Source organism: Nyctereutes procyonoides, unplaced genomic scaffold, assembly GCF_905146905.1.
Source record: "Nyctereutes procyonoides isolate TBG_1078 unplaced genomic scaffold, NYPRO_anot_genome, whole genome shotgun sequence".
In the NCBI taxonomy this organism is placed as follows: domain Eukaryota; kingdom Metazoa; phylum Chordata; class Mammalia; order Carnivora; family Canidae; genus Nyctereutes; species Nyctereutes procyonoides.
Window position 1 is genome coordinate 14,111,176 of NW_026575131.1, and position 144,179 is coordinate 14,255,354.

A 144,179-nucleotide genomic window follows, 5' to 3' on the forward strand; every position below is an offset into this window, starting at 1 on the left:
TGTTCCTCATGTATTGTGGGAAAAGGTACTAAGGACTGAAGATAAACTGACCTTTTAGAGGGAGCCCAAAGGACAGAAGTTAGGACAAATGTCTAGCTCACGACTAGCAGCATTAGGACAGGTCATCAACCACAGTGACTCTAGGCGTGGGACACTAGTGGCTGAGTAAAACCTTTTACCCTCAAAAGGGTCACGCCTAAAATGTGACAGACTTAAAAGTGGGCTACTGGGGGGAGGGGCAAGATGGCGGAAGAGCAGGGTCCCCAAATCACCTGTCCCCACCAAATTACCTAGATAACCTTCAAACCATCCTGAAAATCTACGAATTCGGCCTGAGATGTAAAGAGAGACCAGCTGGAATGCTACAGTGAGAAGAGTTCGCGCTTCTATCAAGGTAGGAAGACGGGGAAAAAGAAATAAAGGAACAAAAGGCCTCCGAGGGGGAGGGGCCCCGCGAGGAGCCGGGCTGAGGCCGGGGCGAGTGTCCCCAGGACAGGAGAGCCCCGTCCGGGAGGAGCAGGAGCTGCACCAACCTTCCCGGGCGGGCGGAAAGGGGCTCGCAGGGAGGTGGAGCAGGACCCAGGAGAGCGGGGATCCCCTCAGGCTCCCTGGGACACTAACAGACACCTGCGAGCGCAGGAGAGTGCGCCGAGCTCCCTAAGGGCTGCAGCGCGCACGGCGGGACCGACCGGAGCAGCTCGGAGGGGCTCGGGAGCGGCTCCAGGGAGGGAGCTGCAGGGCGGGAGCGCGAATCCACCAGCGCAGGCCCCGGAGCACAGGGCGCCGGGACACAGCCCAGGATCCGGCCTCCCCCGGGACAGGCAGAGGCCGGGAGGGCCCAGGACAGCGAGGACGCTCCTGCCCCGAGCTGAGCAGATCAGCGGCCCCGCCCCGGAGCCTCCAGGCCCTGCGGACGGAGAGCCCAGAGCCCCGAGCCCCGTAGTTCCTGCGGAGGCTGAATCCAGGCTTCCAGAGTTGCCATAGCAACTGCGACTGTTCCTCCTGGGGCCTGGCGGGGTAAACAACCCCCGCAGAGCCCTGCAGCAGGCAGGGGCAGAGCAGCTCCCCCAAGTGCTAACACCTGAAAGTCAACGCAACAGGCCCCTCCCCCAGAAGACCAGCTAGAGGGACCAGTGATACTCCCCCGTGTTCCAATACAACTTGTTTCTGGCCACTCTGCACTGAGCAAAATGACTAGAAGGAAAACCTCAACTCAAAAGAAAGAATCAGAAACAGCCCTCTTTCCCACAGAGTTACAAAATCTGGATTACACTTCAATGTCAGAAAGCCAATTCAGAAGCACCATTATACAGCTACTGGTGGCTCTAGAAAAAAGCATTAAGGCCTCACGAGACTTCATGACTGCAGAATTTAGATCCAATCAGGCAGAAATTAAAAATCAATTGAATGAGATGCAATCCAAACTAGAAGTCCTAACGACGAGGGTTAACGAGGTGGAAGAACGAGTGAGTGACATAGAAGACAAGTTAATGGCAAAGAGGGAAACTGAGGAAAAAAGAGACAATCAATTAAGGGACCATGAAGACAGATTAAGGCAAATAAATGACACTCTAAGGAAGAAAAACCTACGTTTAATTGGGGTTCCCGAGGGCGCCGAAAGGGACAGAGGGCCAGAATATGTATTTGAACAAATCCTAGCTGAAAACTTTCCCAATCTGGGAAGGGAAACAGGCATTCAGATCCAGGAAATAGAGAGATCCCCCCCTAAAATCAATAAAAACCGTTCAACACCTCGACATCTAATAGTGAAGCTTGCAAATTCCAAAGATAAAGAGAAGATCCTTAAAGCAGCAAGAGACAAGAAGTCCCTGACTTTCATGGGGAGGAATATTAGGGTAACAGCAGACCTCTCCACAGAGACCTGGCAGGCCAGAAAGGGCTGGCAGGATATATTCAGGGTCCTAAATGAGAAGAACATGCAACCAAGAATACTTTATCCAGCAAGGCTCTCATTCAAAATGGAAGGAGAGATAAAGAGCTTCCAAGACAGGCAGGAACTGAAAGAATATGTGACCTCCAAACCAGCTCTGCAAGAAATTTTAAGGGGGACTCTTAAAACTCCCCTTTAAGAAGAAGTTCAAGTAACTCTGAACGTGAATGGGCTTAATGACCCCATCAAAAGGCGCAGAGTTTCAGACTGGATAAAAAAACAGGACCCATCTATTTGCTGTCTACAAGAGACTCATTTTAGACAGAAGGACACCTACAACCTGAAAATAAAAGGTTGGAGAACCATTTACCATTCAAATGGTTCTCAAAATATACCCTAAAAACTACAGAACACTTCTGAAAGAAATTGAGGAAGACACAAAGAGATGGAAAAATATTCCATGCTCATGGATTGGCAGAATTAATATTGTGAAAATGTCAATGTTACCCAGGGCAATTTACACGTATAATGCAATCCCTATCAAAATACCATGGACTTTCTTCAGAGACTTAGAACAAATTATTTTAAGATTTGTGTGGAATCAGAAAAGACCCCAAACAGCCAGGGGAATTTTAAAAAAAGAAAACCATATCTGGGGGCATCACAATGCCAGATTTCAGGTTGTACTACAAAGCTGTGTTCATCAAGGCAGTGTGGTACTGGCACAAAAACAGACATATAGATCAATGGAACAGAACAGAGAACCCAGAAGTGGACCCTGAACTTTATGCTCAACTAATATACGATAAAGGAGGAAAGACGATCCACTAGAAGAAAGACAGTCTCTTCAATAAATGGTGCTGGGAAAATTGGACATCCACATGCAGAAGAATGAAACTGGACCACTCTCTTGCACCATACACAAAGATAAACTCAAAATAGATGAAAGATCTAAATGTGAGACAAGACTCCATCAAAATCCCAGAGAAGAACTCAGGCAACACCCTTTTTGAACTTGGCCACAGTAACCGGAGAAGGACAAACAGTGTATGTTCTCATTCATTTGGGGAATATGAATAATAGCGAAAGGGAATATAAGGGAAGGGAGAAGAAATGTGTGAGAAATATCAGAAAGGGAGACAGAACATAAAGACTTCTAACTCTGGGAAATGAACTAGGGGTGGTGGAGGGGAAGGAGGGTGGGGGGTGGGGGTGAATGGGTGACGGGCACTGAGGGGTACACTTGACGGGATGAGCACTGGGTGTTATTCTGTATGTTGGTAAATTGAACACCAATAAAAATTAATTTATAAAAAAATAAAAAAATAAAAAAAAAATAAAAAAAAAAAAAAAGTGGGCTACTGTCAAGGTGATGGTGCAGGGCACTATCAGCTCTATCAACCCTTTCAACTTGGACACACACAACTGTCTTAGGTTGTGATGATTTCACATAGATCATTTGCTCCTGTAGAACACATAACTATTGTTCTATTTGCTCTCTGGTTTCTTTTTCTTCCTCTGGAGATTGGATAGCTCTTCTTTCAAGCTTTCAGAATACAAAGTATCACCAATCACATTTTTTTCCTGGAAAATAGGACCACTTCTTCCTAGATGGAAGGTACTTCTATGATTACAAGTTGATTTTTACCTTTCTAAGGGTTACCATTATCAATAACACTAGGGTGAGGTTGACATTAGTGACTTCCATGTGATTTTCTTGTTCCTTCCCTATTGAAGTAGTGAGGGAAAAAAGAACAAAGTGTACTCTCTAGCAGGTCACCCTCACTAAACCACACCCTATTTAGGGTTCAGATTACAGATGAGAAAGAGAAAAGCACAGTGAACACAGCATATCAAAGACATGGGTTCAAATTTGACCCTTCATCTAATTTACTAGGGGAACTTGAACAAGTGATCTCATTCCCCTGAGTCCTAGTTTCTTGATTTATGAAACAAGATAAAAATGATACTCCTATCATTTCAATAATGGAAGACTAGAATGCAAATAGAATTTTCTCTTTCTACATTTCTCTCTTTCTTTCTTTCTTGTTAAGACTCAGAATAAGGGATGCCTGGGTAGCTCAGTGGTTGAGCCTCTGCCTTTGGCTCAGGGTGTGATACCAGAATCTTGGGATCAAATCTCACATTGGACTCCCTCTAGGGAGCCTGCTTCTCCCTCTGCCTATGTCTCTGCCTCTCTCTGTGTCTCTCATGAATAAATAAATAAAATCTTTTTAAAATATATATTTAACAAAAGACTCAGAATACTTTGGTAGGGACATAGCAAAGTATATTTATTTCTGGATTAAATTAAGGATGTGCCTCAATGTATGTGCAGGATTTAAGGAATGATCTCTTTTAGCATGGATGACTAAGGTATACAATTCTCAAGTACCTCTCTCTACTACCAAATTAAGGGTATTTCTGTTTGGAGGTGTAGGTTAATCTCCCACAGGGAGGCATTATCTGCTAATCATCACAATTACTATAGTGCTGAAGACTTTAGTAAATAGATGAGAGTAATAACAATAATATTGGCAATACTTAATAATAACTAGGCACTTAAGCTCTCATAATGGAAGAAGCATGGAGATCTTATTTAGACTTAACCACTAATTGAACCCTTGTCATGTATCAAGGACTAGGTTGATCAGTCTGTGTGTAGTATTTTACTTAATTCTTACCATAGCAAGGAGATTAGCTGTTATCATAGTCATTCTCCAAGTTTCCACAGTGATTCCCACATGCAAATATGCAACCAGCAGCAGCCATGAGTCAGCCATCTTGGAACTGGATCCTCCAGCCCCAGTAATACATTCAGCTGACAATAGCCCGAGTCTGCATCTTGGCTACAGCCTCACTCTAGTCTTAATATCCAATCTAAACCTTGAAAAAATTCAGAAATGTCTTGAATGAGTTCATAAATAATATTCTTTCCTGGTCAATTCTCCCTTATAATTTTGGAGGCCATTTCTTATCCTTTTATCTTAACTATTAACTCAAAACTCTCTAAGCTCTAGTGAGCTCTACTATGCTAACCAGGGAATCAAAGATTGGTCTATAAACTAGAATACTAGTGTTTAAAATTACAATGAGGACCCAAAAATCAAAATACTGTATTCCACTCTTAATGACACACCCTTATCTGTATAAACTTATCTAGTAAAGTTAATTTTTGAAAGGTTTCATGGAACAAAGAAACATTTTGGTTTTTTAATGATCTGAAGGACTATCTCACTAGGCCATATAAAACATTTCTCATTATTATAATCCTATTTTTTACCATTGGTCAGCACTTGTAGTTATTTTATACATTTTAACTCTGTCAGGCAAGTTTCAGAACAACTAAATACAGCTCCTGTACACCACTTAGAAACCAGTCAACACAACCTGATGATCTGCCTTTGTTATCTTGACTAGATTTGCAAGACACTGAAGGCTCCTAAGAACCATATTTACAAATATCTTGCTTACTCCTGCGGTTGACCTGTTTCATTTTGTGTTTGGTTCTTTCTAGTTGCTATCAAAGAAGGTAACCATTTTATGGCGTTTTCAAAATCAGGATCTAGAGAGGATCTTTGTGGCACACCATTGGTTCATAATGCTCCCAGGAGCTTACCAAGTGTAATTTGAAACTAGGTCCCATACTCACAGGGCAGGGAGAGACTCAAGAAAGAGGAAATCCACTTCCAGGTTAGTAGGTGCCAGTTTTACTGAGCAAAATGAATTTACATGCAGGGCTTCTTTGGAGTGGCAGCAAGAAGAATGGATCCCCACACCCACCCAATAAATCTTAAGTTTATAAAGAGACTGTAACTCAGTTCAGTCTCATAAATTGTGCAGGTGTTCTCAACATCATATCTCAAGGCTTTGACTTTCAATCAGCCTCTGGGAGCAAAAAGGCAAAGAGAACCCACATTCCAACGGCAGGGGAGGGGTTAAGGAGCTTCTGTGTGCCAAGGTCTAGTTTATCCATCAGTCAGGGGCTATATCTATTATTTTTTAAGTTGACTCAACACCCAGCATGGAACCTAATGCAGAACTTGAACAGTCCTGAGATCAAGACCTGAGCTGTAAAAAAAAAAATAAAATAAAATAAAAAATAAAAAAAGACCTGAGCTGTGATCAAGAGTCAGATGCTTAACCAATTGAGCCAGGGCCACACAAGTGCTTTGGCATTCAGGTCTTTTTGATGACATCCTCCAACAATCCCTTTTTCAACTGATTACATGAAGAAGTATCCTGTCTTCCACCAGCTCATCTTAATAGTACAAAGGAAATCAATTGTATACTGGCTTTCATGAGAATCCAAAAATTAAAAGCAAAATCTCAGCTTTCATGTGGATAGAAAAAGCAATATACACATACTATATTACTGGAATTATTCTGACACCCTACTGCCCAACCTACACATTGCCTAAAATCCCTATCATTAAAATGGCAATTTTTATTGAGTATCTTTGTACCTTTCACTATGCTAGGGTTTTTATATATATAATTAATTTACCTTTCACAAAAATCTGCAAAGTAAGTGGGAAATCCCTATTTTTTTCAAGTGAAAAAAATCAAAAGTTGGAAAAATATGTCCACAGGCACAATGATAGAAAGTCATGGACTTGACTTGATCTGACTTCAGGAAATAGGTTGTTTCCACCACACCACAAACCTACCTTACTTGCATAGGGCTTTATTGTGAGCATTTTTATCAAGCTAAGACATGAGTCTACCTAAAAAGTAACTAATTACTAACTGAAGATAATTTTCCATATTGATATAATATGGCATTTGTTATATACTGCTTTCCTGCACAGAATGACATATCAGCAAAAGAGGACCCCTATGAGTTAGGTAAAATCACTACCATTTTGCAAATGAGGCTTAGGCTTAGAATGAGGAGTCTTGTGCTTTGTCCGAGGTAGTTCAAGTGTCCAAGTCACTCCGGGAGGTGTGGTGACTAAGTCTTCTGTTCATTTCAAAATACTATTCTGTGTTTCTTTCAGAAACTTCTACCACTCATTTTCAGTTTAAAAATGAAATACACTGCAAGTAGATTTTGATTAAGGAAAAAAAAGAGAAATATTTAGATGCACAGGCTATTTCCTGGGCACCGTGAAAAGATGTTGAAAAGTAACATGAGAATATAGGGTTCTGGGTCAGGCAGGTGGGAGGTTTGGAAAGGCAACTGTCCACTAAGACACAGGTGGTGCTGTCAGGCAGAAATTTGTAAAGTTCTTTGCTTATACTCTTTGCTCTTTGAGGTAGATATGATTTCCTCATTTTGTAAGGAAAGAAATGGTGGTTCAGAGAATTTAAGTAACATTTTTCTTGCCCAATTTTGTAGATAGTCAAGGGCAAAAGCACAAAAACAGTATTTGAACCCAGGTCTCTGTGTGTCTAGAACTTGTGCTCCCTCTACCACACCCTTGAAATGAGATGAAGACTAGACAGACCAGAAACTTCTCAATTCCACCTTCAATTGTTTCTGAATAGAAACACTGTGCTCATTCTTGAAAGCACTTGGTCACTCTTCCTCTTGCACTGTGAGCATACTTCCAGAAAGTCTTTTAAAAGGTAAGGAAGAAAGAAGAAAAGTTAGAAAACTTTGTTGCTACAGAGCAGTTGCAATAGAAGTATTCTTTCCTATTCTTTCAAGGGAAAAAAAAATCAGGTATTGTGTTTGATACATTTGAAGCTACTTTTGTACATCAAAAGAGACTTCAATTCTGCTTCAAACAGAGGATGTCTTTTTTTCACAATAGTAGAAACAGATTCTGATCACAGATCTTTTCAGGTCTTTAGTTTCTACTTCCTGAACCATGTACAAACTGATTTTGAAATTCTGAAAGCATTTCAAATAGAAGAGTTCTCCACTGCATGTAAAATACCAGAGGGGTGGATTTGTGTTTTCATTCAATTAACTACCAAGACTAGAATATAAGGATGTCATCTTGTAGGAAAACAGGCCTGCCGATTCAGCAATGACTGTCATTTGGTTGTTTTTTTTTTTTCATCTATCAAATACTGTCATGGTTGTCATATAGCAGTATAACTTATCCTCCCTTGTGATACATGCAAAATTGCACAACTAATGCTAATATAGTATATTAACATAGGATCCTATTAAGTACAACATAAACCGAATTCTCTTTTATACTAGTAAAGTAGAAATATTTAGTCTACTTATCATTTGGCAATTGGAAGATTTTTTAAAAATTGAATGCTTTTGTCTGTATTGACACATTTAGGCTCTGAATGTATGATGGATGGATGGATAGATGGATGGATGGATGGATGGTTGGATGGGTGAGAAGGGAAGAAATGACATTTGTTAAGCATATTTTATGTCTCAAGCATTCTTCCTAGCATTTTATGTTTTTCTTATTGAATTGGCATATTTATTTATAGCTGAACCCTGGGTTGTAGCCCACAGGTAATGCTCTATTTGAGATATGCATCCCAAATAATCTTTCCATTCAGGATGTGAAATAAGGTATTCTTGTGGTGCTTTATCACTGCAATTTTCATGCATGTAAATTTGATCCCCAAAAGAATGATCTTTAAGAAGTGGCATTTTGAAAGTTTATAATATTATGTTTTAGTATTGCTTTTAGAAATATACAGTCAGATTCTAGCATCCATGATGATTTCCCCTGCTACAATTGGTAAAGAAAGATGGCTCTGTGTGTTGTGTGTATGTATGTATGTATGTATGTATGTATGTGTGTGTCTATCAGTGTGTGTGTATTCATGTGAAGTGAACTGCTCTGAGTGGTTTCCAGCAAATTAGGGTGTCTATTTCTTCATACAAGTGGGGAAAATAATCATATCCTTGGGCTTTTTTGAGGCAACTGATAGTCTCAAAGTCACATTGTCAAAATAGGATACTCTTGCCAAGGTTGACAGTAGTGCTGATTGCTGTTACTTGTTTATGAATGGCAGTAATAGTAAAGAAGCTATCATTTTTTGAACATAGTATGTGCTTAAAATAGTGTGAATATTTTTTATCCATTATGTCCTGTTTATAAAATCAAAAGCTAAGGCAAAGAAATTAAGTGATCTATCTAAAATAGCTCTTATAAAAGACAAGGAGAGAAAGCAAAGAATAATTTCAACATGCTCTTTATCCTTATGTTGGGCACTGGGATCAGGAATCTTTTAGTCAAAGCAACTGAAAATCCAACTCAAATTGGTATATGCAAAAATGAGGGTTTATCGATTCATGTATTTGAAAAACCATAGGTCACAGTATCTTCAGGTAAGGTTGTATACGGGAGCTCAAATGGTGTCCCATTCTGGCTCTCATTCTCATCCCCCACCTCATCTTTTGACTTTGCTTTTTCTCTCTATTGTCTTTATTTTCAACAGAACAGATAGCCACCAACAATTTGAAGCTTATATTTTATCAACTAAGTGAAACAGTGGAAATATTATTTTACCCCAGTGGTTCCAGGGACAAGTCCCAGAACTGAATATTATTGGCCTGCCTTGGATCACATGCCCATCCTTCAATAACTGGTCTGGAGATGGAATGTTCTGATTGGCTATGCTTAGGTCGTGCACCCAACCCACCCGGTGGGTTGGAACCAACACTGCCCAAGTCAGATGAACTATGAATGGAAGAGGGTTGTTTCCCCAAAGAAAGCAAAGTTGTTTTATAGCAAATGGAAAAGACACTGACAAACAAAGATCCCAGATGTCTACTACAGCCATTTAGACATGGAAACTGCCATCTCTCAGACTTGAGACACAGGGGACCAGCTCCATCTCTGAAGCTGGGTGGCTCAGTCACATTCAGTCTGGAGTCATCATCTCAGTAGGTTATCTACTTACTCTTTCAAGAAAAGTATTGAAAAGCTTCCAAATGGCAAAACGTACAACTGGAAAGCATCTTAATTATGTAAACTGACTCTTTCCCACAATTCACTAAAGCTTCCAGAATCATGAATATGAAAGAATGTGGACTGAGGTTAAAGTAGTTCCCACCAGTGAACAAACCAAAAATTATAATTACAATGAGTATTTGGCCAGTCCTAAAATGTTTACCAGTAAAGATTCAGGTCACATTCAAATCTTAACTGGCACAAGGGCAGGATATATTTAAAGGGTCAGATTAGTAGCTAGTGATGAAAAGATAATGTAAATGTTAAAAAAAAAGTTAATCTACTTTTATCTCAGTTGTTTATCTGTATATTTATTCCCCCTGAACTGGCTCACTCCTGAAACGGCTGCTTCTGGGGTTTATGACAGTGCCTGGTTAAGGACGGAGAGCGTTGGCAGCTCAACAAATGACATAATAATGATTAAGTGGAAAAACAACTAAGTGCTATAATTTACAGATGATGTGACTACATCAAAACCAGGGAAATGAGCTGTCTCTATTTAATAGTCTCCAGACTGCCATCCCTGGTGGCCCATTCTTCTGACTTTACAGGCCATCTCTGCCACACTCAGCTCTACCCAGAAAGAAACTTGCTCTACTTTTGCCTAAACGGCACTGAGACTTCTCCTGCCTCCCCATTTGGGAGCAAAAGCAATGCCAATATATCCAGAGAGACTGGCTTTTGTGCCAAATCCCTTCTAGCTAAAAAATAAAAATAAAATAAAATTAATGGATGCTTCATCAATAGGAATTTAAGTACCAGGGAATAGTGAACATTAATAACCAAAGATTCTGACATCCTTGAAAAAACCAGAGATGAGGTATCTCCCCTGAAAACATCCATGTTATCGTGGTTGGGTGGTTGAAAGCCCCTGCTTTGTCACTATTTCTTCATCTCCTGCAGGGACACATGCTGCCAGAGTATAATTTTTTGTACTTAAAAAGCAGGAATTACTATTGCTATTTAATACTGCTAGAGTTAACATAGCTGTCTCAAATTCCACTTTTATTCACTCTCAGCTTGAGAACAGGATGCTTTCTCTTTGTGTCCCTCCTAGCAATTTCCAATCATAGACGATTTTAATATTTCATGGTTGTGTCATTATGAAACTGGCAAGCCCAGCTGCTGCCTCTTGGTGAGATAACTAGTTGGGTGTATGCTTGAGTTGTATTTTATGCTTGTCATAAAAGACACTGTTAACATTTCTTCCAAATTTTCAGGAACATAGTTAAGGCAAAACCATGTACTTGCCACTCAAAATCTCATTTAATTCAATTTCCTTGGAATTCTTAGGAAGTGGGCACTCTTTCCTATTTCTCCACTGCACAAGTAACAACGGAGGGAAGTGAGACTCACAGAGGTTAAGTAACATGACCATTGTTACACAGCAGTGGCAGAGACAGATTCAAATTCGGTTGCTCCTCAGGACAAAGCCCATACTTTTCCCAGTCTGAATCCCAGCAACCTCCCTTTTTCTATTCATTTAGACTCTGAATACCTTCAACTTATTTCCATCCATATTTGGATCAAAACCTGCTTTCTGGGTCTGTCTTGCACCCCGGGGTGGCAATTAACTCCTACCACAGTCTTGAAATGGGACCTGACTTTTTTATTTCAGGAATACTCAATTTCAATATTGCTCAAAGGTCTAAGCTATTAGTTACCAACATGGATGTGCATCACAAGACCTGCAGAGATATTCCTGAGTTTGTTTTCACTAGAGATGCCCAGCCTTCTCCCTGGGGCTACAGAGAGTCCAGTTTTTAAAACAGTTGATTCTCATGCTCAGCCAGGGTAGAATAATCACTCATTTTAAAAGAATCAAGTTCACTCTGTTGATGGTTTTTCTTTGCTGTGCATCAGCTTTTTAGTTTGAACTACATCATTGTGCATACATTGTATGATCTAAGAGATCAAGAGGAATTTTGATGTTTTCTTGTAATTACCCATAGCCTTCCCATGGTAGTCACTCAGCAAGTGGGAAATGAGGAGTTAGGGACTAATATTTTATACAGGGTGGTGAGAAACGGCATGTTTAATAAGGTGACATTTAAGTAAAAACCTGAAAGAAGGCAAAAGTAAGAAACAGATCCTTGGAGAAAGGAGTTCCAGGGACAGGGACAAGCAAATACAAAGACCCAGATAATACAGGACCTGGTAAGTTACAGCAAGGCAGTTAGATTTCACTATGCATGAGTTAGGACACCATGGGAGGACTTGAACAGAAAAGTGAGTGGCATGTCTGATATTTTTAAAAAGAGCAAAGTTTTATAGATAATACTATCAGTGAAGAAGAGGGGCAACCAATTTGGAGGACATGACAATAAGTTGAGAAATGATGGCTTGAAAAGCGGCATAAGCACAATAGTGCTGAGAAAGAAAAGAGTAGTCATATTTGAGTCATATTTTGAAGGTAGAGTTGATAGAATTTGCTGATGGGTGAAGTGAGTATAAAAGAATCGGAGATGACTACCTGCATGTCTCTTGGGCTGAGAGCATCAAGTAACCATTTACTGATGGGGAAAGTCTGGAATGGAAGGATCAAGCTCTAGAGGCAAGTCTTAAACTTAATTTTTATGCATTAAATATTTATGCAGAGGTATCAAGTGAACAATTTGAAGCTCAGAAGCAAGATTTATGCTGGTTAAAAAAAAAATGACTGAAGAGGGCAGCCCCAGTGGCTTAGCGGTTTAGCCCCGCCTTCAGCCTGGGGCATGATCCTGGAGTCCCAGGATCGAGTCCCACATGGGGCTCCCTGCATGGAGCCTGCTTTTCCCTCTGCCTGTGTCTCTACCTCTCCTCTCTCTTTGTGCTCTCATGAATAAATAAATAAATAAAATCTTTTAAAAAAAATAATTGAAGATAACAGCTTTCATTTGGTTGTATTAGTTTCCCATTACTATTATAACAAGTATTACAAATGTGATGGCTTAAAACAACAGATTTGTCGTTTTACAATCCCGTAAGTCAGAAGCCTCACAATGATCTCACTGGACTAAAACCAAGATGTATACAGGGCTATGTTACTTTCCAGAGACACTAAAGGAAAATCCATATCTTTGCCTTCTTCAGAGCCTTTGGAGGTTTCTGCATTCCTCAGCTCATGGCTGCCTTCCTCCATCTTCACCGTCAGCAACGGTGACTGGAGCGTTTCTCACTGTGTATCACTCTGACCTCCTCTGCTGCCTCCCTCTTATACTTTTAGCAACCCTTTTGATTACATTGGGCCCATCTGGATCATCCAGACTAATCTATTTTAAGGGCAGCTGATATGTAACTTTCATTCCATCTGCAAACTTAATTCCTTTTTGCCCTGTAAGGTAACATGTTCACAGGTTCCAGGAATTTAGATGTGGACATCTTTAGAGAGTGGGACACTATCCTGCCTACTGTGGTGGTATATAAATTGATGAGACTGAATGAGATCCCCTAAGGCAGGAGTAAAGATGAAGAAGAACCTCAGACTGATGGCTGAGGTTGAGGAGTTAGGGGGCAACCAGTAAAGGAGACAGAAGAAGCAGGAACAGAAAGAGAAAAAAAAGGGAAAAATGGTATCCTGAAAGCCCAGTGAGAAAAACCTTTCAAGAAAGAGGGAATGATCCACTGTGCCAATGCTGCAGATAGGTTAAATAAACGAGGGCTGAGAACCGCCTGGTTGATTTGGCAATGTGCAGGTCATTTGACTTTGACAAAAGTTGTTTGAGTGTTGAGTTTTATACAAATATGTTTCCTGCCATGCTTGACAACACTATTCACACAATCAGTTTCCCAAGTACCTGAATACAATGAAGTTGTCCATTCCTTCTGACCAGTGTCTTCCATCTTTAAAAACCTTCATTTCTACCATCTTATTTTTTCTTTCCCTTTCTAGAAAAACTTCTTTTTACAGTCTTTGCTTCCTGGCTTCCTATTCTCTCTTGTACCCATTTCAAGAAAAATTTTGTCCTGCCTCTCCAACAAAACAAGTTTCTGCCAGCAGAAGATTACCAAGTGTTGTTAGAGTGTTATTAATACGTTGTTGCAAATAAGAATCTGTCTGTGTCTGAGATGGAAAAGTCAAGTTGTAAAGGAAAGAGTATGGTGTATGGTTTGTCCTCTTGTAACGTAGCAAGGTGGAACATTTTATCCTGATAGAGATAAAGGAGACCATAAAAATTTCGTTCTGAGGTTTTTGTACTTCTTATGACATTTCCCTGCTTTGTAACTGTCATTCCTATGGTCTTGCTTGTTAACACTGTGTAGAAGGAGGAAAGCCAATATTCTGAAGACATGGAAGTGAGAAAGCACAGCAGCTTCTTTATAATTAACTTGGAAGGAATAAGAGCACTCTTGCTGTAGTAACTTAAATTATTGACTGCTGAAATGTAAGCATGCTCAGAAGGGCTTCAATGCCAAGAGCCTAAGTCCTGGATCATGTGCCAGCTTCCCCGTGTCTGAGCTCCTGTGTGTAATGGTCTGTTTTGCTGAATTCTGTTACATTTAAAATGTACTTTAAAAGTTCAGAAGAAAAAAAAAATCACAGCAAAACTCTTTCAGTAACATTGCTACCTCATACAATATTTACACTACCTGCTGTATAGTGTACCAAGAAATTTTGCAAAGCTAAGGGGCAGAAAAATCACATATTTGTCCTTCCCATTTGGAGATGAGGAGACAAGGAGGTTTTGCTCCAGATTCCACTATTTGTTGAGTAGAGCCAACTTAAACACGTACACAATGCTCCTCTAAGGATTGAAACTAAACTTGAAAAGAGACATGGTGATTGTTCAGCTATCTAAGCCAGCAACATAAAGCACAGTAATCAAAGTGAAATGATGTTAAACATGCTATTACAGAAAAATGATTAGCAGTTTCCCTGGAAGAATATGGCAACCATGGACTGCTATGGAACTGAATAGCATCTTTCTCTGATTGGAGAAAGTCATCACATACAGTAGTATTTGATATATGTCTGGAGATCATACTTTCATTCTGGGTCTTTCCATAATTCTAAGCCCAAAAGACCTTGACCCTCCCTTCACATCATATTTTTTTTAAAATACCTCAAAGTGGATCATAGCCTTAAACATTAATATACAAAACCACCACATTTCTGGAACAAAACAGAAGAAAAATCTTTGTAAATTTGGATTAGGCAAAGATTTTTTAGATAACACTAAAAGGTATAAACTCTAAAGAAAAATATTCAAAACTTCTATTATGACACTGTAAATAAAAGGACCAGAAAAGTGTCAGACTAGGAGAAAATATTTGCAAAACAACTACTTGGTAAAGGACTTATATCTAGAATATATAAGGAACTTCTAATCTCAATAAGAAGACAACCCAATAAAAATGGCAAAAGATATGAATGAAAACTTGTCCAGAAGACATACATGGATTGCAAATGAACATACACACACATATAAAACTACAATATCATTAGGGAGATGCAAATTAAGGCAACAATGAGATATAAATATATAACTTGCAGTAAGTGAAAGTCTCATACATTGTTGGTGTGAATGTTAGATGAAACAGTCACTTTGGAAGAGAGTTTGGCAGTTGCTTATAAAGTAAAACACACACTTAGCATATGATCCAACATTCCAGTCCTAGGTATTTGCCCAAGAGAAATGAAAACATATGTCCACAGGATAATCTGTAGGTGAATGTATATAACAGCTTTATTCATAACAGGCCAAAATTAGAAATAATAATAAATGTCCATCAAATATTAAACTTTAGCAATTGTAGTACAGCAGAATATTGCTCTGCAGTAGAAAGAAAAAGAAGAAGCTACTAATAAATTCAACAACATCCTAAAAAAGGCAAACTAGAGTGACTAGAAGTAGATGGGGGTTGCCTAAGGCTGAGAGTCTGTAGAGAAACTGACTTTAAAGGGACACTGAGAACTTCTTCAGGTGAAGGAAATGTTCTATGTCTTAACTGGAGTAATGGTAACATGACTACATTTTTGCCAAAATGCACCAAATTGTAGACTTTGCTGTGTATAAATTATATTTTAATAGACCTAACTTAAGTCAAGGGGGAAAATGGATTAAAGTGAAGGAACTTAACCCAGGGAGGCTAAAATGAGTAGTTTCTAGCAGAGAAAAAGTAAGACTGTAAGTCTTTGTTTTAAAAGAAGGAGTTTTCCAAATGACTGTGTGGATTGGAATGCAGCCCATTGCCATCATTTTTGTCAGCATGGTTTTGGCCACACTATTTGTAAGTGAACGATTAATGATTTACCAACATCAAAAACACACAAGAAACTTCACATAAAAATCTACTATTTTGGCCTTCTGTAGAAATTATATGGAAATCTGGTCCCATTGCCATAAAATTCCAGCAAAGCAAACCTGACTGAGTTGAGTGACACTGGGCCTGCTTCTCTCCTTTGCCTCCCTGGATCCCATAGGCATTTTCTATTCTCATTTGTGCTTTAAGTCTCACAACAGCCCAGCTAATGCAAGACTCTAGTGACCTCCATGTTGAGCAAGTGGGAACCATAGGTTTAGCATGTGTGAGCTAAATTGCTGTCTTTACACCTCCAAGAATCTTGAATGTACTTCTTTTTTTTTTTAATTTACCTTTGTTACAGTCAGTTGTGCTCATATGGACCTCCTTATTTCAAACATGTTTTGAATGATATTTTAATGTTAATAAAAGCTTAGTCAATTCTAATGCTGATATCTCCATTAGTAAGAGGGAAGAGGAAAACCTTTCCAGGACATCCCTTATCAATGCCTACGATAATTCTAGATCTAGGAAAAAAGCCCCATTGGCAAACCCACCTCCTAGATGTACCCAAAGGAATCTTGGCCCTAATGCCTTAGGATACTTAAGCAGATTGTAAATGTACACCTTGCAAAGTCAACATTTTTCAATGACATTCCAAGTCAATGACTAAGAAGTCCCAATCAGAAAGGAACATTTAATTTAAAACTATAACTGTAAATAGTTATTTGTGAGAAAGCCACAAAAATTCTACCTAATATTTTTTCTTTTTTCCCCTTCATATCTTATACAATAAAAATTATCTTCCTTAGTGGTTACAATTTTGTTAAAGTTCAGATATTTCAATACAGATGTGTGTTTACAAGGTTAACAATAGGTTTCACAGCAAGATCATTCTGAGTCTACTTGTAGCAAAGACAACCAATCAGAGGGAAAGTTTCTGATAGATAGAAGAAGTAGCACTCTAAAGAAAGAAAGGTCTCTCCACTGATCCCATGTCACAATATAGATATTTTTTCCTGCAGGGTTATAGTGTTCATTTGTGGGTGGAAAATTGAGGAGTATTCCTTTATCTAGAATCCAAACATGCCCCTGGCCACTGTCACATCACTCTGTAATAATTAGGGGCCATACATTAAAAGAAGAATGTCTCAGGCAAGGCATAGAGGTTTTTGCCAGATTTGATTCTAAAATCAGGAGCTAGATGTTATGACTTTTCTGATGGAAGTGAGGGAGGTGTGGTCTGTGGATCCAACTTCATAAGTTAGAACTTTAAAAGAAGTTGTCCAATAAACCCTGAAGAGGTTTAATATCAGGAACTGTCAACCTACCAATGCAAATTCTCCTTTCTGGTTTAAACCCTGCTGTTTGTCCCACAGAGCAAATACACACCCTGTGAGTATCATGAGCAGTGTTATTTTCAAAAACTGAATTATTTTGAGTAGACAAACCTAGATGTTCATAATTCAGGCTGCTTTTTATTATCTTACTGACATAGTACAGAGTCACTAGGCTTCATACAGAGATAAATGCATATGTGAGGCTTGCAATTATTCCTCTATCTACTACTATTTTATTTATGCTTGTGTAGCAGACCACAGTATAATTCATAACTGTCAAATGTTGCCGAGAGTCATTTTAAACCCATGAGGTAGATGAAAACAGGAGGACACCAAGATTTGTTACGGAGCTCCTGTCTGGTTCACAAAAGTCATGGCCCTTCCTAGTGGATATAGTATTGCAAACATTAAGAATAATGACTAATAAAAAAGGTCAGATTCCAAAGCTGCTCCCTTTGGAATCTGTTTGAGCAGTTTATTAAACTGCTCAAAAGTAAAGAGAATGCAGGACCTTCTTTCAGGGTGTGAAAGATTTAGAAAATGGAAAATGCCATTTAAAGGAGGAAATCCTAGCAAATTAGCACTGTATCCTCAGGGAACACTTGAGTTTTATGCAGATCTGTTTCCTGACCTACTCACCGGGACTGCATAATTAGTTTTCCTGACAAATGAGTGCAGCCAGAGTTGGTCACTCCTTTTGACCAATATTAACAGGTTCAATTCAACAGTGCTTCCAAAAAGCCTGATTTGCCAGTGTACACTGTCTAGAAGAATATTTATTTTTTAATTCTTTATTTAAATTCAATTTATTTCATATACACTGTATTATTAGTTACTGGAATTAGTTACTAGAATTCAGTGATTCATCAGTCGCCTGTAACACCCAGTGCTCATTCCATCAAGTGCCCTCCTTAATGTCCATCACCCAGTTACCCCATCCTCCACTCCACTCCCCTCCAGCAACCCTCCATTTGTTTCCTAGAATCCAGCATCTCTTAGGGTTTGCCTCCCTCTCTATTTTCATCTTAGTTTAAGGTCCACTTCATTGTGTGAGCTGAATTGTTTTCCCTTTCCTCTTTCTGCCTCTCTGCTATTACGGGGGCTTTGCTCTACTTGAAATGCTGTTCTCATTCCATAAACTAGAAAATTCCAGGGGCCTCTGTGTCTGAATTATGTGCACCATTCCTAGGCTCCCACAGCACCCTGGTCTTATCACACTGTACTGCAGTCACTGGTCAATTTAGCTATCTCTACCAAAATACTACTACTTTAGTGACTACTACATTGAATCTGATGTTATAGCCTGTACTTGGCACAATGTACGGAGTAGGTGGCCTGAAGAGCCAAAGATTAAAGTAGAAGCCATTTCAGGAAGACACCACATAGGTTTTACATTTGTTTTTTATCCTGTAAACAAAGACTGTCAGATTGTAATCAGTGTCTATGTTTCTAGTATAGTCGTTATGCCCATGCAACACATGCATTTATGATTCCTGCAGAAGTTATGTTGACATCAGAATGGCCCACTTACCTCGATGTTCCCATTTGGAAAAAAAATTAGATTCAGATACAAATGAAAGCCCCTCACAGGAGTTATATATGTGCAACCTGTACATTTTTATGTTTAAAGAGACATAGCATGTAACCGTTACGAAGCTCTCTTTTTCATTAAGTTGAAAAAATAATCATATTCCTGAATAGCAGATCAATAGTGCTGGGATAAAAGAAAAGGAGATGAAAATGTCCCTTTGTTTTTATATTCTTCCTATCCAGTCTAACAATCCAAAGTACTACTGAGACAGAAAAAGAAGGGCCTTCTGCAGCTTTTCTGTTTATTGATGCCCAATTATTTAGGAGAAGGGGAAATGGGGAGGTCATCCCTTGATCATCTGTTTGTAGTTTCTACTCCTGAGATGAAATAACAGTGTATGTTGGGACAAAACTTTGTATTTAAAAACTAAATATAACCATCAGCTAATTTTTCTTGTAAGGGAGTTTTATAAAATTTTACTATACTCCATCAACACCATAGATTGGCAGGCAAGAAAGGAATGAGTCAGGTGGTGTAGGTCACATAATGATGGGGGTGTGGCATCTAATTTAATGAGTTGGACAGTTTATTCATCTCTAAAATGAGGTTAAACAAAATTATAATATATCATTATATTTAAAGATTTTTTTGCTATCAAATTGCATAATGTTATGATTCTGAATCAGCCATGCTCTTCAGTAAGAAATCAAAATCATCACACCTAAACTTTACAATGGGTTACAATCTGCAATGCTTTACAAAGGGTTTTTGCATCCTTTTCTAAATGAAGTCAACTCCTAAGTTTGACTTGATGAAAAGGCCCAGACATTTTCTTGAAAAACATATAGATAAAGTATATTCATTCACTTATTTATTCCACAAATGAATCATTGATTTCTACTATGTGCTATCCAGTATGCTAAGAGCTTAGAAAATAAAAATGAACATAATGTAAGCCCTGTTCTTATGAACTGTGTATGGTCTAATAGGATAAACAGACATTAAATATATATAAAATATATATATGTCATATAACAATAATATAATACAACTTAAAATATAATATATACATATTGACATGGTTCGAGGAATTAGATATTGGTATATAAGTATGTATACTTGAATATATAATTATTCATATGATTTTATTTATACATATATAAGTGCCAGTTGAGAAAATGACATCAAAGGAAGATATTTCAATGAGTAAAAACAACAGGTCGAAATATTTTATATTGAGTTGTCAAAGCGGGCTTGAGGGGCTAACATATAACCTAAGGCCTCAAACATGTGAAGGAGGAAGCATTTCAAAGAGCCACAAAGCAATGCTCTAGGCAGGAGGAATGGTGGGGATGATGACTTAAGGAGGAAAGAGGGTAGCATGGTAAAGTCATTGAATGAAGGCCAGGGTGACTGAGGCAGGATGAGCAAGGGTAGGATGGCAAGAGGTATTGTGAGAGGGTGTTACAAAGGCCATGTCTCCTAGGCCATAGGAAAGAGTTTAGATTTTATTTAGAGTGCAAGGAGAAAACCCTAACATGTTTTCCATAGGGAATGATATGGTCTCACTTACCTATGTAACAGACTCCTCTGGCTTCTGTGTGGAGAGTGGGTTATAGAGAGCAAGAGAGGAAGCAGGAGAGCAGTTAGGAAAATTTTGTACTTGTCCAGGTGAGGTATGATGGGCAGAAGACAGGTAGAGGAGGGAACATATCTGGGGAGCAGGTGAGAGTTTGAATCAACAGGGCTTACTGGTGCTCTGGGTGTGGGACACAAGAGAAAAGTAGAAAAGTCAGATAACAGCCAGCTTTCACTCTTGAACAACTGAGTTGATTGTAATGTCATTTACTGAGACATTCAGTAATGAGGGAAGGAGAAATTGGTTGAGGAGAGGAAATAAAAAGGTATGGTATGGGTTATGTTAAGTCTCAGATACTTGTGAAACATCCAGGAGAACACCCAGCAGGTAATGGGACCCTTTAGTCCAGGAGCTCCTAACAGAAGTCCGGCCTGGAAATAAAATATGCAAGTTGTCAGCATATAAAGAGTATTTAAAGTCCTAGGCCAAAGGAATATAGAAAGCTATAATGAGGCAAACGGTTCTGTTCTTTGTTGGGAAACTTGATAAATCAAGATTCTTGATTTCATTTATTTTTGATAAATAAAAAATAAAATAAAAAAATTTTAGCAAAATGTATATATAATATACATAAAACTCACCATCTTAACAAATGTTTTTGTAGAAATATCCAAGGAAATTCTATGATAAACTGTTATCAAAAAAAAATCTGTTATCAATTCACATTCTAGCCATGACTACTTTTCTCCCTATTTTGCTAAAATAAGCGCAACATAAAATTTACTATTTACAGTTTGCTGGCATTAAAACATTCATATTGTGTAAACACCCCCACCATTCATCCACAGAACTCTTCATCTTCTGCAAAGCTGAAACTGTATGCTCATTAAACACTCCCCTTTCCTCATCCCCTCTCAGTCCATGGCAATTACAATTCTACTTTCTGTCTCTATGACTGAATACTCTGAGTACCTCATGAAATAAAGTCATAGAGTATTTGCCCTTTCATGATGTCATCAAGCTTCATGCATGTTGTAGCATATGTCAGGATTTCTTTTTAAAGCTGAACAATATCTCATTATATGTTTAGAGCACATTTTGCTAGTCCATTCATCTGTCAGTAGACATTTGAATTGCTTCTGTTTTACCTATGGTGAATAATTTGGCCTACCTCATTTTTAACCTACTGACTTACATGTATCCATCAGTCTGTCAAAGGATGTTTATTAAACAACTGTTATGCACATAGCACTGAGACGAGCAAATCATAAGAAGATCTTAGAATTAATAATTTTTAATATTCTGATATACTATTGTATAACAAGTCAAAACTGCATTTGATATTGTCTAAACTGGTTTCACTTTGTATTTTATTTGTATTTATCAGAATCAGTATGTTTGTGAATTGAATTAGATGACACCACAGTACTTACCAAGTGATTTTTCTCTATCAAAGTCAAATTCTGCTTCCTTTGGTATGCTTTTATGATAGTAATGCAAACATAGTTTTTAGAATATATATGTATATATGTATAGTGCATATCACATTTAAGATGACTCATTTACATTTATCCTCCTTTTTTATAGGAAGAGAAGGTGAAAAGATTGTGTATAATCAGCAAATTTGCTCTGAAAGAAATAGTTCCATTACCCACAAATAAAATTTACTGCAAAATTATACATGAGAAATTGTAAGGAAAGTGTTCACAATTGAAACTTTACTGTAGGCGTCTGTTAAAGAGCAATGTTAGCTAGAAACCCAATTTTCTTATACAATAACAGCAAAAGCAACTGGCATTTCTAATAAGCAAAGTCACAAAGTTGCCACAAGCTATATTTTGGTTCATGAATGCAAATTTAGGCTGTTTTCAACTGCAGGGAATGTTTACAGAACAGAAGGGACAATGTTTTAAGCAATTTAGTGCATAGGGAGAGATTTTATTTGTGAAGAGGAGTATATAAACCTTGATATAGGCAAGCATTAAAATATATTAAATGACTGTAGTGACTCTGGAGAATTGTATTTATTATGAAATTTTTCCTCTTTCCTTCTTGAAAATTGATATCCAAAGTGTCTTTTGCTGAGACGCTTTCTTACACTAGAAAATCCATGCTCATTTCTTACTAGAATGAGTGAGCATTTTATGACAGTATTTTTATAACTGGGTGTTTTCTGTCAAAAGGCTGTTCCTCAGCGTCCTCCACTTGGCTGCAAGTCATGGGCCCATTAATCCCAGAAACAGAATCTATGCAATAAAAATAAACTCCATGGCTTCATTTATTGATGACATCATCTAAGTGTTTTTTTCCACAGGGTTATAAATGCATTGCTTGGCCATTTTAAATATTTGCTGATGGACAGCTAAATTGAAATATGATAATGTTCCCCTCTTCTCTCCTTGGGATTTTAACACACTTAAAATCAAAGCATGAGCCAGTCATGTCAGCTTTATTGGACTGGTCTTTGGTTTTTCTTCCCCTCAGAGATTTGATGGAACAGATTCTCTCCTTGTCCAGGAATCACACCAAAAATCACCTCAGATAGGACATTAGAGTGGGGAAAGAAATGCTTTAAATAATGAATCATCTTGTTGATAACAGTGTTAATATTTGAATGAGATGATTAACTTTTTAACACTAAAAGGACCACCAATATGTACTCAGTTATAAGTCTATAGCTAATGGAACCCAGGAAAATCTGGAGACAATCTAGTATAAGAGACCCACCCATTACAGGGAGTTGTATCCGCCCTAAAGAGCAACTCAGCTCTGAGAGTTCCCTTCTCAGGTCACAAGTTATAAGTAAACCCACCTCAGACCTGCTGGTCCCCTTGAATAATACGTCTTTGGTTACACAGAGAGAGGATCCCTAAAGGCTGGAGCTGGAGCACAATTCATTGAATTTTTAAGGGACTACTTATAACTAGCTATCGAGGAGCCCTCTTCCTTTCTAACTTGTTTCCTCTCTGAGTTTCATAATTTCAGGCAATAAAAATCATACATCTTGGCAGTTGTAATCCAGGTCTCTACCTTCTTCTGCAGGTGTGATTTCCACTAAAACCCCTAAGGATCTGTTTTCTTCGTTTTGACAGTCTCCTACCACCCTCTTCCCACAATCTTCTTGACAATTACTCTTACATTCCCTCCAACTCTGATCCATTTATTTAATGTTATATCAACATGAAAAGCTTACATACATAGTACACAGAGAGATTTCACTAAATGGGGAACAAATGCACACTCTGAATATGATGGAAGGGCAAGGTTACTATGGTTACTTCAGATACCAGGCTTCTACTCATGTAAATTGTCTTCTGTGTAAAAGTGCAAAAGAAACTGGCCTCTGAGGACACTTAAACCAAAGTCCTCAAAAGACTTCATTCAAAACCTAATTTGCAGCTGAATAAAACCTTGCCTTCTTTCTCTGCTTGCCCAGTTATCTTTTTAAGTCACTTTGTTTATATTTGAATATTCTCCTTCTATTGCTTCTCCCTTAATCCCCTGTGTGAACTGGTGAGATGGGTATGATTGAATAATAACTAGAAGTCTTTTTTGTATTTGACAGAATGTTACCAAAGTTGACTGACAGTTGACCATAGTGGAGACTTTGTAATGGGCAGGCAGTATATATGACATGAGTGCCCAAGGGCCCAAAAAATGTACATTAATAAAAAATAATGTGGCCATGATTTCTGATTAGTTAATTAAGGGAAATTAATTTTAGGGCTCAGACTGTCAGAAGTCGTACCATTTGTTCATTTCCATTAAAATGATTTATTTCTGTGTTTGCCAGAATTGTAGAAGAAAGACTATATGAAGGTTAGGAGCAAAAACATCCTTTAAAAATATGTAGACCATTAACGAAAAGATGTCATTAAGAAAGGGAAAAGGCAAGCTACAGTGCAGAAGATATTTTACAGATAGATAATCTGACAAAGAGTTCAAATTCGAAATGCATGAAGAATGCCTATAAATCAGTAAGAAAAGCCAGGCAACCCAATTGAAAAATGGGGAAAACACTTGAACCAGATGTGTCAAAGAGTCATTAGGGAAATGCATTTTGAAACCACAATGAGATATCATTGCACACACATTATGGTGGTTTAAATGAAAGACAGCACCAGGTGTTAACATGAATATGAAATAAGTGGGACATTCAAACACTGCTCCTGGAAGCATAAATTGACATTCTGTTGGAAAACTATCTAGCAGTATCTATTAAAGCTGAACATGAACAGGTCCTGTGACCCTATCAGTTCCACTCCTCAGTATATTCTTAACAGAATTGCTTATGATAGTCACCAAAATACTTGCACAAGAGTAATTATAACAGTATTATTTCTAATAGTCCCAAACTAGAGATTGTCCAACTATTTATCAACAATTGAATTGATAAATAAAGATATACTCATACATTGGAATACTATAGAATAATGAATACAAATTCCTGATACTTTCATGAATTAATCTCATGAACATAATACTGAATGCAAGAAGCCAGGCACAACTGAATACATACTGCATGACTCCATTTATCTAAAGAAAGTTCAAACATAGACAAAACTAACCTACAGTGTTAGAAGTAGGATATGCTTGCTCTGTGGATAGAGTTAATCCCTGGAAGGAGATAGGACGTTTCTGGGATGCTGGTTATATTCTATTTGTTGATCTAGGTACTACTGACTTGGGATATAAATACTTTTTATAAACTCACACCGCTAATGAAAGAACTCCTGTCTTTAACTCCCAGTCCTACCATTCAACCCAAGAGAAGCTGGTCAGAAACCATGGTGAATCCTTGAAGTTAAGGGAAACATGCCAGGGATGTAGAGTGGGATGGATAGGTAAACCAAACAGAACCACTTAAAACAAGCAGCTGATGCTCCCACTACCCCCTTGGTTTTCCTGTACGACCAGATGGTAAAATGTCCTGCTGTAGCCCTTAAATCCAGCCTTGATAGTTTTTTGAAGATTTCCTGGATGGCACCTCAGGTCCAAATTGGCTTTTCTTCCTCCTCACCCTGATACTTGGTTTCTTAGTCATAGACACAACTGACCTTGCCCATGATACACTGGATTTGTGATATTAGCCAGCCCCAAGAGTGAGGACTTTGCCAACTGAATCTGAGAAACTAAAGAATCTGATTTTTTTTGGCTACATTTCAATTTCTCCAGAATGCCAAAATAAACTTGCCTCCTGGCTGATGAGATGAGATCTATCATTTTGGTAAGAGACTTTCTAAACTTATGAAAAGCAGGAGTCTGAAATGGCAATAACCAGAGAAATGGGGATCAAATGAGAATAAATCAGTTGGTGATGCCCTTTGTCCCATAAATTCTACCACTAAGTGTAAAACTTACTTTGAATAAGTTAGGCTAATAGGGTATGACAGAAATGAACTGTATTCTTGGCTATCCATGCCCCTTCAAACCCTCTAAGAAAGCAGTTCTTGGTTCCCTGGACGAGCAACATTAGCGTAACCCGGGAATTTTTTGGAAACGCGCATTCTCTGTCCCCACCCACACCTGCTGAATCTGAAGTTCTGTGGTGGGGCCCAGCAATCTGTCTTTTAAGAAACCTTCCAAGTAAATCTGGTGCATGCTAGAATTTGAGAACCAGCCATTATGTCAACTCTATTCTTCATCAAATTTATTGGAGTGGAAAGGACACGTGGCTTACTTGTTCTACAGTCTGGGCTTCAGGGGGAAAATATCTAGTAAAAAAAACACTTAAGATTTTTTGAAGAATGATCAAGGCACCACAGGATTGAAGGGAGCGTCTACTGGGAAGATCAGCAATTTTTAACTTAGGTTACCTGTTAAGGTCACCAAAAGAAATTTTTAAAAATACTCTGTTCAGGCCTCCTCCCCAGAGAGTCTTATTTCATTGGTGTTGAGTGAGATCTCAGTCTTCAGTATTCTTTTAAAAGTCCCCTTAACCCTAACCTGTAACCAGAGTTGTAAACTAATAGTTTAGATCATTAAATCCCTTGTGCCTGCTGATATAATTATTTCTGGTTTTGAAGAGCTGCTTCTCCAGGTTACAGGTTATTCTCAGTTTTCTGTTCATTTTTGTATCTAATCAAAGTCTCTGTGATGTGACTCAGTTGAATCAAAATTTGAATTAAATTTGAATTTTAAATTTGAAAAAATATTTGTCAGTTACCTGCAACATAACCAGTATGGCTAGGAAAATAAGGGAGGCCATGACTTCCCATCTAGCCCATGTGGTTCTTGTCCTTCAAACATGTTAAAATGTTTTTTGTGTGTAGATGAGTAGGTGGGGCTCTAGGATCAAGCAATTCTTGAGTGTTAGTGCCAGTCCCACCCCCAGTTATGAAAGAAACAATCACAAGCAAGTGACTTCAACTCTGGGAGCCTTGATTTCCTCATCAGTGAAAGGATGCTAGTATGGTGCCATGTCATAATATGTTGTTGGGAGAGTTAAATGTGACCACTTAAAGATACTGCTTAACACAGAGCCTGGAATATTAATAAATCCTCAGTCTCCAATGCTGCAGGCCCATTTCAGACCACCTATTTTTTTTTCTTTTTTTTTTTTAATAAATTAATTGTTATTGGTGTTCAATTTACCAACATACAGAATAACACCCAGTGCTCATCCCGTCAAGTGTCCCCCTCTGTGCCCGTCACCCATTCACCCCCACCCCCCGCCCTCCTCCCCTTCCACCACCCCTAGTTCATTTCCCAGAGTTAGAAGTCTTTATGTTCTGTGTCCCTTTCTGATATCTCCCACACATTTCTTCTCCCTTCCCCTATATTCCCCTTCACTATTATTCATATTCCCCAAATGAATGAGAACATACACTGTTTGTCCTTCTCCGATTGACTTACTTCACTCAGCATAATACCCTCCAGTTCCATCCACGTTGAAGCAAATGGTGGGTATTTGTCGTTTCTAATGGCTGAGGAATATTCCATTGTATACATAAACCACATCTTCTTTATCCATTCATCTTTCGATGGGCACCGAGGCTCCTTCCACAGTTTGGCTATTGTGGACATGGCTGCTAGAAACATCGGGGTGCAGGTGTCCCGGCGTTTCATTGCATCTGAATCTTTCGGGTAAATCCCTAACAGTGCAATTGCTGGGTCGTAGGACAGGTCTATTTTTAATTCTTTGAGGAACCTCCACACAGTTTTCCAGAGTGGCTGCACCAGTTCACATTCCCACCAACAGTGTAAGAGGGTTCCCTTTTCTCCGCATCCTCTCCAACATTTGTTGTTTCCTGCCTTGTTAATTTTCCCCATTCTCACTGGTGTGAGGTGGTATCTCATTGTGGTTTTGATTTGTATTTCCCTGATGGCAAGTGATGCGGAGCATTTTCTCACGTGCATGTTGGCCATGTCTATGTCTTCCTCTGTGAGATTTCTCTTCATGTCTTTTGCCCATTTCATGATTGGATTGTTTGTTTCTTTGGTGTTGAGTTTAAGAAGTTCTTTATAGATTTTGGAAACTAGCCCTTTATCTGATATGTTATTTGTGAATATCTTCTCCCATTCTGTAGGTTGTCTTTGAGTTTTGTTGACTGTATCCTTTGCTGTGCAAAAGCTTCTTATCTTGATGAAGTCCCAATAGTTCATTTTTGCTTTTGTTTCTTTTGCTTTAGTGGATGTATCTTGCAAGAAGTTACTGTGGCCAAGTTCAAAAAGGGTGTTGCCTGTGTTCTCCTCTAGGATTTTGATGGAGTCTTGTCTCACATTTAAATCTTTCATCCATTTTGAGTTTATCTTTGTGTATGGTGCAAGAGAGTGTCTAGTTTCATTCTTCTGCATGTGGATGACCAATTTTCCCAGCACCATTTATTGAAGAGACTGTCTTTCTTCCAGTGGATCGTCTTTCCTCCTTTGTCAAATATTAGTTGACCATAAAGTTCAGACCACCTATTATTTTCTCACCAACTTCTCTGGAATTAAACTGAGTTCAATCCCAGTCTACCCATTCCCCACATGCTAGCTGTATGACTTTTGCCATATTATGTAATCCCTTTAAGCTTTAGACTCCTCATCCATAAAATGTGGATCATAATCAAACTTCATGTGAGAATTAAATGACACAAACCCTGGATATTATTTAGCCCATTGCAATTCATTGTTTGGCTATGTTTCTTTCATTTTTTCTTTAAATTTTCATTTTTTGTCTCTTTCTCTGGTTTCATCTTATTTTATTTTTCCCTCTTTTCCCCAATGATCCTGTTTTGTTTCTTACATTCCACATTTGAGTGAAACTGTATGATAATTATCTTTCTCTGATTGAGCTTAATACCCTCTAGTTCCATCCACATCATTGGAAACGGTAAGATTTCAATTTTTTTGATGACTGAGGAAGAGTTGATTGCATATATGTATCACATATTCTTTATCCATTCATCTGTCAGGAGACATCTGGACTCTTTCCATAGCTTGGCTATTATGGATATTGATAAACATTGGCATACAGGTGCCCATTCAGACCACTATGTTTGTATCCTCTGGGTAAATACATAGTAGTACAATTGCTGGGTCATAGGGTAGCTCTATTTTTAACTTTTTGAGGAACCTCCATAATGTTTTCCAGAGTGGCTGTACCAGCTTGCATTCCCACCAGCAGTGTAAGAGAATTTCCCTTTCTCCACATCTTTCTTAACTATAGGTAACAAACTGAGGGTACTGGGGGGAGGGGCGTGTAACTGGGTAATGAGCATTAAGGAGGGTGCATGATGTAATGAGCACTGGGTGTTATATGCAACTGATGAATCACTGAATTCTACCTCTGAAACTAATAATATACCAGCTATTAATTAATTGAATTTAAATAAAACAAAATTAAAAATAAATAAAAATAAAAACAAAACAGTCATTTTATTATTTATTTTTCAAAACAGTCATTTTAAAAAAGATTTTATTTATTTATCTGAGAAAGAGAAGAATGTGTGAGCATGACCCTGGGGTGGTGGGGTGGGGGAGTACAGAGGAAGAGGGAGAAGCAGGAAGCCTGATGCAGGGCTCAATCTCAGGACTCCAAGATCGTGACCTGAGCTAAAGGCAGAGGTTTAAGGGACAGAGTCACCCCTGTTTGATTATGTTCAAAAAGAGACAACAGGGGGGCCCCGGTGGCACAGTGGGCTGATTGTCTGGCTCTTGGTTTTGACTCAGGTTGTGATCTCAGGGTTGTGGGTTAAGCCCCAAGTCAAGATCTGCACTCAGTGCAGAGTCTTAAGAAGGACCCTTGCTGCTTTAGGCACTTCTGGCTTGGTCTGTGGCCTTCATTAAAAAGTATAAGACTAACTTTGTCACTGGTCCCAAGGAGACACTTTTAACCACTGAGTGTACTCATTGGAGATAATATTGAATAATAGCCCTGTTTTTTGGGAGTTTGGGAGGAAGGGGAATAGGTTTGAGACATCTGTTTGTGTGGTAGGGCCTGGAGGAGAAAGCCCTTGGGCAGGAATGGGGCTTACTTACTCTCCCACCTACTCCCAACACCCAGTAGATGGTTTTGTTTTCTATAATAAACTGGGATTTCCTTTTGAAAAAGGAATCCCTCTCCCTTTGTCCATTGCCCAGTGTGGTGTGTGTTCTCTCTCTCTCTCTCTCTCTCTCTCTCTCTCTCTCTCTTTCTTTCTCAAATAAATAAATAGAATCTTTAAAAAGAGAGACAGAAAGACAACAGGCTCATCATGGAGTCGGTTTGCTGAAGCCACATCATCAATACTAAATACCTAATTACCTAATTTAATTACCATTCCAACCTCTCCTGCAAGTGGAATCTTAAACCAGTCAATCTGGAGTTTCAGTCAGCAGTAGTGAGGTAATCTGCCCGGTGGGCCTCTGCTGACCCTCAAAGGAAAGTGACCTTGCCTGAAACAATCCACTCTTTGATAGTAATGTCCTTGTTCTCCCTTCTGCCTATAAAATCTGTCATTTTGTACAGCTTTCGGAAGCTCCTTTCTATCTGCTAGATCAGATGCTGCCTAATTCATGGATCATTAGTAAAGCCAATAAGATCTTTAAAATTTATTCAGTTGAATTATTTTTTAACAATTATTACTATAACATAATTTTATAGATATATACTGATCTGAAAATCATTTTAGCCCAATTGTTTTATTTAAGAGTTTTCAGGATCTGGACTCCCAAGTAGGAAGTTTTCCATTAAGTTAGAATTTAATTTGGTAATGGGGTAAGGGTTACTGTTGGAATTTAAAGTATTAATTTAAACACAATTGTGTGTCCAGCACATTATGGTAGAAAGGAAATGATTTGGCTTTACATCTTCCCAGTTTTGAAGTCCTCCCCCTTGCCTCCCACACTTCCTTCCAGGGTTCCTCACCTCACTTCTCCTTCCAAGAGCCCACTTCCCTTTCTTCACACATGTACCTCTCACTGACAGGACTGAGAGGCATAGCCTTGTTTGGCAAGTAACTCTCCTTTCTTCAGCATCAGACAGACTGAGTCCATAGTCTGACTCCAGCGCCCTTCCTCTTCCTCTCACCGAGGACTAAGTCCTCCTGATGTTCAGGAAACATACTACTTCCCTTCAAAGGTAAATTCTCTCAAACTTGCTAAAACTCCCTCTTCCTAATGGCTTCTAATTTGAGAATGAATACCAGTCATTCTTTTGTCTCTGGTACTTAGAAACTAAAATTTCCTTTAAGCCCATCTGTGAAGCAACCAATTCAATTAAATTTTGAGATAAGTGCACATGAAGCATAATTGAGAAAAGACAAGAGAAGCTTGCCTTAAGAAAAGATAAGGAATTCTGGTGACTATGGGACTACATGCTTTGTGATTTTCTTCCTTCCAAATGTGCCTGCTATTCATGAGTCCTCTTGTCTCATGCCAGTTTGTGCATACTGTTGTCAATGCTGCCAGGCTGATTTCCCTGTATCTATGCACAAATGACTGTTCAGGATAGTTAATGGGCGTTCCATGTGTTCACTGATTGGAGAAGTGCTGAGGGAGGAATTAAAGGGATTATCCTAAATGCATCCATTAAGAGGATTTGAACGGAGTCAAAAGTCTTATGTGATTCAAACAGGAGCCAACATTTTTATTTATTCCCGAAGCTGACTAGCAATGCATTATGAAACATTTCATTGATAATCTACTAACTAATCTAGGTAGGTATTGTCAACTTCTTGGGTTACTATTATGTCTTACAGTAGCTTCTTCCAGTAGCCCAGCCCTTATTAGGCTTCCTAAATTAGTTGGATTTCTGAGTGTGAAGAAGTTTTGAAGCTCATGAAGCCCAGCTCTTGGCTAGGTATGAATTCAATCTATCATAGTTCCCTAAGTGAACATCCAATCCATTCTAGAAACTTGATATGACCATCTCTATTTGAGGTCTTATTAAGGGGTAAATGCCTCTAGTCTGAGATTTGTGTTGATTACATTTGTTCTCTTGTCTTTTCTCTTAGCTCTTCTCAGTCAACAGCTACACCTTGGGATCCTTACTTAAGCATTTCCATTGCCGTGTTCCACATCACCAAACTCTGAGCTCACTCCAGTTCCAACCCTACTAGCACAAGCATCTCACACCTCTTGGAATGACTTCTGGATGCTATCCATTCCTGCCTTGGTTCCTTGGTACCCTGCTCAAACTACTTTCTACCCTCCAAATCCACTTATGTGAAGGAATTAATAGAGCTGATTATATTGTGTCTGCTCTGTCTCATCTTAGGAGGACCAGCCATATCATACCCCACAAGTCAGCTGGTAAATCTCACCATGGTGGGGACACCCAATTACTTCTTCAAACCCCTGATTATTAAATATCCTTCCTAACACTGAGCTAACAGCTGCACCTCTGTGTTGCCATGATAGTATAGTGATTAAGGGTGCAGATGTTGCACTGACCAGATAAGCTCCACCACTTCCTTGACTGGGCCTTTACCAAATTGCTCAATATATCCCAATGTCACTTTTCTAGTCTTCAAAATAGAAATAAAAGCAGTAAGCACTTTGAAGGGATGTTGTGCACATAAATGAGTATTTTAGTAAAGCACTTATCACAGTGACTGACACACATAAGTTCTTAACTTATTGTTGTAGTTGTTATTCTGCTTGTTCATCCTAATTTTTATCACTGGAATTAAATGTAATGAGTTAAAATCCTCTAAATAACATTCCCTCGTTTGTTGAAAGATCTCTTTCATATCCTCTCAAAGGATTTTTTACAGAATAAAGATATTTACTATTTTAACCATTTATTTTGTTAAACATATTTGAATCCACCCCTATAGTGTAGAGGGCATATGAATTAGAGAAGGTGGGTTAACTGTAATCTCTCTTATAAAATTCAGAAATTTAGGAAAATCACATGGCTTCTTGCTTCATAAAGGCAGTCTGATATTGACTTGTGATTTGGGGAGAAGTTACATCATAGTGTTTGTCACATCAAAGTTCTAGGTCTTTTCTATATATGCGATACATTTTTGTAGTTGGTGTTTATTTCAAGGGACTGGAAAGGTGAAATGAGAGTGTCAGATAGGAGAGGTAATCTTAGCCTGGTGTCCCATAAAAAGAGTAGGAGTAGAGAAACCAAGAGAGTAGGTGGCAAAACAGTCAGAAAGACAGTGTAGTCTCCTCCTGTCCTCTGTAGAATACCAAGCACAGTGATGGATTGATGGATCCTGCAGGTCTGTTAGCTTCTGAGAGGCTTTGTAGTCAACTGTTTCTCAAGATCATGAAGAAAGGTGGAGATGTGTTGGTCTATTCATGTTAATTTCCACTTTCAAGGGCTTGCTCCATGGGACAATCATTTTCCTGTACTTCCCAGTTGCACATGCATGGTCACTGTGCAGATCCTCAGATGTCTCACTTAGAGGTGTAGAAGGCAGGTATTAGGTAAGATGTAATCAGTCATGCCCTTCCAAAGCTGGTCACCAGAGCAGTAGCTGGGGCCTGAAAAAATGGTCAAGACCCTGGAGACCACTGGAAATTGGTCAAGAGGCCCTAGGATGTATCACTATGTAAAATGGGTGTGTGACACTTAGGCAATTTTAACCTAATGTTTTGAACCTACAGCAGACTCTGTATATGTGTCCCTTATGTGTCCTCTTGTTAATTGGTCCCTCCTCCCAACTGCATGATGTTCTGTTGCTTCTCTGTCATTTACCGTGGTCACTATGGCTAACATTCTCATTGTCATGCATAATTCCTTTGATCAGTGTTCCATCTGGGATATCAAGATATTGGGGAAAAAAAGAAAGGTTGAATGAGAAAAGTCCCCATCAGTCATTTCACCCCCTTGTTTTGCATCAGGTTTTCCTGCATTAGTGGAAATCTCCTCCTTTGAAATTGGTCCTAAACAGTATCACCAAAAATCATTAATCTTCCCTGTTAATGGCCTGCATACACAGTACCAGCTTTAACAGAAAGAAATGGCCATTAAGCTACCGGAGTATAAAGATCTCCAAATTGATTTATCTATTGTCCCAATCATCAACCCTTGGATTTTAGTCCCATGGATTAATTTAAGTTAAAGTTTAAGTTGCTTAAAGTAGTTCCATGCAAATATGGCAGCAAACTGAGTAGACAGTAATTCCTCCTTCATATGCTACAGATCCTTTGTGTTTGATTTAATCCCTTACTTGAAGCTTCAGCAGAAACAAACTAAGGTGCATACAAGGCTAAGTGCATTGAAAGACATTTAAATATAAAAATCACCCATGACATTTTATATTTATACATATTTCCATTTAAGTTATGTTGATATATTTAAATAAATGTTTTCATTTGCTAATGCTCTAATTTGTCATTTTAAATAAAAAATATAAAAGCCTGAAATATCATTGGAGAGTACATTTACTGAGATTATATAGTCAGGCAACCCTACAATAGAATCAATGATAATACAAATAATGTTATTATTTGCTGCATATCATAAACATATTGACTAATTTGACTTGATTGTTTATGTTACTTTTTTTTTCTCCTCATGGCTTAACTCAGCTTGAATTAAAATACTGAGAGAAGCATCTTCTGCAGAAAACATTGTTTAAAAGCTAAAGGCAAAAATATGATACCACAAAATAGAATTCCATCTTTAAAAGTTGATGAAAAGTCAGATTCCTTTCCAGGGAGGAGGAAGTGTTAAGGTGAGAAAGGCAATGAAATCAAGTAATAAGAAGGCATTTTTTTACATTCCCCTTGCACATGATAAATGTAAGATGGCATGGAGTCCTTCTAGATTAATTTCCATAATGTGTCATCATATTATGCAACTCCAGAAAAGTGAGACCATCTCAACCTGATTGACTCTGAATGATACTTATCCATCCAGAAAAATGCATTGACAAATCTTTTGGACATCACAGTCCATGTAGAGATTACTGCTTGCCATTTTAGTTTAAATCTGTAAATATTTGTTGTTTTTGTTTTCAATTGTCAAAGCACTTTCATGTGCATTATTTCCTTTGATCTTCACAATTATCTGGTGATGTAGACAGGGAAAATATAATCTTTATTTTACAGATGGAGAATCTGAGGTTAGAAGAGGTTGTTGTATTCAGTGGGTTGTTGACTATTTAAATGAGAGTATTTGGGGTATTGTGAATACAGATAATTTCAGAAAAGATTTATAAGGGTATTCTGAGATTTAAGACTGTGAGATTATGTAATTTTGTATTTGTAGAATATGCTAGACAATAGAAGTAAAATACTTAACATTTTCGGTGTGTAATAGCTGTCAACACAGAGGGAACCATATAAATGGGACTGTATATACACTAGTCATTTAAAAATAGCATTGGTTAATAGAACATAACCAAGAAAATCCAGCATTAAATAAAAAATATTTCTGGCACTTAAGACAGATTTTAAGGTATGTTGAAGGAGAAAAAAAATAATGTATAAACATGGCCTCTCCCCTCAACTCTTAGACTTAATGGAGAACTATGAATGTTTGACAGCTAGCTCTCAGGTAGAGGGGAAAGGGAAAGCCCTGACTTGAGCATTTGTTAATCTCCATGATGGAAATGTTCCCACCATGGCTGATTCTAAGCTATCAGTAGTTTAATAAGTGGTTTATAAAATTCCTGAAAATTATATAATTGGTTCTCACAGCTGGTGCAAGCTGGCTACAGCACCACTGAGTATAGTTGTATAACTCAACTATTCAGCATCCCCACTCACTAATCTCATAATTGCCTCAAATCTTGTATGCCCAGAGCCGTACTCAGGATCTCGCCCTGCCTTCCAGCCTCCACACATACATACCTCTTCCTCCTGTGGTCTCTCCTGTCTCAGTTAGTGACAACTCCATACTTCCCATTTTGGGGGCCACAATTCTTGGTATCATCTCTCTTTTTCTCTCATGGCTTTTCAAGTCTTCCAAGAAATCTAGTGAGTACTACCTTCAAAATACATCTAGGTTCCAGTAGCTTTTCACAACCTCCACTACTCACCCCCAGATCCAAGTCATATGATCTCACCTGGTTTATTGGATAAGGCTCCTGTATTTGTGAGAATGAATCCCTCTAGATACTGTAGAAAACATTCCCAACTCTCACTGACCTAGCATAGTAAAAGTTATTTTCTCATTCATCTCATTGTTTGATTAAGGCTTAAGAATATCCTTGGGTAGTTCCCCACTAAGTGATGACTTGGGGAGTTACAGTGCTGCTATCACATGTCTACTATTTGAGAATTCTTACCTTCCATCCCTATAGATAGAAGAGAGAGCATATAAAAGCCTATGATAAAAATAAATAAATAAATAAATAAATAAATAAATAAATAAATAAATAAATCCTACGACCTTATAGGACCCAGACATGGAAATAACATGTATTTCTTCCACTCACATTCCATCAACTAGAATTAGGCATTTGGCTTTGCCTGGTACAAAGAGACTGGAAAATGTGGTCTTCCATTGTGCACATTGGAGGAAACAAAGCTGTTTTGGCCAACATGTAGCATTACCTGTGTCATACTTCCAAAATGGTGTCTCTGCTCTCATTCTTGACCCCTGTAGTCTGTTCTCACCATAGCAGCACTTATACTACCTGTTTCACAACCAGTTGAACTATAAGTCATATTATGTGCACCTCTGCTTAAAACCACCCAACAGCTCCATTACTTGTGAAATGTGAAAAACTAAGGTCCTCACAATAGTTTATAAGGCACTTCAAGTCCTGGCTCCTGTTTCCTCTATGATCTCATGGCCTACTTCTCTCTTGCACACTCATTCATTTCTAACCACAATAGATTCCTTGTTATTACACTGACATGCCAGGCATGTTACTGCCTCTAAGCCTTTGCACTTATTCTTTTCTCTTTGTTTAGACACTCTTTACCCCAGTATCTACCTGGCTAATTCACTCCTCTTCTTAAAATATTCCTTACACATCATCTTTCTTGGCCACTCTATCTAAAATGTCAATAATCTTGCTCATTTCTTTTCATTCCTACCATATTCCTTATTTCTTTCTCAGCTTTACTTTGCTCCATAGCACTTAACACCTTCTAACACATACATTATATTTATTTATTTATTTTATTATGGTTTCTCTAGCCCTAGTAGAATTTAAAGGAGTTCAGTGTAATTTGTTACCTATATATCCCAACACAAAGAATAATGTCTAGCAGATAGTAGGTATTCAATTAATATTTGGTTAATGAATAAATAAATGATCAATGAAATTAAAATCTGTTTTAAATATTTAAAGATGGATTATATAATTCAAATCTTTAATAACAATATAATAGCAGGTGTTATGCAAATTAGTCTCATTGGGTTCTATTATTTAATCTGTACAAAATCACAACAAGATAAATACTGTTTTTCCCATTTTATAGTTGAGGACTAAGGTATTGGCGCAGCGGTTTAGCGCCTGCCTTTGGCCCAGGGCGCGATCCTGGAGACCCGGGATCGAATCCCATGTCGGGCTCCCGTGCATGGAGCCTGCTTCTCCCTCTGCCTGTGTCTCTGCCTCTCTCTCTCTCTCTCTGTGTGACTATCATAAATAAATAATAAAAAAATATTTTTTTTTAATTTAAAAAAAAAAAGAAAAGATAAGTCATTTGCCTTGTCTTATTAAATGCCTAGTAAGTGGCAACATGAGGATTGGAATCCAACGTGACCCCAAGGAAACTAGATTTCAAGGGTGAAACATTTCTAGTCTGTGATAAGGGGGAAAAGATTTACTGTCAAGTGACTGAGTTCTGCCACAGATTAGCTGTGAGACGCTGCCCAGACCTGAGCTTCTTTGGATCTTAGTGTTTTCATCTGTAGAGATCATCGTAAAAGTGTCTTCTGGCTTGATGAATCCATAACTTGTGTGGGGCCACATAAGCAATAATTAGAAGAACCATCACTCAAAGCCTATCTTTTGAGTTCTCTCAGAGAAGGGTTTTTTCTGCTTATGATGTCTGCAGCAGAAACATCTCAGGCAGGGCCACTGAAACTCCCTATTTGTATAAATATAAACTAAATCATGGCATAAGAGAAGTTCAAACAGTGGATGCCATAAATGGCTTAGATCTCAAGGGTACTTCCTTGCTGTGACTAGCAAATTAACAAATGTTGGAGCAGGAGGGACTCTGAATCACTTTATCATGATTTAAATGCTCTCATGTATAAATTCATTTAACATTTAGAACCACTATGGATCTTATACTTTCATCAACTCCACTTTATAACTAAGGAAACTAAGGCACAACAAAAACATTAAGAATTTTACCTACAGTTATCAGGTGAAGCAAACATTGAATCCAGGTCAGTCTGAATGTCTAACTGGATGCCAACCTCTTAGCCATCCCCCGTACTAATACTCAATGCAAATATATAGCTGTGCATTTGGGAGAAAATGGAAACAAAACAGTGAAGGACAACTACATTGCTGAATATGACCAGACCCATTTAAAAATGCATACATGTCCAAAGACATAACAACTTAGTGGAAAACAAAACGACAACAAAAACTAGTTTTATGATGTTTTTCAAACAGAGCCCATGATAATTGTTTAGTTATTTGGGGGAGGGGGTGGATCCTGCAATAACTACATCTTCCTGAAACTTATAACCTGATTTCAGAAAACTAAGGAAAAAGGAAATGTGGATACTAGAGCCCAGACAAAAAATGGTATTGCAGTTGGAACTCTTTTGACTCAGATTGAGTTCCACTTGTGTTTTCCTGGTTTCTATTTCTGGAAAGTCTAAATGATAAACCAGACTTTGAATATTATGTGTTATTGAGATCCACAGGTAGAAAAAAATGTCATTAAGCCTGATATCCTCAGTAACTATCCTTAGCACTAACTATTAGCAGGGCTTCCTAATTATTAAATGGGTGAGTAGTGGATGGATGGACGGACAAATGGATCAAAAAGATCATATATGGGTAGATGGAAGCACATATATAATGAACATTGGATAGTGGTCAGGAAACCTGTGTTCTAACCTAAAACTTTGGTTAACTTGCCTACGTTATTGGATAAAAACTCTCCACATTTCTAGTCTTCAGTTTCCTCTACTGTGAAATACCTGTGATTCCATGAGATTCAAAACATGACTATATATGACTCAGTTCCCCTCAAGGTGGCTTTTAAACATGCTCCTAGCTGGGAAAAGTAATAATAATTTTCCCATATTCTGTCTCTATCTCTTCCACCATAGTAAGACCAATCAGAGCATATAAGTCCAAGCCTATAAGATAACATCGACTACAATTGTTAACCATGAGGCCTAACAGTTAATTGCAGGAATTCCCTGCTGTCAAGCTTTTTATTTGCTTCCTGATGATGAAATACTTGGTAATTTGCTTGGAAGTTCTAGATTCACTTTTAAGGAGTAGGAAGAGAGTAAAACAAGAAGAGGGCACACGTGGCTGTAAGAGCTGTGAGTTTCGGATAATCCTCCTCCTTGTCATTATCAGTGGGAGACAGTTCAGTGTGGTTGTGAAGTGTATGAGTCCCATTCTGAATTTTTAAAAAATTAAACCCTGCCTCAGGCACTTGCTATGGTTCCTTGGGTGTCTGTATAGAATGAAGATAATAATAAACATACCTCCCAGGATTGTGGTGAGGAGTAGGTGAAACAGTCCATACAAAGGACTTAGTGTAGTGATTGACTCATAGTCAGTATCTGGTAAAAGTAAGCTGTCAGCATTGCTGTCATCAGTTATCATTATGTTAGGATGGGCATATATTGGTTTCCTAGCACTGCCATAACAGATTACCACAGAGTGGCTTAAAACAACAGAAGTTTATTATCTCACCAAATTTATTGTAGAGGCCAGAAGTCTGAAATCAAGGTGTCAGCAGGGCCATGCTTCCTCAAAAGACTCTAGGGGAGGATCCTTTGTTGTCTCTTCCATCTTCTGGAAGGTTAGTGGTTGGTAGAAATCCTTGGCTTCTTTGGCTTATAGCTGAATTATTCTGATATCTACCTCCATCCTCACATGGTGTCCTCGTCCCTGTGTGTATCTGTGTCCCCCCGCATGGCTTTCTTTTTAATAACAGCAGTTACTGGATTTAGGACCCATTCTAATCCAGTATGACTTTGTCTTAACTAATTACACCTGAAAAGATCTATTTCAAAATAAGGAAAAGAGTCACATTCTGACAATTTGACATCAAATTTGGGAGAACACTATTCAATCCAGTAGGGGCAATTCATATTCTTGTCCTAACCTCTTCTTTTCCTCTCTCCAACCAAGTCTCTGTTCATGTCTTATGTCTCTGCTAGGATGTTCTATCATCTAGGAAACTTCAAGTCCTACTAAAAGTTGAGGCAGAAAGCATGGCATCAGTCTCTAAACCTGAAGTTTTCTTCACCTTTAGAAAGAAGAGTTGGAACTATAACCTGAGATCCCCTCCAACTAGCCAAGTGTAAAATGATATTTTCTTCAAATATTTGTAAGTGTTCAGAGGGACACTAATTTGAGTAGTGTTGATCACATGTGAAAGGAGCAAGATTGCAAATACGAAGTAAGCATTTTCAATATGTTGATAAATGTGTGAAACTCCTATGGCAGGTGCAAGAGAAAGTGCCAATTAAAAATTAGCTGCCATACACATTTATAGATGGTGTTGTTGACTCCAGCATTTTGCTGTTGCCTATTAAAGTAGGAGTTGACAGGTAAATTTCCTCTGCTGAATTCTTCTTTAGGTCAGGAAACAATCTTGCACAGCTTTTGGAACCCATCCAAACTCTTTAATGAGTCCTTCCTTGGCTATAGATGCTGTATTTCAACCCTTTTGCTTTGTTAAAAAAACAAAACAAAACAAAAAAACTGTTGCTCAAAGTATAAATATGACTTTAGATTTGTGTTCAAGAATCATAGAAATATAGGCTTTTTACTAAAAGAGATGGTAAAGGTCACCTGGTCACTCTAATCACATTTTAAGCTTGTGTCCCTGCTATATCCCTGTCACTGTATCACTCGTCCCGCTACAAGAAGCTCATTTCTCTAGGAATGGCTCTGCCTTTCATAAATTTCTTTCTGTTAAGTGTTAGAATAAATTAAAAATGTGTGATTTGGTCATGTAGACATTAGAATAATTTTTAGGTATTCAAGGACCATCTTAATCCTGAAGTCCTTCATGATCCACGTCTAAGATAGTTGGCACATTACTTCTTGCTAAAATGTGTTGAGATTTCAGCTGAGAGAGGGATTTTACCTGCAGTCTAGCCTCATTGTTTGCCTTCATAAGATTCTCATCAGCCTTTTAATACAATACATACCCTCCAGCAAAGGGTGACCTCAGATCTTCCAAGTGAGAAGCAACTTCTCACCAAAAGGCTACAATCATTTAGAACAGTGATTCTCAAACTTGAAAGTGTATATTAATTACCTCATATCTTGTTAAATTGTAAATTCTGACTCCAGAATTTGGCCTGAGTTGAGCATTTCTAACAAGCACTTATGCAGCAATAATATGTGGTAATAAGAATTCATAGACTGGGATCCCTGGGTGGTGCAGCGGTTTGGCGCCTGCCTTTGGCCCAGGGCGCGATTCTGGAGACCGGGGATCGACTCCCACGTCGGGCTCCCGGTGCATGGAGCCTGCTTCTCCCTCTGCCTATGTCTCTGCCTCTTTCTCTCTCTCTCTCTCTCTCTCTCTCTCTCTCTCTCTCTCTGTGTGTGTGACTATCATAAAATAAATAAATATTTAAAAAAAAGAATTCATAGACTGCATTAGTTTCCAATCTGAATAAAACCAAAATTCTATGTTTGTATCAGGTTTCTGTAGATATTTTAACAGATTACAACACATTTGGTGGCTTCAGAGTTCAGAAATTTATACTCTTACAGTTCTGGAGGCCAGAAGTCTAAAATTTGTTTCAGTGGAATAAAATCTGAGTGTCAGCAGGGCAGTGCTCCCTCCAGAGGCTCTGGAAAAGGATTTGATCTTGCTTCTTCTGGTTTCTTGTGGCTGCCAGCATTCCTTGGCTTATGGGCACATGATATACCTTCACAGTGCCACTTGCTTCCATTGCTTCTCTAAAATCTCCCTCTGCCTCACTCTTAGGATATTTAAGATTGCATTTAGGACCTACCTAGACTATCCAGGATAATCTTTCCATCTTAAGATCCTTAACTTAACCACATCTCCAAAGATTGTTTTGTATCTGAGGTAATATTTAGAAGTTGCAGGAATTAGGACCTGATATTTGGGGGACCATTATTTAGCCTATCACAAATTTCCTCTTGCAAAATGCAAACCCCCTGGGTGGATCTTAGGTAATAGTGGTAAAACCTTCAGATATAGGTAGGTTCAAGTGATACCTAGAATCCTGCTTCACTGCAGGAAATGGAGGACGTTTTCCCTTCTTATAATTTTTTTGTGTGTATTCAATGCTTTAAAGCACCTTTCTTGCAAGTTTTCATTTTTCTTTAAAGGGTGTACTTAGAAACAAACATCTCAAAATGTGGTTTGTTTCATTTTAATCCACATTAAGGGATTAAAAAGGCAACACCAATAAAGTTAAGTCTGACATAAAGCCTAGGGGTTGCATGTTCCACACATATTTTAAGTTCTCAGGAGCCAGGCCCATATCTGAGTATTGTTGAGAAGAAAATTTCAAGGAGGAAAAGACCTATTTTTCCTTGAACTCTAGAGACAGAACTCTTCAGATATTAATTCAATGGAATAATAATTCTTATGTTTAGTAGCGCACTTAAATTTACATTGTTATATGATGCTCATGTATTCACTTATTTAATCATTCAAGTATCATTAAATCAGTCATGTTTATACTAGATACTGTGATACGGCAGTAGAAACTGGAGATACGTCAAGATTCAGTGTCTGCCCTCAGAACACACATGTAATATATAATGAAACTGAAGAAAGACAAAAGAAGAACAAAGCCATGTAAAGATGATGGGATTTTAAAATTGTTACTTTAAAATGTTACATTAATATCGCACTACAATTGCTGCCAACTTCGGTAAGTTTGGAAAACCATACTGAACTCTTCAAAAAAAAAAAAAAGAGGGATACAAAAAAGAAAAGGGATACATCAATTCAAAACAAACATTCAAAAGTCCTACCACATAGCACTAAAATCAAAATTCTACCTAGTTTCTGTAGTTCAAATCTGCAATTTTCAAAAGGCATAGATTTTGGATTGACCAGGTATTTGGAATAGTAGAAAGTATAGTCTATTAAAATACATCCTTGGAAAGCAGGAATGAAAAAAATATATAAGTAAAATGTATCCTTGGAAAGCATATATCCCTTCTATCTTGTAAAGCAGAAATGAAAGAATTTCAAACGAGTTCTGAATTTATGCTCACATAAGTGTGAGTGTGTGTGTGTGTTTTTATTAAACTCCTATGACATCCTCCCTGCCCTCTAGTTTGATGCAGATAATTATTTGAGGTCTGGTAAACTTCAGTTCATCTTGAAAACATGGAGAGTGAAATCTAATCACCATTTAACAGCAATTAGCAATCCATCCTTTCAGGGATTCACAGTCCAAATCCACTCAATGGATAATTGCAACAATTAACTCCTTGTACCTTTCTGTGTTTTGGACAAGACAGTCTTGCTTTCATTAGCATAAAACCTAGGCTTGATGGAGACCTCCTGGTGCTGAAAGCTGAAGCAGAGATTTAAAAATATAATAAGCAACTATTTTCGAATAGCTAGCATCCATAAGATATGACGTGACTAACTGGTGATATTACTTATGTTGTATAAGTAATCTTTGGGAAGTATGGTGGCTCAGAACTCAGTGTTACCACTGAAAGAACCATCCAGGGATAGATACGCTAACATGCATGCATGTAATACAAGGGCAATTACATGATGAGAAACCAAAAATATGAAAAATCTCTCTAACAACCTATATTGTTTATTCTCCTTTTTAGCAGAATAAAGCAATGTTAAAGGTCTCAGCAAATAGCCAAAGACAGAAAAACAGTTTTAAAATTATCAGTTGAATTATCTCTGATATAAATTCATACATTCAAAAGATATAAAATGTAATGATGATGATTGATAGAAGGATGATCGGTAGATGATAGTTGATAGATAATAAATGAATGATAGATGACATATATATGAATGATAGAGATAGATAATGGATAGATAGCTAGATGATAGGTGGATAAATAGTTGATAGAGATGATAGAGATTAATAGATATGATAGATGATGGATAGATGGATGACAGATGATTGATATATAGACAGAATTGATATAGATAGATAATAGATAGGTGATGATAAAATAGTGATGGTAGAAATAGATGATAAATGATGGATGGATGATAGATGATTGATAGATAGTTGTCTGGGTACTGGGCACTGTGCTTTGTGTGTGCTATTCTCATTTTATACTTAAAATATTTTGAAGCAGGTTACTTGCATTTTACTGATTAAAAAGAACAACAAAGCTTAGCAAGTTAATTGCCCAGGAAAGGTTAGGAAGTGGGGTTTGGGGATTTAAATATGGGCAGTGTGACTCAGGAAACCAAGTTCTTATTTGTTCATTCAACTAATATTTATTGAGCACCTATTATATGTCAGTTACTGTGCAGACTGTGAAGATAAAAAGCTAGTGAAGATAAAAAGCTAGTCTGTAAATATGGAAGATAAAAAGCTAGTCTGTAAATATGGAAGAAATTAGAAGATAAAAAGCTAGTCTGTAAATATGGAAGAAATTAGAAGATAAAAAGCTAGTCTGTAAATATGGAAGAAATTAGAAGATAAAAAGCTAGTCTGTAAATATGGAAGAAATTACAAATCATGATAGTATTAGGAAGGGAAAAGGCAATTACTGAGATTCAGAATGGAGATGGGGGGCTGTGCTGTTGAAGTGGACAGAGAAAGCCAGTCTGAGGAAATGGCACTACTGCTAAAACCTAAAAAAAAAAAAAAAAAGAGAAGAGAAAGGATTAGCCACAAAGGAGAACATTCCTGGCAGTTAAAACAGTTAATACAGAAATTGTAGATCTGAGGAAGCCAGAAGAAGAAGGAGAAACAAGAAGAAGAAAGAGAAACAAGGAGGAGAAACAAAAAGGGGAAGAAGAAAAAGAAGGCAGCACAATATCAATACAAGCCTGAGAACACCTGTTTTTGTACTTTGCAGTGAAGAATGGTTTTTAATGCCCAGAAAAAAAATCAAAAGAAGAATAACAATTTACAGCACATGAAAATGATATGAAATTCAAACTTTAGTGTTAATTAAGTTTTATAGACGCACTGCCACACCCTTGGCTGTTTTTGACCTACAATGGCAGAATTGAGTAGTTGTGACAGAGACCTAATGTGGCCACATGGCTGGAAATATTTAGTAGAAAATGTTATCTGATCCCTGGTTTAGGTATTCGGAGGGGCCATGAGAGTATCACAGAGGGTCATGTAACTCAGATTTAAAAATTAGGGAGGTCTTCCTGAAGCTAAATTTGGTTCTGGCTCTTCAATGATAAAAAGTGAGCCAGATAGAAAAGCATTCCAGGGAAAAGAGTAAATTAGCTTTCTTGTTTGTGATACCAAGATAGTGGCACATAAAAAGGAAACAGTTTCCTAACCCAGGGGGATAAAGATAAGCAGAGATAAATATAGGGGCATTCAGTATGTAGCAGTGTTCCAACACCCACCCATTTCACCCAGTAGGCATACACAAAATGTTTGTGACATCACATTGCCAGGCTCAGATTATTAGTAAATAAATGAGACAAGGAATGTGGGCTATAAATTCAGATTTCAGTCCTGGAGGTTGGGAAATCTGAGAAGGCTCCATGGGGAAGAGGAGAGATTGGTTGAGAATTTGAAAAATCTAAACAATTAGGAGAGTCTCTCAGATCATCAGAGCTACCTGAACAAAGACTTATCCTCCAAGTAACCAGGTTATTCTAATGGCCTGAGGCTTTCCCCTCAAGCACACAATCTAATTGAAGAGGATTTCGAAGGATTTAAGACGCTCTTAATGTTCTCCAGTTTGCACTGAAATTACGCTTCTCTGTGTTGTGAAGTTGGAGTGGAGGCAGGCTTCAAGTAAATTAAACCCAGTCTTGGCATTTTCTCATTAAATACTGGAATAGCTCAATCCCACAGGTCCACATAAGGACCACAGTAGACAGAGCACGTGATTCGGAGTCTTAGAACCATCAAGAAGGTGCCCACAGTACTGACTTTTAATTAATAACCATTCTGCATCTAGACATTTGTCTCGTGCCTCTTGGGGGAAGTTGCAAGTATTTCACTAGATGAACTCCAAAGTTCCTTCCAGCCTAATACTGCAGGCACATTTTAGTGGGGGGGAGAGCATGAGGCTTGCAGTGAGATAGAAGTTAGTTTTCATTCAGACATCATCTTTGTGACCCTAGGGAGTCACTGACTGGTGGATAAGAGGCCTGGGCAAGTTACCTTGCCTCTTCTGGTTGCCTCATTTCTAAAATTGGAATGATAATAGTACTAACCTCAAAGGGCCACTGTGAGTATTTAGAGAAAATTCCACAAAGTACTTTATCTACTCTAGATGATCAGTATTAGCTCCCTGCCCTTTCCCAGTGATTGGTAAGGGAGCAGATCCACAAAGAATATGAGAGAAATTTCCATAAGGCCCAATCAGTAATCATTGCATGGAGGGTGGAAAAGGGAGCAGTTGTGGGCATGTTTCAAAGCAAGACAAGAGACACAGGACTTCAAAATATCTTCTAGTTCTTTAAATGTCCTCTGCTTTTTTACCTGAGGGACACTGTTGGCAGTCTTCTAGTTCCTTAGCAATCAGAAATTGGTTTGACCAGAAAGGGCTTCCATCCATGAGCATTGATGAGACACTTAATATTTTGTTCTTTTTTTTTTTTTTTAATTAAGCACATGATGACTCACAATGGTGTAAATTTAAATATAGAGATCCCACACAAGTTTAGGGGCTTGGGTATCTAGATCAGAAAACTTAAGATCTTTTCTCTGCCCTCAAGAATTTCAGGGTCTGGGTTCACAGAAGCTAGGCCTCCAACGTATGGGGGAAACCAGGATTTGGGGCAAACAGCCCAGAGAATGTTAAAGTCTGTGTTGACAATGAGCATAGTCTCCAAAGAGAAGAGGCTCAGTGGACATTGTGCCCAGGCAAAACCTAAATGATTATCAGAGGAATAATGGCCTGTCTCATTCATGAGTCCTGCTGCTATAGTTAGTAGCTGCCACCAAGGGATGGACTGAAAACTCTTTCAAAGTCAGTAAAATAAAGAAATAGAAAAGATAAGCAAAATTAAAAGCTTTTCTTGGAAAAGACTAATGGAGGTAAACAAAGAAACAGGATGCAACCCAGAAGAGGCAAACCTATAAAGGCAGAAAGTAGATTTGTGGATATCTGGAGCTGAGAACAGGGAATAACTGACACCTGCCCAAAAGGTGGGATTTTGTGGAGGTAATGGAAATGTTTTAATACTGGACTGGATGATAGTTGCACAACTCTGTAAATTTACTAAAAAAATATTGAATTTACACTTAAAATGAGTATAAACAAGTGAATTTTATGCAATATAAATTATATCAAGAAAGCAGTTTAAATTCACATTCCGGGCGGGCTGACTTTTTTTAAAAAAAAATAAAAAAAGAAATTCACAATTCCAAAGAAAAAAACACAGATACAAGAGATATTTATAAAAATACAAAGGGCTATCAGCAACTACATACTGTTGATTTTGTAAATATAACAAAAATGGATAAATCCCTAGAAAATTAGAATAAGAAGAAACAGATGTCTTGAATTGTCCAATAACTATTTTCATGTGGTAGTCAAAGATTAAGCTCTGAAACAATCTTAGGTCTAGATGTTTTTACAAGTAGTCCTATCAAACTTTCAAGGAACAATTGATTCCTCGCTATGTTAAGTTGTTTAAGAAAATTTTAAAAAGAAAAAAGAAAAAGCTACCCAGCTTGTTTTTTTAACTCCAAATATAGATAAAGACAGGGGCAGGGGAAAATAATAGAAATTATAAGCATATTTCATTTGTGAGCAGAGGGATAAAAATACATTAGCTAACTGAATTCAGAAATGTATGAAAATATATCCTAATCAAGAGCAGTATTGTTAAATATTGTTAAATAATAGGAAACTCATAGGATTATGGCCACTGATTCCAAAATGTTTTTCAAAATAATTCACCCATCTTCAGGATGAATCTAGAACCCATCTGGACTGCATCCCAGGAAACTCTGACCCGGATCCCAGATAATGGGGCACATGTGAGCAATTTCCTTCCCAGGATATTTGGATTAGTGATGAATCAAAGGCAACCTGGGTATGCATTTCTAGAAAAGTGGTGGGTAGATAAGGTGGGCACACATCCAGGAGGGTTATGCTTCCTTTGAAGCAATAGAACACAGATCTTTAAAAAGTAGTTTAAAAAGAGGAAGAATGGGACCCTGAGTGGCTCAGCAGTTGAGAGTCTGCCTTTCAGTTCAGGGTGTGATCCTGGAGTCCCAGGATCAAGTCCCATATCGGTCTTCTTGCATGGAGCCTACTTCTCCTGTCTCTGCCTCTCTCTGTGTCTCTCATGAATAAATAAATAAAATCTTAAAAAAAAAAAAACAGGTAGAAACAGGATAGGACATGTAACACTGCCATGTACATGAATTAAAAATGCACATAGAGGGGATCCCTGGGTGGCTCAGTGGTTTAGCGCCTGCCTTCAGCCCAGGGCATGATCCTGGAGTCCCAGGATCGAGTCCCACGTCAGGCTTCCTGCATGGAGCCTGTTTCTCCCTCTGCCTGTGCCTCTGCCTCTCTCTCTCTCTCTGTGTCTCTCATGAATAAATAAATAAAATCTTTAAAAAATAAATAAAAATTAAAATGCACATAGAACAATACACATTCTGCAATAATATAGCAAATAGAATACACATTTAACACATTAAAATGTTGAGGGAGAGAGACATGGGAATAGGTAGACTTAGTGAATCTATAAATCAAGCAAGCGGCCCAGACAATCAACGATCATTTAGCTTGAGCTAAAGAATGTAATTAACTCAACCCTTCACTTGATCTTACAGAAATGGGACCTCTTTCTGAAGTTCTTTCTGGGGCTGAGGTAATTCTTTCATAAGCTCTACTTGGTTTGTTTAATATTTGGCAACTCATTTTACACATGAACTGTGTTGTTCATTGTTCAAAATAGTGGTTACCAGACTTTTGATTTCATTGACCAGAAGCACTTTTTAAAAATATGGTACCAACAGAGTCATCTAATGCTTAATTTGTTAAGAAAAATCTCAAAATAAAGCCCTATTAGTTCCCCATAGGAGTGAAACCATATAATGATTGTCCTTCTCCAATTGACTCCTATCTCTGGGTAATGAACAAGGGGAAGAGGTAGGGAAGGTGGGCTGGGGGATGGAATGACTGGGTGATGGGCACTGATGACGGCACTTGACAGGATGATCACTGGGTGTTATACTATATGTTGGCAAATTGAACTTCAATAAAAAATATATTAAAAATCCTATTTGTAAAATTGCAGGTACTATTTATCTTATCTATACTATACAGACTTATATGCATACATAAACGATAACATACACCACCCATTTTTCTTTTAGCTGGGAAAAATATCCTCATAAACTAGTGTTCTTTAACTTTGTTTTTATTTTATATTGTTTTTAGACATTTTTTTCCTCACACACTCCTATGAAATTTTAATACCACGAAAATACTGTGTATGTATTGTAGCCCTTTGGAGGGTCATAAACCATTGTAATATTTAAGAATTTTTTTGACCACCAAGAACCAATTTTCCCCTCTTTGGAATGGTAACATCCCCACTGAGAATGTATGCCATACACCAATGCCAGCCTGAGAACTAGTACTTGAGACCACTCTCTAAAACAGTAAGATTCAAAGTTTTTCTCTCTTTTTATCTGAAACCCTCCTTCAGCAATTTGTTTCTTTGTGTTCAGCATTTTCTATTCTCATCCCATCTCTCTTGTAAGTAGCAAACATTTCTGAGACACATTAAGAATATAAAACAATATTTTAAAAATTAAGATGTGTAGAACACCTGCTGAGAGCAATATGCTTTGCAAGCAGTAGGAAGGATTAAAAGTTGACTCAGCAGCAAGCTCGTCCCTCAGAGGAGTTCTGAACTGGTGGGGTAGAGAAATGGGTATAAGAATGTGAACGTAGGTGTGAAGGGGAGGGGGTCTGTGTAGGGTGGAGGTAGCAAGCCCCAGGTTCAGAATGAAAACCTGGAACACTATTACCATCAAATGATTAGGTTTATTCGGTCTTGTTTCTGGCAAGTAGAAAGGAGAAAGTAAGGTGCTAATAAACTTGGGTAGGAGAAATGTTCTTCCATCTGTCCATCCATCCGTCCGTCCATCCATCCACTCATCCATTCAACAAGCACACTATGTGCCAATTACTGTGTTAGGGGCTGATGCAGAGACCTAGTATCCACCCTCAAACCAATCCTTCTCCCAGGGATGATGGTCAGACTGGGGAAGAGCTAACATCTTAACAATAGTGAAAGCGCCTCTAGTTTGTCAGTCACTGCCACACTGGCCCCTGCAAGTCTACTCCTGAAACAAGTGTTGTTTGCTTTCTCAGCCTGTGGGCTGTCAGCAACACAGTAATGAGACAGGCACATTGTATAGCAACCCATTCTCCCCTGCGACTGTCTGACAGTGCTTAGAACCATTTGTCACAGAGCTAAACAATGAGCAAGAAGCCTGAGCAAGGTGGCAATTAAGAAAATTCAAGCATATCTTCATTTACCCCAGTGGAGTTCTTCATTCTTGACAGTTTGTGAAATTACAGTGTTAAGTAAAGACATCACCAGAATGTTCTTAGCTTATTTGAAAACTCGTTAACTAGAAAATAATGAGGTAAATTTATACACCTAAATGATGTTTACAATTCTGTGCGGTGTCTGAGGGGTGTTTTTTTTTTCTTTTTCCTTCCTTTCTGTCTTTCTGTCATTCTGTCTTATTTTTTTTTATGTCCTCTGAATTTCAGGAGTTTTTTTTTGTGTGTGTTTGGGGTTTGTTTATTTTTTATTTTAAATAACATATTATGTTTGCTACTATGTAAGATGAGATTTACCTTCTGCAGAGTCTGAAATAGAAGTTTATGGAAAGTGTAAACTTTCCTTGCTGAGGAAGCTGCCCTTAATTATTCCCACAGATGCAACTGATCCATGCTGTGGGTAATCCCCAAAACCTTTCTAATTTGCTTTGGGAAACAAACTGACTAAAAATATCAAAAACCATGGTCTTTCTGCTCAAATGTTGGATGTTATTCTTTTTGTAGCTCATTATAGCTGAAATATGTTTTGTTCACTGGGGTGCATTGAAAAAAAGTTGGTGCTGGAATGGGGACTAACCAGCTCTGTTATTCACTTGCTTAGTGACTACATCAGTCAGTATAGGCTATATAATCCTACAGTAACAGATGACCTCATGTGGCAGCTTACAATAACGTAGGTTTCTTTCTCATTTCCATTGCTCCAAGTTGACTATGGCTCTGCCTTGATACATCCCTGATCTGGAACCCAGGCTGAAGGAACAGTTCCTATCAAGGACATTATTTTTTGCATAGAAAGAAGTAAAGAACATAACAGAATCACACGATAGCTCTTAAAATCCCTGCTTGAAAGTAGCCTAAAGTTCTCACATTTCTTTGGCCAATGCAGATAAGGCGGCCAAATCTGATGGCAAGGGGGTGAAAAAATAAAATCGTTCCACAAAAAGGAGCAGCAAATATCTCGAAGAGTAACTATCCACAAAATAACAGTGGGCAAGACTTTGACCATTAGTTTCCTTCTCTGTAAAATTCAAGGGAAGAACTAGGCATCTCTGAAAATTCTGTGCTGCTTGTAAAAAGAGTATAATATTTGAGAAGGTGGGAAGGTGCATGTTGAGGAGTCCAGGCTGAGATTAAATAACGTCTCTGGAAAAAATGTATGGAAATGAGGAAACTTCCTTGACAATACAATATAATGTCTGTATTTGTGGAGGTGCAGGAGTTGCAATAGTTGCTTGATTTTGGAAGGTTTCACATAGTAGTTACGTAAGCCATCCATATGGCATAACTGGAGACACACTCAGCTAACATCTCCTCTGAGAAAACTGCCATGGGGCCAGAGATCCCCACAATTGAAGACACACTTTTCTGTTTCACCAGAAAATTCCTCTGATGTCAGATAGAGGACTGGCTAATGCTAATTCCACCTCAGCAAAGAAACGATCCATTGTTATTCAATGTGAGAGCAGAATAGACAGGTCTCCGACTTTATAGGGAGATTCACCCTGAGTCTCAGCATTCTGGGATCCAGATGCCTGCTGTCATCAGAGATTGGAATGCCAATAGGAACAACTCGGCTTGTGGGCAAAGAAGAAAAGGTATCCACATTACAGATCAAGCTTCATTTACTTTTTGATTATTCCTAATATCACTTATTTGGACAAATATTTCACCCCAATTTGACTTTTATTTTTTTATTTTTATAAAGCAAAAATAGTTTTCTAGCACTGTGACATGGAAGCATATTTAACAGAAGGAAGGTAGCAAGGAAAAGCCATCTTCAAGATCTTGTTGACCTAATGGTGGGTTTGGTAGGAAGTTTGCTGTATTCTTTTGGTTACACTGCAAAGTAGTCACTGTCAGCTTTGCACAGTGTAAGGCAATTTGTAGGTAGGATCACTTGAGGCATAAACGTGCAATATTTGGGCATGTGATGCAGGCATGCTTCACCTATCTGTTCAACCATCTCATTCCTTCATATATGCGTTTTGCCACTTGGAAGCTGGCTCAGTAAATATTTTGAATAGTAAAGGTCAAAGCACTTCCAAAAGACCAAGGGCTGGAGACTCAGAAAAAGAGCCAGCTTAAATTTTCTCATTGAGCATCCTGTTAGCCAGCTGTGTCTAGTGGGGCCCTTCTTCTGATGCATTGAGCTGTCTGACCCCACAGCAGTGTCTTATATAGCCAGCAGCCAGGTGGCTGTGACATATGCCCCTGCACTGGAGAGCAGATACAGCTAGAAGAAAAACGAAGGGATTTACCAAGACTTTTGTGCAGAATAGAGACCTCAACCAAAGGAATCAAGAGAGAAGCCATTTTTTTTGGACCTATTATCACGGCTCCTTTTTTGGGTGCTCTCATGACCTGCCTTGTGAACTCTGTCTCAGGGCAGTTGATGACTCTGAGGCAGGGCCTAGGCCTGGATTTCTTAGCCTTGGCACTGTTCATGTTGGGAGTGGGTAATTCTGCATCCTGGGGGCTCTCCTATACATTGTAGAATTATAGAATATGGCATCATCTCTGGTTTCTACCCTCTGGATACCAATAGCACCCATGCCCCAAATTGGAACAACTAGAAATGCCCCACTGTCATTGCCATATGCCCCACTGGGAACAGAGTCACCTCCAGTTGATAACCAGTGATCTGGAGTATGTAAGTTTTGAGCCACCTGAGCCAGTTGATTGTTGACCACAGCAAACCGGCATGTGCCTTGCTGTGATAGGTTTCTGTGTACTTCATGTTAAAAGCGTTAAAGAATGATCAAGAGTCTGGCTCTCCCAGGTTAGTAATTACGTCTGTTGTTATTAATTTTCTAAAGCAACCCAGGCAAATGAGTCATTATTATCTCAATCCCTCCGCCATGGCTGATTGATTTTGCTCCCCTATTGTTTCTAATTTCATGTAATGTCTGATTACAATAGAAAACTATTCAATATAATTCTCATGTAAGAGTCATTACAAATAGGCTTATTCGTCAGCTCTAAGTAGGAATGGACAAAGGGTTTTTTATATCACTTCATTGAAATAAATGTCTTACTAGAAGTAAAATGCTTGAACAGTTCACAAATTGATAGTGTAGTATAAAAAGCCAAAATAAGTCAATACAAGGACCTAATCATTTTTAAATATGGTAAGCATTCATATTTATGATTTGCTTTCACTTATGTTGTGCAAATTCGAGCCATCAATTCAATGAAAAGCACCCTTCAGTGATATCTACCATTTTTCTCTCTGGAATTCTTGGGATGTGTCTCTTAGATTTGTATGGTATTTGCTCCTATTTGAAAATGTATCAGAAGCTCTCTGCTGATCTTGGGAACAAATCTGGACAGATATAAAATAGTGCAAAAGGAATGGGCTTTTAGCCTCACCAGTCCCTGGCAATAAATTAGGCTTGTGGGTGGCATTTCCATTTACTCAGCTCCATGGGGCCCTACCACTTATTATGTTACCAGGAAAGCACCTGGCCAAAGCAAGAGTCTGAGCAGATGTTAGAATGGTACACTGTGATGCTGCCTGTTTGTCGTGTTTTAGAACCATAAAATGACTATGAAAAGACAGTCAGAGAAGGGCATTTATGGCACTCAAAGGAGTTTGGAGGGGGGGTGGGTAGAAGGTATAGGACGTTGAGGAACCAGTCAGCTGCAGAAAGCTAATAGATGGCGTCCAGACTTCAGGGAGGGATATCTGGAGCTCTCTTCAAGATTAGAGCTAATTTTTCCCAAGGACTGTGCCTTTGGTTTGAAGAGCTGAGCCAACAGTTAAACTCCATGTTAAAAGAGCCATGATAAGGTGTTCTTCTCCCTCACTGTGTGGCCATAGACTGTGCCTGGCATAGTTACATAGTAGTGAAGAACACAGCTTCTAAAGCCAGACTGCTTGGGTTTAAATCCTGCCTCTGCCCATTATTGGCTTATCCACTTGGGCAAGTTATTTAATCTCTCTGGACCTCAGTTTCTTCCTCTGGGGAAAAAGAGGATAAAGCAGTGATGTTGCCCTCACAGGTTTTTTTTATAAGGATTAAATGAGTCAAAAAATGTGTCCAGTGCTCACAATAAGACTGGGCACCTAATAGTTGCTATATGCTATTGACAGACATATCTTTAACACTTGCTAATCTCTCTTTAATTTCTTTCTTTCTTTTTTTTTTTATTTACGATAGTCACGCAGAGAAAGAGAGAGAGGCAGAGACACAGGCAGAGGGAGAAGCAGGCTCCATGCACCGGGAGCCCGACGTGGGATTCGATCCCAGGTCTCCAGGATCGCGCCCTGGGCCAAAGGCAGGCGCTAAACCGCTGCGCCACCCAGGGATCCCCTAATCTCTCTTTAAAAAAGAAAATGCAGACTTCGACTAAAATCCTTCTATATAGAGTTTCCACATTTAGTCAACTAAAATAGAGGATGCCCTGTTAAATTTTAATTCCAGAGAAACAAATTTTTTTTTCTTTTACTCTAAGTATGTCCCATGTAATATTTGGGGCATTTGGGCATACTTTCTTTCACTGAAGACAAAAAAAAAACTGCTACCGCCATTGTTGTTAGACATCACTTCTTAAAAGAGATGTCCTATTCATTTCACTGATATTTTAGATAGTGTAAAATGAAATATTCTTCAATCATGCCACATGATACTGTTTTCTGGTCCTCTTTTATAAACTGTCTGCCTCTACCACTCACAAAAAGCAGGCATCTCTTCAAATACTCCTAAATACATAACTATTCCCTACCTTTTAGAAAATCTCATGGTAAAGCTCACTTCTTCCTGATTTTTTTTTCATTAATTCCATCTAGCTCTCTCTTTGCAATTTTTATTCTATTTATTATACCAATTATCAAATAGTTAAATATTTCCTTGGAATGTTTTCCTGGTGTCTCCCACGGACTCAAATGAGCTTCATTATTACTTGAAGCAATAACTATGTCTGTTTTATATTTTCCAGTAAGAAAACATATTAATCAACTTTGCACAGAGCAAATGTTCAAAAATGGCTAATTAATGATGACACAAATTCTCTATCTGTCCAGTGGCAGTTTATTTGCTCATATTTGAGTTACATTGACTCAAATGGCTTTGAATAAGGTGGCATAATACAGATTATCAGTTGAATTATACAACCCATTAAGAAGGAATGATTTAGATGTATTTTTTCACAAGTGTGGATCATATAAACTCATCTTTCTCAGAGTCAGATTTGCTTTGGGAAACTGAGAAGACATCTGTAATTCATAGCTGAACTCTTGGGTATATTATGCTAGCTAATGCCCCAAGGTTTATGGTAAAATGACAATGTTATTTCCCTATAGAAGTTGGCAGTAAAATACAGCAAGTGGATCTCTTGAAACTGCTTCAGTCCATTTTCTCCTTTTAGATAAGAGATCAGTTAGCATGAGAGTATTTTTTCAATGCTTCTGAATGGCATTGAAAGATTCTGATGTGACCTGGTACGTGTTTTCTGAGAACTTATTTGCAGACAATAGTATTCAATACCAATATTTTATTTTGCAAAATCCTGCAGTCATGACATTAATTGTTTAACACTGTATCACAGTCTCAACAAATGTCAAATCTAAAACATCCTGCCTTACCTCCTTACCCCTGCTTTTAACACTTTAGAAAACTGACATTTCCAAAGGTGACATAACTGTCCAGGGTCACGCAAGTAGGGAGTATTTGTTTTTCTTCCTCCATTACAAAAACAAGGTGAAGAGAAAAGAAATATATACTAGATTCTTTGAACTCTTTGGAAGAAAACTACATAGAAATGGAGGAAGTGTTATTAATAACATTTTCTGCAATGATGTGTGGGCTTTAGATTCACAGTAGCTTGAGTGCAGTGTCGTGGGTGGTTCCAACTGCCTTTGAACTAGGTGTTGACAGAAAAATAACACAGCGCAGCAGGACTATTCAAGGAGGAGTCTCATAAGGACATGTCGGATACACTAGATCCCTTGGCACCCTTTCAGTGGTAAGTGACATAATGTATCTCAAATGTGCTTAAGTACAAATGTAAAATAATGTGTTTACCTAAGTAAGAAAACCAAGAGTTAGATTCAGGCACACCTAGATCCAGAAACTAAACCACTGTGGTCCAGACTTTCTGTCTCTATATCTAGATTATGTTTTACTCCCTGATAGGTTCTCTCCATGCACTGACACGATGGTTGCCAAAATCTCCAATCATTTCTCATAATTGCAGAGAGAGTATATTTCCTGGCAGTCCATCAGAGATGGACTCATTGGCCTAACAAGATGCAGTTGTGCATGCCTTGACCAATCACTAGTGAGAGAAATGGACTAATGTGATTGGCCAGGCCTGGGGCACATGCCCAGCCTTTGACTGGAGATAAAGGAAATCTCTACCAGGTATTCATATATTGAGGAGAAAAGATTGGGACTTTCCCTAAAAGAAAGGAAGTTAGACCACAGATGTTTTGCCTATATACTTATTTACACATACACTTCTATGGCCACTGCACCTGTTCCTGAGTATAGGCTAGTCTAATCCCTGGAGTCAGAGTAGAATCTAAAGGTATTTACAGTAGTGCTTAGAGTCACTTTCCCATCTCTTTCAAGATTGCCTAGCTCCTTAAGGATTTCGTTTCATGCTTTAGTCAAATAGTGGGGAAAATCTGTTCTGTAGCTCCACTTGTCACTATATTTATGACCTACACTTTGTTTCACATTAGCACAGCCACAAGGTACCCTTTGTCTCATAAAGTTTCCATTTCTCTAAAAGCAAGTCAAATTGTAGTGTTAGCGGAGCTGACCACTCCTCCTCAGAGATTCACAAGGTATGAGGCCTGAGATCTCAATGAGGTTACTAACCTATGGGATTTTGTGGTGTTTAAGAGAGTTTTGGAGGCTCCTTCATTCATTTATCAAGTATCTATTGAGTAACACTATACACTAGACATGTTTTTAGGCAGAGTTCAGAGTGGTAAATAAGGCAGTCAATAGCTCAGTTTTTTTTTTTTTTTTTTTTTTTTTTATGGAGCTTGCATTCTGTGGTAGGAAAAGAAAATGATGAAGTAAAACCAATAGGAAAATAAGATTGAGACAATAGCATTCATCACTGAGAGGGCAACTCTTAACAAGTCAGGGAAAGACTATGGAGATACTCATCTTGAGCTGACACTTAAATGACAAGAAGGAGCCATAACAACCAGAGATTTTGGATGGAATATTCCTTTCTGAAGTCTCTGAGGTGGGAAGAAGTTTGCTATCAAACTGAGATGAGAAGAAATGCATATTCTCAGGTCTCATCGAGACCTACTAAATCAGAAACTTTGGGATGGGACCCAGCATTCTGTAATAATCCCTCCAAGTGATTCTGATGCACATTCCATTGAGAATTGCTAATATTAAGGCAAGAGTGATAGGAGGAAGACCCTTTAAGAAAATGGAAAGATTAAAAGAAACCAGATGACACAACTATGTGTTGGCTCTGCACTTTGTTGTCCTATTTCCTTAGTAAAGTCACTTTTCTTACTGAGCCTTAGTTGTCTCATTGGTAAAATGAGATTATTGGTAATATACCTCAAAAAATTGACATTAGAATTAAGCATTGACTTTGTGAATAATTACCATATAATAGAAATTGTTGACATGATCGTCCATGCTGGAAGATGGGAGAGGTTGACAGTTAATGGGCAGAAACATGGATCCACACACCATTTTGTGGAACTCCACCAAACAACTCCCTTTCAGTGCTATTTTTGAATCCTACCTAGCTGAAATACAGCATAGTGATAGCTGTAGTTCTAGCAAAACCACCTAATTACCTTGAGGGGTGATGTGATTTATTTCTCTATTTATAAAATGTTCTTTCACACACACAATAAAGTACCCCTTTTTAGGACCCCATGCTAAAGATTATATAGACTACAAAGATGAGTAAAATCTACTTGCTGCTCTTGGAGAGTTTACATTCTGACCAAAGGTAAAATGTATACAGAATATTAGAAAGTACATTCTATAGAAGTTCAGAAAGGATAATGTTTTCCAGACCTCTCCATCTCCTTAAAAGTGGCTTATAACTTCTATACCAACTTTCTGGAACTCCCAGTTGTGTTGCACATGAGAAGTTCCATTTGAGAAAAAGAATCTGAAATACCACAAGGCTCAAAAAACAATGTGGAAACTGTCCAGAAGCCTAAAGATTATAGCAAATCTATTTATGAATTTTAAAGGAGAAAAGTGGATTCTGTGTACCACTGATGGGTATTAATTATAATCTTGGGCAATTTTTCTGAACTATTGTATCAAAAGAAAACTAAAGTAGGTCTGAAACTTGGCTGTGCAGAAGAAGACTATGCCTGAGAAATTGATCGTGGATTCATCCAAGCCTGGCAGTAAGCACTCAAGAATGTGCTAGGGATGTTTTCTACTAATTAATTGCACCTGGTGAGTAGGTGGCTCACAGCCAAAATCTTAAGGGTAGTTGGAAGGCAAGAAGCATATAAAGACCTTTGAGAATAATATAGTGCAGATTTTTTGCTTATGGACACTCCAACACTGCATGAAGGAAGTACCAGCAATTGGTTTCCATGGGAAATTTTGGGACATGTAAGCCAAAAGATGCTAATTACCTCCTGCTTTGAGTAGTCACTTCTAAACAGACAATGGCTGTTTAGAATGTCCTTGGCAGTTAGGAAAAGTGTCTGAATCTGTTGCTGTCTTTTCATGAAGCATATACATTGCAACAAGCATTGAGATGGTTCTGGAGCTGTTGTAAAGGGAAGGAGTAATCACCTTAGGAACCAACCACTATGCCAGACCAAACTCATTTTCCTTTTTGAAAAGTTTCTAGAAGAGACGAAAAATAAATGTAAGAGAAATAGTGTATTGAAGTCAGAAAGGCATCAACAGGTTCTTTCATGATAGCATTATAGACCAATACAGCAAAGTGGGAACTGAAGGACAGTAACCATTGAGAGGGTTCATAAAGTGGTCAAAAAGCAATACCTAAGGAATTGATTTTCAATGCTTTTTAAGCCCGTGTCTGTGACTTGGTCCAGGGTGATCAGTGTCAGAGGAGAGGATGGAGACAGTCTCTAGGGAAATGCCAACTCTGTGCCAGGTAAGCACAGAAGAGTTCTGTTTGTATTAGGGGATGGTGCAGCATCTTGCAGAGAGAGATGGGTAAGAGAGGGACCATTATAAAAACAGGATGTTTTATAATGAAGCACTTAAATCTCATACCTGAATGAGCCCCCAAATCTGAAGCCAAGGCCACAGAATTGGACACCAGTTATCAGAAAGAAAGAAAGCTTTGAGCAAAGAAGAGGTCACACAATATCCCCTGAAACATTCCCAAGCATTTTAAGGGGACTCTCACATGTGGCAGGTCTTTTCAGGGATATCTTAAAGGTACTTTAATTGGGGCAGAAAAATCCTAGAGTGAGCAACTAATACAGCGGAAGTAGAGTGGCAAGTCATCCCAGTTGCCTGTCACTGAAAGACTCCAAGGATGTGTGTACTTTCACTTTTAAGACCAGGACAAGTTGGTTACTCTAATAGCGAGGGCATACAAAACCATGTCGCATGTCGCATATTGAAAACACAACCATAATGGTAGCACTCGCCATTTGGCAAACTCTCTTTCAAGCACTTGAATGCATAGCTTCATTTCATCTTTATGGCCATCTTCATGAGGCCAAAACTGAGGCTTATGAGAGCTGAATAATTGTCCAGGAACACTTCTAATAAGTGTCAGAATCCCAAATTGAACTTGAGCCACTGGATTTCAGAGCCTGCAGCCTTAAACCCTTCAGAAGATATAAAGGACCTCAATCAATAGTTACATCATTGTTTGAGGAGCTGTCATGGGAGAAAGATGGCACTTATTTCACCAAACTGTGGTGTTCAGTGAGTATACGAAGTCATGGAGAGACAGGGTTCCAAATTTTTCAACTTTCCAGGGTGGAATAGGCTGCTCCAAAAAACCAATGCCCAGAGCTTGGTAGGAATGCTTGGCAAATACGCAAACGTTGCGTAATAGACCAATCTTTAAAATTACTCCTAACAAGGAGATGCTATTTTTTTAATTTACTCTTCTGGCAAGGTCAAAATTAAGAAAAGACTCCCCCCCACACTCACAAAATTGACTTTAAAAGCACAATAGAAAAGCAACTTATTTTATTTTATGGCAAAACTTGTGATTCATCATAAATCCCCATGCTTTTTTAATAAATGCTGATGTACCATATGCCCCCTTCAGTTTAAGTTTGAGTGTAAATCATAAAATGTCCATAATCCAAAACGCTTTATGTGTTTTTATGATCACAGAAGGCTGCCTTGCCTTCCATTCATGATTAATTTTTTTTGATGGCTCCCTCTAGATCTCAGAAAATAATTAAAACTAATGAACAATCCGCAATGGCAGTAAAGCAATGAGCATATTGTTTCCTGTCTGGGCTCAAAGCTTGATCAAAGGGAAGACTTACTGAGACACAACAGCTTCTGTGTCTTTCTTCACTTCCGGACCACCCACTGAGATGGAATAACAGCTTCAGGGAAAATCATGAATTAGGATTTTTTTTTTTTTTTTAGCACTTCATAGAATAGTTAGAGTTTGCAAAAATACAATAAGTCACTATAACGGCTGATTCTCCAACAGAGAAGGATTCTGAGATATGCACTCTTTTTCTCTTACCGCTTTCCTGTATCGGTGGACCCATGTTTTCATTAAACTAGATCTGCTACTCACAAATATCATATCTCGACAGTAGCAAGCAAGCAAGAAAGGAAAGGGAAAGAAAAGGAAAGAGAAAGAAATGAAAAGAAAAAGAAGCATTCACAAATTACCATTTTATCTTATTTTTCTAAGTTCAATGATACATTTTTGACAGATAATATATAGAGAGTATTTTATTCAGGGGTTTACCCAGTCAAAGAAGAAAAGGAAAGCTTCAGGTTAAATCAATCCTTTTGAGGATAGGAAGTTGAATTGTGAGATGCTTTTTCAGAAGGAAAGAGGGGAATGGAAATTTTGGGGGAGGATTGATTACTCCCATCCAGTTGCTGTCATATATTCTGTGGCTCCATCTATGGGAAAGTGCTTGACTTTCTTGGATGACTTGACACTTAACTCAATTTAATTTGACCAGTCAAGCAATTAACAAATCATAGTCAATCAAAATAGAAGCTTTGTCTTCTTTTGCTTTTCTTCTGCAAATGACTTTTTTTTTTTTAAATAAGTCCCATGCATTAAAGATAGAGCCAAAGTGAATTAGCTTTTATCATCAACCTCAAAGGGGATTTAGATGATAATAAAAATATAGTCAATTCTCAATTGCTCTGAAGCTGATTACATTTGGGGCCTTCTGGAGAGTTTCTTCCTTCTTTCATTTCCTGTCTTTCTGTTTATTGGCTCCAAATGGGGAAGAAGAAACCACAGATGGTACAGAAGCACTTGTTAAAGGACTTTATATGAAAGAGTTGTCGGGAGTTGGTTAGATTTCCATCATCCAGGCTTGCTCCATTGTTTTATTGGCACAGCATGTTGAAAGTTGGCAATATTGTTCCAGAACTAAATGAGGGAGCTTCTGTGGACTTGCCACCATCATTGGCCCAGAGCAAAATCTCCCAAATACCCTCAGGTGGCCCCACCTTCTTCTGTCTTTGTCATGCAGTCATTAAACCTCAAGAATGGAAAAGCTTAGCTGTTCCCTTCTGAGCCCCTTGGGTCAAACCTTATTCTCAGAAAAGGATGTCATACCTACAGAATTTCAGATGGGTTTTTAAATCTCTATTTATTGTAGAATAAAAGAGATTAGGGGTTGAAAGGGCAGCAGGCATCTGAGTTGGTAGAAGAAAAATTCTAGCAAATAGGGGACAGAGTTAAGCCACCTCAACTGCTAAAGTCATATTTTATATACTACACACTCATTTAGCATGTATCTGAGATCATCTGCCCATACATAAGCAAGGGCAGAGTTCTTAACCAGGGTCACTTGACAAAGGTCTAGTTCAGGGCTCAGCAATCTACATCCCACAAATCAAATCAAGCCCACAACCTGTTATCGTATGGCCTATGAGCTGAGAAGGTTTTTCACATTTTGAAATGGGTGAAAAAAAATAAGATTTCATGACACATGGAAATGGTATGAATCCAAATTTTTGTGTCCACTAAAACTGTTTTTTGTAACATAGCCATGCACACTTATTTACGTGTTGCTTGTGGATTCTTTCACACTACGGCGGCAGCGTTAGGTATTGGTGAAAGCCCATGGTAACTATAACATTGTCCTTTTGGAAAAAAATTTGCCAAGCTTCAGTCTGGGTCAGTGTTTTAAAACTATTTCCTAAGGATCCTCAAAAGAGCTCACCTCAGACTGGAGAATGGGAAGGAAGTGCTCCAAGAGGCCATATAGAAGATGTCTCATTCTGCCACCGTTGTTCTGCTTTTACCTCTTACACTTCAGATATCATGATTGAGCAGAGGTTTCTCTGGAAGAAAGCTAGAACTGGGAACTGGAAACCTCTCCCTTTGCCACTCATCTCAGCTCTTAGTGTCTTCACTTCTTTTTTCGATCTGTTATGTTCTCATCCTGTCTCTCCCTGATTTCTTCAACTTCTGTATGCTTCCTTATTCCTTTTTAAACATGCTTTCTTAGATTCCTTCTTATACGTGCGTATGGTTTACCATGGCATCCTTAATAACTTCTGCTCCACAATTAGTTTGAAAATTCCTTCTGTTTCTCTCCCAGAGGGAAAAAATTAGTGGTTAAGAGCATGATTTTTAGAGCCAGACTGTCCAGTTTTGAATCCTGGTCCTTCTACTTACCTTACCAGCTGTCAAGTTACTTTGCCTTACTGGGCTTCAGTTTCCTCATGATTAAAATGGGGTTAATAATTGTATTTATCTCATAAGGCTGTGGTGAGAAATGAATAATATGTGTAAGGTAGTTAGAACTATGCCTGGAGTCTAGTAAGCATGAAATAGGTGTTTACTATTACCAGCATCTGATTGGCCCACTTCAGCCGTGAATAAGTCTCTCATCACCTTAAAAGATTTTTTAGTACCGATCTTTTTGTCAGCTACCAACCCTAGAGATTTAATCAGCAAAGGTTGGGTGATAGTTTGATAGATTGCATTAAAGGCCCCAATTTTTTACCCCTCCTTATATCTAATCCCTGTGTTTTGTAATGTTGCAGTACATTTACTTCTCCTGCCTTGACTCTAGGCTTTGTGTGTAATTTGCTTTGGCCAGTGGAAAGTTGGCAGACATAATACAAGCTTGAAAAGCACTTGCACCATTGGGTTCATGCTCTCTGCCACTGTCCTGAGAAGGGCATGCCCAAATTGATCCACTAATTATAAGAGGAGAATGAAAAATTTGTGAAGCAGAGCCATCCCTGGCCCAACCAGCCCAGATGAGCCAGCCCCTAGTCAACCTGCAGCCTAATGAGAAATAAGACACGATTTTATGCCTTCAGGTTTTCTCTGCTATCATGTTTTAGGTGATTTGTTACAGAGCATAAACCATACTAGGAAGAAAAATATCTGGTTAATTCCAGTAACTTACTAATTTATGAAATAAATAATCACACTCAAGCATATGCATAAAATATTTTTGACTGAATTCATCAAGATTTTTTCCTTTCGAACTATGTAATTCACAGTTCCTAACCAGAGTTCCTAATTCAGAATTCCAAATGTTTTTCTTTCCTTCCATTGACTCACCTGACTAAATTTCTTAAGCCATTTTTCTCAAATACTCCACAGGTTATCTCTAAAAGGTTGAAACAAGTCATTTTGCCTTGCCAGTACAAATCCTCTTTGGGATCCTCTTAAAACTCATCTGCTGTCAAAGGGCACTGTAGGTGGTTTGCATAGCCATGAAGGGTGAAATTGATTTCCAGATGTCCAACTCAGTGGGGTTTCCTGTGGGGTTTGAGGAGAAACAAAGTAGAGTTAATGGGAGTGGATGACCAGGCAGACTTCTACATATTTCTAAAATAGAGATATTTTCTTTCAAGGGAGAAATAAATAGAATAAGACCAATATAGACAAACATGTATTAACAAAGGTTGACCTCAAATCTAATTTTTATTTTAGAAATCTATCTAGTGAAGCTGAGACTAGAGATACAGGGCCAAAATGGTGAATATAAATTGAAAGCCATGATTTTTATTTAGCCTTTGGTATCAGATGTGTTTATTGTCTAAATAGGCCAGGCAGTCTGGGATCAGGATACAATTTATAATCAAAAGAAGAGAATTGAAGAAATGCCTCCCAGTAAATGATACTGAACATTGTCCCTCCTCATGCCTTGCCTTCTAGGGTGGCCATTTAGGTTTTATTTCCCCATGTGTGTGAAGCAGCAGTATTGAGCAATGGTTAACTGCACTAATTTTAGAGCCTGACTGCCTAGGTTCAAATACTGATTCTACTACGTTTTAGCCATGTAAACTTGGACAAGTCACTTAACCTTGCTGTCCTCTTGTAAGGCTGTTATGAGGATTAAATTACTTTTAAATACCCCAAAGAGTGCTGGACACATACTAAGACTATAAATGTCTCTAGTTAATGTTCTTGTTGTTACAGCTATTACTACTATTTTGGTGAAAAATCCTATGTGTGTTCTGCAGAACCACTTCTTTTACTTTAAAAGACAGTCTACAAATATTGACTCTCTTCTCCATCATCCTGCCTGGCCAATAGAATCAGTACCTGGTACAGTGATAGACTGAGGTTTGAGCATGTGACTCAATCTAACCAATGAGCTATATAAAACCTTTAGATTTGAACAGAAGTGTGAGAGACATGCATGCTTTCTTTCACTGGACATCAATTAATAAGAAAGTGGGCTGAGAATAAAACCCATTACAAAAAGTAAAACCAAGACCAGATCAAGGGCAGGTCCTAGCACATTCAAACTCCTAGATTGATCCCTCCTTATTTTTTTTTTTTATGTGAAGCTATAAATTTCCTTTTTTGCTTAAATGAGGTCAAGTGGGTTTAAGAGAAAGAGATCTGATATCCCTTATAATCATTTTTATAGAAAGTTTTATGGAAATTTTGACTCATTTTTTGAAGTTTTTTATGGAGATCAGGCCATTTCAGCTTAAACTTGAATGAGCAAACATTAATTAATGGGAAAAAATAGCAATCTCATTCAGATTGAGCTGCCAAGAATTGTAATTTTAGGGGATTTTTACTTTTATGTGAGGGGATTGGGAGCACAGAAGGTTACAGTGGAAATGACCACCTTGTGCTTTTGTCCTGAGTCATAGATTAAACCACTGTCAAATCTAAGAATTCATGGAATATAAAAATGGCAAATAGAAGAAAGCAGCTTTGATCTTGCCCTATCATGAGATTTACTCTCTCAGTTTACAACTGGATGAAATACATAATGGAAGTATTGACAAAATAACTCAGTTTAAATGCATTGTCAGATTAATAGACTCAGTTATCTGCTTCATCAAGAACTATGAGTCAAGATTTGACATCATCCCTTCTCATATGTATCCAAAAGAATGAAAAAGAGTTTCTAAGCAGATGAGATTTTAAATGGGTAAATTTTGCCTTCAATGAACTCTTCCCTGCTTTCCCTTCCTTTGCATGGGTTATTTGTCTTTTTCCTTCCTATTGTCCCTTTTGTGAAATGATTGTCTTTCTGTATAGGAGGACTCTCCACTATCTTTTCTGGTAATGGTCCCATCTTTGTGGCCCTGAAGGCATGCCATAGTTCAGGCCAAACCAGTCATAACCCTATCCCTCTACAGTACAGCGTTAGGCTAGGCTGTGGGCACATGAAACAAGTGGCTCTATTACAATCCTTCCACAATTTTTTTTTTCAATTTGAAGCTAAAGAGGAAGATTCTTTGCTTGTGTGGTAACAGCTATTAGGGTATGAGTGCAAAGGTACCTACAGCCATGGAGAAAACAGGTCAACAATCAGCAATAGTAGAGTGATGCTATAAAAGAGTGACATTAAAATGTACAGAATCAATCTTGGCAATATTCAAGACCTTAGTCCTGGTGGTTCCTGAAACCAATTCTGCCTCTGCCCATCCTATGATTTTGTTTTATAGTAAATAAATATGTCCTCACTTCTTGGGAAATATACTCTGGTATCAGCTCTGACACATAAGGAGCTTGGGAGACATATTCCCATCATTACAAGAAAAAGCTGGGGAAACTGATAATCAGTTACTTTCTTGAAAATCCTGAGGGCCACAGACTTTGGGATACCCACATTTCCATGAGGGTTACTTCCAGGAACACCACTAGATGCTCATGATGCAGATGTAGATCACCAAAAGATCTACTCATGGCTCTGGCAGGGGTAGGGGAAAAGTAGTCATTATAAAATTCACCCAGAGCCTTCCCCACAACAAAGATCTACTCTCACAGAAAAAAAGACTTTGCTAGAGGTTTATCTGAGTAAGGGAAAGGGCATTCTTCTAGTTATGGTCCCTCAAGTCTTCTTGTCTTACTTGGTGGGGTGGGGGGAGGAGAATAGACTCAGCAGGGGTCAGAGTTTCAAGGAAATAGATTGAAAATGCTATAGGCAGGGAAAGGAAAAAGAAGTGTGTGGGAGGGGGTGGGGAGTTATACTACTGTAGAAACACTAGTGAAGGTCAAAACGTCAAGATTCAGGCCCACTAAAACACCAAGATTTTTTTTTTAAGATTCATTTATTCATTCATGAGAGATGCAGAGAGAGAGAGGTAGAGCCACAGGCAGAGGGAGAAGCAGGCTCCCCACAGAAGCCAAATGCAGGACTCAATCCCAGGTCCCAGGATCATGACCTGAGCCAAAGGCAACCACCCAACCGCTGAGCCACCCAAGTGTCCCAAATACCAAGATTTAATCAGATTATAATCCTTCCTTTTCTCTACCCCTAGCATTATACCAACAGGGCCTCCATATAACCACAAAGGGTTATGGCAGAAAGAGCTACAAATACAGACTATGTAAGGAAGTATACTTGAGAAAACCCAAAATCTAGAGGGGAGACAAAAACAAGAATACTAGAGGAATTTGAAGCTTCTGCCACCCATAGCTACAACAAACATTCAACATAGTCCCAGCCAAACTACCATAAATTCTTATTGATAAAGTCCTCTTTATCTCAATTCCATTATGTGATAAAACAAATGCTTGCTTTCAACAAAAAAAATTACAAGGCACACCAAAGGCAACAAAAAAGATAGTCTGAAGAGACAAAGCAGTTGTTAGAAATAGGCTCAGATATGACAGAGATGTAGGAATTGGTAGAGGGGATATTTAAAGTAACTATGATTGGGCAGCCTGGGTGGCTCAGTGGCTTAGCACCACCTTTGGCCCAGGGTATAATCCTGGAGACCCAGGATGGAGTCCCACGTTGGGTTCCCTGCATGGGGCTTGCTTCTCCCTCTGCCTGTGTCTCTGCCTCTGTGAGTGTGTGTGTCTCTCATGAATAAATAAATAAAATCTTTTAAAAAATAATAAAGTAACTATGATTAATATAATATGACCTTTCATGGAAATTATAGAAAATGTGCAAGAAGTGGGTAGCATAGATTGAAACTCTAAGAGATCAATAGAAAATGCTAGAAATAAAAAACAATCAGAAATGAAGAATGTCTTCAATGGGTTCATTAGTAGATGACCCATTTGAGGTTATAATTCATGAATTTTAAGCTAAGTCAACAGAAATCAAATTGAAAGGAATAGAGAAAAAATAACAGAAAAACAAAAAGAATAGAACATCTAAGAACTTTGAGCAATTTCAGAAAGCATAAAAAACATGTAATTGGGATGTCACAAGAAGAATAAGAGAGGGAGTAGAAGAAATATTTGAATATAATAGCTGAGAAATGTTCAAAATTAACAACAAACACCAGACCACATATCTCAGAAGTCAAGAAAACACCAAAGACGAAAATGCCAAAAAACCACACCTAGGTATATCATATTTGAACTGCAGAAAACAGCAAAGAGAAAATCTTGAAAGAAGCCAGGGGAACAAAACATCTTACTTGTAAAAGAATAAACGTAAGAATTAAAACATACTCCTTATTAGGAATCATTTAGGAATGTGAAGTGGAATATTAACTGTAAAAGAGGCCCTTTGACCAACAACCGACAGTTTTATACCCAACAAAATTAATCCTTCAAAAATAAAGAAGATAGAGACTTTCTTAGACAAACAAAAATTGAGGGTATTTATCACCAGCAGACCTGCCCTGAAAGAAATATTTTTTAAAATTCAGATAAAAAGAAACTAAGTGTCAAAAACTTGGATCTCTATAAAGAAAGGAAAAACTTATGGAATACTAAAACTAAAGCAAAATGTTGTATTTTTCTTACTCTTATCTAAAAGATTACTGTTTAAAGAAAGAATGGTACCATTGTTTTAGTGATTATAACCTTTGGTTCAGTGAAATGAATGACAACAATGTCACTCAGGACAAGAGGGTTTGTTTGGGAATACCATGTGATAAGATATCTGAACTGCAAAAAAAAAAAAGTATTATTTGAAAGTGAACTTAGATTAATTTAAATATATAAATATAATTTATATATTTTAATGGATACAGAGCTTCAGTTTGGGAACATGCAAAAGTTCTGGAGATAGTTGGTGGTGGTGGTTACTCTGCATTGTGGATATACTTAATATCACTGAACTTTACACTTAAAAATAATTAAAATGGTAAATTTTGTTATGTAAGATTTATGAAAATTAAAAAGTATAAATGTAGATTTTAAACTCTAGGCCATCACTAAAAAGGCTTTTTAAAAAATATAATTGACTTCTAAATGATTAATAAAATGGAATCATATAAAATGCTCAGTTAAAACTAGGGAAGGTAGAAAAACAGGAGAGAGTATCAAAGAACAAATACAATGAATAAACAATAGTTACATACAGAGTAGAAATTATATCAATGATCATTTTAAATGTGAATGGTCTAAATACACCAATTAAAAGACAGAGACTGTTAGAGTGGATTAAAACAAACAAAAAACCCATATCCAACTGTATGTTGTCTACAAGAAATCCATTTATGCTATAAAAAATAGGTTAAAGGTAAAGGAATGAATATACCATTTTAATAGTAATTTTTTAAAAGCTTAAATTGCTATATTAATTTTGAGCAAAGCAGATTTTGGAACAAGAAAGATTATCAAGGACAAAGAGGGGTGTTATATAAGATGAAGGATTCAGTTCTCCAAGCAAACATAACAATTCTCACTGTGTATGTATGTAACCAGAGTGTCAAAATACATGAAGCAAAAACAGATAGAACTGAAAGGAGAAATAGACAATTCCATTATCATAGTGGAGACTTCAACATTCTTCTGTCAGAAATTGATAGGTCAAGCAGGCTGAAAATCAGTAAGGAAGGATATAGATGACCTGAATAGCAGTATCAGTCAACTTGATCTAATTGACATATATAGAATACTCCATTCAACAACAGCAGTATTCACATTCTATCCAGACTTACATGGAACTTTCATTAAGAAAAACCACACTCTGGACTGTAATATACGCCTGAACAAATTTACACAAATTATATAAAGTATGTTCTCAGACCACAATGGAAATAAACTACAGGGGATCCCTGGGTGGCTCAGTGGTTTAGCACCTTCCTTCGGCCCAGGGCATGATCCTGGGGTCCCCGGATCGAGTCTTGCATCAGGCTCCCTGCATGGAGCCTGCTTCTCCCTCTGCCTGTGTCTCTTCCCCCCCCCCTCTCTCTCTCTCTCTCAAAACAAAAGAAAAAAGAAATAAACTACAAATCCAATAATAGGAGCTTAACTGAGGAATTCCAAAGGGTCTTAAAATTAAACAACACACTTCAAAAATAACATGCACCTCAAAGAAAAAGTATCAAGAAAAGTGTGAAAATATTTTGAACTAGATGAAAATGAAAATACAACCTGCCAAATTATAGATGCAGCATAGCAGAAGCTGAAGAGAAATCTACAGCATAAAATACATACATTAGAAAAAAGAAAGATCTATAATGAATAATCAATCTATAATCAATAATAAATCCATATTATGTAATCAATACATATATTATAACAGAAGAAAGCTCATAATCAATAATCAATAATAAGCTTCCACCTTAGGGAATTCAGAAAGAAGAATAATTATTCCTAAACAAGCAGAAGAAAAGAAATAATAAAAATTAGAGGAAAAATCTATACATTGAAAATGATAGAGAAAATTAACAAAAGCCAAAGCTGGTTCTTTGAAAAGATAGTATCTTAAGATCAGATTTTTTTATGTTACTTGCAATCAAAAGCTCTCATTAACCTATATCACAGTTATCTCTAGCTTTTAAATGTTTATCAGTTTTTCCCTTTCCACCTGCTGCTCTCTGCCCTTTGCAGAGGACGTTTTTCTAATAAACAGATTTACACTAAGGCATTCATGAAATAATATGTTAATCATCCTAGGACTACCGTCCATTGTTGTATTAGCAGCACCTGGTATGATGAAGGTGCTCAATGAATACTGGTTTCAAGGATAGGTAAATTACGGACATTTTAAACAGGAACTCCCAGAAGTGATACGATCATCTTTAATGCTAGGAATTTGGAAACTGCAGAGTCTATACTGGGGAAGCTGCATGTGACAAATGTCCTTCAACACAGATTACATATATTGGGTCACCTCCTGAGACCAGCTCTCCAAAATTAGATTTGCAGGCTCATCTTTGTGATTAATATTTGCTCTTTCATTCTAGTTCCAGGCTAGAGATGACATTTAATATCATCTGTGGTAAGCAAATGGATAATACACTTGCCAACTAAGTCTGTTCAAGCCAGGATCGTATGTATGAGAACAAGAAGGACATAGTTAGCCTTTACTCATCTAGTATGCCACTGCAAACAGGAAAAAAAAAATCTACTGGCCAGGGAGAGTGCTGCTGCTATTTTAAGTAGAGATGGTCAGCTTTAATTAGTGTTAGAGGCCCATATAAATTATGAAATTTAGCTCAGAAAACCCCAGTGGTCTATTCCTTTATTCTGTCTAATGGTGTGACCTTATTACTGGTCTTAGATGCTTTTTTGTCATTGTTTATTTAATTGGATATATAAATGGTAAGTCTGTTCTATTATAGAAATGGTTCACAATAAGTTCTCTTTATAGGTAGATCAACTTAGAAAATTTATCAAACCCAGGGCCCATCTGTGTTCTTTAAATGGTAATCATAGGGTATCTGGTGGTATTAATTAATGAAGATGGCATTAACATAGGAGAGCAACAAATATTTCCCTTAAAATGGTATCCTTCCTGAGCTTTTGTTCTCCATTACCAAATAATTTCAGAGTCTTTGAAAAGTTCTTTGTCTTTAACTATTAACAGTAGAGGGTGAAATATAAGAAATAATTCCCTACTTTATGAACTGCTAATTGCTACAATTAAAGTTTACAAAGGTTTTAAAAATGTGAAATGCTATATTGTCAAAATTGCATTTATAATAAAAAATCCACACTGCTGTTTTATCATGCCTTTGGTAAAATATTTAAAATTGCAAGAAATATCATTTTTATTTTTATTTTTTTAGTTATTCATGAGAGACACAGAGAGAGGCAGAGACATAGGTAGAGGGAGAAGCAGGCTCCCTGTGAGGAGCCTGATGTGGGGATTTGATCCCAGGACTCTGGGATCATGACCTGAGCCAAAGGCAGATGCTCAAACATTGAGCCAGCCAGGTGCCCTGAAATCTCATTTTTAGTTTAGAAAATAGATAGCTGACATTTATTAATTAACTCCTATGTGCAAAGTACTCAGAGTACTCTTAATTTTCATGACAGTGCTATAAGGTAAGTACTATTGCCTCAATTTAACATATGTGTTCATCTATTTTAAGCATTAAGTTCCTTGTCTAAGGTAGCAAGCCGAGATCAAATCTAGGTGTACTAAAAGTCATTCCATTTCAAATACAGTGCTTCTACAGAACTTCAGTTTCAGTGAACATATGTTTATTAAGCAGTTACTATGTGCTAGGCCCCGATTTCAATACTGTGGTTACAGCAATTAATATCACAGAGACCTTGCACCAGTGCTTATATTCTTTTTTTCCTAATGTTTTATCTAAATTCCATTAATTAACATATACTATATCATTAATTGCAGAGGTAGAATTCAGTGATTCGTTAGTTGCACACAACACCGATTCTCATTACTTCAAGTGCCCTTCCTAATGCTGGTCACCCTGTTACCCCACTCCCCCTCCTCTCTCCCCTCCAGCAACCCTCGGTTTGTTTTCTTATGGTTTGCCTCCCTCCCTGTTTCCATCTTATTTTATTTTTCCTTCCCTTCCCCTATGTTCATTTGTTGTTTCTTAAATTCTACATATGAATGAAATCATATGATATTTGTCTTTCTCTGACTGATTTATTTTGCCTGGCGTGATAGCCTCTAGTTTCATCCACATTGTTGCAATGGCAAGATTTCCTTCTTTTTGATGGCTGAGTAATAATCCCGTGTGTATGTGTGTGTGTGTGCATGCATAATGTTATTTAGCCATCAAAAAGAATGTTTTGGGGTACCTGGGTGGCTCAATCAGTTAAGAACATGCCTCTGGCTCAGGCTCAGGTCATGATCCCAGGGTCCTGGGATCAAGCCCCATGTCAGGCTCCCTGCTAAACAGGGAGCCTGCTTCTCCCTCTCCACCGCCCCCCACAGCCCCACTCATGCTCTCCCTCCTCAAATAAATAAATGAAATCTTAAAAATAAAAAAGAATATTCCATTGTTTATATATATATATAAAAGAATATTCCATTGTGTATGTGTATATATATATATATATATATATGTATACATATCATTACGTATATATATCACATCTTCTGTATCCATTCATCTGTCGATGGACATCTGGGCTCTTTCCATATTTTGGCTACTGTGGACATTCTTACAGTGTTGGTGAGAATGCAAACTGGCACAGCCACTCTGGAAAACAGTATGGAGTTTCCTCAAAAAGTTAAAAATAGAGCTATCCTACCACCCAGCAATCACACTACTAGGTATTTATCCAAAGGATAGAAACAGTTATTAGAAGGGGTACATAACAGCAATGCCCACAGTAGCCCAGTGCTTATATTCTAATGGAGATTTTTTTAATTACCCGATGAGCAATTCAGGAGACCAGAGGAGCAAGAAGCTCTGAGAGTTAAGTACATAAAGGAGAGACTATTTACATTGCATTGTTCTTCTCTCTTCCCCAGAGAACTGTTCTTTTTTCATGTGGCACAAAATTTAGGGAAGTTACATATAAGAAAAGGCAAAGGAGTTAAAAAGTCCATTTCCATTCAGTAACTGTAAATGAGGAGTATAAGCAGCTAAATGGTTTCCCTTAGCTGGTCTCATCCCACTGGCAGTGTGAATTTGAACTCTTTCATTAATGTCGTATCTGTTAATAGATAAGTCTTGGTCTTTGTGGTATAGAAAAATTTGTAGTGTGAAATTTTGAGAAATAGTTTGGAGATTCTCTGTCTCTGCAAAACGGATATGTTCCATCACTAAATTGGAATAATTGCTGGGTTTTTGCAATTTCCAGAAAATATAACTTAATGGATAAAATTTTCTCAATTTTAAGCTTTTCTTTGCCAAAATTTTTCTGCTTTTCTGCACCTGCTACTGCTCATCTGCTGGTGAGTGGTAGCTGATAACAAATCAAATGAATAAGTAGCAAGCAAAAGTTAATGCAAACAGCCAATCACTCTTAATTCAACAGCATGTTTTTTATGGATGTGTGTTTGTGGTTATGATTTTATATTGTGACATACAATAGAGCCATATTTTCTGCCTGAAATTGTTCCTAGAATTAAATGTATCAATATTTCGTAGTGTTCTATGAAGCATATAATAACTTTCAAGCGTTCTGTCATTATGAACTTTTTTAAAAAGATCCTGAAAGTATTGTTTTTGTGGATCGTAAGACAGATATGGAAATCACACCCTCTGGCATATATACCCTAATAACTCCCACCCTCAGCTTAGTCAAACTGCCAGGAGAAGGAGGGGCAGAGTTGGGCCTCTCATTTTACATTCCTAGCACTATCTATATGGTGAAATCATGACAGAGTACTGAGCCCTCCCAAAAGAGGAGAAATGGTTCCAGTAGGGTGCTCAATGGGCCATATTTTCCTAGTGAGCAAGTTCCTAGCTTGGACTACTAAATAAATACCATAGACTTTAAGCCAAAAACAGACATAATACTGAAGGCTGAGAAGTCCAAGATCAAGGTGCCAGCTGATTCAGTCCCTGGCGAGGCCCTGCTTCCTGGCTTGTAGACAGCTGTCTCTTGTTGTGCCCTCAAATTGCAGACAGATAGAAAGTTCACTACTCTCTTCTTATAAAGACATAAATTCAATCATGATGACCTTACTTTTGTGACCTCATCTAACCCTAATTATCTCCCAAAGGACCCATCCCTAAATGCCATCATGTTGGGGTTAGGGCTTCAACAAATGAATCTGAGGCCGTATGCATTTCAAACCATAGCAGCACAATACCTGTACCTTGTCAGGAATGCAATGATGCCCCACTTTACTCTTCAATTTCTGTCCCCATTCTGTAAGGGCACTCTTCCCACCCCCTTTTTAACTTCTTCCTTATGATAAAGATCAGAAGCTTAAATCCAAGGGTTAGGACAGATGCTCATGTTCCAATTTAGTTGTACCAAAAAGGTCACCCATTGGAATTTAGTGTTTGCCACATGACTGCTAAGCTCTTACCTTATTCCCCATTCTATGAATTATTCTTCCTCAGATACATGCTTCTTGCATTGACAGCCTAAAAAGAAAGAGGTAGCAAGGCAAGACACAGCTCCCATTCACTTTCTTCCCTACCAGAGTATATTACATAATTATGCACCAAGCTGTGACCTCTGACCTCAATACAGCTGTTTCTGTGCTCTATCTAGTAAACATACATACTGATTATTCAGTTCAGTAGGCTCCTTGGTCCCCTATATTATTTGAACTTTCTAGGTCATTTAGTATGATGGGCCACTCCCTCTGTTAAACATTTGCTCCTTTTTAAATTTCCAACACAACCTTATCCCTAGCATCTTCCTAGTTTTATGACAACCAGCATTTGTTTCCTGATTCCTCTTTATATTCCCTTTTAAGGCATTGCCCATAACTCCTATCTCTGCTCACACCTTGTACTCATCTCTGTGCTCTTATCCAGTCCCATGCAATCATCTGTTACCTGTACACTAGTGATTCCCAACCACTTAAACAGCCCAGGTCCTTCCTTGGAGCTCCAGGGCACTTTTCCCATTTACCCACTAGTTGTCCCTAACTGGATGTCCCACAGATACTCTAAAGTGAACTCTCCCCAAATGGAACCTTTCGATAATTTACTTACCTTCCCGTAGATTCCTTCTCCTACACTCTCAATTATGATGATGATGATTTTAATGAAGATAAAGGAAGAGAAGAAGAAAGCAAATTAATATAAATACTGTCCTCTAGTGCAGTTCTAAGTGCTTTTTGTATGTTAAATCAGTGAGTCCTTGCATCAGCTCTAAAGCGTAAATGATCTTACTACATTCATTTTGAAGATAAAGAAATGGAGACAGAGAGAAACTTGTCCAAATTTACTTAGTCAGTACTGGCAGTGTCAGGATTCAAACCCAGGGAGAGTGGCTCTCAATACTACCTTGAATACTATTTCTCCCTATCTCAAGATACAATACTACCACCCATCTAGTCACCTGAGGATGAATATAATACCTCTCTCTTCCTTAAAATACCATCAGCCACCCCCAGGCATCTTAATTACATGCTTAGCAGAGAGGGTAGTGGAGAAAGGAGAGAAAAGCCTTTCCATTGTGCTGGAGTTCTACAATGGTAAATCTATGAACAAGCATTAAAAATCACTCATAATTTTTTAAAAAGCTCGTATCCTGGTCTGGGATTTCATGTCCTATTTCTGAATATTGTTCAAACATTTATTCTGCACAGCATGACTGATATAGGAAATGACATTAAAATAATGCTTCGGTTAACAGAGTAGAATACAGAATGTGTGCTTAGGTAAAATGAGTTGAATTATTCTCCTTCCAAGGAGCATTTTTCCTTAGCACAGAACACAGAAAAAAGGATGGGGTCCTTTGGCAGGATCTTCAAATTCCATCACAGGTAGGCTCAGTACAGTAGGATTATAACATAAATAATTTTTTAAAAGGGTAACATGAATAATATTGCCTTATTAATAATGTTTTTTGGTCCATGGATAATGGATTTTAGGAGGAGCTTATTTTGAACTAAAATGTCCTCTTCATGAAGAGTGTTCAGTATACACCATAGTTTTCAAGCCTGAATATTGAGAGCATGTTATAGATGTTGATTCTGTTAAGTAAATGTTATAGATAGGGAGGCAGGATTTTAATAGAGACTATTTCATAAAGTTTTCCCCCAATATTTGAGGAACATAAACTAACATAACTGTTCTCTCTTATAACTTGAGCTGGTTCCATCCAAGAAATATTTGTTAAACAAAGATGCTCTATCAGGTACCAAGGTACCAGGTACAAACACAGCAGTAGTGGGACAGACATGAACTTTGCCCTCAAAATACTGGAAGATAGAGTTAAAAGGGATAAAAGGGGAAGCAGAAAAATCAAATAATTGTAAGTCATGAAAGGATATGTGAGGGAAACAAAAAGCAAGCCTTATAGATAACATAATTCACAGGATCTCTCTAAGAGCAATCAAGGAAGGCTTCTCTGAGGAGACAATAGACAAACTGGATCCTGAAGGTTGAAGAGATATGTTAACATTCATCCCCCCACATCCATCCACCATACCTCCTGCCCTGGGAGGGGGATGAAATACTTCTCTTTGCTCTATTCCCTTCCATGTTTATCTTCCTGATTCCATTTGTTGTACATAATACATTTCCTAGCAATAGATAAAGTCATTCCAAAACCTTAAGCCAAGCTCTGTTCACCAAAGGGCTCTTGCCACTACTCTCAAAGTGGTAGGTCCCAATTAAAAAAAAAATGGATAACAATCTCAATAGACATTTCTCCAAAGAAGATATAAAAATGGCCACCGGGCACACGAAAGGATATTTTGCCTCATTAACTATCAGGGAAGGGCAAATCAAAAGCACAATGAAATACCACTTCACACCCACTAGTATGGCTTTAATCAAAAAGACATGTATTTTTTCTCCATGACATTCCTTTACCTTTAAAGACAACTCTTTCTGTCTTTGTTCAGGAGGAAATCACTGTACAAAACTGGGTCTCTTATGGCAGTGTTGGCAAAATCCTAGCTCTAACATTTAAACACAGTCTCTTTCCACATCTGGAAAAAATAAATAGCCCTTTCACTGACTTTACTCTAAAGTGATTTTTATCTTTCTCCCTCTCTCTCTCTTTCTCTCCCCCTCTCCCACCCTCTCACATACACAAACACATACACACAAGTGCTACAGGTAATCATTTCATGTACTTTAGAACACAAATCCAGCGTGAGTAGTGCCCAGTCACAGGGCATGATAGAATGAGCTATGGAAAAGTTTAAGTGATCTCTTCATTTACATAGCATTCTTAAACAACTGTATCAGTCAGAACTCTGTTATTTCAAGTGACAGAAACCCAACTCAAACCAGGTGTGTGAAGAAATAGAAAAAGTGAAATATACTAGCCTATCTATGTGGGGCATCCAAGGGTGGCTTTCACTCCTGGCTTCAGGGACTCAGAGTATGAGTACTCTCCAACACACTCTCCATGTGGTCTGTGGCCCTATTTTTCTCTGGACACTCACTATGTGCTCTCCTGCCTTAGGCAGGCTCTTAATACTTGATGAGAAAGGTGAGTTCAGGTAACCCTGGCCTGCATGTTCACAAATTCTGGCCAAAAACCAAGAACAAGCTGTCTCTCTGACTAATTTAGTGAAGTCTGGACATAGAACCTGATTGGTCTTGCTTTTGGTCACATGCTTATTCCTGAGCCAGTCACCATTTCAAAAGAAGTACACCAACTGGCCTAGCCTGGTCCATGTGTCCACTACAATCACGGTTTAGGGGTTGAAGTGAGGAACTATGGATGACAGCCCCACGAAATCCACATGTGCTCGTGGAGGAGTTTCACAAAGGAAAAGAGGTTCTGTTAGTAGAAGGGAAATCTAAATACCTGCTGAACAGACAAAACCCAATCCCAGTGCAGTGCCCATCAGGTACAGAATGTTCTACCCCTGAGTTCTGGAGCAGAACCAGGGATACCCACCCTCTGAGAGGGCTGACCAACCTGGACTCCAGTGCCATCTACCTGGGACCACCACCCTGAAGGTGCCCCCATTGCTCTTTTTCAGTCTCTACTACATTTTATCATGTATTCTCTCTTTCCCTTCTGGAATCATTTCTCATCACAGGAGAATGGCAGATGCTTGATGAACTGCAATGCAAATGGGAAGCATCAGCCATGCTGCCATTTAAGAACAACTAAATTAGATATCACAATACACTCCATCAAACATTTTAAATGGTGCAATGAAATGAAAGGTTTATGGTTCCAAAAGCACTGATGATACATCTAGACTTGTTTCAAATTGTTGTTTTATGCAAAGAGTTTGTAATACCAGCTGCCATGTTGTATGAACTGCTCCCTTTTTATCTTTAACCCAAGTAGCTCGATCAAAGTTTCATTCTAATATGAACAATGACTTGCTGCCTGCCAAGTTAGTTGGGTAAGCTTTGAAAAGTACAGGTTTCTTTGGGTCCAAAAAATGCTTTGTCAGTCTAGTTGAAGAGACAAGGTCTTTAAATTATCCCTAAGGTCTAGATGCATAGGAAAATGTCAACTCTTTCTTCAAGTCAGACTTAAACATCTAAATCTCACTAGTTAAGTGCAGAGGTAGTTTTGGTTTTTAAAAATGAGCTCAGTTGGGGAAGCCCTGGTGGCTCAGTGGTTTAAGCACCACTTTCAGCCCAGGGCGCGATCCTGGAGACCTGGGATCGAGTCCTACGTCAGGCTCCCTGCATGGAGCCTGCTTCTCCCTCTGCCTGTGTCTCTGCCTCTCTCGATCTCTCTCTTTCTTTCTTTCTCTCTCTCTCTCTCTCTCTCTCTCTCTCTCTCTCTCTCTTTCTCCCCCCCCCCCGTGGCTCTCATGAATAAATAAATAAAGTCTTTAAAAAAATGAGCTCAGTGTCTTGATGATTAACTATAAGCTGTAGTACAGTGAGCCTGGCTGGTATTAGGAGTCAAGGAAAACAACCGTGCTAAGATGTATGTGTTAGTAGGAGCCACAGCAAATGTTTATTGAGGGCCTGGTGTTTCCATTGTGCTCACAAAGAGGCATTTTACAAGTAAATTTGGTAAAGGAAGGGCCATTCTGAATTGTCTATCTACAGGCCTGAGTGCTGTTGGAAGAAATGAGGAAACAGGAAAAACAGTCTCTCCATCATGGAGAACTTTTTACTGCTATTAGTAGCCAAAAGACTGAGACATAAGAATAATTTGAAGAAGAAGCTACAAATGCAAGGCCTCAGGGGCTGTGCCAGAAGATACTGGCCATACTGAACCACTTTCAGCCAATCCCTACTCATTATCACCTCCAGCACTTTGCATGTATTGTTCCCTCTGCTTGAAATGCTTCCCTTCTCTTACTTCTTACCGCCTCCAGCCCCCGTGTCCTTCCATGGCCCTTCATCTTGGTATCTACTCATCATTTAGGTATTGCTTATATTTTTCCCCACTTTATATGTCTTCCTTAATTTTCCTCAATTCTCCTCTCCTAGCATCCCATTGCTAACATTTGTGACACTACATCTTATAACACAATTTTGTAACACTACATTCTGCTGAATTTGCCTTTTGTATTCAGCAAGTGGGCCTTAGTTTCCATAACATACAAACACAAAAATTTTAATGATTATAAGAGTACAAGTTTTCTTTCTGTATTAAACAACAGTCCATTGAACCTTAACAGCGCAGGAGTAGCTTAGAGCTAGTTATTAAACTAGTCAGCTCAAAAGTGACACACATTACATCTTTTGCATTGTATTGGCAAGAACTTGTTCTGTGGCTCAATTTGGACGCAGAGAGGGGTGTGAAATATCCCTGACTAGACAACTGCTTACTGGCAACAGTGCTACTCCATGGAAGAGGGACATATATCTTTCGTTAACTGACCATCTCTGCCACCCCTATGTTCTTTGTCTTCCCCCGAAAGTAGGGGCTATGTCTCTATCTCTATCTCCTAGACATGTTCATGAAATTAATGATTAGGCAATTATCTATCTACCTATATCCATATATGTATATATAGATATATTTATCAATATAGATCAGTAAATTAATATTTGTAGATCAGAGACAACACTGAGAATATGTCATATAAATGTATAAATTTTCTCCAGAAAAAATGCAAATTCATGAAATTTTATCTGTAATTTCATATCTTACATGTCATAATATCACCTGTCCTCATTTAGATTGAAGCAAGACCCAGATGACAATCAAGCTTGCTCATTAAAATCTCTATGGGGACCTGGGGCTCCATGTTAAGAATTATGATGTAGGATACATAGTGTATCTGAACAAATTCTTTGCACCTTTGGTTGGTTAGTTGGACACTTACTTGCTTGGTTCGATCATGGGTTTTTAACCCTGGGAAATCCCACACAATTAAGCATTCCCTCCTCTATGTTCCCACAGCATTTCCTACATTTCGCTATCAGTACCTGATATATTTAGAAGGTGATCTCCCACTTAAGTTGATTAACTCATGTTCAGCACCTCAAAGTACCTATATAGTACACTGCACCGAATATATCTTGAAAGGAATGAACTGGATCAGTTGAGTGTCATCACTCTACAACATATGTTTTAAGGTAAATAAGCTGAACATCTGCCCTAAAGGGAAAACCTAGCGTAGCCCAGTAGTGACTGAAGGGACAGTTACATACCAGAGTGACTAATGCCCAACTACAGGGGGAAGGCGGGCTCCATCTGGAAAACAGATGGAATGTTCCCTTTTAGTTCTAAACATAAATTAAATTTCACTATCTGCCAAAATGGAAAGTTAACAATGATTTTGAGCATTTTTTTCCTCCTTAAAGAAGAAAAAAAAAAAAGCCATTTGTTTATGAACTGAAACTTTGTGACAAATTTTGCTCCATATTGTGATTATAACACCTAATTTCCTAATTAAACATGCTAATTGTGAGTTACCTCACATGACTACAAAGCACAGAAGTATAATTATCTAATAAAAAAGCTTTTATGAAACTTTTGTGGGAAAGAGGGCTGGCTGAGGAGACAGCTGCTTAGCAAGAACAGGAGCAGTGCCACCTAGGGGCCCGCTATGTCTGAACTGCCAGTGGGTAACAATTACAATTTGGCTCCGAAAAATCCTCTTTCTATAACTAGGGGCATGGTAGCAAAGCCACTGCATGGTGGAAAAGGAAGAACTTCTTGTGGACAAACAGGATTCTGCTCACTTCCAGGGTGAGACTGGAGCAGGTGAAAATCTTCTATGTGGTGTTCATTCTCATGGGATTGTTTCCAATACCACCCCCTAGTCCACATTCACAACTCCTCCTATCATGACCCGTCTCAGGAGGGTCTTAATGACTCCACTTTCCTGGGCTTTTATGAAGCAGAATCACAAGCAGAAGCACATGAGAGGCAAGTGACAAGTGGTGGAGTGCATCTCCAGAATACACAACTGAGAGAAAAGGTGTAAGTAAGAATAGTGGATGTAGAACCATTCAGCTCAGATTTAAGAGGGTTTGCTGACTTGGTGTAGGAATGAGTTGGACAATGCAGGAAGGAACTTGGGAGGAGCTTTGCTGATCTGTGTGAATGGGATTCCTTTAAAGTTTTTCAGAAGGCACAAGTAAGGATTGTGATTTAAAAAAAAAAATACCGTTCAATGGCAGTTCTGTGCTTTTTAGATAGTATGCGTGTGTGTGTCTATAAATTCCAGCTGTTCTTTTCATAAATCATCATTATTACCACAATTAACACAACCACAATTATTTCCATGTCCTGGATGACCTCAGATTCAAGCATCGCTTCCTGTTCTCTTAGCTCTTTTGGTTTGTCTTTTTTTTCCCCTCAATGCACCACCATCAAATCAATCAAGTTGGGCCTTTGTCTTTTTACTCAGTAATCTAAAGTTCAAGGCAAGTAAACACTTAAAGCATACAAAAGAAATTGATAGAAAGATTGAACTATGTCATATCAACGGACTGAGCTACAGCCACTATAATGTCCCATAATTATGTTCCTGTTACTCCCTGCAAGATGCTGTGTAATCCTCTCATCAAACAATGCATTAAAAATATTATCTATGAGTAAAACTATTGGGTTTGATTGGTTTTCCCATTGATGTTATATATATAATTGAAGCTGTAACTCTTTAGCCATAAATTAAGTTGTACCATGTTGAAGTGACAGTAGATTTCATGGTGAGGTATGGAAAAGACACTTTGATGGTTCCTTGTCAAGATTTGGCTCCTGGTTCTTCTCTCCTTGAGGCAAGAGACCAGTTAGGCTTGATGTTTCCCAAAGCAGACTGGAGTAATAGCATGGTCTCATTTACTTACTGTGAGAATTCATAGAGACTATGATTTATTTTTCCAGAGTGGAACACAGCAAAAATTTCCCAAACTCTCACATAACCAGCAGCAATGAAGGTAACACAAGAGAACAAATAAAATCAACAGCTACGTAGGGCATTTTTTGGTGGCAAAACCTGAACAGAAACAATTTCTTCAGAGAGAATAGATAGGCCTATGTCTGGAAAAATCCATTTCATAGGTCAGAAAGAAAGGTTTTGAAGTGAAGGCTATACAATATAGAAGTATACAATATATTCGTGATAGCATAGTACCTAGCTCACAGTAGACAATCCATGAAGATTTGTTGAATGAAATTTTCTTTTAGGTAAACAGAAGTCCCTATTGGTGGTCATTGGGTTAGATTTTTTCCAAGCTCTGTGCTTATTTTGATGAATTCCATTTATAATTCCCAAGTTTCATGGAAGAGGGGGAAATGTTTCCTTAGATGCCATGATGTGGAAAGCATTCCTGGGTTTTGATTTTTACATTCATTTTCAAAAGATTTTTATTTCAGGATAATTTTAGTCTTAGAAAAAAAGTTGAAAAAGTAGTACGGAGAGTTTCCACGTACCCTTTACTTGGCTTCCCCTTATTTTAACCTCTTTAAAAAAATAGAAAAATGATGAAAGCTAGAAAATTATCCTTCTCTACTGTTAGCTAAACTGCAGAACTTATTCACATTTCATCAGTTTTCCACAAACAATTTTTTTCTGTTTCAACCTCCGGTCTACTATCCCAAATCACTTAGTTGTCATGTTCCCTTAGTCTTCTCTGATCTATGACAATTTATGTCTTTCTTTGCATTGACACTTTTGAAGAGTATCAGTCAGCTGTTTTGTAGAAAATCCCTTTATTTGTGTTTGTGTAATGTTTTGTCATTATTAAATTGGGGATAGGCATTATTGGAAAAGATACCATAGAAGTGATATGCCTTTCTCTGTGTCAAATCAGGGGGTCTGATATTATATCCGCATGATGCCATATGATATTGATAGGTATTAGAGGTGATGTTAACTTCAGTCACTTGTCTAAGATTATCTTCCCAAATTCTCTACTGTAAAGTTACTTTTTTCCCTTTGTACTTAATAAATATTTGGGGAAAATTCTTTAAGACCACGCAAATACTCTCTTTCTGCTTAAACTTTTGCCCACCAATTTTGACAGCCCTCAGTGGATCTTGCCAGAGGCAATTATTATTGTCATCTTCGAAAGATGATTTTCTACTTAATTTCATTTGCATTTATTAATCGAAACTTTTCTGGAAAGAAGAGTTGTCATTTTCCCTTCATTTATGTATATGAGTATGAGCTCGTGGATATTTATTTTATTCTTTGGGTTGTCATCCAATAGTGTCATTTATATATCCCCATTCTTCTTATTCTGCTTTGGTTTTTGAGCACTTCTTCACTCTCTGGCACTCCAAGATGCTCCAGGATCATCATGTATTTTCCTTGCCCCTGCCTTGAAGTCAACAAAATCACCAAAGAGCCCTTGGTTGGCATTATCAGAGGCTGATGTTTAGAATGATGCTACTGAAGTGTCACAAATTCTTTGTTTTTAACATTGTCCTTGCCGGATCAGAATTTAAGGAAGTCTCTAACCCTAATGTTTATTACCATCACATTAAGTGATGTGATGGTAATAAAAGGTGGTGTCTTGGAGATACTTAGGTCATGAGAGGGAAGCCCCTATGGATGGGATTAGTGCTCTTATAAAAGGGAGGATCCTAGAGAGTTCCCTCATTTCTTCTGCCATGTAAAGACACAGCTAGAAAGCAGCAGCTATGAACTAGGAAGTGCGACCTCACCAGACACCACATCTGCTAGCACCTTGATCTTGAGCTTCCCAGACTTGAGAGCTACAAGAACTAAATGTTTATTGTTTAAACCCCCCAGGCTATAATATGTTGGCTAGCAGCCCAAACCAGCCGAGATAGTCTCCCATTCCAGCCACTCCCATCCACCCAAAAGACAAAAACACCAACCCTCAGCCCTAAACACATACAACAAATTGACACATAGTCCTGTTTTTTTTTAAGAGTGGTAATTTTTTAAAATTCATAATCATTATCACATAAGCAATAACCAGGAAGATTAGTTGCCAGCCTTAACCCTGGGACAGAGCCCTGGAAAATAGTCACTAACAACCCTTTGCTGCTAGGTCTTGAGAAGATACTGAGAATGTGGCAGGTGTAAGGGTAGCCATGGGAATGGCCACAGCAGCTTGAAGCCCAGGGTCAAGAACTCAGGACAAAAACAATATCTAACCAGAAGGACTGTTTCTGTATTTTAAGCACTGGTAGAGCCATTGTGATAATGCACTTTATAATAAAAAATATATATCTGGTCTTTGTCCCCATTTCTGACTAAGTTCATGAAACCATTTGAATTTCCAAACTGATGAAAAGAGTGAAGATGTACTGAGGTGGCTTTGGGAAAGAACCTAAAAATGGAGGTTAGTTTCCAGTGCACTCAACATTGTTGTTGGAGGGCTGGAACTTTCATTGCCACCCTCAACCTTCAGGAAGGAGACAGGGCTGGAGTTTGAATCAGTTACCAATAGCCAAGGATTTAATCAATTATGACTATGTTATGAAGCCTCCATAAAAACCCAAAGAACATAGTTCCATGAGCTTCTAGGTTGATGAACATGTGGAGCTTTGGGAAGAGGCCATGCTCAAGGAGGGCACGGAAGCTCCGTGCCCTTTCCCCTTACCTCATTCTGTGCATCTTCCATTTGGCTGTTCAGAATAATATCCTTTTATAAAAACAAGCAAACTAGTAAGTAAAATGTTTCTCTGAGTTCTGTGAGCCACTCTAGCAAATTAATCAAACATAACGAGGGAGTCATAGGAACCTGCAGTCTACAGCCAGTCAATCAGAAGACCAGGTAACAACCTGGCTTGAGATTGGTGTATCAGGTGTATTTGTGTATGTGTCTGTATCTGTGTCTGTTTGTTGTGAGGGAGGGTGGACTTGCTTGTAGGACTGAGCCCTTAACCTATCAAATCTGACTTTCTTTCTAGGCAGATAGTGTCAGAATTAAGTTGAATAGTAGGACACCCAACTGGTGTCAGAGAATCAACCGGATGTACAGGAAAACCCTCTCTCCCACTGGAATAGGATAACCAAATTATCAGCCATACATGTACATAGCAGCTGAATATCATCCTTCTTTTTTAGTACCTTGTAGAGCCAGTTCTCTAACAACTGGATGCTAATCCTGATCAGTGATACTATGTATGAATCACTGTAACCTTTTAGCTGAGAGCCAGGACTCTGAAGTCAGCTTGACCTGCATTTGAATCCCATTTCTGCTGCACACCATCTGGTAATCCTAGTCAAGTTATTTGACCTCTCTGAGCCTCTGTTCACTCAGTAGAAAAGGATAATGAGAGCACCTACCTCATAGCGTTGTGTGCATGATAGAATCCATATGAAATATTCATCATGGTGCCTGGCACAGAGCATGTTCAGCAAATGTTAACACTGTTACTGCCACTGCTATTATTACAGGTAATAATAATAGTAATAATGATAACATAATGTTATCCATCATTTGATCTGTCATCAAGTTTTTGTTTTTTCTATCCTCCACAGAATAAGCAAACATTTAGAGAATTGTGTATATTCCCAGCAAAAGTGGATAGACTCAGCTTTTGTCAAAGTAATGCTGCAGCGATGAGATGGAGAATTCTACTTCCAGTTACTAATTACCCCACATATTCCACAGAACTGATAAAGTTTTCATGGAATGGTAAGATAATGACATTTTGCTTTACTTTGTCTTTGTGAAGCCAGAAACAGTAATTGCACAGGAGAAATTCGATTTCTGTTGGCATTATTAGGTAGCTTATTAATTAGTTCTAATGCTATAAATACCTTGGGCACCATTTTAATGTTTGCACCACCTGTAATTTTATGCATAGAATACTAGAGGCAAAATAATCTTAATGATAATTTAGTTCCATAGACTTGCTTTGCACAAAAGAAAATTGAAATTCAGAAAAGTAAAGTGACTTTCCCAAGGTCACACAGCTGGACAGTATGTCTAACTCAGGATCTCAGTGCCTTCTGTCAGACACAAAATACCATTCTGCAGATAATTAATTATATTTGGGGCATAAAAGTGAAAATTTTGTCCTAATGACTAATCTCTAGCTAGATTTTGTTGTATCCCATGATTTTAAGCTGGAAGCATCTTAAGAGGTAAGCAGAGAAAGATTCATAACAGTGGTAACACTATCCTTTCAGTTCCCCTCCCCCAAGTTAACTCATTGTATCATAAACAAAGTCCTGTGGTCACCGGACTTAAGTTTCTGGATCTAGATTTGGAATGATGAACTCTTCTTATGACAATCAAGGAGGACTTTAGAGAAAACATGGTATGTTAGCTCAGGCTGCTATACCAGAATGTCATAGACTATGGGGCTTCAGCAGTAAGCGTTTATCTTGCATAGCTCTGGAGGCTGGAAATCCAAAATCAAGGTGCCAGAATGCTCGGTTCTGGGTGAAGGCCTTCTTCCTGGTTTACAAATGTTTATCTTCTTCCCACTGTATTCTTTTTTTTTTTAATTTTTATTTATTTATGATAGTCACACAGAGAGAGAGAGAGAGAGAGAGAGAGGCAGAGACACAGGCAGAGGGAGAAGCAGGCTCCATGCACCGGGAGCCCGACGTGGGACTCGATCCCGGGTCCCCAGGATCGCGCCCTGGGCCAAAGGCAGGCGCCAAACCGCTGCGCCACCCAGGGATCCCCCACTGTATGTGGTAGAAAGCAGAAGGAGAGGAAGTGAGCAAGCTCTTTTCTCTTCTTATTAAGGATACTGATCCCAATCATGAGGGCTTCACCCTCATGACCTAATGACCTCCCCAAAGGCCCAACCTCCTAATAGTATTGTATTGGGAGTTAAAATTTTTTAAAAGATGTATTTATTTATTTTAGAGAAAGAGAGATCCTGAGGGAGGGAGAGCCCAAGGAAAGAGCAAATCTCAAGCTGACTCCTTGATAAACATGGAGCCAGACATTGGCCTCGATCCCACAACCCTTGATCCCACAACCATGAGATCATGACCTTAACAGAAACCAAGAGTCAGACGCTTAACCAACTGAGCCACCCATGTGCCCTAGGAGTTAGAATTTTAACACATGTATTTAGGGGAGACACAAACATTCAGTCCATAACATGTGGCAGCTAAGCTGAGACTTGAAGGATAAGTTGAATATTGCCCATTGGACTAGAGAAAAAGAGGAAGACATTCTAGGTAAAGGAAATAGCATGAACAAAGACAAGTGACATATCAGGGTATTCATTAACAAGCTTCCTCTTGTGCCTTGTTTTTTAATATATTAAATACTGCATGGGAGGTAAAGAATGATAAAGGTATTATTATTGGTTGTGGAATTTCAAGGGCTTATCAAACAGTTAATGAGCAAAGATTGTGTACATTTTGTGGTTACAACTTTAACTAATAGGCAGAAGGGGAATTTGGATTTATCTTCTAGTGTCCATAAAACAGTATTGTAGTACTGTAGTAATTATTAACATAATCATTAAAAAACAGCTTAGTTAAATTTAAGAAAACTTAGACATAGGAAGACAGTGTCTTCATTGAAGTAACTCAAGTCCAGATAAAGCAAGCTTTCTAAATTGACTTTGATGCTTTGAAATAAAATCCTTAGAGCACCAATTACAGGGGTGTCTGAAAAGCAATTATTATCAGCCATCACTGGTTTCCACCACGAATTCTAATTTAATTACATCTTCTCTGTTTAAAATATAGTGCTATACTGTAAGTTACAGCAATGGAAAAGGAGCTGAGGTTACTGACAAAAAAAAATTTATACTGAAGGTAATTAGTCTTGATCATAACCGCTTCCAAAAGAGACATAGTATTATGAACTCATTAATTTCAAGTGGTCACTGCTGCAAAGGAATTTTAATTTTCAGAATTGGGGGAATCATAATCCCTGAGTGAAATGGATCTAGAATTTAAGGGACAGAGATTGAGCATCTCTTTGCCCTGCTGATCTGCTCATTGCCTTCCAGGGATCTTTTTAGTCAGGATCCCTTATTTCAAGCAAAATTAAATTGACAGAGTTGTTTCATTGATTGTGAATATTTAACAATTGCATTTGGCAAAAATTGTGAATTCACTTTTCACATTTATAATGCTGGGGAACAAAAGTGGATATGCACTTCCCTGGCAGAGAACCAAGCCATATTGACTTTTTTCAGAAAAGGCTTTACCCATCATTCTCCAGCTCATTGCCTATCTGTGGCACTAAAATTTCTCCTGTTTCTATATCCACCATCTCCCTGGATGGTTATAAAGAATCCTTGCATTTTCCTGCGTGGAAAGAGTCCTTTTGATCACAAGCCCTCTAGTCTGTTTTATAGCTGGGGATATTGAGAGGTATGGTCATTAAATGGACTTCTCAAGGTTACCAACATGCCATGCAGAGCAAAGACCAGCTTCCAGTTTACCTGCCTTGCAGTTCCACTGAGGCAGAGAATATTCTGTGGGAATGAAATCTGCATTTTTTTCCTTCACCTGTAAAGTGGAATTAATCTCCACCTGTTCCCCACCATTTTTAAAAAACTTTGGTTAGTCAAAGTTTCTGAGTCCCCATAAAAGTGTTTCATAACTTTGATGTAAATATTCCTTTAAGAAAAAAAATTTAAGTGCACACATATGGACCCAATCGATGCCAGACCTCCCAGGTCAGAATGTATCACACTGAAGTTTTAAAATATTTCTCTTCACCAGTAGTTCTCAGGCAGAATAAATGGGTGTTTTGTGCTTTGTTGCTTCTTATACTGAAAGGCACAGACATAACAGAATGATTAAAAACAAGAAAGTAAAATCAATGTAATAAAGATGTCTTAGAAGAGGAAAGACTGTACAGGACACTGAGGTTAATGAAACTTGCAAAGACAGAGCACATGGCAAATTCTGAGCTTCCTGGTAGCCACTGCAAAAAGGGAAATGCAGCGTGCTATGGTGCTCTCATAACCTGACAGCAGTGCAAAGGAGTACTGGCTTTTTCTTAAGCATGAAGCTCTATGAGAATGTAATGAGGTAACATTAAATTCACTTACAACTTTTAAAAGATGGAGAAAGATTGTTTGCATGGTTATTCTAGCACTTGTCAAGTGTGTAGACTAAAGCAGTAGGACTCTGGCCCCTACATAACTCTTGGTCTCATCTCATTGTACATCATAGGGAAACAAAAGCAGTAGAGGCAGAAAAGGACAATTTTGGAGGAGTAACACAGCATACCTGGATTTGCCTGCATCCGGTAGATAAAGATTTCCATGTAAAGCAGTTGCCCAGCACAAGGAGTTTGGCAGCTGCCACACCAGCCTCAAAGCTAATGATTCCTATAGGGACTCAGGGCATCTTTGCATTAGATGCACTGCAATTCACCAATGTCACAATGCTGAGAACACAATCTTAAAGGCTCAGGGACCCAACCAATCATATGCTTTGGAGAATTCTAGGAGAATTTGAGTTTTAGGTCACTGCAGGAGTTTACTGCAGCACCCCTTAAATTACCAATTTCAAATGTGTCAGCATAAAAATTGAGCTGCTGCTCCCTTTGGCTAAAAATTGTATGAGTTGAGTGGTGTTCTGTCAAAATATTTCTTAGAACATTTCTTGAGGCTATAAAACAAAACAAAACAAAATCACTTATCTCCAGGTCAGTAACTCTCCAGAGAGCCATAAAAATATTTTTTTTTGTTTATGTAAAGGGTAAAAATTTGTTAAAAAAAAAAAAACACAAAACCTGGCCTACAGATTTTATCTGACTCCTTTTGAGTGGTGTAGTGGAACTTTAAAATATAGAAAGATTGCTCTCCTAAGGAAGAGGCTATCAAAAGCAATGCAAATAATCTATTTTAAAAATATTTTGTTGAATGAGAGGATTAAGACTTATTTCACTCTTTAATAGTGAGTAGCTATATGTTTTCCAATCTTGTTTGTAAACCCTGAATCTATCACACCACAGATGTTATCGGACATATCAGCATAACATCTCCCAGGAGGAGACAGCCTCAGAGGCAGCAGGCAGTTCTTTTTGAGCTGCCAAGTGCTCTGGAAAAAAGAAATGTTGCTTCTTTACCAAGGAGATTTCACTATGGCCATGACTCATATTGCTAATTGCTCAAGTGCCCAATTAGTAGGTCATACTTGAAATCACCCAATTCAAAGGGGAATTCCTAAGAGATTATTTCTCTTTTGCAAATTTGACGCTCAGATTAAAGGAGAGAAATTACAAGTCTCCGTGCCTCTCCTTTCTTTACTGATCTTTAGAAGGACTTTACTCCTCCGTTTTTTCCATCTCAGCTGGAGAAGAGTAATATCAGTCTCAACTTAAAGAACTAAAGATTTCTTCACTGGAAATTGATATATGAAATCTAGGACTAAATTCTGTTACTTCACTCAGAGTTGGACTGAACAAAGAATTGGATGGTTAAATTCTGACAGCTCTCAGAACCTTTGGGAGTCAAGTAGAAAGAAAGTGGTGTCCATATACCAAGGAAGAGTGGAGCTTAAGACCTAGACTCCCCCTCCCACCCCTACCTCATAAAATCACCTGCTACCCCACATGTTGTCCCAGACATGAGCTTTGTGCTCTTAGCTCCCATCACTTCTCTATTAGAGATCCTTCTGTCATTATCTGACTCTTATAAAACAGTCTAAAGTTATGTAAGGGGTGTAAAATGTATTCCCAAGTCACACAGGAATGTGCAGATTCTCAAGGAAATAACATTATCTTCTTTATCAAGAGAGTCCTGGCACCATTCTCATGTGTTGATTTCTGGACACTAAAAAAATGTATCCCACCAACCCACTGTTACTTGAAAACATTAAACTTATGGTAGGATAGAAGGAAAATGAAATGCATAGAGATCAGAAGAATGGAAAGAGAAGTTAAGGCACACAGAAAATAAGAAAAAATAGCATAAATGCTATGACCTCTTTGTACCTTCTAACTCAACTTTCCTACACTATTTGTTGGACACCAGTTTCTTTATTACGGGATTTCCTGGAGTTGTTAACATATATAACATATCTCTTAAAGATAGGTAGTAGGCCTAGCATGCCACCAAACATTTTTACAGTTTCTGCAGGTCATTTCCTTGCTACTTTTCCTATCAGAAATCTAAGATCTGTAGCTCTTCAGATAGTTAATAAAGTATCTCAGAGGACTAGCCTTGAGACATTACATCCTTGATGTTCTCTGCTCTGAAGGACTGTGAATAAGTGAAACCTGTAACTAAGGCAGAAAAAAAGAGCAGCCAGTCACAGCTCCATTGACTAAATCAATGCTCATATCCATCACCCAAATGAAACTTCAATCTGATTTGAGAACTCTGTGATTTCTTCCCCCCCCCTTTTTTTTTGAGATTTATTTATTTGAGAGAGTGAGAGAGCACAGCACGGGGAGAAGCAGAGGGGGAGGCAGAGAGAGAATCCTCAAGCAGTCTCCCTGCTGAGTGCAAAGCCCCATGCAGGGCTCTATTCCAGGACCCTGAGATCATGACCTGAGCCAAAATCAAGATTGAGTCACCCAGGCACCAGATTTATGATTTATGATTTCATATTTAAAACAAATAAAGAATCTGTATTATAATCAGTCAATGATATTTGGGTCTGAGCCAATCAACATTGGCTCCTTATCATAAAAGGCTATTTCAAATGATTTCCAAATCAGTAGGCATTTGAAATCTTTCCTCCATCCACTCTGCATTGATAGAACACAATGCTTAAACTCAATAATTATGAAAAGTAAATGTCATAAGTTTATTATATGCACACAGATGTGATTTCAAGAATATCTGCTCCATGGGCCTCCCATGCTTTTATTCTTGACATAAGTAACTTCCCCAAAGCTCTGTTCTCAAGAGCAATTATGGGACTCTAAGGCTCTTGTGCCAGTGAAGATGACAGGAGGTCAAAGTGGTCAGACCAGGTGGAAAAGGGGAGTTTAAGAGTTCATCATACTTTCTAAGTGAGGTTGAGTGATGGTCATCAATACAGTGTTATTGAGAAAAATTGTATCAGGCAGACCAAATGGAACAATCCTTTAAACAAGAAGAAATTGTTTGCAGGTACAAAGAAGCATGGAATAGAATTCTGCTAATGAGTATCCATTACAAGCTAAATACATAATCAAATCATTTAGATCCTACTGATGACAGTGAGAAATCAATTATTCACCATAAATCTGGGGATGCATATTGACCAACTTGGTATGTGTCTAACCTGGTCTATAATAAATGGATGTTTTAGTTTCAAGAGTGTGTTATCATTAGCACATAGATAATAAAAAATCAAAAACAACTGAAAAGTTTTGAAGTAATAAAAAAATCAATGTTGAAAAGCTTTCCTTCAATATTCTTTAAGTAAAAGAAACATATGAGGGTAAAAATTAGATTTCTTCTTTTCAAGAAATCGTACTGGAACAACTGGGCATCCTGTTCAAAACAATAAATCTGAACCAATACTTTTTAAAAATTCAATACAAAATGGATCCTTGATCCAAATGTAAAACCTAAAGCTACAAAATTTCTAGAAGAAAACTTAGAAGAAAATGTTTGTGATCTTGGGTAAGATAAAGATTTCTTAGGAAAAAAAAAAGCATGCTTCTTTAAAGCAAAAGGGTGATTTATTACATGTCATTAAAATAAAATCTCTTTTAAAAACACTGCTAAAGAAAAGCCATACACTGGGAAAAGATATTTGCCAAATGCCTATCTGATAAAAGGCTATAATCAATAATTTATAAAGAATTCTCAAATTCTATAATAGGAAAACAAATGACCCAAGTTTTTAAGTGGGCAGAAGATTTGAACAAACACTTCACCACAGAAGACATATGATGGCAAAAAAAATGCAGGAAAAGATGTTCAACATTATTGGTCATTAGGAAAATACAATTTAAAAATCACAATTAGCTTCTATATAGCCACTAAAATAACTTGGTTTTTTAAAAGTAATTTACAATATTATATGCTTGAGAGGTTGCAGACTGGTAGGCAGAAACATGCTGAGACCTCTCTCCCACCCCACCAAAAGATGGCCATTCTAACATCTGCTACCTGTGAATATTTTATGTCCCAAAGCAAGGGGGAGCTAAAGATGCAAATGGAAATCTATTTACTAATCAACTGACTTTAACATTATTTTGAACTATCCAAGTATTCATTTTAGCCACAAGGATCCTTGAAATGTGGAAAGGGGAGGCAGAAGAGAGCATCAGAGTGATTCTATAGAAGAAAACTGTGTGACCAGCCACTGCTGGCTTTGAGATAGGAGAGGGTCAAAGGCCAAGGAATGTGGGCAGCCAATCAAAGTTGGTTAAGTCGAGGACACAGATTCTCCCCTACAGCCTCCATAAAGGAACACGGTCTGTCAACACCTTGGTTTTAGCTCAGTGAGATCCATTTTTAATATCTGACCTCCGGAACTATCAGATAATAAATCTGTGTCATTTAGATCCACCAAGTTTGTGGTACTTTGTTGTAACAGCCATAGAAAACTAATAAAGGAACTCTCTGGAACTCTCCTAAATTTCTGATAACTATAAGATAGTCCAGCTACTTTGGAAAACTAAATTTGCTAGTATCTAATAAAATTTAAAATGCATCTAACATAAATCTCATTCCAAGATGCTTAAACCTATATCTACTCTGGAGTTTATTGTGATTTTTTTCATCATTTATCACCAGTTAATAGATAAACAAGTTGTGGTGTAGCTATACAATGGGACACTACTCAAAAATAAGGAGTGAAGCACTAGAACGTGCAAAACCATGGAAGACTCTTGAATGTAATGAAGTAAAAGAAACCAGACTCAAAAGGCTGTATACTGTGTCATTTGTATGACTTTCTAGAAAAGGCAAAACTACAGAGACCAAAAACAGATCAGTGGTTTCCAGGAGCTAGGTGAGGTGAGAAAACTGATTATAAGGAGGCACCAGGATACTTTTGGGGGTGATAGAACTGTATCTTGATTGCAGTGGTGGCTATGTGATTGTATGTGTTTGTCAAAATTCATAGAGTTGTACACCAAAAAGGGGTAAACTTTAATATATATAAATTTATCTCAATAAGCTTGAATATATGTATATAATCTCCATGTATGACAAGCTACATTTGAAGATGTGCAATCTGAGAAATCCCCTCTACTGATGGCTCCTTCCTGCTATCTCACAAGGTTACTTTTTTAGAAGGAGCAATTTTAGAACTGGAAGGCATTTTAAAGATCATTTAGTCCATTGACTTTTAAAATAATTCTTAGGCTTCAGAATTCTTTCCCCACATGTAATAATAATATTAAGTAGACTTTGTGTGCCAGCTACTACGGCAAGCACTTTGTATTACGTCTAACACCTAAGACATCCCTATAAGGTGAATATTGTTAAAATAATACATATATTCTTAAAATAATACATAAAATAATACATGTTAAAACAATACATAAATAATACATAATACAAATAATGAATATACTGTTAAAATACATAAAATAATGTTAAAATAATGTATAATAAAATAACACATATTAATAAATATAAGTAATAATAAAAATGTACTACTACTAATAATTATTATACAGATGTGCAAATGAGGCTTATATAACTTCACACAGCTGGCCAGTGGTGGAATGGACATTCAAATTTTGCCAATCCGATTCCAAGCTCTTCTTTTAACCTTTGCATTGTATAGTTTCTTTTCATTGAAGTCCCTACATTAAATCTCTAAAAAAAACTAATACATGTAGAGTTCCTCTGGTTGTTGAATTCATGTGCTTGTGTGTATATAGTGGGAATGAGATTCTGGATCCTTTTGGGAGCTTCACAGTAATATGGTTCAGTGATATGATTATATAAGGAGGAATTTGAAGCCCAGGGAGGTCAAGTAACTTGCTTTCAGTCACACAGCTGGCTATGTCTGAGACAAGTCTCCTGACTACTAGTTAGGTGTTGAAGCCCATTTTTAATACAAATATCTTTCCTCTTAACTTATTCAAGGCAAAGTCTGCTAGAAAATTTAACCCATTAAGTGTGATTCCCCCCTCTTTGTACCATATTTTTCCATTTTAAAAATAAATATTATTATATTCAAAGGAGAAATAATGATCCCAAAGAGATGAGTTGTAGAAGGGTAAATAAAAACCCAGTACTTTCCAAAATCTGGGATTGTGCCATCCCACATTCTTTGACTCTCTTTCTGAATAGTGTTTGGTACATGTTTTATAAGCCCAATAACCTAAATTGGATAGTATAGGAAAGAAAGAAATTTAATTTGTATTCCATACATAATACTTGCATTCCTGGGATGCCTGGGTGGCTCAGTGATTGGGCATCTGCCTTTGTCTCAGAGCATGATCCCAGAGTCCCGGGATCGAGTCCCATATCGGGCTTCTGGCATGGGGCCTGCTTCTCCCTCTGCCTATGTCTCTGCCTCTCTCTCTCCATCTCTCACGAATAAATAAAGAAAAATTTAAGAAAATACTTGTATTCCTCATTCTGATCTCAAATGCACATTCTCTTTTTGTTTCCTTGAAGTCTGCGCTGTCTTGGAGCCCCCTGAGTATGCCATTTCCACTGAGAACTGCACAACAGCTAGAAACAGAGACCTAGCTGATCTTTCTCCAAGTAAATCCCAGAAAAATAGTACAACAATTGATAAAGCAGTACAGATCAAATAAAGCTCAATGTACTAAGGTGCTAAAAACTGAAGTATGTGAATTTCACTATACATATTCTGACTTTAGATGAGACCAAATGGATTCCTACATTACCTCATTACAGAGAATAGGAATAAGGATTGGTGGCTTTATGTAGCTCTCAATAGAAGATCGGCAAAATATGGTCTTAGCTCAATAATGATTCTGATACCATTCGTCCCATTCACCTCCAATAGATACTTTGCAATCTAATTCAGAATATCTAGTTGGCTTGCCTTTTATTAAGCAGTGACTGTATAATGGCCATGTACTTGATTCGTTCATTTACTAAATAATTTATTGAATCCCTACCATTTGCCAAGACTGTGCTCAGTTGTTTTAGATCCTAACATTCCTGGGTGGCATCATTGTGTTGTTTTATCTTTTTATTTTGATCCATTAGTCTGATTTTAAAGATGCTAAGGAGACTAATTACACAAGCTCACATGTCTATTAAGTTAGAATCAGAGCTGTCTATTCCTACATTTTAGGCTTCTTTCCATAGATTACATTATCTTCAGAGGAGGAAGTAATGGCAGCATAGCACAAACTAATGTAACCAAGAATATCACCTTGGTCACCCAAACCTGAACCTGTATAATCCTCAGAGACTAGTCTGTGTATTTTGGCTAGGCTAAGACATTACAGATACAATGTCATCCACAGAACACTAGAATCAGAAATTGAGAAGCCATCTGGACTAACTTCCTTATTTTACATTTTCATTAATTTTTTCAACACATGTTGAGTGAGAACCTCTTGTATGTTGCACAATGCTGAGAGTATCCAAGTTCCCATGCTCTTAAGGAGATGACAGTAGTGGCAGTGAATGACAAGAATATAGGTCATTGGAGTCCTGGCAATGTGAGGACTAGGTTGTAGGGGGCTTAACAGAAAACAATGAATAAGCACTCCATCTAGATTGGGGGCATCTAGGAACAGGTGATAACTTTGTTGTGTCCTGAGTAAGATACAAAAGAAATGGAGGACAGCAACTCAAAAAGATCGTAATTTTGACTTCAAGGAAAAGAGGCTTGAATTAAATAACTAGAAACTATACTGTTCAAGTTTAAGCTCTCCCTCTTTCCAGTTCCATGGAGGAGGAATGAGGATGGTGGCATTACATCTGTGCAGCCAGAGTTCAGGCCAGTACTGTTAGAATCAGTTTACCTAGTCCCAAGGACAGAGTGAGAAGGGTAAACATATATAAGCAACATTTGGTGGGTGCTGCTGTGGAATGTTTAGTGCAGTCTCTCATTGCCACAGAAATTCAAGACAACAGACAAATGTCATTGACTGTGGTGACTATTATTTTGGGCTATCCAAAATATTTATCCTTCATCAAACTTCTTGTGATAACAGAACCTACTTTCTTGACATGAGGATGTAGCTTGTAAGACTCACATCCCTGTCATTCTTCCAGTTTTCTGAGTATTCCTCCTAGCTGGTGAGCTACTTTATCCCCTTTTTGTTGTTTGATTTGTTTTTGCCCAATTTCAGATGGGGAATTGGTCATTGCAAAAGCATACTTCCAAACAGAAAAACAAAATCACAAAGGAGCAAATCCAAATGTCAAAACATGCATACACGGTTCTTTACCATCTTAGAGGTGCCTGGAGGGCTCAGTTGGTTGGGCTTCTGACTCTTGATTTTGGTTCAGGTCATGATCTCAGGGTGATGGGATCAAGCCCCACATGGGCTTTACGCTCAGTGCAGAGTCTGCTTGAGAGTCTCTTTCTCCCTCTCCCTCTGCCCCTCCCTGCCTCCCATTCCCTAAAGAAAAAAAAATGTGATTATCTCATAGGAACTCAGGAGATTGAAGGAAGTTTTACTTCTGACATTTTCTATTACTCAAAATATAAAAGTATGTTGTCATATTCTTTTGAAGGAAAGAATGTAAAAGAAGGATTAGACCAGTAGCCTTGGGAACCATCATGTCATAGAAGAAGATGGGACTAGTCAGGCTTGAGTTAAGCCTTCCTTGAATGAAGGATAGCAACAGATTGATGAACAACAGATGGAAGGAGCATGTGAAATTTTTATATATCCCAAAAACTAGAAGCTAACCTAATGCTAATGTCATTTTTGATTTATGAAATTGAGTAACATGATTCCATCCTTGGGATTTCCAGAATGCTATCAGTATTTACTGGGCCAGCAGAGAAGTTTTCATTTTCCCCACTTTTCAGGTGGAACTATTTGAAATTGTGACTACCAAACCGTATTGACTTATTTTTTTAAAGTAAATTTATGTGATTTGTCATAACACACTCCCTCTGGTACAGAAATGCACACTTTATATGTTATATATGAAATGGTGTCTTCAGCAGCCCATAACTACTGATCAAGGAGTATCTCCATCTGAGTGGATATTTGTTCTCCCAAGTCTGGATGATGTAAAAAGCTGTGACTGCACAATTTGAACTGCGTACGTTTGATAGCATGATTTCAAAACTGTTGGTAGAAATTCAGTTGAAAACCCTGCCCATCACCCCCCTGTCCCATGTGCATTTCTATCCCAGCCCTCTTCCTTCACATTTGCCAGAAGAAGCTTTTAGCGTTATCGTGTTGTTTTTACTCCACAGAACTACAAAGCATGGAGGCAAAGCATGAAAATCAGACTGTGGAAGTTCTCTGAACCTAAAGTGTGCTCTGTCAAAGAAATGAGAGCAAAGCTACATGAAGTAATAACTTGTACTTTTTTAGGTGGCCCAAGTTATGAATTGCAAAGCAGCAGAGGTAATTAAGAATAATGTATAAAAAGGTAGAATCAACATAACTCATATAAAAAGGTTAATAAGGTTTATCACCTAGACCAATCTTGAGGCAGGTTTGAAATTGTGTGTGTTTGGAAGGCACCAAAGCAGGTGATTAGATACAATATTTAGCTTGATGTGCAGGGAAAGCAACTGGGATGAAGCAAATCAGTTTCCTGGACTCTAATGCAGGGAACGTGGAGGGTTTTATTAAATATAATGTTAAATTTAGATTTATGGCTCCTGTTGATCCACTAGAATAAACTGACATTGTCCTATCATTATTTTTTAATTTCTTGCATTAGACGTTTCATTAAACAAACAAAAAATAGACTGGAAGAAGAAATCAGCACCAGCTTCAGAATAATTTTTGCCTTTCTCATAATTATTTCAATCTATACCCATTTATTCCCTGCATTGGTGTCACAGTGAGTGCACTGCCAGGGCAAACATTATGTTACAGTGTAGATGAGACACAGAGGGAAAGACATTTTCTAATATTGACCTTTTTATATAAATGAACCAAGTTATTAACATTTTAAAAAACCTTTCCGTGACCGATGATGCTAGACGCAATAGAATTTGTTCAGAGAAAGTGCCTCTGGGTTGTCTGTTTCTCAGGAGGTGGTTTCCAGGAATAGTAAGATGCATCGAGGCATGATGGACAAGCAGAGAGGATAGATGTGGGGGTTCTCTGAGAGAGGATGTCATTCCCAATTACCCATCCCCAATTACTCAGCTACTTCTGAGTCCTGAGTGTGACCGGTAGACTGCCCCTTTTAGACTGTCCATTTTTCTGCTACTTTGCTGGGGAAACCCAGCACAGAGCACAACTGAAGCCAGTGTAAGGCGGAACCATGGAGAGAGATGAAGTAGAGGTATTACCAAAGGAAACACAAAAGTAAAAAAACTACAACAGCTAGAAAGAACCTGAAATGTGAGTAGGTCATGAATGTGGAGCTGTCTGAAGAAACTGGGGGAAAAGAAGTGATAAAGCCCAATCTGGAATAAACCAGATGCTGAGGAACCATGAATGATGAGTGTCTTTCCCAGAGTTATCTACCAGGACCCCCTCCATAGCTCAGAGTCATCAGGAGTCCCAGACATTTCCTTCCCACTTCATATGGAGGCATGTCCACCTGTCCCCTCTGGCTGATTCCTAAACCCTCAATTCCCAGATGTGAATATAAAATGAGGCAGGACCCCAGTGGTGCTGCTCCGATGGCCTTTTTCAGATTTCCTGTACGGCCTGGTTGTGTGCACTTGCCTGCCCCACTCCGCCATGACTGAACAGTGAAGGCTTCATGCTCAGCTCCCTGGCCTGGAGTATCACAGATTCCTTCTGATTAGCCAATTTCTAGGTTTTGCCATCTCAAGGCTACCTTATTCTTCTGCCACTTAGACACTATCGAGGAAATAACTCCACCCTCCCCTCCTTTGGGGGATTAGAAGAGAGACTCTTTTTCCCCTGGACAGGTGGAATATGAGGAGTCAAGACAGATGGGTAGAGACTGGGGTTCTAACTTGACCATTTGTTAATTTTGTTAGCACTAAGTAGAAAAGAAGTTTCTAATCTCTTGCATTGGCCCCAGCTCCAGGGACCTTCATATGCCCCAGTGAGTCCCAAGCCCTAAATCCCATGTCCACAGTGGCAGTGTCTGCTTCCCATAGTGTATGTGTAATACATAGTGATAGGTTGACTGCTAAAGATACCCAGGATAGTTTTTGACAGTATAAATATGTCCATCATGACTTTGGGCAACAGAATTGTCACAGTATCACATTACATCAAACTCATAAATTTATGGATTGTATTACCATGAAGCTAAGATAGAAGTGGTGGGTTTATTTAAAGAACAGTGGTACAGGAGGTAGAGAGATCTAGAAAAATGATGATGGATCACTTATACAAGTGATTGTGGGGTTAAGAAATCTCAAAGTAGAGGATTAATAAGCAGAGAGAAAACATGTAGCAGCTGGTCTGAATGGTTTTATCAGGAACCTTGTGCCCATCCAGGTCCTCCTTTTCATATGAATTATGTTGATCCTATCTTTTTATACATTATTCTTAATTATCATTTCTGCTTTACAATTCATAACTTGAGCCACCTGGGAAAGAACAAGTTATTATTTCATGTAGCTTTGCTCTCACATCACAGAAACATCTAGGGTAATTTTTGACACAGAATTTGGGCTCCATGGTCCAACCTAGTTGATACATAAAAATTAACTATCACATAGGGACTCAGACATATCTTTAGGAGCCCTGATCAGCTTACCATAGTATATGAATCTTAGACACTGTTCTCAGCTTTTATATGTATTGACTTAATATTCACAACTTTGGGGGTAGAATTCACTCTGCAAATGAAGAAGCTGAAACAGAGAAGATATGGGACTTGATTAAAATCACATAACTGGGGATGCCTGGGTGGCTCAGCTGGTTATGTGCCTGCCTTTGGCCCAGGTCATGATCCTGGAATATGGAGATCCAGCCCTGCATCACATCGGGCTCCCTGCTCAGCAAGGAGTCTGCTTCTCCTTCTCCCTCAGGCCTCCCCACCCCTGCTCATTGCTCATTCTCTCTCTCTCTCTCTCTCTCTCTCTCTCTTGTTTTCTCTCTTTCTGTCAAACAAATAAATCTTTTTTTAAAAAAGTCACATAACTGGTAAGTGATGGAGCATGGATTTGGACCCAGGCAGTCTAGCTTCATCCAATTAAGTTTGCATTAAAGGGTCATACTTCTAGTAAATCTCCATCTTCATTGTGTCATGGGCCTTTAAATTACATTCAACCTTTGATATCTCTGCCTGAATAATCTTTACAGCCTGATACATTATATGAGAACAGTCAATGCTAAGGGTGGGGTAGTTTCTGTAGTAATTTCTTCTTTCTCCTCCTCCTACTGCAGTGACTAGCTTCCACATCTGTTTAGACTTTGTCCACATACCTCAAATAGTAGCCTCTATCTCTGTTTGACATTGAATAAACACTTACCTGGTCTGGCTCAAGCCAAATCCTAGTCCAGCTTCTGGGGGTCCAGTGAAGGTCTGCACTCCTTTTCAGTGCTAGCAACTTCTTCCTGACCCCACATGTGATGCTGTTGTTTTTCTCTGATAGGATGCTAGAAACTGGCTCAGAGGAGCTAAGAGAAAACTCTGTTTCAGTTCCAACCTGAAGAGCTTGGCAAGATACTTTAATTATCTAATATCTTGGGAGACATAGCAAGGGTGTTAAAGCACATGTAGTCATCCAGGCCTTTTCTTATCTCAAAACCTGAATATACCAATAAGTCTAGCACACCATGAGAAGAAGCCAGACAGATGTACTCAGGCTACAAGTCAAGCAGCTTTATGTTGCTTCTTCCTCTCAGGCTCTCAGCTAAACAAAGAAAATCTCCATCTTCTTAAACTGAAATTTCACAAAACAAAGGCGTTTTCAATGTCTGTTTCCCTTTTCCTGAACGCTTCACAATGCCATCTAGAAAGATGGAGATTTTAATAGCTGAGTATTTGTGTATTTTCTGTTATGATTAAAGTTTAATAGTAATCCTTTTTTATCTCAGTAGGGCTTCTGTTTTCTAAGCACTTCCATGCATGTGACCTGATTCAGGCTCACAGTGACCCTGCTGGCTAGATGGGACAGGAAAATGCTTCATTTTATGGATAAACTCAGACTAGGAGGAGCTAAGGCCCCCCAAATACATACATAGTGAGTTGACCTATTCTGTTCACCTTAGTTTTTAGACATTCCTGAGTGAAATTAGCAGAGTACAGATCAGGAAGAAATATAAAATGCATTGTATGTATGTTCTACCTTCTTCTGAACAGTAATAGCAGAAACTATTTTAAAAAGGTAAAAAGTATTGTAGTCCCTTTGAATATGTCCATAATCTAACTGATTTTCAAGCTGTGTGAGTCCTAACAGTTCCTTGAATAAAGTCAGTTTTCTGAAAATGACCTAATAAGTTATAGGTAAAAATTTAAGTACCATGTGTATTTTCAGCCCACTATAACCTATCATAATACACTAAGGGAATCTTACATTAATTTTTACTGCACTTATTTTACATAGTGCTGTCCTGACAGTAGAAACTGAGCTATTGGATAAAAGTGCTCCAACCTGACCTGATTTATTGGTCGATCTTTAAGTCATAGCCACAAATGAATATAAAATGCGCCCTTTTGCCTGAGAAAGTGTGAATATATACGTTAAATGAGGTGCTTATAAATGGTATTTTGAATCTTTTTTATTTATACTAAAAGTTGTCTATTTTTTTTAACAAAAAGTTTTCTAAATCAAATTTAACCAGAGCTTCTAGAGTATATATGTACTCCACACATGGAGATGCCTACATATATGTATGTTGTATGCAGTTTAAAGCACGCACTATGGTGTCAGACCACTGTATATATCACTAATAAGCTATGTGACCTTAGACAAATGACTTAATTTCCCTAAGAATTGTCTTCATTTTCCAGAGATAGGAACTTAATGATCTGACTTGTCCCATGGGCTTGTGTAAGAGATTACATGATATAACAATTGGAAAATGATACAGCTATAACAATAGCCCTACCCATAGTTAACACTCCGGACATATTATCTATTGTTATGATTCACAGGACAGTCTCATTACCCAAAGTGGCTTAGATGACAACACACAAGAGATATAAAAAGAGAACCAGGGGAAAAAAATCAGAAGTCCAATGTATTACTGTCCATCTACTGCTATAACAAATTACCACAAATCTAGTAGTACAAAATAACATGAATTTATTATCTTGCAGGGCTGGAGGTCAGAAATCTGAAGTCAGTTCCACTAAAACCGAGGTGTAAGCAGGCCTGCTTTCCTTCTGGAGGCTCTAATAGAAAATCTGTTCCTTGTGTCTTCCAACTTCTAGACTGATCTCTTCTTTCATCTTCAAAGCCAACAATGGCTGGTCAGGTCTTACACTGACATTCCTCTTCTGTTGTCAAATATCCCTCTGCCTCCCTCTTATAAGGACTCTTGTGATTACATTGGTTTCTTCCAGATAATCCAAGATAATCTTAAGATTCTTACTCCCATTTACAAAGTCCCTTTTGCCATGTAAGGCAACATGTTTATAGGTTTGGATGGGGACATCTTGGTGGATGGGGACATCTTGGTGGAGGGCACATTATTTAGCCTACTAAAGCTTATGCCAAATATATGCCATTATAACCATATGTTAAAGTTCATGGACTCCATTTACTGCAGAGTTCCAACTCAGAGACTTCTTTCTCTTACCCGTTGGTGCTATTCCAATAAACTTGGTTCTCTAATTCTTAGTAACCCAGTGCCATTTAGAAATAGTCAGTCATTGTGTGCCTGGGACCTCACTTTGGCTCACATTCTGTTGGCCAGAACATGGTTACATGCCTGCCCATTCCTCAGCTCAAAGAATCTGGGAAATAGTTGCTGATGCCCACAAGAAAAAAGAGAGGTTCATAAATCCATAGCAGTGTCTGTCATTCTGAGGCTCTTGTAATGACACAAGTTAGAAATGAGGGCAGAGGAGAATCCAAGAGGGAAAAAAAAATCACTGAAAAGGAATAGAAAGAGAGCTAAGATAAGCTTCCTCTTCATAGTTTGCCAAAGACCCATAGGGAAGAGAGTAAGGAAGACTCAAGCATCTAAAATCAATGATATAGTCTGACATGCCTTCAGAGCCTTGCCTCCTGAGCCAAAGTGTCTCCTGGAAGAATTCAGAATTACTGCACCATGTCCCAGGCCAGGTTACAGAGTGCACTGAATAGAGCCCCATGAAATACAAATAAAACCATCTCCTTGGTGCACTGAAAACAATCTAACATCTAGGATACCAAATCTATGCCTTCAAAAAGTAAAAGGAATACCTAGCAGTACTAAGTGGAGGAAAATAGCTTTTCTTTTTGCTTTCTGTAGTTAATTTCTAAATATCGAAAGCAGTAAGATAGGAGAGAACTAAAAAGTGGCCTCAAAGAAGAGAGTCCAGCAGGCTCAGGGAGACTGACTCAGTCAAGATGAATTTTCCAACACCTCCTCCCTTTGGGTACAAAACTTCCCTGTCACTCCTAGAGGCAATACTCTTCCTCCCATTTAGATAGGATTTGGAATATAAGGTTACCTTTTCTCTGGGTTAAGGAATAGAAAGATGAAGCCTGAATGCCAAGTCATCACCAAGTTACTGAGTGTCCTGGTAAAAGAAAACAATTGGTGAGGAGAGAAATAAACCTGGCTCTTCCAAAGAAAATAAAACATCAGGCTAAGATTATGGATTTTCAAGACTCATGTCATCTTTTCAGCAAGTCTGAAAAATTTGGGTCAGAATTTGAGAGACCATGATATTCTATAGTTTTAAAATAACCATGCAAATGTATACGAGCCCACAAGGCCAGTGCTAGGAGAAACTGAGGTACCAGATTGATATGATAGAGTAGGCTTGATGAAATTTATCCACCTGGAAATATCTAACACCCTTTGCTTCCCTGTTCTGAAATTTTTTATCCAACTTTGATGGAGTTTTGAGACTGGAAAAGTCTGGACCTGTCTCAGCTCAAGAATAAATCAGTACTAAATGGCATAGCTGGTCATACAAATAAAACCTCTTCCAGTCCTGGCACTGCAGCTTCTAGTGTGAAGTGACCTGAAGAGATGCATTTGCATTACAATGCCCTATGGCCAAAGTGAAGCTCACTAGATGAGATGAGTATCTGTGAAACTCTAGATAAGCCACTCTCTGGAATCAAAAGTTGCCTTTTTACAAACTGGAGGTTGGTGAAGTATAAGTGAAATTAGATAATGAAGATATGAGATATGAAGTTATTTCCAATGAGCTAAAATATTACATAAATGCAGACTGTTAATATTTTCAGTGAACTTGTTCATATCCTGCAGAGGTGTGTTTGCTACAGATGAGGAACAACATGCACATTGGAATCAGATCTGGGTTCACATCTACCATTTAGTAAACATGAAATCCTGGGAAAATTTTGTAATGTTAGTAAGCCTTGATTTTTTTCATCTTTTATTGGGAATAATAGGAATTTCCTAAAATTTTAGAAGATTAAACAAACAGGATGTGGCACACTGCCCAGTTTAGAGCAGCACCTCTAGTCAGTGTTAGTTTTACTCCTCCCACAGCACAAGAGCTAATAGATGCCATCTAGAAAGGCGGATGACCTTGATGTAGGATTTTGTGTGTGACTGCCAAAAATCTGAACCAACACTTGAATAGAAGTCTCTGTGTGATCGTTTCTTTGGCTAGCCCAAATAGAAATCTCAATATTCCTCCAAGCAAATCAAAGGTAAAGTCATGGGCAGCCCAGGTGGCTCAGGGGTTTAGTGCTGATTTCGTCCCAGGGCGTAATCCTAGAGACCTGGGATTGAGTCCCACTCTGGGCTCCCTGCATGGAGCCTGCTTCTCCCTCTGCCTCTGTCTCTGCCTCTCTGTCTCTCTCATCTCTGTGTGTCTCTCATGAATAAATAAATAAAATCTTAAAAAAAAGAAAAAAGGTAAGGTCACCTCTCTGGAATTGCCAACTTTGATCAGAGACAGTGAATCTTATCAAATGGAATGTCCACCCACCTATCAGATAAGCCCTTCTAGCTAAACTTCACAAACCTCTTGAGTCTAAGAAATGAAATTAGAAACATCAAGGGAAGGGATTCTTGTGAGTTTTATATACAATAAATCATTTAGAATCATATACCGCATTATTGGGATCTCACTTTCATGGAAGATGACTTACTGACCCAGAGACTTAGCATCAAAGAAAGATAGGCTTTGTTTTTGAGAATGGACACTTTAAAAAAAAAAACAAAAGCATTTTCAAAAGTGTGTGCCAACTATGTTCCAAGTATGCTGACTACTTCATCTATCTCATGTAATCGTTAAGTGACAACTTTCTGAGGGGGTAAGAAGATTACCACAGTTATTAGTTCACATAACAAGGTGATCCAGTCCTAATCTCCTTTGCATGACACCTAACTCTCCCCACACAGATGAGATAAATCCATAGATAGCTGGAAGAGTATCCCCCAGAGTGTGGGATTATACTCCCCCCTGGTTGTTTGAAGATGATTTTAAGTTATAGATGACATTAAGTAACATTAATTAACCTGGTGGAAAAAAATTACTTCTCTACCTTTTTTATAGCCCAAAGAAAACATCTCAGCTTGGTGCTCGCATGTCTTTAACTCCTCTAACACTTTTTAATCTCCTGGAGAGCAAATCTCAGGCCCTGATGGGATTTCTGTAGCCAAAACCACATAGCTAGAACTTAATAACTGTCTTTCAGTATATGTTTTTAATTGCTTACTAGTTACTGCTGTACTTCCATTTTTGGAAACAGAATACAGGTTTCCTTTTAAAATAAACGTATTTCCATTTATTATAACTTTATTTCCATTAAAAATAGCTTTAAGGCATACACCTAAGACTAATACAGTGTTATGCCAGTTATATCTCAATCAATCAATCAATTAGAAGAAGGGGAAATAAGAGAGGAAGAGAATTCCTATCAGGAAAATAAGAAGTAGACAGAATGTTACTCAGCAAATCTACATGTGAGCCTCCCTCCTCATGAAGGCAGGTGAAAAATAGGGTTCAGAGGACAACCACATGGAGAAGTAAGGGGGTTGGGCTGTCTCACGTGGTTGCCAGGTTTCAGGTTAGATGCAACCTTTCTCAACCTGGATTCCTGGACAAATCAAGCTGTGATGAACAGAGATATCTGCTGTATAAGTATAAATGGTGAAAAATGATCTAAGTTCTTCGGAGTGGTACACAGTGACGAGTAGATACACAAATGTGGCACCAGAATGATCAAGATTTTAAGACATTCTCCACTGAAATACAATATAGGAGCCCTTAAAGGAGCACCATAAAAGGGCAAATGCTGCCCACAAGTAGGGGCCACCATCCCAGCCTTGACTAGGGGGGTAATTTTGCTAGCCTAGGGACAGCTGGCAATGTCTGGACACATCTCGGGTGTCACATTTTGAGGGGCAGTTGTGGGCATAATGTTACTGGCATCTAATGCATTGATAGAGACCAGGGGAAGTTGTAAAACAATAAGACAGTCCACAACAAGGAGTTGTCCCCATCCTGTCAATGGTGCCAAGGTGGAGAAACTCAGCTTTATCCTGACTGTAAGTGCTGGAGGTAATTTGGCAAGTGCTGCCTCTTGTCTTATCTGAAGGCCAAGTCCCTATTTGATAAAGTTCACATGTCACATTATAGTTGGCAATTCTCAGGTGTCTTGACCTTTGGATGAACTTTTCTGCTTGTTCTAGACAAATTATCTAATTATAAAGTATCTTCTATTTTAACTTTTAATTCAGAGAGTATACCAGCAGTGAGCTACATTCTTGCCCCTGGTCCTGTTATAAGTAGGTGCCCAGACTTTTTACTACCTGTTTTTTAATTGTTTCAGTTTTAAAAGGAACCTCATGTGGGTGATTCTGATCAAAGGGGTATGATAGTTTTTATGTCAGCTGTTTGGTCCATTTCATCACAGATCGTCCAACAATTTTTATCCTTTAGCCCTTTATACATTTTTATTTATAAATCTATACTTTTAAAAATATTTCTATAATGACATGTATTTTACCAGATGCAATTAAACAAGTGTGATAACAGCATTGTGAGCTTCCATTCCTATTATTTGTTTTTTATTTTTATTTTTATTTTATGATAGTCACACACAGAGAGAGAGAGAGAGAGAGAGGCTGAGACACAGGCAGAGGGAGAAGCAGGCTCCATGCACCGGGAGCCTGACGTGGGATTCGATCCCGGGTCTCCAGGATCGCGCCCTGAGCCAAAGGCAGGCGCCAAACCGCTGCGCCACCCAGGGATCCCCCATTCCTATTATTAAAGAATATATATGGGCTTGGTCTGAAATTATACCAACCTGTGTCCATACCTAAAAATTGGGTTTTCAGACTAATTATGAGTTTGTTTTCTGGTCTTTCTTCTAAGTAAAAACTTTAGAAAGTAAACATGAGTTCACTGAAGATTTTTATCACTGGGGAGATGGAAAGGCAAAAGTTTTGCTGTAGTGAGATTGACCTGTGTTAGGTGAAAAACACTAGTATCACTCACTAAAATGGAGAAAAATCATGTAGGCTATAAATTTGTTTTTATAAAGGAATGAAAGAATATGTAATTGTTTGGGACTTATCCTAGAATTACTACTTAAAGGCATGGTATCTTGGAAGAATAAAAATATTTACTAATAATTAGCCCCTCTCCACAGACTCAGAAGCTATTACCTATGTTGGGTGGTACCTCATTGATTGAATATTTGTCCATTCTGTCCTTTACCAGCATAAAACAAATGCAAAATTAAACTGTAAATCCAACAAATCTTGCCCCTGAAATGAAGGATATCAGAAACTCTCCAGGAGAGAATTAGCACAAAGCCATTGACATGCGAGGATCCAGTAGAGAAACAATTAAAAATGACAAGAATGTTTATAAAATAAATGCTTTAGAAGAAGAAAATTTAAATATTAAAGATAAAGACAGGATCTTGGGAAAACTGATGAAGCCTTCAAACACTTTTGCAGAAGTGACCCTTTTGATTATCATACTGTGAAAGTCAAACATGCAAGAAAGGACAATGTACCACTCTACTGTCCAAATTAGGGAAAACAAAGTATTCTTGACCCTTAATAATCAATGCTTGATTTAAGCTGTGCTCATTCTGACATCTTATACAAATTTGCTCAAAACTTAAATATTTTTAACTTTGGAATAAAATTGTGCAATTTTATTTTTCATTTTTCAAGATAATATTCCAATCAAACATTTCACTGCATACAATGAATTTTTGGTTCCCATTTTAATTGCATTCATTTTAAATGATCCTTTTTTAGGACCAGTTATCCTTGGACAGCTATCACTTCTTGTTAAAGAATCTCATAAAATAGTAGAATTGAAAAGAACAATTTTCAGAAGCCATCAAGTTCACCACCTTTTCCCAAATAAAGAAATGAAGACTGAACAAGATTGTCACCTGTCTCAAGGTTCCAAATTACACAAAACATTTTAATGGAACTTAAATTACGATAAGCCAGTAAAATAATTTCCAGACAAGAAAGGTAACCCTTTTGAAGACCCTTTGATGGTACTTCTGAATTTGAAATCATTTGTTCATAGAAGAACAATAAATAGCATGCCTAGGTAGCTCAGTGATTAAGTATCTGCCTTTGGCTCAGGTCGTGATCCCGGGGTTCTGGGATTGAGCCCAGAATTGGGCTCCCCACTCAATGGGAAGTCTGTGTTCTCCTCTCCCTCTGCTCATGCTGTCTCTCTCTCTCTCAAATAAATAAATAAAATATTTTTTTAAAAAAAGAGCAATAAATAGAACTCTTTTTGCCCAGATATATGTATCAATTTCCTTCGTGTTTTTGGTAAATGGTGAGAGAATGGGAATTAGGAACCCCATGTCTACCACTTCTTCTGCATTAGTCATTCCCTGCTCCTCCTAAAAATCTGTTCAGTGTTTATTTCTGTGTTCTCCTTCACTTAGTATAATCTGTGATAGATCATTGTGCAATTAATTCAAATTACCAACATATCATTATGATAATCTTTGTAAACTACCTTGAAATGAATATGGTCCTGATTTGACAGGTTTTCACTGTCTAGTATAGGAAACCATATGATCTGCTTTCCTCATGCTCTGAGGATGATGAGTTTATCATGTTCTTACTGTGTTTTTTCTTACTTCCACCCTTCTCAGCCTCCTACATCCCCATTAACCAGAGTCTCCTCAAACTCATGACTCAAGAGCCAGAAATGGCTTACAAACATGTTTGTCCCCACACCAACAAGATTTTTTAAAATTTGTATTAGTGGCTGGGTTCAAAAATTGGATTGTTTACATAAACTCAAATTTCTAGCTGTCATAAAAAAAAAAAAACACAAAGCCAAACGGAACTTGCAGAATCTCTTTGCCATCTGTGCCAGTCAGCTAAAACTTGGTAACATTTGGCCTCTTTTTACACACACCCACCTTACACTGTGCCTCAATTCTATCAGGTTCTATTGTCCCTATGAAGACAAAATATCAGTTACGATTTTATATCTGTGTTAGTCTTTTTCTTACAGTGGAGTTAAGGTGAAATATTTCGTGTATCCATGTCCCTAGAAAAATGGGAAAATGAAAAAGACAGAGAAGGCTGTGTGTTTCACAGAAAATGGGAGGGAGCTTTTTCATATTCTCTTGTTTTCCCCAAGACTCATACAGGGACTTGAGTTGGCAATCCTGGATTTAGCCCATTGTTCCCCATTATTTAGTGTTTGTAATAGTTAAGGTTCTCAAAAAAAAAAAAAAAAACCCAAAATCATTAGAACATATATTTCTAGAAAGGGATTTGTTGGGGCACCTAGGTTGCTCAGCGGGTTGAGCATCAGACACTTGATTTCAACTCAGGTGATGATCTCAGGATTGTGAGACCAAGTTGCATGTCATATTCCATGCTGGGCGTGGAGCCTGCTTAAGATTCTCTTTCTCTCTCTCCCTCTCCCTCTCCCTCTGCCTCTGCTCATGTTTCTCTCTCTCTCTCTCTCTCTCTCTCAAAAAAAAAAAAAAAGAAAAGAAAAAGAAAAAAGGAGGGAAGGACTTAAAAATGGTATTGGCTCATGCAATTATGGAAGCTGAGAAGTCCCATGATCTGCCATCTGTAAACTGGAGACCCAGAAAGGCTGATGGTGTATTTCCAAGGCCTGAGAGATGTGGAGCCAGTTGTATACATTCCAGTCCAGGCTCTAAGTTCCAAGAACAAGGCAGCATTAAGGGCAGGAGATCAATGTTACAGCTCAAGCTGTCTGGCAGAGTTAATTCAATCTTCTTTCACCTTTTTTGTTCTATTCAGGCCCTGGACAGGTTGGATGATGCCCTCCCATACTGGGGAGGGCCATCTGGTTTACTCAGTACATGGATTCAAATGCTAATCTCATATGTAAACATCCTCACGGACACACCCCAAGTTTTGTTTTATTTTATTTTATTTTATTTTATTTATTTTATTTTATTTTATTTTATTTTTTTAAATAAATTAATTTTTATTGGTGTTCAATTTACCAACATACAGAATAACACCCAGTGTTCATCCCATCAAGTGTCCCCCTCAGTGCCCGTCACCCATTCACCCCCACCCCCCGCCCTCCTCCCCCTCCACCACCCCTAGTTCATTTCCCAGAGTTAGAAGTCTTTATGTTCTGTCTCCCTTTCTGATATTTCCCACACATTTCTTCTCCCTTCCCTTATATTCCCTTTCACTATTATTCATATTCCCCAAATGAATGAGAACATACACTGTTTGCCCTTCTCCGATTGACTTACTTCACTCAGCATAATACCCTCCAGTTCCATCCACGTTGAAGCAAATGGTGGGTATTTGTCATTTCTAATGGCTGAGTAATATTCCATTGTATACATAAACCACATCTTCTTTATCCATTCATCTTTCGATGGGCACCGAGGTTCCTTCCACAGTTTGGCTATTGTGGACATGGCTGCTAGAAATATCGGGTGCAGGTGTCCCGGCGTTTCATTGCATCTGAATCTTTGGGGTAAATCCCTAACAGTGCAATTGCTGGGTCGTAGGGCAGGTCTATTTTTAATTCTTTGAGGAACCTCCACACAATTTTCCAGAGTGGCTGAACTTGGCCACAGTAACTTCTTGCAAGATACATCCACGAAAGCAAAAGAAACAAAAGCAAAAATGAACTATTGGGACTTCATCAAGATAAGAAGCTTTTGCACAGCAAAGGATACAGTCAACAGAACTCAAAGACAACCTACAGAATGGGAGAAGATATTTGCAAATAACATATCAGATAAAGGGCTAGTTTCCAAGTTTTGTTTTAACAGCTATCTGGGCATCCTGTGACACAGTCACATTGACAAATAAAATAAACCTTCTCAATGTTCTTGTGGGGATGAAAAGTATGAATCAATACATGAATTAATGCAGATGGAAAGTATATATATGCTTCACAGACCAAGACAGGCTATTGTGAAGATATTTCATCAATGTTTGGAAGTGCATGCCACAAATTGTAAAACCAACAAATTTTCCTACTGTAGTAGTGGCTATATATATATGATTATCAGATTTTTTTTATTCCTAGTTCTTTGCCTTTTCCAGAGAAGTTTGAGTTCTGCCAGAAATTTACATGAAAAGAGAACGAGACAGCACAAGTATTTTTCTTGTATCTACTACCTTAGACTCATCCTGGATTTATTTATTCATTTTTTACTTCCTACCTTCCTCCTTCTATATGCTCATCATAAGGAGGTCTCATTCTATCTCAAACTGATTTAAGCTTAAATGGAAACATTTGCCTACTTGTCTTGATAAGAACAGACTAATGCCTTTTTTCCTCTTCCCAAGTAAAGAAATCTCTAGAATGTGTGAAACTGTTATAGCTGGTCCCAATTCCCAACAGAAAGACTGGTCGTTTACTTAACATTCTGCCTTGGGGGCTACATTGAGGAGCTCAAAGGTCAAGTCCCTAATCAACAAAACTCTAGTGAAATATTTTAAAATACAGCCGGTAACCATCCAGATAATGGCCGTACAAGAGAGTTAAAAGCTCTTTGGCATGTTTATATCTGATCTTCCTCTATTAACCTCAAGGAAAGGTAATGAAACTTACACTCAAGAGAGATGATATTATCTACTTCAGGATAAATCTATTTAATGAATAAGTAATAAGAAAATTTTTAAAGAATATGAAATTCCTGGGGACTCTTTGGAAAAAATTTAAAATCGCAATTTGGGAGTGTGTTTACCATATAATTATGTAAATGATAATTAGCCCACAATTTCTGAGCCTGAAAGTTTCTTCATTACTAAATAATGCACTAGAAAGAAAACAAACCACTACCACAAAATCTGCAATAGCCGACATCAATTAAATATGAATTTCTAGAACCTTATTTTAGCTATACTAAAATGCCTTTGTAACAATATCAAACAATAACAAAGACACTTGGAAGAAAGATTGGAATAGAAAGAAATGAAGCAGCTTTGATTAAAAAAAAAAACCTTTAACTTGAGTGATGTGTGGATTTCTGAAAGAGATGGGACATAAGTGTGGTAAGGGAGATTAATTTGTGTTTGTTTGCCTGTTTACACTGGGGTAAGACAAAGATTAAATGAGAGAGCTTATTAATGCTTTGTTCAGCACTTTGAAGACCCACCTCCACCCCCAACCATTACTTACCAAGGAAATTTAAAACTCCTTCTTGTATACGAGACCCCTCACCATCTGGCCTTTGCTTCTAAGTTTTAAACAGAGTTCCTACTACTCCCTCAGAAAATATTTAAGCCTAGGGTATAGATTTAATTTCTAATTCTACCATTAACTGTCTTTCGGCTTTGAATAAGGTTATTCAATTTCTCTTAGCATCCATCTCTATCTGTAAAAGGGGTCATTCATCATTAAATGAGGATTAAATGAGATAATCTATGTCATGGACTTAGCCCCATGGTGGGCATGAAGTAGGCATACCAGAAATGTGAGCTGTTACAAGGATAAATTTAACTTCTCTCTCCTCCCTGGCAGTGGACCACCTTCGGGCTTCTTCCCATCCCATCTCCTCAAGGCCATGTCCACCCTTCAGGTCCCTCTCCATAAAGCTTCCTGGCTCCCCACCTTTATTGAATGTCACATTTACCTTTCCAGCTTCTTGTTCTTATCCCTGAAAGGCACATACTCAGCAATAGACCATAAGCTCCATGGGGACAGGAAGTGTGTCCAACCATGTTTGTTATACTTCAGTGTCCAGTGGATATTGAGCACTGTATACGTACTAGGTGATGAGGAAGGCAGAGAGAAGAAAATGTAAAACGAGAGGAGAAGAATGGGAGCCAGAGGAAGAAAAGGCAAATGGAAGGTGAAAACACAAATACTCCCATAAAAAGAAGCCCCCCAGAGAAGGCCCAGGAAGGAAGGACTGAGTGGGAGAAAATGGAAAGCAGAACAGGGATATGTGGCTCTGTTTTCCCATCTGCAGTTGCTGCTGCCAGCCACTAAATGGCTCCTACAGCTCTTCAGTGGGATCTCTGCTAGAATAAAGCAGCTCTGTGTAAACAATATCCCTGTGTGGTCATCAAAGAACACGTAATAAGCTCTCTGTGTGCGGAATATATAATAGACTCTCTGATGAGGTTGCCACTTGGTCCGTCCCCTTGCTATTTCTCTGTACTGCTCTGATGAAATCTCAGAATGTGTTAAAACTAGGACCACTGGAATTACAGCATTAAAGGGGGTGGGGGGGGAGGATAATTCTTTCTAAGGCACAAGGATTCTAAACTGATGACCCTCTCCACCATCACCCCTGGCCTGCACAGCCCCAAAGTCAGTGGAAATAATTCTCGCTGTAATAGTTGCTCACAAGTTCTCATTCTTCCCATACCCAGGCTCTCTAGCTGCTGCTGCCTATTTTCTCTAAAAGGTAGATTTTGGAGGGTTTCTATCCATTTTCATCCAACTTGTTAAAATTTAATAATCCTTCTCTAAGGATGTGTCTGCCTGAGTTCTTCATGACTTTATGTCTAAACCAGTAGCTGGAGAGGTTCTGATAAGGTAGGTTAAGGCTGGGCATTGCTGGGGACAAGAGAGTGTCACATCTGGATTCTTCTCCTTAGAACCCTGCCCATCTGAAGTTCAGAGTTGACCTTACAGATTACAGAGATAGCTGTTCATGACATGTGGATTCAGAAATGGAGGAAGGGCCCTTACTCCTAAATTTTCCCATATCAACATCTGTTATTTGAAGAATCATGGACAAAGACTCTGTATACCTTGAGATAATTGATACAGTTCTGTCTTCCATGTGCCTGGCCTTTACACATTTTATAGACATTTTGTGCTTTATGTTAATCCCTATACCAATTGTATTGATTCACATATTCATGTACACAATAGACATTTACCGAGCATCTACAATGTTTGAAAAAATGGAGTAAAGCAATTAATTAAACACTCTCTGCTCTTCTAAAGCTTATCAAAATAAACTAAATATATAACATGTCAGGTGATTACCAGTGTTCTGATGAAAATAAGCAAAGTATAGTCAGTGAATAAAGAATGTGACTGACAAAGGGGAGGACTATTATTTACATAAAGGAGTCAGGGAAGGCCTCTCTGCTAAGATCACTCTTGAGCAAAGATTGAAAGGAAAGGAGAAGGAATTGCTCTGGGAAGAGTGGTATAAGCAGAGGGGCCATAAGTGCAAAAGCCCTGAGGCAAGAGTGTGCTGGCTATTTCTCAGAAGTGACATGAAGTTAGATAGGGCAATAGAGTGAAAAAGAAAAAGAAGGCAAAGTGGTACAGTGAGGTCAGGGAGGAGGAGATTTGCCTGGTCATGCATAATTAGGTTTAGAATTTCAGTGTTCCTGACTGAGATGGGGAGCTTTGAGCAGGGAAATGCCATGGTGTGAGTTGTGTTTCCCGGGGATCATTCCTACTGTTGTATGACAAACCACAGGAAGGAGGCAAGAGTAAGCAAGAGATAATGGCATGGACATTGGTGTTAAAAGTGGTAAGAAGTCGTGGAATTCTCAGTATAGTTGCCAATGGATTGAATGTGGAGTATACGTCAGAGAAAGAAAAAAGACACACATACTGCTAGGGACTTTCGTCCTGAGCAACTGGATAAATGGAGCTGCTGTCTTCTCACATGGGAAAAGCTAAGAAAGAAGTAGATTAACATATCTATGAGGTATTACTGCCCCCTTTTACAGATAGGGAAACTGAGACATGGAATTTATTTAAGTTGCCCAAGGTCACATAACTAGAAAAAAAATTAGTGAATTTGACTCTAACACTATTTGATTCTATCAACCTAGCTGATTTTGTAAGGCAAATGTCAATTATAAAATATATATTGCATGACAATCTGTATTATATAGTAAATTATATTAGGATTCTCCCTAGGATTTTCTCTAGAAAGTCTAGAGCTAACTAAGGCAAAAATGTAGAAAATAAAAGGAAAACTAAGAAGAGAATAGTCTACCCTGTTGGCTTATATACTGGAAAGGATACTGGGGCAGGTAACTCCTAGAACCAAGGAATGAGCTGTGGGAACCAGAGTCTCAGAATTAGAAATGAGGCTCCAAGTCAGTAAAATTCCCAATCTCTCTCTCTCAACCTGAAATTCTGTTTTTGTCTTTTTCTCTTGAGCACTGGACCTAATGTCTCCAACATTTAGGTGGACAGACCACTTTCACAGGATGGCAAACATGATTAGCAGCCACAATTATTAACACCAGACAAAACAGTTTCGCTCCCCCTACAGTTAAACACCATTCCAAGGTATAAATTATTATTCAAAATAACCCCCCCTTCATCATAAAAAGACGGTACCTCCCTACCCATAGTCACGTGACTTGCCAAGTCTCTTATGAGATAAGTGTACATCTACTTCGTTGACTTTTGTTCTGGCTGTGTGACATGCTTTGGTCAATGGAAGGAAAGTGAACACAGTGTGCCATATTTGAATGTAAAGTTTAAGAGGAATCACAGTTTTCCACCAGCCTTTGCTTTTCTCCTCTTTCACAAGGCTAGGTATGCTCCTTATGCTCCATTGCCTGGATCCCAGAATGAAAAGGTACATAGAGGCACAAACTCAACATAAAGCTCCTAACATGTAACATGAATGAAAAGTAAACGTTTGCTGTTTTGAGCCACCACTGAGATACTGGGAATGTTTTTTGTTGCAGCAAAGCTGCCTTTAGGCCACAGAAAGACTGTATTTGGCTATCTTTGTATCATGTGCCCTCCTTGGACCAGTTGCCATGTCCAGAAACATTACCAAAAGTAGCGTAGGTTAGAGTGTGCTAAAATCTCCGAAATCTTTGTGATTTAGCATATCAAACTTTATTTCTAATCATACAAATGCCAGTATGTTACCAACAAGGTCTCTCCTCCATCAGATAACTTAAGGGTCTAGGCTCCCTTCTTCTGACACATGATCTAAATATGTGGCCTCCAAGGTCCCAAGATGTGCAAAGGAAGCTACAAGTTTATAAAGAATGTTTTCATACTTGCAAATGTTTTTATGCTTGGGCCATACTTGGAAGCTGCATACATGATTTTCATATCTATCTCACCATGTAAAATGGCCCCACCTAACAGTAGAGCAGGCTGGAAAATAATGAAACTTTCCTGTGTGCCTAAGAAGAAAATGAAGTTGAATTTGGTTACCCCCATGGTTCAGTCTCTGCTTTAAGAACTATGTTTGACCTAGCCTAAGCTATATGCCCACCTCTGTGATCTTAGTTATAAAAGGAGACTAGGAACAATAAATTATCCTGAGCAATAGTAACTGTTATTCACACTGTGTGTTAGGCTGCAGTGAGTCACTAAGTGCATCGGCTGAGAAACCAAGAACCTTGAGCACTGGCCCTAAATCTGTAACTTATTGGGGATCTACCCCCCTTATGTAGTAAATGTCAAAACTAACTTTAAAAGTAATTATTTTGAAAAAAAAAAGTTATTTTGGGGACCATGCACTTTTTAAAAAGTCTTGTAGAAGCTATGGACCCAAAAAATGCATATACAGAAGTAAGTTTTGGGGGTTCAACATCCTTCAAAGCTCATGTATTTTAGGTCATAATCTTAGAAAATGATATATCGAGCCCCTTCCAACTTTGACATTTTATGATTCACCTGGATGGATCTGAGGAGCAAAACGGGGTAGGGGGGAGGGGAGGCATTTGGCAGTGGAGAGGAGACATAATCTATGGCCTTTGTGCTCTGCAAATCTGCCCCACAGGCTGTCATCCTCTGCTTTTCATCAGCAATAAAATTTACCTAGAGACATTTTTATCATGTCCCGCTGGAACAGATCAAAAATATATATATCAAGTGGATTTATTTTCACACATTTTCAATGAGTTGACAATCTCTTATTCTTAACTGAAATATGGCTTGAGCGATATCATCTCATTTGCAATACAACCTACTTTGTACGTGTGAATGATAAATGGTTGATCTACAGGTTGGTAAATAAGGAACAGCCATCAGCTGTGCCATGTTCTCAATAGTTAACGTGAACTGGCTTTACACGATGCATCGTATATATTAAAGCAGAGAAAAGAGCACCATTGGAATGCAGAGATTAGAGTCCACCTTGATTAGACCACCAACTTCTCTAGGTATCTTGCCACTTACCTTGTTTGTTCCTGGCTTATCTATCAAGAAAATGAGTCTTGATGCCTTTCACTAGAACATTATTCTCAAGGGACACCGGGGTGGTTCATTGGTTGAGTGCCTGCCTTTGGCTCAGGGCGTGATCCCGGAGTCCCACGATCGAGTCCCACATTGGGCTCCCTGCATGGAGCCTGCTTCTCCCTCTGCCTGTGTCTCTGCCTCTCTCTCTGTGTGTGTCTCTCATGAATAAATAAATAAAATATTTATAAATAATTTTTTAAAAAATTACTCTTGGGAAAAAAGACAACTGGTTGTACCTCCCAGGGTGCAGTGGGTTAAGAGGAGAGAGGCTAGCCTCACCCTATTCTGTAGCCATAGCTTAGATCCTTGCTTTATACTGACCACTTTATAAATGTTCCAGGGAGATCTTGTGAAAGAGAATGGATGAAGCAGCTTCAAGATATTGTTACTCCTGGAATTAAAAAAGAAAAAGTTTAAAGGGCATATCTTTATTGTTTGTGAGTGACTTGTAATAATAGAAAACTCAGAAACAGTCCAGTAGTCCTTTTCTTTCATGGTAAGTCTCCTCACTGCAACAGCTAGCCTTCTCAGCTCCTTCCTTGAAGATTTCCAGGGTCAGGATGTCCCCACTGTGGCATTATTAGATTATTCTAATTGTTTAAAAGTCCTAGAACTATTAGCTTCCTCCTATCTGGTTTATGTGTTGCGGCTAGGGACTCCTGCATACATACGCACCAACCTGCCCACTGCCATTTTCTTATAGTCTTTTCTGGACCTAAGGTTACTTAAAAATGAGGTAGAAACTATACAGAAGGATCTTGAAAAACATTACTAACACATAGTATTTCCATGCAGTAGAAACCTTGCCAAGTTCAAATCTAAACCCAGCTAGGGAGGAAAAAACTTTCACAAATACTTTTAAGCTGAAATTTTATATTTGCATACACTTCCCCCAGTCACTATAGCAATCCACATAACAAAAGGATCCTGAAGGTAAAGTCTGGTTAGAGGCTCTATCTTGTGCTTTGGTTTTCCTAGATGTGTAATATCAGATTGATTCTGCTTGCTGTGATTTTTACAATCCAAATTTTGCTGATCATTAGATAAGCTGAAGATAGAAGAGAGATAATGTAGAAAATACAGAGATATTTTAAAACATTTAGTTGAAGCAACAGGAAGGAGTGGGGAGGGAATCACAAAAAGCATTATGTGAACCTCCATCAATTATGAAAATCCGTCTAAGGTCCTTTTGCCTTGAGAAACAGCACAGGTGCTTGGCAGACAATAGAGTAAAGGCAAAGAATGGAAAAAAAATTAAGATTTTATTTATTCATGAGAGACACAGGTAGAGGGAGAAGCAGGCCCCATGCAGGGAGCTCAATGTGGGGACTCCATCCTGAGACTCCAGGATCACACCCGGGGCTGAAGGCAGACACTTAACCGCTGAGCCATCCAGGCGTCTCAAAAAGTGGAAAATTTTAGGCTAGTCTGAGTTCACTTCGAACATCGGCCATCATGATTAAAAGCATAATAATATGCTACAGTATCACATGACAATAATCTGCAAATACCAACCCAATTTCTTTCCCCAGGAGAGAGAAGGTCGAGTTTTTTTTCCCCCCTACATTGTGGCCATCTCTCACTTTTCCTATAAGCCCTTTCTTCTGGGATCTATACAGTCTCAATTCTTCCCAGCAACTAGCTACTTGTGAATTCAAAAATGATCAAAACCCAACTTCTGCTTTCGAGAGTTTTGTCTCCAAATTGTTGGGGTTTCCAGACACTTTCCCCCCACCCTCCTGTAAGACTTTCCTACATACTCTGATTTATCACTATTCATATGAAAATAAGGCATTCAAGATCAAAACCATTAATTAGTGTTTGTCCAAACTGACCAGTGTAGAAGGCCAGTTTTTGTGGGACAGAAATCTCACAGTATTTTATGAAACACTGTGCTTTTACTGAAAATAACCTAAGAACCTGCCCACTCACAATAAGCATATGAATAAGTCAAATTCCATGGCCCCCATATCCATGCATTAGTGACTCCTTTGAACTTATGAAAACACTATATATGCATCCCCATCAAATTTTATCTTAATGGTCTAGACTATTTTTAGTTTATTAGTATCAAAATCCATTTTATTTTTTTAAAAGATTTTATTTATTTATTCATGAGAGACAGAGAAGCAGAGACACAGGCAGAGGGAGAAACAGGCTCCCTGTGGGAGCCTGATGCTGGACTCAATTCCAGGATCCCGGGATCACACCCTAAGCCAAAAGCAGACGCTCAACCGCTGAGCCATCCAGGTGCCCCCAAAATCCATTTTTTTTTTTAGATGCTAGATCCAAGTCTCTTGCTAAGCAGAGAGTAATCCTTTGGTGTGCCAAAGGTGAACGAATGCACTGTAAGAAGTTATGTGCCATCACCCCCACATCCCTCACCACTGAATGCTTTAGGAAGAGGAATGAGAACAGTTGAGGTTCAATAAGGAAAAGACTACCCGCAGCTATCTCTGCCTTTGTATGAAAAAAAAAAAAAAGTGGCACTCTGTATGAAGAATGTGAATGTTCCTATTCTGACTGTTTTAAAGATATAAATCTAAATTTATCTGTATAACCCTGAATGGTTTGCTTAATATCTGGCAGTTTTGGCTCAAAGGCTAACTCCCCCATCCTGCATGCTGGTGTCACATCATCTGGAAGGAAATGGCATTTCCATGAGCTCTTTGAAGGCATTTTTAGTGCTCCAGAAGGAGCTGTATTTTTCAGGGGCTCCCAAATTCACCCCTGAGGAACCATAAAGGATTAAGCTTGCCTCGTTCATGGGAAATAGATTTTTTTAAATCCTGATTTATTTCAAATTTGTGTAATAAAGCTTTCTGATCGGCCCCACGTGGATAAGAGAAACAAAGAGGATGGAAATCATGACACAGAAAATATTTTCCTGAAATTGTTTCCTTCTCCCATCAAGAGACATTTCAACAATATGCAAATTGGGTGGTGCCATTCTACGATAATTATGTTTTCTTAATGTTTCCACAACAGCTCTGCTTTTGCCAGACTTCACTATTTTAGCAACATAATGGTCACTTTGGAAGGGATGAACATCCATTATACCTAGAAAAGGAAGACCTTGGAAAATCAAATTCAGATAATACAGAGAATATACTTTCCATTGCTAATTTGTTGTGTAGTTATCTTAGCAAGGGAGAAAAATAGAGTGCTCTCTGCAGAAAAAAAAAATGGATAAAGTGAAATGGATTAATTAGAAACATTCTGAAGTGCAAATCCCTCAAATTCTAATTACATACTTAAAATCCATCACAGGACCATTGAATACACAGGTTGGGTGGGTCCCAATGTAATTGTGACTCACCAAAACATGTGCCACAAGATGCAAGTCTGAGCACTGTTAAGAAACACATTTGTCAAGTACATTTACAGAATGTACCCGATTAAACAAAGTTAACCAAGTTTTATTCCTGTAGGAACTCTCTTAAAAAAAAAAAAACCATTTTATTTATTTATTCATGAGAGACCCAGAGACACAGAGACATAAGCAGAGGGAGAAGCAGGCTCCCCTTGAGGAGCCTGATGCTGGACTCGATCCCAGGACCCCAGGATCATGACCTGAGCAAAAGGCAGGATCAGTCACTGAGCCACCCAGGCCCCCAGGAACTCTCTTAAATGTGATAGTATTCCAGAGTTGTCTTCCAAAGCCAGATGAAATATGCAATGTTCCCAAACTCTTTCACAGAGACTCAGGATTGGTATGGCCAAGAAATGCTCTTTGAGGAGCATTAGCTACACCAGTCACCAATGTTATCATAATAAAACTGCAGTCTAGGACATAAGAGTTTTCTTCTGAGGTCACCAGGATGACTTGAGGCTAAACTAGAAATGCAATTTCAGCCTCCCGGATCCTCAGAACAGCTCTCTGCCCCGACCTGCACATTCACTGTCTCCTCATTTGGTAGAAGCTCATCTGATATTGACACATTTATAAATTCCACTTTTTAGAAGCTTCCAGAATTTTTCCATAGGCAACAAAAAATCTATAATATCCTTGTTTATGCTTTCCATATCCTAAGTGAATTTTATAGTTTAAAAAAATGCATATCTACTCCTAGGTAACAGTTTAAATAGATGCAATCCTTTACAACAAGGGTCTCAGGCCTTCCAGAACCAGGAAAGTAATACAAATGGAATAACTCAGCTTTAGCCAACTGCTGCTTTGGGGAATTCTGAACCCTTTGTTACTACTTCTGATTATTTTAAAGGGAAAAGTAAGGATTAAAGTCTTTACATGAAGCATAACTTTAAATTTTAGTAAGTAGTTCAAATTCAAAAATAAAATAAATTGCTGGCCAAGAAAATATATCTGCAGGCAGGATTTGGCCTATAGGCTGCCAGTTTTTAGTCTCTGCTTTACCATTTATAAGTAATTCATTTTCTCTCATGGTTTTCCAGGGGCACAGTGGTAGGAAAGAGATTCTGGATATCCACAGGACAAAGTCAGGCATTCACAGGCCACAGTATAGGCCAGCTTCCATTTTCCATAACAGTGATGCGAAAGAGGAGAGCAAGTCAGAAAGTCAAAGATAAGATAAAGGGAGGGAGAAAGATCAGTGAAGATTCTGGGTGCCTCCCTCTCCACTTCTCTTTTTAACTTTTTAATTTATTTTTAATAGATTTTATTCTTTAAAGCAATTTTAGGTTCATAGCAAAATCCTTTACAACAAGAATTCCCATAGCCCCCCCTGTCTTCACACAGCCTCACCCACTATCAGTGTTCAGAAACAGAGTGGCACACCTGTTGCAATCAGTGAATCTATGCTCATTAATCCGTAATTTACAATATGGTTCACTCTTAGTGATATACATTCAATGATTTAGAGAAATGTATAATAACATGTATCCAACCTTGTAATACCATGGAGAGTTTTTTCATTGCTCTAAAAAATCCTCTGTGTTCAGGGCCCTTGGGTGACTCAGTTGGTTAAGCATCCAATTCCTGGTTTCAGGTCAAGTTATGATCTCGAGGTCCTGGGGATCAAGTCCTGCATCCGGCTCTGTGCTCAGCATGGAGTCTGCTTGTCCCTCTCCCTCTGCTCCTCCCCCTGTTCACACTCTTTCTCTCACTCTGTCTCTGCCTCTCTCTCAAATTAACAAATAAATAAAAATCTTAAAAAAAAAAATCTTCTCTGCCTACCTATCCATCCCTCCCTCCCTGCTGACTCCTGGCAACTACTGATCTTTTTACCATCTCCATAGTCTTGCCGTTTCCAGAATATCATACGATTGGAATCATACAGTGTATTGCCTTTTCAGACTAGCTTCTTTTGCTTAGTAATGGGTATTTAAGGTTCCTTCATGTCTTCTCATGGCTTGGTTATTTCTTTTTAGCCATGAATAACATTCCAGCGTGTGGAAGTACCAGAATTTATTTATCCATTCACCTACTAGGGATATCTTGGTTCCTTCCAAATTATGGCGATTATAAATAAAGCTACAATGAACATCTGGCACAGGTTTTTGTATAGACATAAGCTTTCAACCCCCTCAGGTAAATAGCAAGGAGTAAGATTGCTGGATCCTGAGCATGTCTGGCTTTGTAAAAAACTCCAAATCATTCTCCAAGGGGCTATCCCATTTTGTATTCCCATGAGAAATGAGAGTTCCTGTTGCTCCATATCACTTATCTCTTTTAATGCCTGATATAACTTGCTTGTAATTAGGTGACTGATGGAAATGCACTAAGTGACTTGGAACGTGAAGTTTCTTTTTCAGGGGCCTGAGCCTCAGATTACCTGAAAGAAGGAGAGCTCTTCTTCTATTTCTTGTATATTTGGCTAATTTTCAGAGTTGGACATGGCCTGGTGAAGCAGCTTCTCATGAGGGTCTGGCCAGAGACACAGGTCCTCTTGAGTTCACTCCCTGCATTTTCATTGAGAGAAATCCCTGCATTTCATTGAGAGAAATCCCCTTCCCCACTACTATTCCTAGAAGAAGTTGAACAGCATCATTGTTAAAGATTTACTTCTCTTTCAAAATAGTCCAACCTCACAGCCCAGGTGGTTCAGCGGTTTAGTGCCGCCTTCAGCCCAGGGCGTGATCCTGGAGACTCAAGATCGAGTCCCACTTTGGGCTCCCTGCATGGAGCCTGCTTCTCCCTCTGCCTGTGTCTCTGCCTGCCTCTCTCTCTCTCTCTCTCTCTCTCTCTCTCGAATAAATAAATAAAATCTTTTTTTTTTTTTAAAAAAAAAGGCCCAACCTCTAGTCTGAGAGCTAAGTTGAGATCTGGATAAGATTTCGTGTCCTGAAACCTGGATGGTAATCCACTTTACTTCTGTGACTCTTGCTCATGCAGCGGAGATCAGTAAAAGGCAGAGGGCAACTTTACTGCCCTCCATTATATGTTTGAAATTACCACCTAGGTGAATTCTTGGTCAGGGATCATGCTCAGATAATTACAAAATTTCCCCATCACCTTCCATTCCTCAATCTCAAATCAAGGAATTAAAGTCCCCATTCCAGTGCAAAAATCAAGACTCTAAATTCTTACCTGATAGTAGTTTCTCAGCCCCCAGCCTGGTACTGCTTTGAGACTTTCAGTTTTGCTGAATCTCATGAAGAAGGAAGGGAGCCCTGTGGACTGCTTCTTGGTTTACCTGTTCTCATTAGTTGATTTATCCCTCTAGGCCCAGGAGCAGCAGGTGTCAGGCAGGTGAAAAAACACACAGTCTCATGTGGCCAGTGCTGCCATAATTTGGCATCAGGACCCTGTGCACTTGGAAGTTGTTCAAAACTGTCTCTTTCTCTTGAAGGCTTTTCTTTTTTTCTAGTGGGGTGCTTTTATCTGTTTCTCAGAAATTCCCCTCTAGTAATTTCCAATTGCCCTGTGGAGATATTTCTCTTCACCCAGTCTCGTAGGATTTCCTCCCTTATGCTCTGGAGTCAGAACATATGCGTTGGAGCCATTAATTTTGAGTAAATTACTCAAACCTCCATGCTTCAGTTTTTCAACCCTTAAAGCAGGATGGTACTAGATTTTTTTTTAAAAGATTTTATTTATTCATGAGAGACAGAGAGAGAGAGAGAGAGAGAGAGAGGGGGGGGAAGGGAGAGAGGAAGAGAGGAAGAGGCAGAAGGAGAGGCAGAGGGAGAAGCAGACTCCCCTTGAAGCAGGGAGCCCAATACGCAACTCTATCCCAGAACCCGGGGATCATGACCTGAGGTGAAGGCAGACGCTTAACTGACTGAGCCACCCAGGCTCCCAGGATGATAATAGAATTGACCTCACAAGGCTCTGAGAAGAATTTAATAGAATTATCAATGTATAATTGATATACATTGTGAAGAGCTCAGTATACAGTAAGACTTAGTTATGTTATTATTAGTATAGTACCAGTAGTTTGAAGACAGTTTCTAAAATATAATTACCAAAGACACAAATTCAACATCAAAGAAGGTAGTAAAGAGGGGCTATTTCTAGAGAAATAAGATGTCCAGGTTTGTTTGTTTGTTTGTTTGTTTATTTATTTATGAGAGAAAGCAAGAACACATGCATGAGCAGATGGAGAGGGTGAGGGAGAGAATCTGAAGCAGATTCTTAAGCAGGGCTGGATCTCACAACCCTGAGACCACTAACCAAGCCACAATCAAGAGTAGGACACTAAACTGCCTGAGCCACCTAAGCATCCCAAGAAATATGTTCTAAAGTTATACATGATATCAGGCTGAAGTAGAAAAACCCTGGGTTCACTTTCAGGAGCCCTGGGTTCTAGTTCTGGATCTGCTATGCACTGCTGTGTTCTTGAAAATGTAACAGAACCTCTCTGTTCTGCACTTCAGCTTCTTTGCTAAATTTAGATTAAGAAACATGGTCTTAAATTTATCTCTCAATTTTGCTAGTTTGATATTGGTCAAATTGTATAATCCTCAGTCTCTTCATCTTTAAAATGAAATTATCAGCCCAGCCCACCAGAATTTTGGTAAAGATTAACTGAGATACTATGTAAGTGAACCCACCATAAACTCTGATTCATTCATTCACCCAGCAAACATTTACTAAACAACACATTCCCAGAAGGCATGAAACTGTCAACTATTGCTAACATCACCATGAAGGAATTTGGTACATTTCAGTGTTTCTTCTAGTCCTAAAATTCTTGGAATCAAATGTAAAAGAAAGGAAGGCAGGCAGGCAGGCAAGAAGGAGAAAGGGAAAGAAAATAAAGGAAAAGAAAGAAAAAAGAAATTCTCCCATTGTCCATGGCTGCTTTGCACCTGCTAGCATAGAGAAACAGTGCAGGCAATTCTGTCCAATAGAACTTACTGTGGTGGTGAAAACATTGTCTTCACTAACCATCATGGGCAGCCACTAGCCACATATGACTGTTGAACACTTCAAATGCAGCCAGTGCTACTGAGGGATTGAATGTTTCATTGTACTTGATTTTAAATAACTTATATTTAAGTAGCCACTCTTGGCTAGTGGCTACCATATTGGTGGTGCAAGAAGAAAAGAGAAATGCAGGCCATAGAGTCTAATTTGGGAGATATATTTGCCACTTGGCAGGAGAATACCTTTGACTGCAGATACTTAGTTTTACAGTTTTTTAAATATTGGACTGGAACTTGGATAAACATGATGTGTCTGGATGAGACTTCAGCTTGCATAGCAAAGACTTGCCACTGCCTTGCCCTGAAAACGGAGTGGGTAAATCCTCAAGCTCCCTGTTGTTATGGAGTATAATTATGTGTGCTTCATGAACTATGATGCATAATTCTGTAAATTCTGTAAATCAGAAATTGTTGAATGGTGTTGGGGGCAGGCAGGCTTCCCCATTCATACAAGGAGCAGAAGGTTGGCATGTCTTTATGAAAACATATACTCTGAAATACCTGGTGTGATGAAAGGAATGATAGACTCCAAGTTCATTCTCATGCCAGGCCTGGGTTTTTCCCACTTCCACAAAATGGATAAATTTCCCATCTATTAAAATGGGATAGTCATATAGGAGAGACAGTGTATATAAACAAAAACCTCTTGTGTTTATTCTCCACTATTCACATGAAAACTTCTGTGACCCTAAGTGTCAGTTTTTCCCCATACTAACCAATTCTCTGACACCAGCGAGGTGTCCTACAATTCAGTTCTAATACTATCTACCTAAAGTTAGGAAGACCCAAGATGTTAAGACTCAGTCCTACAAGGCTGCCACCACTTCAGATGTTACTCACTAAGTCACAGGTTGTCACCTGTACCTCTAACCAACCAGCTACAAATTGAAGTTCCTACAACCCCCTCCTTGGGCTTGATAATTTACTAGAATGGCTCACAGAACTCAGGTGAACACTTATTTGTCCTGGCTTATTATAAAGGACATAATAAAGGCCAGAGATGAACCTCCAGATAAAGAGATACATACATCTTAAAAAGTCTGAGTGCAAGAGCTCCTGTTCCTGTGAAGGAGGGGTGTACCACCTTGCCAGCATATGGATGTGTTTACTAATTCAGAAGGTCTCCAAATTCCATACTTTGGGGACTTATGAGGCTTCAACACATGGGCATAATCAATTTAAAAGCTCAGTTTCCAGACCTTCTCCCCTCTTCAGAGAATGGAGATGGGGACTGAAGATTCCAAGCTTCTGTTTATGGGCTGATCTTTCTGGTGACCAGCCCACCTCTTGGAGCCCACCAGGAATCAGCTGGTTAGAAGAAAAGATACTCTGATCACTCAGGAAATTGCAAGGGTTTTAGGAGCTGTGCACAAGAATTGAGGACAGAGACCAATATAGGTTTCTTGCTAATTCATTGTGTAACAGAGTACTTGAGATCTGCTTGGATATGAACCCTGCTCCAATCAGTTATTGGCTGTGTGACTTTGGGAAAATTCCTTTAAAAAGTACTTCTATGTGCTTCAATCTGTTCTCTAAAGTAAGGACAATAGTGCCTAGTTCTCAGGGTTATTGCAAGAATTTGAATAGTTAATACACATAAAGCATTCAGATCAGTGCCTGGTTCAAAATGAGTCAAGGAATGTTGACTAATTCATTGTGATTGGGAAATTTTCAAGGCCAAAAGTAATAATAAAAGAAAATATATACAGCTAAATATGGAGGTATAGATCATATGTACTCCATCAGTTTAGAATGATAGAAAAACAGCATGGGCAGAATCATAGGATTAGGGTTTCTGTTCCATTCTGGAAAAACATGTCAGAGCTGTGTACTTTGTACAGCTTCACACGTTCTCCAGCATATCCTAAAAGGAGAACCTACCAACATGTGGATAGATGGTAAACAGGGTCTACAGCAGGACAATCTGACTCAATCTCCCCACATTCCAGAATGAACAAAGGAAAAACAAAATGAATATGATAAAACCAAAAAAGATAGATTCTGTTGAATACAAGCATACTTCAGAACATGATCAATTCTATGACACAGAAGAAAACACTTGGCATCTTTGAAAGGATGCAAGAAGAGTTTCCATGATATGAGAAGTCTTGTGAAAAATATAGACTGACATAGAAAGCCTACAGGACATATGCAAAGTTAGCAAGCTGGCAGTAGAAAGGAGACTGGGCCTGTAATGGAAGCACATGGTGAAACTGACATTGTATAGATCAATCTAAGAACCTTTCCAGTACATAGGAGGATACAAAAATGATGAGAGGCCATCTGTAGGCTGGACATGGAGGACAAGGGGAGAACATTTCAACTAGTTATTCCTGGAGAGAGAAGCAGAACAAGTAGAAGTAAGCAATAAAGACTTAAGTGGAAAAAACAAATGCTCCTGAAAAGGAACCAGGGATGGGAGATGTTACTAAGTCTGTAGTTGGAGAGGCTTTACCATGTTGTAGACAAAATCAATAGAAAACCCTCCCTGTGAGGAGCCTCCCTCTGCCTGTGTCTCTGCCTCTCTCTGTGTATATCTCATGAATAAATAAATAAAATCTAAAAAAAAAAAAGAAAGAAAATCACCAACACAGGAAGTCTATTACACTTCTTCTACAGCACTTGATTCCAAAAGACTGTAGAGAAATATCTACTGAGTTTTTTGGACGTATGTATTGCTAATAACGGGAAACTTGATGTTACTATATTATGATATTATTCATTCTGCGGACAAATTAAGAATTGGATTAGAGGATTTCCAATTCCCATACAGCTCTAATATTTTTAAGCCTTTGAGTCCCTTCATCCATTTCTCCCACCCATCCCCATTCCACTCCTCTGGCAACCACTGATCTGTTCTCTGTATCTATGAGCTTGACTAGGTTTTTTGTTTTTCTTTTTGTTTTAGATTCCACATATAAAAAAGATCATATGGCATTTGTCTTTCTCTGTCTGACTTACTTTCCTTAGCGTAATGCCTTAAGATCCATCCATGTGGTCACAAATGGAAAGATTTTATTCTTCTCTATGGCTGAATAACATTCCATTGTGTATGTACACTACATTTTAATTATCTATCCATCAGTGGATTGTTAGGTTGTTTCTATTTCTTAGTTAATATAAACAATGCTGCTATGAACATGGTAGTACATATATCATTTTGAGTTGGTGGTGGTTGGGGATAAATATCTACAAGTAGAATTGGTAGATCAAAATATAGTTCTATTTTTAATTTTTTTTGTGGAAATTCCATACTGTTTTCCACAATGGCTGCACCAACTTATATTCCCACCAAGAGTGGACTAGGATTGTCTTTTCTCCACATCCTCACACTTGTTATTTCTTGCCTTTTTGATAATTGCCATTCTAGCAGGTGTGAGGTGATATCTCATTATAGTTTCAGTTTGCATTTCTCTGGTGAGTACTGATGTGCAATATCTTTTCATACCTGTTGGCCACCTGTATGTCTTCTTTGAGAAAAATGCCTGTTTTGTTCTTTCTGTTTTTTTTTAAGTTGGATTGCTTTTTTTATTATTATTATTGAGTTGTATAAGTTTTATATATATTTTGAATAATAATCCTTTATAAGATATGTGATTTGCAAATATTTTCTCCCATCCAGTAGGTTGCCTTTTTATTTTTTGATGGTTTCTTTCACTGTGCAACTTTTTCTTTGAGGAAGCCCCACTTGTTTATGTTTGTTTTGTTGCTGTTACTCTTGGTGTCAGATTCAAAAACATCATCGTTAAGATGAATGTCAGGAGTTCCTATGTTTGCTCCTAGGACTTTTATTGTTTCAGGTCTTGTATTCAAGTCTTTAATCTATTTTGAGTTCATTTTGTGTATGATGCAAAATACTAGTTTAATTTCATTCTTTTGCATGTGGCTGTCCAATTTGTTGAAGAGACTGTCCTTTCTCTGTTGTACATCCTTGGCTCCTTTGACATAAATTAATGGCCATAAATGCATGATTTTGTTTCTGGAGTGCCTATTCCATTGATCTATGTGTCAATGATATAGACAAAAATACGGTATTTTATGCCAATACCATAATGTTTTGATTACTATAGTTTTGTAAAGTAGTTTGAAATCAGGGAGTGTGATGCCTCCAACTTGGTTCTTTTCTCTCAAAATTGCTTTCGTTATTCAACACTGTGTGTGTGTGTGTGTGTGTGTGTGGTTTCATAAAAATTTTAGAATTCTGTTTCTATGAAAAAGCCATTGGAATTTTGATGAGGATTGAATGTATACATTGCTTTGGGTAGAATGGAAACTTTAACAATATTAATTCTTCCAACCCATGAGCAAGGAATATCTTTCCATTTATTTCTGTTTTATTCAGTTTCTTTCTTAATGTCATAGTTTTTCATATAAAGTTCTTTCACCTCTTGATTAAATTTTTTTTCTAAATATTTTATTCTTTTTCATGTAGTTGCAGTGGGGTTGTTTTCTTAATTTCTCTTTCTGATAGTTCTTTATTAGTGTATGGAAATAAAACAGATTTTTGAGTTTTGATTTTGTATCCTGCAAAATTACTAAATTCATTTATTAATTCTAATGGTTTTTTGATGAAGTCTTTAGGGTTTTCTGTATATTATATCATGTCATCAAATAGTGACTTCTTCTTCCTTTCTATTTTGGTTGCCTTTATTTCCTTTTTCTTGCCTAATTACTCCAGCTAGGACTTCAATAAAAGTTAAATAAAAGTAGCCAAAGTGGACAACCTTGTCTTGTTCCTGCTTTTAGAGGAAAAGCTTTCTATTTTTCATCTTTGAACAGTCAGACCACCTGCTGTGCATGGGGCAGAGGTTCTCCGAGTGTGCTTCCTGGAGTAACACTGGGGAACTTTCTTAAGCTTCCCCTCAGACCTGCAGAATCAGACATTCTTGAGAGGTGGGGCTTGGCAGTCAGTGTTTTAGTGAACCCTCAAGATGATATTGATGGACTGCTGAAGTTTGAGAATGAGTAGCCTAGGGAATGCTATGGAGAATCAAGGAATGATATCTTGTTTATGCTCTTAGGAGTAGCTGCTGTTTACTTTATGTTTTGTCAAGTAGAAATTCCTATAAGTTCTTTGAAGATTAATTCCTGTTAAGTTTGATTATCATTTTGTGTTTATCCTATTTGTTTCCTGCATTGCTCCAAATAGAATTTAAGATGACTTGCAAAAGGCAGTCAGTCATCTTCGGCGTGTAAGGTTTTAGTTCTATTTCTGTTATACCAAGTATATTTTTGCTGGAGAGATATGATTTGGAGAAGAGACAGTGGAGGGCCCTACCCCCCTCTCATCTGTTCCTCCTACCCTTCTTTTTAACAGCGCCCCCCCCCCCCCGCCCCAACCTCCCCAACTCCTGCCAGGTCAGCCTTGCTTGTATTAATTAAGAGCCAACAAACACCATAGCCAACAAACACCATGTTAGAGAAACTTGGGTAAAGTACAAAGCCACTGATTTGCAGAATTTAAAAATGTTAAAGTAGATAAGGTCTCTGAGAGCATGTTTCCAAGACCTTTATTTTATAGAGGACTCTAAGGTCCAAAGAGGTCATGCACAAGGTCATACGGTTTAAGTGTAGCAGTCAGAACTAGCTGCCCAGATTTCTGATCTTAGACTAGTGAAGAAGATTCCAACAAGCTAAATAAAAAAATATGAGCTATTTTCACACAAAATAAAGAAACTTGACTAAAACTAGGTGATTCTTATCTGCTCTCATTTTTATTTAGGTTCCACATTATGAGGAAAATCAGTTAACAAAATGTGAGGATCAGGTTACTGGCTTTAATGCCAGGACAGAATGAAACTGAAATTTATCTGAGGTGTGTCCTGAGCAACAATAAGCATGAGAAATCTTTGCAGTTCTGTAGAAATTAGAATCTATTGAAGGCAAAGGTGAGAATTTTAGAAAATAAGATAATTGGGATAGATGAATTTTACAAAGCCAGTTACTGGGGTGGGGGTGGGTCTGGGGGATGAGGAGGAGTTGTACATATAAAGGGAAGGAGGACTATGGGAAAGGAGCAATTTGAAGAAAAATGTGAAAATCCAAATGCTAAATTAGAAAGCTAATCAAAAAAAAAAAAAAAAGAAAGCTAATCCAAGAAGTTCTTGAAATTTATTTACAAAATAAAAATAGATAAGAAAAGGGTTCACCATGGCAAAGGGAACAAGCTGGAGAATGGAGAACAGCGATTTCCCTTTCTTTAACCCAGAAGATGAAAATGATGATGATTTAAATAGGAAAGTCTACAGAGATACCGTGCAGACAGGGCAAGGAGGTGGCTGGTGATCCTGATCCAGTGAAGAAGTAGAAAATGTAGAAATTTGTAACCATGGTCTGACATGTAAAAAGTGTGCACACCGAAGAAGTGGGATTTTTAAAATAACCAAGATGGTATTTTCTCTTGCTTGCTTGCTTGCTTGCTTGTTTTTCTCTTTCTTTCTTTGTCTTGATGAGAGGGAATGAGGTTATCCTAGTAGTAAATATATTTTAGGAATTGATGGATTCAAATGATTGGCCTCAGTATGTAGAGTCAGACCACCTCAGAGGGGCAACAAACCCAGTCAACTTTAGTTTTCAGACAAGGTTAAGGGGAATTTTTTTCATTTTAAAAAACTTGGTTGAGTATTTTTTTTAGAATATCTTTCTCTTGTCATCTGTTTTCATTTCCTTGTTCTTTAAGTAGAAAGAGAGAATGTGTGTGTCTATGAATCTGTGTGTGAGCAGTTCTCCAAGGTCGAATTCCCTCTGGCCCAAGACGCTCTCTGTGAATATCAACCCCGCCATCTTGTGGCAAGTCGACATCTGTGCATCGGGTTTACAGTTCACTTTGAAAAATGAACATCACTTTTGAAAAAAAGCAGTATCATGATTTCTCATTACCTTCAGTCATTAAATAAAATATCAGTTCTGAGGCCATGAGTATAAACTAGAATGTAAAGTATTTAGATGCTTGTTATAAAATATTTGCTCTGCTGTGGACAGTTAAAAATCTAATAGATACAAAACCCTTTACCAGAATTTTCCACGTAAAGCTTGAGAATCAGATCAGTGATTATAGTTGTAAAGACTTTACTTTTTCACTGAAACTACAGTAGGTCCTCCTCATCCTTCTCTACTTCAGCCCCTTATTATTTCCTTCAGATTATTTATTACATCTTCCTGTTATTTTATTTGCTTTTTTCCTCCAAAATTGCTCTTAGAATGTAGTAAATTTCATGAGATTAGGGATTGCTTCAGTGTTTTTCAGCTTTGTATGCCTAATGCTTACTATTATTCCTGGCACATAGTAGGTACTCAATAAATATTCATCAAGTGAGTTTCATTGAATTAAAAATACCTCATAAATAAACTCAAATAAAAAAGTTATATGAACACATATAAATTAGAAAAATCCCTCTGATTAAAGTGAACTAACATTGTTCAGGAAATTCTGTCAAACTGGTTCTGATATATGTCTCTGGTACTTGCAAAAGCTCCAGTGTTTAGGGACATGCTGCCACAGTAAAACTGCTAGAATGCATCCATTCTTCAGTGATAGGTCATTAGTAATGAAAAGTCCTCTTATTTAGACTAGGATCCTAGCAGTAAACTGCTGCCTTTCAGAATCAACAATCAACTCAAAGAACAGCTGGGAAATTCACATCTTGAAGTCTTCCAGATTTCACTGGGCTATGAAGTGTCATGTAAATAATTGATCTAAGCCCCAACATTGGTAGCATCATAACTTTCTAAATTATGGTATAGTGGATGTCAGTGCACTGGAAGCAACATGTGAGGGCTCTGCTCTCTTGGATATAAACTTAGTCATGTCACATCAAATATTCATTTTAAGTCCTAATACCACATCTGTACTTTGACTTCTGACAAATGCCAACTGTTTCCCAACACATATTCTTGTCACAGGTAAAAGCTATTCAAACACCAGAAGAAGAAATGGTGGAAAGGTAGAAAGCTGAACTGCACATGATTTTGAATTTGACACTGTGTAGATTTTGTGTTCACTTGTCTTCATTCAGTTTAGAGAGCAATCTTACAGGTTCCCAAAAGTTCATCAAGAGGCATTATTCACTTCATTGCAAGTTTGTGAACCTCCCATAAGAAAACAGGGTGTGGATGAATTAATGATCACAATAAATCAAAGTCCTCATCATATTTGAGGGAGAGGATGTGTTCTGGTTGGCTCTTCCTCCTTCCCCCACCCCCTCAACCCTCACCAGAGATCCCAGTAAACCATGGAGAGAGTATGGAAGTGGAGCTCTACTAGCTGAATTGTTTTTATTTACAGCAGTAGGAATCAAAATTTAATGTGTATTGAAATCATCTGCAAAACTTACTACAATGCAGAGTCCTATGCCCAGCCCCTTCTTCCTCTATGGATATGTTGAAGCCAGGAATCTGGTTATGTATGAGTCAAGGCATTGAACACACTTTGGGACACTTCAAAGTACTACTTTCTGCCCTGTAAATGTGGGGACTCTTCTTCACCACTGTATTTCAAGTGGCCCTGGTACATGGCTGGTATGTAATAAGTAACTTGTAGGGTGGGACAGTGGGTGGGTGGAGTGATGGATGGAATGATGAATATGTAGATCTTAGGGACTCAGAGTAATCAAGAGTAAAATTTCCAAGGTCCCAAGATTCCTTGAATGTATCCTTAAAATTCTGATACATCGAATGCTGCGTTTGCTCCTGATTTCATGTGACCTTTATTTAAATACCATCTCCCTTTGGCAACAGAATAATTTTGTCACTTGGGATTAAAAGTGATATTTTTTGCAAAATGGCAAACCATCTTGACATTTCATTACAAATCTTTTAACAAATTTCTGTTCTCATACAAAACTGTTCTTCCAAGTGGAAAAGAGACCACCACCCCCATCAGTGGTTTTATAAAAACAAAATGCTTCTTTGCGGTGAGAATACAGAGGGGCCATAGGGACTGGCTATGAGTGAGGACTGCTGGATTCCACATGTATCTCCTCTACCAATCCAACCTGTGACCTTGAAATGCCTAAACCCCAGTTTCCTCATCTGTAAAATGAGATATTTCACCAGATGGTCTCTAATGCCCTTTGGGCTATACATATTACTTAGTATCACTTTGTAGTTTTGAAATGCTTAACATCCTTGGGTGCAAAAAAAAAATAAAATAAAAAAAATAAAAATAGACTTTCCTAAAGGCCTCCATTAGTTATATTAGGAGAAGCAGAATAACGGCTCCTTCAAAGATGTTCATGTTTTAATCCTCATACCTGTGAATATGCTATTTTACATGGAAAGGGGGACTTTGCAAATGAGATTAGGTTATGGGCCTTGAGATAGGGAGATTATCCTGCTCATCCAGGTGCATGCAATCTAATCATAAATCCAGAAGCTAAGAACCTTTCCTGGCTGTGATTAGAGAGAGACATGTGACTGCAGAAAGGTGAAGTCAGAGAGCACATTGGTGGCTTTAAAAATGGAGGAAGGGAGCATAAACCAAGGAATGTGTACAGCCTCTGAAAGCTGGAAAAGACAAGGTAACAGATTCTTCTCCAGAGTTTCTGGAAAGGAATGCAGCCATACCAACGCCTTGTTTTCAGCCCAGTCAGACCTGAGTCAGGCTCCCAACTTGAACTGTAAGATAATTAATTTGTATTGATTAAACTGCCTAGTTTGTGGTAATTTATTATGGCAGCAGTAGAAACCAAATATGCCCTAATAATACAAGGAATATTCAGAAGTCTGGCACTTTGCATAGCCCATTGATGGGGCAAACCAGGGCCTCCTATAAGCATATACTTGAGGGTCATTTAGCCCAGGGCATAATTTGATATCCTTAACAATTCCAATTTAAGAATCCTCAAATTTAGACTTTTTGACACTGATCTCCAAAAAACCCCTTTGAAAAGTAAAAATAAAATATATATATATCTATATATATACAATATGTGTTATAAATGTGTGTATAAATACACTCAGTCAGGTATATTCAGTCAGGTTAATTTTTCCACACCCCTAGGAAAACCACTGGATTTTATACTGAATGACCAATATAAAAACCAGATTGATAATTTGTAACAAATGCCACTCAGATTAAGCCAGTTGCAGTGGGCATACCCAGTGTAAATAATAAAAGGACATTCTGAGGCAGGTAGCCTCTGTTGTGCAGCACTGAATCAGAGGGGTAGGTGATCTAGGTCTGAGAAACTTGAAGGCTATAAGCAGCATTTGGATATATGTAAAAGTCTAGAATAAAAGGAGACCTTGGAGGTTTCCCAGGCCTCCGCTTACATTTCACAGATAACCAAACCAAGACTGAAAGATCAGGAACAGTCCCAAAACTGAAGTAGAATACTCCTGAAGTATTCTTATTTCTGTAGTAGAAGGCCTTATGATCGAAAGGAAAACAGGATTGCAAAGTAAACTTAGATCACAGTGTCCTAGAATCTGCATTGCATAAACTTACCTGGCAAGTCACCTGTCACATCACATTTTGAGGTCTTGCTACTCAAACCAAGAAGTTGATCATGATTTTTGGAGGCAGCAGGTGAAGCAGGAGACAGCTGGGAAATAAAAACTGACATGTAAGCTATCAACTAATGGAGCTACAAAATAAGCACACACATCTCAAAATAAGTAGAATCTCTAAATGGTCTGCAATCCACCTTGACCTAAATTATCTGGATAATTTGCATATTATCACTGGTTTGATTACATAACAAACATTAATGGTCACCATCTAGAGGTGGAAGAAAACTTAGGAGCATCTAATCTATCCCCAGAATTGTATAAATGGAAACAGGCCCAAGAGGTTGAGGGATGCATCCCAGTGGCAGAGCCAGGATTTCAGCCCCATTTGTCAACTCCCAGGCTCGTGCTTATGCCCTCTGCTTGGTGAAACTTAGATGATGCTTTACTGTGAAGACCCTCAAAGCTTCATGAAATGTATGTTCAGTTGCAACCCCACCTGCTACCATTTGCCTGTCAGTCTGAAAATTGTACCTCCTGAGTTCAGAATTCTTATGCTCTGACAGAGAAAGAAAAAATGGGCTTGTAATCCCAACTTTTTGGTGAATAAATAAGACAGTGTAGTCGGCCGAGGACAAAACTTCCTTAAGGAGACAGATAGAAACACTAATTATTCACCAGATATCTGATCCCCTAATTGCCAAAATGTTTGGGAAAACCAGACTTCACTTTCTCTTCCTCCACCAAATAACACTGTGTTAACAGGCTGTCAGTGATTACCCTGACATTCAGCTTAATATATTTAACGAGAGATAAAGACGTCCATCCAGAGCCATTAGATAAACTCAACTTTAGTAGTAAACCTAATTTGACAATATTATTCCAGTACTTCAAATCTTAGTCTTTGCTAGGGCAACTACTCACATCTTTATTCCTGATTTCTCTAATTCACTCTCTGAATGAAGACACACAGAGAATGCTTACCCACCAAGTGCTACTGTTCTAGGAAAATTTATTTCACTGTTAATGCTGAAGGGACAGGAGGATTTCAGATTGGAGGTATTTATATTCTGTGGTGTCCCTGTGCTCTTTTCAAATCTCATCCTAGAAATGAAATGCATAGGTAGGAAGAGTTGTATTAAATGAGCACTACCCGTGGATTATTCATTTGCAAAGATTGATAATGCAATAAAATACTCCTAACTTTGAAACTATGAGTAATAAAATGTAATCTTTTTTTGATATTTCTGAGTGCACTTTAAAATTATGCAGTGCCTTGGAGTCATTGAAAAGAATATTACTTTTTATAGATCATAGGACCATAGTACTTCATAATTCAAAGAGACTTGTGTCATCTGGTTGAGAATTCACAACAAGGGTTTGTATACTTGCCAATTACAGTTGATTGGTATGGGTCCGGTATGCCATGCTGATGCTGGGTATGGGGCTAAGTAGACAAATATAATGTGATTGATTAGCAATGTCTGCCATGGGTAGAAGTAAAGAATAATCACTAGTAGGACACATATTTGCTATCCTTAACAATTCCAACATTTTCATTTTAAACATGAGAAGCCAAAAAGCTAAGCATAGTTCAAATTTACCAGAATGAACCAGCAGGTCTATGGTTGAGCAAGACTAGCCACCACTATTTCTATCATAGCATGCTAGCTCTGGAATATCAACTCACAATTTCTACAAAATAGAAAATCAAATGAGAGTTTCTTGAGTATCTAAAAACTTTGGCAGAAAAAGAAAAACAAGGCAGAAAATATCTTTGGATGGTGACATACATTTCCTAGGAAACTGGTGACAATTCGCTGAATAACTCAGAAGAATTTGAAGTTAATTTTCCAATGAGGCACTATGTACTTTAAACTATAATCATGCTTTCAGAATTCATTTTTATACAGTCAATAAATATGTTTTAGTGCCTTCTCTCTGCAAGATACTGTATTAGAATTGTGAGAATAGAAATGAAACATTCTATGCAAAGATCCCCTAGCATTCATTCAGCAGACATTTACTGAGCAGTTGCTCATGTCAGACAACTCCATCCCGGAGATTCAAAACCAAGCAAAATTCTGCCCTAAATGAGTTGTTTTCCTAGTAGGCAGTATCTGACACCATACTCAGTGGTGTCAACCAAACACAAACCAACTTTTTTGGTGTTTAGATCCACAGGAAATTCCCAAGAAACCAAAGATAGAGACAATGCTATGAAGAAAAAGGTAAAGTAAGGGAGATGCTGGCTATTTTTCAAAATAAATGCCCAGGCTTTAAATATTTTAAGTCTTTTTTATTGAAGTATGGCACATGTATATCAATCACAATGCACAGTTCAGTGAATCAACACACAGTGGATGGAATAATTACATCCATGAAAACCATCACCCAGGTTAAGAAATAAAACATTACCAGCACAGAAACCCCCATGTCCTCCTCAATCAGTACCCCTGATATCAGCCCCCAAGGATGAAAATTATCCCGACTTCCCACACCAACCTCATTTTGTCAATTCATCAACTTTATATAGATAAAATCATGTTATATTTATTGTTTAATTTCTGGCTTCTTTTGCTCAACAATATTTTTGTAGTTATTATCCACATTCTGGAGTAGCTAGAACTTGTTGATTTTTGTATCTGTAAATATCCTTTAGTTTCTTTATCCATTCTATTGCTGTAGGATATCTGTGTTGCTTACAGACTGGAATTATTAGGTAAAATGCTTCTATGGACACTCCTGCATGCATTTCTCCTTGAAATATACCTAGAATTGTAATTGCTGAGTCATATGGTACATTTATGGTGACCTTTATTGTAGTACTTCCAAACAGCTTTCCAAAGTGGCTACTAATCAACTAAAATTCAGGCCTATAGTACTAAAGTGTTCCCAATGCTACATATTCTCATCAACGTTTGGTATTTTCAGTATATTTAATATAATCAGTCTTGTAGCTATTTCATTAGAGTTTTAATTTGCATTTCCCTAGATTACTAAGGAAGCCTACTACATTCTTATGTTTATTGAGCATTCAGATATCTTTTGGGAATTGCCTGTTCAAACCTCTTGCTCATTTTTCATTTGGATTGCCTTTTTTTCTTTTATTTGTACAAGTTTTTGATAAGGTGGATTATATTTAAAGTAAGAACTTGTGTTCATCAAAAGACACAAGAGTGTTTCTGTCAGCGTTGAATCAAGATATATGTGACCCATTTCAGTTATTTGGAAAGAGAAGGTTTAATGATATAGAATTATTAACTAGATACAAAAACAGTTAACTGGATAACTGAAAAGGCAATAAGAAAACACTAAGGCATCATGAAGGCAGCAAGTGCAGGAAATGGCTAACTCCCGGGAACTGGAGCAACAAAGGGAAAGGATAACAACATTAAACTCAGAGCCTGGTGAAGTCAGCTGGTACTGGAGTCTTTAAGAGGGAGACCTTCAGGCTCTTGTGTAAATGCTGGGAAAGTTACAAACTGAATTTGATTGCCCCAGCAGAAACAATCTGATGCTGCTGCAATGAAGCATGACTAGCTAGCTTGGAGTTAGGATCATGGAGACCACAGAAAGAGGAAAAAGTCCCCTCCTCCAGCCTTGCGGTATCCCTCGAGCACACCCTACTGGCAGCTGATAAAGCAGAGCCTGGGGTTGGAGCTCAGAGGCTATAGCTTGAGAACAGAAGAACAAACAAAAGAGCAAGAGGGAGGGAAAATGCATATCTGACAGTGTGTTTGGGTGTAGGTTTGAGTGATGCCTAGAAGTTAATAACAGCTAACCTTTGAGGAGGTGCCTACCACATTCTGGCCTGTTTTAAAGCTTCACCACATTATCATAGCTCCTCTCCAAACGGCCTTTACCTGAGAATTCTCACTATTCCCACTTGAAAGATGAAATAAAGGCAAGAGAGTTTACATAACCTGCCCAAGGGCACACTGCCGGGAGGTGCCAGATAGGGTAGGTAACAATTCAGATCAGTCTAATTAATTTTTATCTTCATACTCAAATTCAAAAATAAAGAGGATTTACTGTAAAAAAGCTATAAAAGATTATGGTAAATGAGACATGAAAATTAATAGCAGGTCTACTGGCTGAAGGGAACTTTTACAGTAATCAATATTTTCCGGTCATATTAGCTCATAAAAATATGGCAGATGGCATCAATACCTTTCTTTCTTTACCTTCTACTATCTTTATTTTCCTCTAGTTGGTCTTTTAGGAATCCTTGTCCTTGTGGTGAAAAACCACAGATTCTACCGATGGATTTGTTTAAAATTACATTACTGACAGTTGCTTGGATTTCTGTACGTTCTAACAGACAGTAATTGTCTTTGGGTGAGGACAGTCCTTCTTTCTCTTCTCTACCATCAAAATTCAGGACCAGGCTGCTCTTAAAGCTGTAACCAATAGGAAAACTCTCTCAAGTTGGCTGCATACAATTGTTTGTATGAATTTGAGCCACCTACATATGGGGCACTGCCATTTTGCTTTCCTCACTCACGGACACAGCCTCAGTGTGCTGATCTGCCAGAAATTTGGAGAAAAATAAGAGAACTCATTTATTCATTTATTCTCAAGTTGAAGTGTAGAGTCAGCTGCAAATCTGATTTCCTGTAAAAGACAGATCAGCATGGCAGTACTGTGAAATTAAAAGTGGAAGCTAATATTTATTGGGCACCCTCTGGATCTCAGGCAGGATGGTAGGTACTGCCACTGTCTCCTACCCAGTGTGTGCCCGTCCATCCCCCCCAGCTCAGCTGAATCTCCACCCTGCAGCCAAATGCCAAACCTTATCACATGACTCATTGTGATGGGTAAGATTAAAATTCTTAACTGTGTACCAGGCACTGCTTTCCCTATAGCCTGACTTCAGCCAATTACACCTTCACCCTCTGACCTCTATCCTACTAGGTTCCTTCTGACTCAGGGCTCTTGCATATGCTGTTTCTGCTTTTCTCTCCTATTCCCCACATACACCTCTTTCCCATAGTTGACTCTTATCTTCAGATATCATTTCCTGAGGGAAACTTCTTTGATTTCCCTTTCCAAACAGGTGACGTCTTCCAGTTAGAGGCTCATAGCTACCTGGATTTTCTCTTTATGTCATCCATCATTTATGATATAATGCTCTCATGTCTATTTAAGCTTTGTCTATTTTTCCCACTAGACTGTAGGTTCTAGGAGATGATAGGCATGCCTGTATCCCTTACCATCATGTGTCCACAGCACCTAACAATGTACTGGAACATGGTCACCATTTGAGAAGGATGTCATGAAGGAGTCATTAACATCCATGATCACAGCTGGTAGGGTACATCAAGCAACCTGTTTATTCTACATCTGGTTTGAATTCCCACCCCCCAAAAAAGGCCAGGGCACATTCATATTCTCATGTCAGCTGCTTT